At 40.1% G+C, this 121,896-nt stretch overlaps 2 protein-coding genes across 10 annotated transcripts; one reads left to right on the forward strand and one right to left on the reverse strand.

Moving 5' to 3' along the window:
- Nucleotides 1-30,304: 30,304 nt before the first annotated feature.
- Nucleotides 30,305-100,359, forward strand: IKZF1 (IKAROS family zinc finger 1). 8 transcript variants are annotated; one of them, XM_039714866.1, is made up of 9 exons: nucleotides 30,305-30,705; nucleotides 43,469-43,522; nucleotides 50,527-50,646; nucleotides 76,411-76,470; nucleotides 78,528-78,788; nucleotides 84,953-85,120; nucleotides 87,018-87,143; nucleotides 91,548-91,682; nucleotides 95,883-100,357. In XM_039714866.1, exons 2-9 carry the CDS (start codon nucleotides 43,483-43,485, stop codon nucleotides 96,584-96,586), a joined length of 1,614 nt encoding a protein of 537 aa, XP_039570800.1. In that variant the 5' UTR covers nucleotides 30,305-30,705; nucleotides 43,469-43,482; the 3' UTR covers nucleotides 96,587-100,357. The 8 variants fall into 8 exon arrangements, with proteins under 8 accessions (XP_039570800.1, XP_039570799.1, XP_039570798.1 ...); XM_039714865.1 differs by lacking the exon at nucleotides 30,305-30,705 and adding an exon at nucleotides 30,846-30,918; XM_039714864.1 differs by lacking the exon at nucleotides 30,305-30,705 and adding an exon at nucleotides 31,070-31,752.
- Nucleotides 100,360-116,630: 16,271 nt separating this feature from the next.
- On the reverse strand, nucleotides 116,631-121,275 carry FIGNL1 (fidgetin like 1). Of its 2 annotated transcripts, none has more exons than XM_039714907.1 (2): nucleotides 121,236-121,275; nucleotides 116,631-118,717 (listed from the first exon to the last, which is right to left on the reverse strand). In XM_039714907.1, exon 2 carries the CDS (start codon nucleotides 118,708-118,710, stop codon nucleotides 116,641-116,643), a length of 2,070 nt encoding a protein of 689 aa, XP_039570841.1. In that variant the 5' UTR covers nucleotides 118,711-118,717; nucleotides 121,236-121,275; the 3' UTR covers nucleotides 116,631-116,640. The 2 variants fall into 2 exon arrangements, with proteins under 2 accessions (XP_039570841.1, XP_039570840.1); XM_039714906.1 differs by lacking the exon at nucleotides 121,236-121,275 and adding an exon at nucleotides 120,061-120,671.
- Nucleotides 121,276-121,896: the final 621 nt, after the last annotated feature.

Consider the following 121,896-nt stretch of genomic DNA (forward strand, 5'->3'; position numbering starts at 1 on the left):
CCAGAAATGGCTTTTGGAAAGGCAAATGAGTCCACACTTGCCAAAGCTGATCAGCCCATGTTGGGAATCATCAACAGCTTTCAGGAACAGATCTGATCACTGGTCACAAGAGTCGTTCTTGTTCACCTCTGGTTCTAGAATCTTGTTCTCTTGTGGTGGGATGAGGTAGGAAAAGGATTGATCATACTTTGTTGTCAAAGAAACTGATAGTGACAAGGCCCTCAGAAACAGGTACAAAGTTACTCTTTCTGCTGTTTCGTGCTTTTTAAAACAAGGTAGGTGAACAACCAGATTTTTCTTCTTTTTTTATTTCTTCACAGCAGCAAGGAGATAAAGACTGTTCCTGCAAAGAATTTGGTAAATGCCTATAGCAATTTATTTGCTAAGGTTTTTATTGTGAGGCTTTTTTCATAAAAAATAACATGCTGTCTGAAAGTTAATTTTGTTCAGGTTTCCTAACAGCAAATGCCCTAAAAATCTAGGAAATTCCAGTTAAGCAGTCATTAGTACCTGGATAGTCAATCCCAGATGATGTAGCATTCAACACTGCTCTCTGATTTTATCCAGCAGAAGTGATATTGCCCCCATATGACCACCCATATTGCAAACCTCCAGTTGCTTCCACACATGTCCAAATTGACTCCAGCTCCAGTAATGTGAGATGTCATATGGAAAAATACTGCACTGAGTGAACACACAATATTCCTAGAAGTTGTGAGCTGCATTCAAGTTGAACAGCAGTGCTATGGAGTCCTGTGTCACCAGTGCCTTGCTTCCTGATTTCACACTTCCTCACATATTAAATAACTTTTCAGTAATTTTGAAGTCCTCATGCAGTCTACCTGTCTTTTACTAGGGAATTTACTGAAATGGATGCCAAAGCAGCACCATAGCAAAGACCCAGGTCAAACTAGTATTGATATAACCTTCTCAAATCTCTCCAGATGGAAACAGTTGGTGAAACTATCCCAGGCTCTTTCTTCAAGAGTTTAATAAAATCACTTCTCTTCTTGTAAGTTAAACCATGGTAAGGCAGGTATGGAAACCATGAGCAATGATCAATTTGTAAATGTCACTCTTATTCTTCCTCTAGATCACACCCAGGGAAACTGTCTCCTCAGCAGACCTGAGCAATGGATTCAAAGTGCTTGCTCTGCATCTCTCAGGGTAGGATCTAAACTTGCATTTTCTGTATTTTAGCTGAGCAATTTATTTAATTTATTCAATGTGTAAAATGAGCCTACTACTGCCATTTTTGCTTTTGCAGAGGACTGGCTGTATTAAAAGCTGCTGACATAAAGTAATATGAATCCCACCATGGATTGGCAGGAATAAAGTACATAGTTGCTCAGAGGGATCTGGCCTCTAGCAGTTGTAAGATGTGCCTGGAGATCAGGGGTTTGCCTGGAAGAAGCAAAAGTATCAGCAGGGTTAGAGTTTGGTTCTGAGTGGCAAGGATACCAGTAGCACATACATGCTGGAATTGTGTGCCCTGATGCCTCTTGTGAATCTAGCCCAAAGCTTTCTTCTACTGCCCAGCCAAAGTGCCTCAAGTCTGTCCAGCTGGGAGATGAGAAGCTAGGCCACTTCTTATGCTTTTTCTTACAGTTCCCTGAAGGGTTAATTAGTATATAGCAATAAAAATAATTACTTGTTCTTTTTACAGGGCTTTTCATCAATAGTGTCTAACCTTAGTTTTAGAGAAACTAAGGCAAAAAAAACCAGATATTTGCCCAAATTCACACATCTAGTGAGGCTTAACACTAAAGGCAGCTTATTTTTGTGTATTGACTTTTCTTTGCACATGCCTCCAAAGTCTGACTTTACAACTGAAGAATTAAAATTAGCCTGTATTGCAAATTCCTGGAGACTTGTACAGCTAGAAATGAGAAATACCACAAAATATTGCATTAAGAAATATCTCCATTGAAACTGGAAGAAACTTGGACAGCAAATTCATTGGAGCAGGATTTAAATACAAGGAAAAAAGTGCATACTCTCCCATGAGTGTGTATAGGATATATAATTGTAGTAAAACCTTATGACACTACAGAGCTGCATGACACTACAGGAAATACACAGGCACTCCACTGGAAGAGTTTCAGAGTCGAGTATTTGGTAATACAGATAGAGTGGTGCACCCAGTCTCCTCTGCATTTGGTTTTCATGGGGTTTAAAAGAGACAAGACAATGGGGAATTGTAACCCTCCTCTCCATACTCAGGAGAGACACAAAAATATAAATCTAGTTTAAATCTGTAGCATAGGGATTCAATATCTGGGCTTTTTTTCAGGAGGGGAGTAAGATTGATTTTTAGGCACATCCATGTCCTCTTGCTATTATTTAGTTTGAGAAAAATTATTAAGCACTGATTTTCAAATCAAACCTGTAGCTAATTCCTCAGGTATATGACTATAATGGACTTAATTGCACCATGTCCTTCGTCTTCTTATGGAAAATTTATTTATTATGTTCTTTGTCCATTATGCAGCATTTCAGTATTATCCATCTAAATATGTGAGTCTGTTGAAGTTCTTGCAGTACTTCTAATAACCTGTAGCTAATTCCTCAGGTGTATGACTATAATGGACTTTATTGCACCATGTCCTTCGTCTTGTCTTCTTATGGAAAATTTATTTATTATGTTCTTTGTCCATTATGCAGCATTTCAGTATTATCCATCTAAATATGTGAGTCTGTTGAAGTTCTTGCAGTACTTCTAATTCTGCTAACTGCCAGAAACTGCTCTAAACATCAGCTAAAGCCTGAGGTTTTTTAATTCTTTTTTCTTATGTTTCTGTGCCTTGAAAACTGTTAGTTACAGCTGCGTGGCTTCTGAACTTTGTTTTTATCATCTAAAGACCTAAAGATAGAGTGTATTTTCTCCTCTAGTGATCTGCTACCTGGCCTTTTCATTCTCTCATCCCTTGAAAATCTTCTGCTTCTGCTTCCTCCTAAAGATGTTTTCTCCCCACCTCTATAATTTCCCACTATGCCTTGTAGAATTCAAGCCAGTGCAGGAGGTATTAAAGCTGCTGTAGAAACAGGAAAAGCTGCTACCAGCTCCCCAGGTGTGGGGGATCTCTATGAGGAGGGGAATTCTCTGAGTCAAAAAATGGGAGATGGAGCTCTTGTGGCTCAACCTGTGCTGCACAAGCAGAATCAAAGGATTGATGGAGAACCCAAGCAAATTTTATCCTCTTGGAGGAATATCTGTTTGGACAATAATGTGGTGGTAATTCAGAACATCGCTTTGGCTGATGCTTCACTGTTGCTTTTTGCTTTCCCTACTGTTTCACATTGTCTCTGTGTGACACTTACAGAGGCAAAAAATAGGTGTTTGGAAAGAATTTTCAGAGTAACAGTACAGGGAGTGCTTGTTTCCTGGAGATTAGTTTATACTTGATGTGACTCAACCCTGATAAGATCAGCTTATAAGAGGATAGCTGATCATGATTTCTGATTAGATTTTTTTCTTTTTATTTCTTTAAAAAGTTTATTCTTTGACCCAGAGTGATATTTTATAGCTTGCATCATTCCTAAAGAAGCCAGAATGCTATTGCAGTCAATAGTGGAAGTGTTGATTTTAAAGGATATTTCTTCATTACCTATGTATTAGCTCACCTTTGTCACACGGCTCACTGAGGTGATGCTGCCAAAGTTCTTGCTCTCATACTCAGACTGTATCTATGTTCCAGAGAAAGTCTGTGCCTGAATGCCTCTGGTCTGCAGGACACTCTATATACAGGCTTTTGCTTTCAGGAAAAAGAGTTGAATTCAGAGGCAAAGGCATAGTCTCAAGCTACATCGGGCCAGTGGTTCACTACTCTCAGAATCCAAGGCCCCTTATTCCTCGGTGTCACCTCACATAAGTGTGTAGGGGGCTTAAAGGTCCACGTGTAATGCAGAGAGGAAGACTCTTAGGTGGGAAAAGACTCAGCCAAGTTAGTGCAGAACTCTGTTTCAATGGGAGCATTTTTGAGCTGAGAAAGCCATCACTGCCAAAATTACCAATATTGCCATATTAGTTAAGGATCAGAAACCTAACTCCAGCAGTGCCACAGATACCTGCCAGGGCGCTGCAAAGAGCCACTGCAATCCTTTTTTTGACAACATATGTGATGTATGAGATGGGCAGTTTAGGAGTAGTGTCTGTTAGCCAAGGCTTTTCCAGGCCAGCTGGAGGATTTACAAAATGAAAAAATAATTTTGGGGAAAGTAGTTTAAAAAAGGAACATTGTGGATTCCTGTTGCTGAATTTTTAGGAATTATAATTATTTATGTGCAAATTGTTCATTTCTGGTGTATATTTAGTGCCTAGAGTAGGTGAGAGAGAATGGCTAAAAAGGAATCAAAAAACAAATGAAAAAATTCAAATTTTGAGATGTTATTACAAGCTTTTACTTTGTGGTGAGGTTTTTCTGGCTGGTTGTTTTGGATTTTTCTGTCAGTTCCTCAGAGGGAAAACAGTTTCTCAGTAAGGTCTGAAGTTGTGTGGTACAGTGAGAATTGGCATGAATTCTATGACACCTACAGTAATTGATGTTAAAGATCAAATTTAGAGTAATATGTAGTTTTTGTTGCAGCAACTATTTCCCTATGGAGATAGTAAAAAATTGTGCCCATAATTAAAAGACAAGTCAAAGATGCATAATGGTTCATATTTGCAGGTTTACAGTACATGATTGTATATTCCAAAGTATTTATACTAAAACTGTTGATGTTTAGGAAGAGAAACTTTTTTGAGGCAAGTCTGAATGTGCGCCCTTCCAAGCAGAATGCAATTCTCAATGTTCTCTTCTCCCACCTTCTGCCCACACAGATTATGTGAGAAATGTTTCAGCGCCTTACTATATATAGTCAAGGCTTCTTACTCTCCTGCAGAGGTCAGTGGGAGGTGCTGAAACCAAGATGTGGGAGGAAATGAGCCACGTGGGAGTGAGCTGGTGCGTCCTGAACCTGGGAGGCACTGGGAAGAGATGGGTCAGCTTCGGCCGTCACATCCAGAAAACCTCTCAGTGGGTGTGCAAGGGAAAGAGTTGGTGCAAAAATAAGTGTTGTTAATACTTGTGTGGAGGTGGAGTGGGGCTTTTGCTTTAAATGAGGAGTTTGAGCTGTCTAAATGAAGCTGAGGGGAAAGGTGGGACTGAAAGATGCCAGTTAGAGGAAACTGTGAATATCTTTGCAGCTCCCCTTTGTGAGCTGGCAGACTGTGTACTGGGACAATCTCCAAATAGGTTGGGCAGAAATTATGTGGGAAGAGTCATGTATTCCAGTGGTTTATGATAGGAAATTTCCCATGGCTGAAATATTTGTCATTACTGGATTTGTCTTTCTCTTGTAGTAGGTATTATTGTTATATAGTTGCTATATAGTTGACCAGACAATATTCCTCAACTTTCAGAAATTTCCTTCCCTCTAGTTGAAATCTGGTAATGGAGAAAGACAAAAATTTCAAGTGATTTTCTTAACAGTTTGGTGGATTGTTTTCTGGGTTTTGGGGGGGTTTGGTTTTGATTTGGTTTTTCAGATTTTTTTGGGGAGAGGTTTTTTAGGGTTTTTTGTTTGGTTGGTTGGTTAGTATTGGTTTGGTTTGGGTTTTTTTAACAAAGTATTTTTTTTTTAATTAGAAGTGTCTATCTGCACTAATGATTGACTCTTAGTTGCACTGAGATCTAGCTTGAAGGTCTGAGTTCTCCACAAACAGGTGCAAAAAACGAGAGCCTGCTCCAAGCATGTCTCAGCCTTGGAATCTCAGGAACAAGTTGTCTACTTAAGGGGATAATGAGTGGTGTGTTAATGTTTTTTTAGATAGGGAGTTTTAATTAAAGTCCTATTACACAGCGAAATTGCAAGGGAAATCTCACACAACTTTGAATGGGACCTGCAATTTACTCTCCCTTTGGATGATATGTTAAGTCTGATGGCTAACCATGACCACTGAGCAAGGATTAGAGCAGTTTCTATGTAACTTGGCATGTGCTTTTCAAAATATTTTTTTTTTCCTCAGGCAAAGATTTCTTCTGCAAGGAAGGAATATTCATCACCTAATTTTACAATGGGAAAATGCATTTGTTCACAAAAGTAGAGCTAAGTGAGGAATTGGACACAAGTACTCTTATGTGAAAACCTTCCTTTGCTGGTTTTAGAATTAAATGAACATTTGTGAGTTTGTATATGAACCAAGCTCCACTGGGTTGGGCAGTACCCATTTCCAGCTCAAGGAATCTTACTCAGCTTTAGGACGCAAATGAGCAAAGTTTACATTTGTTTCTATTTCAATGGAATACACATAACTGGCATAATCATTGGGGTAGTTTTTTCTTTCAAATCCAGTGAAATGGAAAAGGAGATGTGTATTGGACAAAACATTGCGTTTCAGAATTAGAAAGGAAAAAAGTGGGGTAGAAAAGAGGAACTATTTTATTAGGCTGCAACTTGCGTTCTTTATTTGGCATCTGTTTCATTATCTCCTATTTCCTGGTGATAACATAATGTCCTCTCTTTTCCTGTTACCCAAGCACTTTACAGAAGATATGTTGCATGCCTGTTGGCAGTCATGGACAATTTGACATTCACAGCTTATTACAAGACTTCACATCAGTTTTTTTTTCAAAATACTCCCTCCTTCATCAGTGGAGTGCATCTCCTCCTTCCCATTGCTGTGTCACATACTGAAGAACAGCAGATGTTACCTACAACAGGTTTTAAGGCCATGGGTTCATTTGTGTGTACCTGGACTGAACTACCATTCTTGGATATTACCCTTTTTGAAGTCAGGGGTGCTCCTGGTGGTCCTAGGGATGTGGAAAAACCTATGACTTACTAGGTGCTACAAAGAAACAACTCTGTTTCAATTTCTTCCCCGGGGTGGGTTTTAAACAGCAGATTTAGCGGAACTGTAAGGTCTTCTGTAATCATGGTGAGTGTCTCACTGCTTTGTGAGCAGTCTAAACGTGTTCTTTGTATGAGACTAAGAGACAGGTTCCCTCACTCATGTCAGGTGTATTTCCGTACGTAAATATAAAGTCAAGCTGACATCTGCTCTTAAACTTGCTGAGAAAGGTTCCTCTTCACCCTGGACACTCAATTACCTTCCAAGCATGGTTCCCCCTGCTACCATACAGCACACAGCACCCTCTGTACGGCAGGCGTGGATCTTGGAAATGTCACCATCTCTGAAATGCTCTGACTGTCCTCTCCCACTTGGTGCTTGGTCATGGTGTCTATCCTGGGCCCTCGGCAAGAGACAGAGATATGCTTTTGCAAGACAATACACCCACTCTCCTTTTCCACAGCCCTCTATTCCACTGCTGGGAAAACCTGCCCTCCTCAGAGGGCAGCAGTGTCTACCAGCACTGCTGCCTTGGCTTGACCCAGCCTTACCCTGAATCTTAACCTTTTGGTTTCAAATGTGTGGGTTGTAGCTGTATGGATCCACAGCACTGAGACTTCTTTACAGCTTTCTCATAGATACCAACCTGATGGAATCATCACTTCTGAGGTCAAGGGCAGGACCTTCAAAATTGTTACTTAAATCTATCCCTCCCCCATCCTTTTTTTTCAGTCACCCAGCAGACACTCAGTATCTCATCCTCCCATCTCAACTGGTCATCATCTTTGGGGTAAGAGAGAAGACACAAGTAAGTACCTCACCAATGGGAGGAATCATTGACTTCTTTTCAGTAATTATTGGGTTCAGGTCAATGCAGGTTCACAGTCAATGTCAACATTTTCTGACTGATTAAAGTTTTCCGAGTTCAATGATGCATTTTCTTTTCAGATTTGACAGTTCATTCTGTGGGGACTCCAGTGCAGACTGTGAAGTAGTTAGATTTTCTTTCCCACTTCCACTCCTGCCTTATGGTCCAGGTATTTTTTCCTCAATTTTGTATTATTTGTTCTACAGTGAATATACTGAATTGGGATTGCTGCACATTTGTTCTTTGTTGACATCCATTTGCCCTTTTACCAATGCTTCTTGGTTTTGTCTGGACTGAGATACTGCCTTTTAGGGATTTTTTACCTATTTCTTGACCCATAAAGATGAAATTGTTACCTGGACTTTCTGCAGAGTAAGGCTTGTTTCTTCTCTGACTTTATTTTAAGAAAAGTCTTGATGGTGCTTCCAACAATGCTGAGTAGGGATCCATGTGAATTCCCAGGTGTCTAACAGAAGAACCTAATCTGATTTTTTAACTTTGGCTTTCAAGTTAAACTCACAAACCCAAAATTCTGAATTTCTCAGATGTCTGATTCTAACAGTGGTTACTGCAGTGGTCAAACACAGTTACAGGATATCCTGCTTTTCAGGCACCAATCCTAGCAGCATTCACTGCAGAACTGCTACGGGGGTTATTTAATTTCCAGTAGGCCCTGAGCAGCTGAAGACCACACTTAGTATAAAAATGTTTTAAAGAATTAATATATGGATATTAGATATTACTATGCTGAGCAGGAAGCTGATGCACCCATAACCAGATATCTGTAATGTATAGAGTATATATTAATCAGCAATGATTCCTGAATTGCTAGCATGCAGAAGTTAAATATAACCTCATATACAATATTCTACTAAATTCCCTAAATTCTTCTTATTTTAAGTTACTTTTAGGGAGAAGCTGAGTTATATACATGCTAGTAGAAGTCCATGCTTTAGTTTTGTTTATGTAGATATTAAGACATGCCTTGTCCCTTGTGTTTCTTACCAGAGTGACTAGCTCTGAGAAACACTTGTGTGGGAATGTGGAGAAGGAGTTAGGATCTTGATTGTTTTTCCAAACAGAATCCCAAGGGGAAAAAAATTTATTCCATAGATGACATTACATAACAGTATCATATCACTTGTCTGTTGAACCACCAAACAACTCAAAATGCCTTCCAGGGCTATGCTCTTTTTTTTTTTTTTTTTTTTTTTAATTAAGCACCATATTCAAATTTAAGAAACAGTTTTCCTGCCTTATAATTGAAAAATTTGCAGGATTCCACTGATAATCTTACTGCACATGACATTTGCACTGGCTCAAGGCATGGGGCCTTAACTGAGGGACATTAATGTCAAGAGGACATTAATGATGGAAATGTCCTTTTAAGTACATCCATCCCTTACAGCTGGGGCAGCTTTCACGTATGAATCCACTGTTGGTTCCTAAAGCAGCGAGTGTGAGTTTGGGATGATCTGTTCTAAGAGCAGAGACTGCAGAACAGGAGATTTCTGTCCAGTGGAGCTTTCTGTCTCATCTGGAACATCTAGTGCTTCAGTGGGTGGGAAATACTATGGCAATAAGGAGCCAGAGGAGAAGGTCTCTAGCAGCCTACGCTTTTCCCCATAAAAGTACACCAGCCTAGTGCAATGATGGGAACAGAAGAGACCTGAATAAAAGAACCCCTCTTGGCCCTTTTGGACTGTAGAAGCATGGATCTTTGGCTAGGACACCTATTGTATTGAACAGTGAGCATCTGCTGCCGATATGCAATTGAGACCTGAAGTCTATTTAGAGAAATAATTGCTTTAGTTTCCAAGATGCTCCTGGAAATGGGATCAAAATTTCTTATTATAATCTTACCTGGCAAAATACAGTATGTTCTAAACAATAATTAAAATTCTCAAATGAAAAATTCTCAAAGAAAGCAGGTCAGTCTTTCAGGTTTCCAATGGCAAAAAAGTAGGAACAAACAATCCTCTTGTAAAAAGGAGAATATTATTTTTGTCCTGTTCTCTCATCAGAGTGAGGAATGAAACACCTGCGCTCATCCTTTCTGGAGTAGTTCTTGGGACTGTATTTTTCTCTGGGAGTATCTTTCCTTCGAATTAAAAATGTCAAAACCAAAGAGAAATAATTTGGATATCTTTGTTTTTACAGCCCACCCCACAGAATACAATGCAGAATGCTGTATTTTTTTACATTTCTCCAGATTAACTATTGCATTTTGGTAATTCTTTTTTAAGTTGCTCCTTCTTAAATTATTTTTAAGGGATAGTGCTTCTCAAATGCGTACGAAATTACACAAAGTTTTTTAAAAGTGTGGGCAGCTAGCAGTTTCTTGCATCTTCCTGTTAAAGACCCATGTTCCTTTCTTATGCTGATGATCATAATAATACTTTTTCAGAACTGAGAGTGCACACAGTGAGAGAACACAGGTAGGGCCCTAAATACACAAAATAATCCTTCCTATGAGTATAATCTTAGAGTCACTTCCTAAATACTATCTAATACTGGGAATCAGGACATTGGTTATGAGGTTGCAAATTCTGAGAATTCATCTCCTGCATTTTATAGTTAAGAATTTCTTCCTTTCTTCTTGTAGTTCACAACAAAAATTTGAAACACTTGTCATCTCCCTTTTAAGTGTGGCAGCAGGTCTAATAATCTTTTCTAAGATTCAGCTGAAAACAAACTTTCCTTATTGGCATCCAAGCTTTGATCTAAACATAGATGCTATTATTTGTATATCAAGTAAAAATAGATGGCATAGCATTTTAGGACTTCAAATTCTACCTTTTTATTTCCTTTTTCCCTTCCTATTCCTACTAGCCCAGATGGTTTAGAACTGAGAACTGCAGGATCAAACTTTCAACAAATTATTTATTTCCAGAATTTTTACTTTGTTTGTACCTCTGTCCTTTTACATCTTTGTTTTTAAATAAAAATTCTACAGTTACTGTGCAATAATCCTCTCTTACTCTGAGTGTTCACTCAACTTTTTCCAGAAGTATGGATCACTCATCGGTCTTATGGTTCTCAGCTGAAATAAGGCCTCATGCATGACTCTTTAAAAAACACTAGCTTTGATGAGTGAGATAATAAATGTTCAGCCTTTATCTCTTCATCCTCTGGCTTATGCCATGCAAAGAAAGATGTGAATATCAAGGAAGAGAGCCAGCTGGGCTTCTGCCTCATAGCATAATCGTTCCCTTTGCTGTTTATCACACCATGCACCACAGTATCATCTTCCTCTGTGAGTAGCCTCCTGATGTGCTGCCAGCTGAACTCTGCTGCTGGCAAGGGGCTTTTGGGGACTACTGTACCACCCATACTGAAAAAATAGCCTCCCACTGCAACACATCTTGTTTCCGTGACGATGTCTTGGGGAAGGACAGTGACAATTCTTCTTTAGGAATGTAGTATCAATGTTCAGTGTCCATGAATCTCCCCTGTGTTATATCACAAAGCAAATTAAATTATTGGAAAAAGAAAAGGAAACAGAGAATAATTGATAGCACATTTATTTGGACCATGTATTTTCTTTGGAGAAAAAAAGAAAAATATCTATTTTTGAGGACATCTATTTTCATGCCTTACCTGTTTTCCACCAGTGTACACAGATAAGACAGATGGTTCACTGTCCATTTTAAAACTTGCTGGGGAAGCAATTACTTTTGTGAGTAAAGTTAGTCTTCCCAACAACTGAAGAATTCCAAGCCTAGACAGGATTTTCTCACTGTACCCAGGTCTCCTTTGCCTGAAAGAGCTAAAAAGAAGAAATGTGCAGACAACTACCTGTGTAGGTTTCCCTGAACAGCAAAAATTAAAGAGAAACAAGGTCTTAAACTAGGCACAGGAACATAATTTACTAGCTCTCTGGTCTCTCCCTAGGTTGAAAACCTGTTCAATAACCAGACATTGAACCTGTTCTCTAATTTTTTATTTCCCGCATCAATTTTTCCTATCTCAGCCTGTTGGAGTGCATTTCAGGGGTGCCTGCAGGTTTGACAAGTTACATCAGCCAGCAGTGAGAAGTGGGGGTGATCAGCATCTCTTAAGTTTGGACCCTTCTACCAAGACTTTGTTGGCTGGAGTCAGAGAGAAGGGGCAAAGCACTTTGCCCACAGCCTGACTCAGAGTTCTCTCTGCTTTGAGTGATGCTGACAGGAGGCAGAAAGCCATAAATCCACGCTGTGCTTCACAACCCCAGGAGAAAAATTGCATCAGTTTATTTGTGACTTAAGAAGGAAGACTCAAGAGTAGTTAATGTATAAGCAAGCTGATCTATAATTATCCCAAGAATGAGTTTGAAAGCATTTTTAGTGACATAAAATGTAATAGCAGTATTACATAAGCACAGCAACAATCACACTGTCTCTAAATGGTTGCATACTGCCTCTCTTGACAGCTGGGGTAGAAAATGGATCACTGGATGGCCATGAAATGAATACTTTCCCTAATCAGAATGGAGAGCTTTATTACCCTTATAATTACTTGTTTAGCAGTCACTTATTAATTTTTTTTTAATCCATGAGTAATAAAATGGACCTGTTTATTAAATAACATTTTAATTGCGAATCATTTTTAACATGGTGCCAAGCTCTTAATGTTTTCTCCTATGCAATTACTTAGATAAATGCTTGTATTTCTGATAACTCCATTGACTCCATAAGACAAAGAAAGCCTTGTCTGGTATACAGCCCATATAACAGCCTCCAGATGCCTTACCTTCCCTCAAACAGCTATTTTTTAAGATATTGCAACAGAATATTGCTTATTTTACTAAATCACTTTCACTGACTCCTGATAGATACTGTGTATTTACAGCTCATTTGAATTCAAATTTAATATTTTTGCTCAGCTAAATTTATTATTGACTGCACTGGAAAGCTTGAATTTAACCATTTTTTTTAAATTTCACATTTTCATTAAAACACACCTCAGAGGCAATGTTGACAAATTGTTTTGCAAATGTCTGCATACTATTTGGCCATGCATAAAACTTGTTTAAAACATTATGAATGTTGATGTAATGTTGAGTAAATGTTTTAAGTGTTGATTTTGAAATAGTCATGATCACTCTGAGAAAACGAAAAGGTCTTTCTTTTGTCTCTACAATAACATCTGGACATCAGGCATGGGGGAGGTTGTTTGTTTTTTTCTCTTTGCTCCTATTTTTTAAAGTAGGATCAGCATAATCAGGGTGCCTCCTTGTATACATAGACATACTAGCACAGTTTCTTATTTTGTCCTGAGACTGAAACCCTCACTCTGGTCAAAACAAGAGATGGCTGTCATTTCACTAACACAGAACATGAGTAAATCAAAGACCCTGTGTTTGTGCAAGTAAAACCCTATTTGGCCGTGTGGTGCACTTAGTTTTGGTATAGGTACTGGCCTAATGAAGTCTACATTCAGGTAATAGTACAGGACCTATGGATTCCTTGCCCAGTGCCAGCTGATTTCAGTGAGCCTCTGCAGATTTCTGCTCACCAGCATTTTAACCTTAACTCTGTACATACTTATTTTTTGGATTTCTTATTTTATCCCTAAGATTTCTGCACATGTTTGAGGTTAAAATTGGCCATCATACATAGCAGTACAAATTGTCTAATGAGACTCATTTTCAAACATGGGCTTACAGTAAAGATTTCTCTGTCATTTTTAAGATGGTGGACTTTGTCTCCTAGGGGTATCTGGAACACTAGCCTTTGAAAAGTCAATGCAGTCTTGTCAGGAAAATTTAGTCAATGTGAGTTATCCCTGTATAAGGGAAGCCACATGTTCCCTGATTTTAACAAAAACCTTTTATTTGGAATTATTCTACCATATGGTAGTTACCATTTCTCAGTAAACACTGAATACATAAATTCACTTTAAACCTAGTTTTGAAGGACAATTGAAGCAGACTAAGGGTTCAAGATGACTTAAATGATAAACAGAATCTGTTATGAAATTAGTATTTCCATTCACTCACAGGAAAAAAAGGGGAAAAACCAAATGAATTTGCCTGAGGTCTGGTCTGCAGACCCAACTGATGGCTTGTCTGCCTGTCAGATACATGTAGCAATTTGCAAAAATTGAGGTGTTTTCTTTGGTTTTGTGCTCCAGATCCTTATTCCCATAGCTTGTTTCTTCTTTGTTTTTTCTTGGGTTGGGTTCTAGTCAGTCTTGGGTGGTCAATCTCATCATCCCTTGTGACTTTGCTCAAATCTTCTCTGCTTATAGTTATGTACTGTACCATGTAGTAGAAGCACTGTACACAATACAATTACCTTTAATTCTTTCAAGAGGATAATCCTTCAACTGGCATTTCTTCTAAGTGAAGCTTTGTCTATATTGATATTTCTGTGTATTTTGTCCCAGTTTATCTCATAACAAAGCAGGGTGAAATTGACTGCAAATTTTTCATATGGTTAGAAATGAGATTTGAGATCCACATCTGGATCCTGGGGTTTCTTTGGCCTTTTTGGACATTCTCTCCAAGACAAAGATGTTTCAGTGTTGAATTAAAAATGATGATTTGAGAAGTTCCCTAGACTGCTGCCATTTAGGGCAAATATTATTGTCTCTGTGATGTGCTGCCTAATTCCCAGGAGTAATAAAAGCAGCACCATATTATCTCTGATATTGTCAGAGCCCTTTGGAAGCTTTCTAAATTGATTTAGAGGTTAATCAACTTTAGTTTTAGGGGGGAACTGTAGTGTCACTTGAGCACAGAAGCTACAGACGCTTCTGGGCAGTGTTGCTAAACTTCTGAAAACCAAATCCACCGAGGTCATTACAAGACAAGGGAAACAGCTCTGCTCATGGCTGTCTTGTGGTCCTTTTCTTCATCCATTTCAGCTGGGAAACACAACCTGATATTTGATAGTTACTGCCCTGAAATCAACTTTGATAGTTTGGTTTTACCTACGTCTGCTTTTCTTTCCTGATAAAACACAGCAAAAGCTCCTCCTCTCACCCTGCTTCCTGCTCTCCCCACAGAGATTTTTATCTGATTGTCCCTGTTACAGCTCTAGGAGACCAAGTTTTAAGTTTCCCCTCTGCCTATGGAGAAGAACCCATATTTGTAAGAAGAGAGCATGTTCATTTGATTGAGCTGCTGCTGTATTGGCCATTTGGAGTAATGCTGTTTCTCTCTTGCCTATTAAATCCTAACAGCTTTAATCAAGTGAGGAAAAGGCTTGAAGCCAGATCCTGTAGCCAAGTGCTTTTCCTGACTCTACAGGAGTGCACAGGAGATGTAGGGATTCAACCAGCAGGGTGCACAAGTAAATCTGAGTTTGCTCAAGCAGAGTAGAGATTATCTCTGTGGATGTACAGTGTATACATGTTCTTTAACTGCTGGCTTGGGGAAAAGAAAAAAAGGGTGCTGACTTCACTGGGGAAACATAAACCGTGGGGCTGCCAGATTGAGGTGGGAGAGGAGTCTTGATTTGAGTATGGATTGTTCTGCTAAGTTATCTATTAATATAACAGGAACATAAATGCCTGTTTAAGACCTTTTGTGCATCAGCTTCCTTGACAGTTGGGTCTGAGGCTTGGACCCTGTCTGTGTCTGAGCTTCTTCTTCCTCTCTGAAAAAGCCTCCTGATGTGAAGATTGCCTTATCATGACAACCTCAACTCAACTGAGTGTTTGGACACATTTTTTAGATTAGATAAGTTTCCTTCTTGCATGAAAAAAAAAAGAAAGAAAAATGAGGAACACTGGTTTAACACTAAGGATTAATAGAATTTTTTCTTCTTAAACAGTTTTAAAGTCTAAGAGACTGCTACTATGTCTAGCTGTTCTGGTTTCAAGGAGAGAGGCAAACAATGCTTGTCAAACTTGATTCTGAAAAGACACTAGCTTTTTCTGTGGTGGTACCCCTCAGTTTCCATTGCACTGACTTGTCCTATTTTAAATTTGTAATGAAAGAAAAAATTCTAAAGCTGGTAATCATGCGCCTTCGTTGTATAAAAACACATCTTGTTTTTATCATCAGTAACCTGCACTACACAAGAGCTCTGACACATACATTTCAGGATAGATTAGGAATTGCCTACTCCATTTGCATAACATTAAAATCACTGTCTAGATACACAAAATAAAATGAATACCTTCCTGATTCTCTAGTATGGGCTTGCATGAAAACGATTTTACCTTTTTTTTTTTTCATGAAAGCAACAGTCCCTCTCTTTATTTAGTAGATTGGAAGAGAAGTATTTGATAGCTGAGTGAGGAGATACCTATGTAATTCATTTTTCTTGGACAGCATGCTTACTGCATTTAAAAAAAATGGGGTAAGGGCAGGGGGGAAGTGTTGCAAAAAAAGCATATGGAGAATGTGACATGCTGGCAATATCTGAGTCCCCATCATTCCTTGCAGCTGCCAGAAGCCAACCGCTCATCTTTCCAAACCACAGGCTCATGCTGGTAATGATATGATTTCCTCTATCTAGTGTTTTGTGTTTGTGCTCCAAGAAAAGCAACCCCCTCAAAACTCTACACACTCAGTTAATCAAGATAACATTAGCTTCTCTCATCCTGCTGAAGTGATTCTTGCAGTGGTGGGACAAGGATCTGGGGGCTTGATTTTCTGTCCCAAGCAGTGTTCACTGTCATTCATGTTTTTCTCAATTGCCTTGAGCATTATCCTCCTTCTGACCACAAAGTACCAACTGAAAAATAAAAAAAGGAAGGGGACTTCATATAATTTGGCTTCATACTAATATAAAATGTTTAGCTTTAAAAAAGTTACTTTCTTGAGAAGGTAATCTACATATTACAAGGAAAAAAAAAATGCAAAATCAAGATTTTTTTTCCTTGTTGTTGCATTTATCATCACTGTTCTGTATTGAGGGCTTTTAAAATGCTGACTCTGTCTATAAGTGTTGGAAACAATTGATATCTTACAAAGAGAAGTAAGGCTACACTGATGTTGAACGTACTCGTATTCACTAATTTCTTATGATGGGAAATAACTTCCAGTTTATTCTTCAAACAACCATCTTATAGTCCACATGAACCCTTTCCCACTATATTACAAGTTTAAATGTCAGTCTTCCTATGCCTATTAAAAACAAGCTCTTGTTTTTAACTTTAAGAAACCTTAATTCTGGTTTCCTCAAGGCCAGAGAAGGAAAACTTCAAAATAACAAAATAAATGGTAGACCAGGAGCTGTTCCCAGTGAGGAGCAACATGGATGAGAGCAAGATTCTCATTTGAAAAAGAAATCTTTCAGTGGTGGAGGCAAGTTGCAAAGGCCCATTGAATATCAGAGCTTACATTATGTTAGGCAATAAAGATTATAGGTCAAAAAGGACTCAAAAAACCCTTCAGATTCTTTTTTGTTAAGTGATGGAATGAACTGTGGATGAAAGTATCTAGGAAAAGATTCCACCTGGTTAAAGGGGCAGGCAAATATAATGAATCCTCTATCCATATTCTGAATGATCACAATTGGAGCTAGTCATGACGAAAAATAATTTATGAGAAAGAATATTGCAGTAATCAAGATACAAGGGGATGAGAACGCAGAGTTGTTGACAACTGTTGGATGTACAGAAATAGTTCTCAAGTGTTTGAAATAGTCTGAACGTGAAAAATATGAGAGGGTTCTGAGTTCAGGATGGGGTTTTGAGTGACAATGTGAGAAAAGAGGCAGGATGCTGATTTTGCATACTATTATTCAGAAGGAGGTAGTGGTCAGAACCCAAGGGAGAGAAGTGACATCTGGTTTGGCACTGCTGAACTTGGGCTTAGAGAATATTCTTAAAGGCATATTAGAGAAGGCTAAATTTGCAGTTTGAACAGAAAATTACAGAAACCAGACAGTCTGTGAGTATGGAATTGCTAGCTAAAATTTTAATTGGAAAAGTACCTTACATCATCTCATTTTGGAGGAGAAGTGTGGGATGACGAGGTCTATGACAGATCCCAGAAGTATGCCCAAGAAAAAGGTTAAAGAACAAGTGGAACTTCCAAAGATCATAATGAAACTAGGAGGACAACCTAAAGTCAGCATTGGTTTTGAAGCCATCAAGACAAAGGGAGATAATGTTAAAGAATGCAGACAGGGCAAGAAGGAAAAGAATAACAAGTTCTGGCTGTTAAATTTGCTGTAAATTGATCATTAGAGATTTTGACCAGAACAGCTGGGGGTGGTGAGAAGGATATCTCTCTATCCTTGCCCATACTGATTATACTTCACAGGCATCTGGCTTGGCTACTGTGTAAGGCAGAATATTGGGATAGATGGCCCTCTGATCTGACCGAGTTCAGCTGTTCCCAATTTCAGTGGAGTAAAAGGTGCAGAAACTAGATTAGGCACTCTTAGGGTGGAAATGGAATACAGGAAATCTTATCAGTGCTTGCAGACAGTACACTCAATGTGTTCAGATACAAAGGGGAAATGTAGGAGGTAACTAGCCAGGCAAGGGAAGTCAAGGATGGAGAGCCTGCTGTAGAATTGGCATGGGAACAGGGGAGATGGATTAGCAGAAGTAATGAAGGGAGTAAGAATGGGTGTGAGGGAGATTGAGGGAAGATTTGGTGGACAGAGTTACTGGGGAAACTGGAAGAATTAGAGGAAAATAATTGCAAAATTCCTGTGCTTGTGGGAGTGGTGAAGGGAAGTTACAAGACATGAAGGGAGAAAAGTGGTCTCTTGGGAGTGCAGAGGTCACACCAAGCCAATTTGCAATTGTTACACCTTTGCAAATTGTGAACAGAAGTAACAGTGAAATAAAAGTGAAGCCATCTGATATTGAATTATTAATATAAGGATGGAATAGAAGCATTTTTGTGCAGACACATCTTGCAGTACTTTAGTCAAACAGCTATACACAATGATAACCAAGTGCTACGTTGCCTCAGAATAAGTAAAGAAAGCACAATTCCCTCAGTATTTTGGACTTACCTTTGGGGCTGCCAAATGTGTGGTTCTTCCACTCACACTAGGGGCTGCTGGATAGGACCCTCTTCCTACGCTGCATCAGCAGCTGGCAACTCTCCCCCCACTTAACCTCTATCTCCTTTGTCAGTAGGAGACTGGGTGTGCGGATTGCTTAGCTCTGAGTAGTCACACACAGAGCCCAGAAATCCAGTGTATAAAATGGGTTGGCAAGTGCTGGAAGGTGTGCATTATACTTAACAATTCCCTGGGAAAAGTAACTGTTGGAGGCTATTTCTCCCCAAATGGTCTAACTGAATTTTGGAACTTCAAAATTCCATGAATTTTGGAAGCCCATGCCACTCTATACTGGGCTTCCTCTAGGCAGTCTGAAAATTCCATCCTGGCCAAAATAGCAACCTTCTGGCAAACAAGTCCTAACAAGAGTACTTTAATTTGCCACAGAACAGTCAATTTAAATTACTTAAAATACACTGAGATTTCAACTATTTTGAGGGATACAAATGTCAATATATAGTGCTATAAATGTATGTGATAAACTGGAAGATATTTTCACCTGGCAATACCGAAGATTGAAAATAGAAGTTCCTCCTCAAAAGCCAAGCTCAGCAGACAGGTTCTGATTTTGCTTAACTATTTCTGCAGGAGAAAAGAAATGAGAACCCTAATTATAGTTCTTTAGAGTGTACACATAGCATTTTATAACATTATTCCATTTTGCCTTTATTCATAAGATAAATTAAAAGCTGTGCATGTTCATGATTTTTTCCTGCTTTGCCTTAATGTAGTTGATAATCTGAAGTTACTTGTTTTTTGTAAAGCATTTCTATTCTGAATTTTTTTAATATGACAATGCTTCTAATATTTCTTCATGTTCTGAATTCTTCATGGAAGGAAAGGCACTGAGAGAATACCCACAAAGGGGGTTAATTTGTTTTGTATATTTAAATATGTATATTTAAATAGCATTCTTAACTTTGTTTCCTGATTAATTTTTCCTTGAAATATTGCCATTTTCAGTCTGAGATCTACAAGAAAAAATCTCACAGTAGACAAAACTAGCATTTTTATAGCTGCCTAGTTTGCCTTTTTGCCTTAATGAGGCATGGAATCTAGTTATGTTTGGGATTTGAGAGTTTTGATTTTATTCTTGGGGTTGTTTTTTGTTTGTTTGTTTTTTTTAAACTAATATTAACCTGCAGCAGCAACCACAAGAGCAACAAAGTCAGGAAAATGTTTTTTAGCAAATGATTTCTACAAGTATTTCTAAAATAGAGGAAAAAATACAAAACTGCAGGTTCTGAAAATGCTGTGGTTCTGAAAAAATGGTCAAATTCACATCTCCTTTCTTATTTCAAAGTCAGGCTATCCATTGCAACCATCAATTGCAAGCAACAATCAGGACGCAGAGCTTGAAGATCACAAAACAGGTCCCAGGATTCCCTGGAAAATTGTAACTGTTGTTTAAACATACACACAGAAATATTCCAAGAAGTTAAAAATAACAAAGAAGCAGATAAATTAATGTGGAATATTGACTGCTTCAGCTGAGTTCAGTAATCACCATTGTTCTCTGACTAAAAAACTGGGTCATATGCGTGGATGTGTATTATACTGGCTCAGCAGATGTGAGTGATAGTATTTTTTGAACCTCATATGCAGCATTTTACATGTTCAGTCTGGGTTTTATTTTTTTAGAACCCTACGCCGTACAACTGTTGGAGCTAAGCAAGAAAAATGTTCTCATTTGCTATACACCCCATTTTATCCAATTATGAGACAAACTTTTCCTCTATGTAAGAATAAGTACTTATTGATTTAAGAAGAAACAGGCATATTGATCCAAAGGAAAACACTGTACATGTTGATCAATATTTACCTTGCAGGACAAAACATCCTGGTATTCACTTCAAGGCATCAATATATACATATTACTGGATGTTTGTGTCATTAAGTCAGGTAACTGGGCTAGATCTCCATCTAACAGCATAAACTCTCTTAATGATTATTTTTCTAGTCAAATATTAGTCTCTAAAGGGAAGAAGGAGTTAAAGAACCAGAAAAAAAGAATAATTGTTCACCTCCCTTGAGATAAATAATACTTTTCATTAAACTCAGATGATGCCTATCAAGAGACACTAGACTGATTATATAAGCAGTGAGAATTACTCCAAATTCCTCCTAAAAGTATTTACCTGTACCAAGGTAAAATTGGAAATCTAACATAGATGTTTGAAGATATTTTGGTGCCTAGCTTATGATTAGTTTCATATCAATTAGCTTGTACAAAAAGGAGCTGTTTCCTTTTAATTCCCAAGGATGGGACACATCTGAGTTCACAGAATTCCTTTAAAAATTCTTTGCTATCCAGGGCTCCGCTCATTTTCAGCCTTGCTGCAGGCCAGGGGTTTCTTCTGTCTGGAATTCATTGACATAGAGCTAAGCATAAATTATACAAAGATAAACTAATTATAGTGTAATGGGGCAGTTATGGTACACATTTTTTTTCGCTGACATTCCTTTTCTGTCCCATAATAGCTCTAACACTAGGTTAATCATTTTTATTCAAATGTTTTCTTTATGGTTAATTTCACCCTAATATCACCCATTTCCATCTTGAGTCTCCTGAGGCGCCCTCTATAAAGGACACACCCAGGGAAGGGACGGGCATGGGACAAAGAGCTGCTGTGACAGTTACACCCTTAGTATGTATTCTCAACAGGATCAACATCATAATTACAATGTCTAATACATGTTTCTTCAGACCTGAATAAATAAGGTGACCCTCCCTTCAAAAAGCCTTTATCATATCCTCATCCAAGGAATAGGCTTGAAAGCTGTGGATCCTTTCTACATGGCTTTGCCCAGGTGAGGCCCCTCCTAAACTTGCCTATAGCTGAAATTCATGTTTAAATTCTCATCACCTTGTGTCTCATCCTCATCAGAGGCAAACCTGTCCTCTCCTGTTCATGAGCATTCAAAATTCTGGGGATATCATTGCCTTAGCACATGGTTTGGAGAGTTTTTATCCACTCCAGGCTCTCCATCTTCAGTTTAATCTAATACTTACTTATTGTACTTCTGCTGGAAGAGTCTTGTGTCCCTGACCACTTTTTCCAGCCTGCTCATTCTCTTTTCAAATCATCATTTTCTTCTTGCAGGGCTGAGAAGGATGTATCTGTATGTTCTACCCCAGATAATTAATTTTCTCCTTTGAACCTGTTTTTATCTGTGGGATAAGAGAAACTATACAAATAATACAAAACCTGATAGCAACTACAGTGAGGCTGCACTTCAGTCCCTGGCCTATTTATTTCCTTGATAGGATCTCACCTCTTCCTTGACTTCCCTGAGCTGTGTGTAGTTGTTGGTTATCTGTTGTCTGACTAAATATAGGTCATGAACTGTTTGCACACTGCCTCACACGTGATGGACTCCTAGACCCTGAATGGCATCTTCATTTCATATTTGCATTCAGGTAACTCAAATAACAAAAATAATCTGAAGTACAGCTTTTTAGAAGCCCAGGTGTAAAATACTGCTCATCTGCCAAACAGGCACCCCTGCACCTGCATGAAGGGAAGAGATACAATATTCCCTACCTCTGCTGTGCATCCACTGGAGTAAGCAGCTGTACACTGGGGTCAGCCAGCTGTGCTGCTATCTTCAAGCTACCATCAGTGTTTACATGGCATGGCATTGATAGGGAGGGAAAGCTGCAGGCATGCCTTCTATGAGCTGCTGCCCCTTGTCAGACAGATCCAGTTCCAGCCAGCCAGGGCCAGGGCCAAGGCCATCAGCAGTGCTGGTGGTAGCTCTGGGGAAATGTATGTAAGAAAGCAGTGCTGCAGCCGTGAGCAAATGTGAGAGAAGGAACAAATACCAAGACCAGTGAAGAAGAAAGAGGAGGTGCTCCAGGTGCTGGAGCAGAGGTTCCCCAACAGCCCAGGAAGAAGGCCATGGCAAAGCAGGTTGTGCCTTGAAGCCCACGAAGAATCTCAGTGGAGCAGATATTCACCCTGAAGATCGTGGAGGACCCTATGCCACAGAAGGTGAATGTGCCCCAAAATAAGTTGCATCTCATGGAGAGATCATGCTGAAGCAGGCTCCTGGCAGGATATGAAATGAAGTCCAGGGAGAGGAGTACACACTGGAGCAGGTTTTCTGGTATGAATTGTGACCCCATGGGGTATCGAACCTGGTATAATCCACTCCTGAAAGACTGCAAGCCATGGGAAGGACCCATGTTGGAGCAGTACATGGAGTCCCACCCATTGGAAGGACTCCTCCCTGGAGCAGAGGAATAGTGTGATGAAAAAGGTGCAGCAAAAATGAAGCATTATGAGCTGACCACAAACCTCATTCTGCAACCTTTTGCACCACTCAGCAGGGAGGACACACAAGCACCAGAATTGAAGCTAGGAAGAAAGCAATGGAGGGAGGTGGATTTTAGGTTTTTTTTGTTGTTGTTTTTTTGGGTTTTTTTAATTTTTTCCTATTCTTCTCTGTTGTTAATTGGCTATAAACTAGATTCATTTCTCCAAGCTGAGTCTCTTTCCCCATCAAGGTAGTCAGTGAGTGAGCTCCTTACCTTGACTAGTGACCTTTTTCATGGTATTTTCTCCCTGTGTCGTGCTGAGGAAGGGGAGCCAGGGACTAGCTTGGTGATCACCTGGCAGCCAGCAAGGTTAATCTATCACAAGCTCAAAGCTGGCTCATCATCTGGCCAGCTCAATGTGAAGGCAGAGAAGGCTGAGCCTGCCCTGCAGATGCCCTTATAATGGATTACTTTACCACACTTTCTGAAATTCTGAAAAGATTTATGGAATTCTCTGAATACCCTTGTGAAATAAAGAAGTGTTAACATTGCCATTTTCTCCAAGGAACTGTGGTACAAAGAGGCTGAATGGTTCACTAAAAACTGCACAGTGAATACTATCCAATCCTCTTGCTTGGAATGCAGCAGTGGTCTCCAGAGCTTGCTTTATCTCTGTTAGTAATAGAAGATATCTCCCTCTTGGATTCCTTAACAGAAACTCTTAACTGCTGTTAAATAAAATAGGTTTTGAATAAGTGATAGAGATCACAATGGTACTCATACCACAATGGCACTCTGACCACATACCTGTCATCACTAACTATAAATAAAATAATCCAGAGAGATGTACACTCTCAGCTACATTGGAATAGAAAGGCATGAAGATAGACTTACTTAAAATGGCTTTATTTCTCTAGGCTCAAGATATTTCACATAAGTGTAACAAGTATCAGAAGTTATAATTCATCACTAACTATGCACAAGAACAATCTTCTGAGCCAGGTGGGATCTGTAGAAGGTAGCAGACCTCACAGACACCAGTGTTTTTTTTCTAGGGCCAAATGAGTGTACTCCTTATAAAGCTGAATTGAACTTTATTAATACAAATGTTCAGTGAAAGCAAATCTGTCACAGAATGAGTACAAGATTCACTAAAAGATGAATATTATTGTCATTTTTTGAACAGCTCAGAAACAATCATATACGACGCACATAATCAAATAAAACAATTGAATGTTGAAACTAAAGGCAATGCAAGTGTTCAGTGATCTTCACTAAATATATATCAGTAGTAAATTAACTTTAAAAATTATGATTTGTTACTGAAGATTTTGTGAGCACTGATGTTGAATCAATCCTCCAAATATTAGCAGTGCTGTTAATAGTTTCTTCTTGCTGAAAATTGAGAGTAACATACTTCTGAATCTTTCTAATCTGACTTCATTAGAGATTTGTGACTCAAGAAAAATAGGCAAGAGACATTAAAAGATGGATTTAAAAGAAAATTAAAAAGCACACCTCTATGATCAGTACGTCAGTTCATTAACACAACTCTGCAGTGCTTTCTGTTTCTTAGTAGAGAGCACTGAAATTACAGCAGTTGTACCATTTCACCTTTGCCAGAAAATCCACCAGATATCTACTTTTAAACTTTTTTATCTGTCTGTATGAATTTTTAGGGGGTAATCATAAGAGTAGTTGAGGAAGAAGGTGAAGTGTCCATTTGCCAGCGGACTACCATTCTGAATTTCTGATGTCTTCCTAATTAAGCCAAGATTGAGGCCATGCAAAACTGGATTTATATCTTTTTCCTACTTCCATCTACCTTCTCATGTAGGATTAATTTTGGCAGTAGTCCCTCAAGAAAAACATTAGTCAGCCCTTACCCAACTCTATTAGTGGAGAAGTGCCTGATTAACAATGCTGTTCTTGGAATAGATCCAGTATCTGACTAGGCTCAGGAACATCTTCATCTCTGCCTGGATATATAAGTCGTAAACACTGTGATCTTCACCTTGTAAACAGACAGCTCTATCACCTCCAGGTAATAAATGTAAAAAAAACCCCAAAAAACCCTAAATTAAAACAAACCAAAAAAACTGCAAAAAAAGGCACAAACCAAATACTTTGGTCCTCAGATGCAATGGATGGCCAAAGGAAGTGTGTGACAAATCCTCATAATTCAGCCCCTTTTGTATAGAATACTTTACCACACTTTTCTGAGAAGAAAATTAGTTGAGAAATTTAAACTGAAGTACAGCCTTAACTACACAAGTTTGGAAGGGATCAGTAACAGAAGAATTAACAGGAGAGAACATTTTTCTTTTTAAATTTGTACATATATTTAATGGTCACTGAAAAACAGATGGTTGCCTTTTTGTTATCACAGGCTCTTTAGATCACCTCATCCACCCCCATTGCTGAAGAAGGGTCAGCCAGAGCAGGTTGCCCAGGACCAAATCCAGCTGGGTTTTGAATACCTGTAGAGATGGAGACTCCATAACCTCTCTGATAAACGTGTTCAAATGTTTGAACACACTCAGAGTAAAAAAAGGACTTATTTGCATTCAGGTGAAATTTTCTTCACCCATTGTCTGTTGTCCTATCAGTGAGGAGAACCTGGCTGCTTCTTCACCCTTTTCTCTCATCATGTATTTAGAAATTAAGATCCCTTTGGGCTGTCTATTTCTGAGGCTGGACAGCCCCAGCTCTCCCAGCCTTTCCTCATAGGAGAGGTGTTCTAGTCCCTTCATTGTCTTTCTTGCCCTGTGTTGGATGCTGCATTTTTCCCTCATGACTGATCAAAGAGCTCTGGAAACCTTGCAAATACACATTAGAAATGTACTACTAGATACATACTACTACATAAATTACTGAGGTCCTGCTCTGAGGTATTTTAAGAAAAGAAATATCAAATAATTTTACATTTGTAACTCTGAACAAAGCATTTCTGTTTTTAACTTTTGTTAGAAATGTAGAATAATTATTGGACTTCAGTAGCTGTCTCCAGATGTAAATGGAAGTTGAATTTTATGTGTGTTCTATGTAAAGCTAGTTGCAAAAAAAAGAAGCATAAATGAAACTTTTCATTTAAAATAGGTGAAGCAGCAAATTTTTTTCCAAAGGCCATAGGGAGTATTTCAAAACAGAGAGACTGAATTTTGGTTGCAGTTACATTAGACTAAATCCTACATGCCATGTTTTTATATGCACAGTCATTGCTGGGTAGTCTTCAAAGCAAAAAAGTGTTGTTCCTGCAAGTCTAGTTTTATCCTAGCTGAAGGGTGACAACAGTGTCTTAGTCCTCTGTAGTCAGAACTTTCCCATTGTAGGTAGAAGTTTTGTCCTGCTCTCTTCCCTTGACACCAAGGTATTACTATATGTAACCAAGTTCCTGATAAAACTGATTAGCCTGTCATCAAGGATACCCCGTCTTGCTCAACAGACTGGGCAAGACAACAGCTTGTGCTAAAGTGACACCTATTATCTAGCACCTCTGTGCACTGCCTAAAGATAAACAGCAATAACTAGAGTGTGTAAATCCTATGAAATGGAGTGGTGATGTGGCTGGTTCCTATCTCCATCATACTTGTCCTGTAGGCAGACCCAAAGGCCAATTGTTCTTCCAACAGATTCTTCAGGTTACCAAAGCCATCTGAGTGAAAACACCAGAGATCACCAGCAAAACAAGGAGATAACAGGATGAATGTGAATGGGACTTCTGAATTTGTCCTGAGTTTGTTCTTAGCTTTGGTCCAGATGCAGTTATGAGCAGGAAGTTTTAGAAGGAATGCTTTTCAAACAGTGATATGACAGAATGTTTGGGACTGATGATGTCTCTGGAATGCCCCTTCCCAAGTGTTTTGTGCATGTGTACATGGATGTGTGCATATCCATGCACCCATAACCAGAGCATTTGATTACACTAAAATTGTAAACACATGAAAACTTGAGATTCTCCTGGCTGAAGAGCAACTGCAATTCAACTTCATGGTTACACATCAGTCAGTCAACAGTCATACAATATGCACCTCTCCTTGATGCCAGAAGTGTCTGTAGTCATATTCATTTCCTTAATATAAAATATTCTTCTACATTAAAAAAAAAAAATCCATAAACAAACCCCCTTCTCTTCCCATACACTATTCCTAAAAAGGAAAGAAGTTAACATAATCACTGATGACAAACTGTTATTTACTTCTTTCACCTACACACAGATTAAAATCTCATATAGCTGATCATGTCATCCAAGTTTCCTTGCATTGTTACAATTATTTATCTCATGTTTGTGTTAAAGTTTATAAGGCATTAAGAGATTTTCTGGCCTCTCAGTAAGCAGCTCACAAAAAAAGAGTGGAGAGGCTGAGGTGCAGAAAACCATACGAGGGGGGCTTTTAAATCTTACACATGTGACTAAACAGTAGTATGGCAGAAATTAGTGGAAAAATACACAGCCTGGAGAGAGAAAGGGACTTGTAGTTGAGTTCAGAGAGATAGTTGGTGAAAGAAGTTATGTGGGAAAAAAGCCTGAAATGCTTATACATAAATGAGATACTTGAATGGGAGAGATCAAGTAAAGGACAGGGGGAAGCCAGCACAAATTGGGAGAAAGGTGAGTAAGTATGTTGTAACAGTGCCTGAGGAGTTAGCACAGCAAGGCAGAGAGAAAAATGACATTAACAGATTGATGGGAAAGAAAGAAGATCTTGGTTGGGATATTTTCTATTTATATGTCTGTAGCACAGGTGGTATTTCCTGTGATGTTGAAGGAGAGGAATATGTGGAATTTTGAGATGCTTTTGAGGTAGAAGCATTAGAGCTTTGCTGAGAGGTGACAGTTCTTTTCTAAAGCTAAAAATCTGAGACTACATTTTAATGGATCAAATATTCTAAACAAAAGTATGTTAAATGTTAGATATTATGTGTAATTGGAGCAGTGATCTGTATTTCCTAAGTAATATTCAAATACCTTCCAATCAACTACTTAGTGTGAGACCCATGGGTTTTTTTAAGCATTTCTGGCACTTCAAACTATGAAGAGCCCTCTGAGAGGAAAATAGTCCAGTGGGGGATTTCTCAGGATGAGGGAACTACTTACGATAAGGACTGTGAAATGAGCTGGTCATACTTAGCATTATAGTAGAAAGCATGATTCATGGGAGATTTCTGGCTGTAGAATACAACATCCATTTACCCTTTTGTACCTCTGAAAAAATCACCATGCTTCTGGTAAATCTTCACCGTCCTCATCTTGATCAGAACTTCTGTATTCCAAACTGAATGAGAATAACTTCTCACCCAACCAGTTCAGGATCCCACAAGCAAACCCTGTGAATAATTAGAACTAAAATAAAAATTTTGTGACAGAAAGCCAAGAGAAACACCTGCCTGGCACACTCCAGCTGTTGCACCTAATATGCATGCTCTGTGCTTAACACTTCTTTATTGATTCTCAATTTGCAAATCTTTTCTGTTGTACTTTTATATTTAATCATCAGCACCTGCCCAGTAATGGACTGAAGCAGCATGAATGTGGCATGCTGTCCATTTTGAGGATTCAGGTTGGTAAGACTGCTGCAGGAAAGCAATAAATGGGAAGTGGTAATACACAGCAGTAGAAACATAGTAGCTCCGGCAATACAAATTACTATTTGAATTTAAAAATAAATCTGAAAGAAACCATTCATTGTGCCGTCTTGTTAGATGCTTTCCACAATAAATCTAGCAATGGAAAAGCCTCTTTGGCAGATATCAACTGCTGTAAGATTTAGCTGGCAGTGAATTAGACAACTCTATGGCCACTATTTTTTTCTCTCTACATTGCGCTCCCTTTACAGCCCAATTTGGCTCATCCTAAATGCCCAGTAATGTCACTGGAAATACTGCAAGAGGAGGTTTGTAGCATCTGACTCCCCAGGCAAGTACCTGAGTGTGTATCTGCAGCTATCCCTCAACAGATCTGTTTGAAGAAGCTCTGAGCTTGGGGGTCATCACTGGGACTGTGAAGGTCTCTTCACACTGGCCACTGCTGCTCTCCCAGCGAGAGCTCACTGTACCTGAGAGCAGCCTGGGACCAGTGAGCTCAGTGCTGCCGTGGCTGTGCTGCTGGTCACTCTCCAGGGTGCCAGTGGTAAAAGGATTTTTCACATCATCTACTGAGTACAGAGAGATCCTAAGGGCTGTTAACAAACCTAAACACAGTGAATAACAGAAGATCACATCTCACAAGATTTAACCTTAACAGCTCAGCTCACACATATCTAGCAATTCCATTTTGACCTCAAAACTTTGTCAATTTGTTTAATGGGACATGGCTTGTGCAGTGTAAAATCTGCCTTTAAAAATATATGTCAAATCAGTTCCCCCTTGATGTGCTGGAGCACACAGGCCCTGTGGCAGGTGGAGCACAGGAGAGCAGCAAACAGCTCCTGAAAGAGCCATTACCCAGTGGAGTGTCAGTCCTTTTTCTTTGAAATATCCAAACACACATATCTGTGGAAAGTTGCTGAGTTCCCTTGAGTTAACCAGCTTCTGCTTTTGAAGGTGTCTGGTGAAGCTTTTCCTGCCTGTATTCCCAGTCCTGCTGAGGATAAGCTCTTTGTGATTTGCTGGAGAAAAGTACTAACTGCAAGGCACATGGTGGCACCTTTTTCTAGACCTTTTGTATATGTCTTTCTTTCTTTTTACTACCTGGGAGTGCCTGGTGTTCTACTATCAAATGCTCTTGATTCCCTGTATGCAAACCTGCTGGAAGACATGGGGTTCTTCTGGAATAAATATGAGAATTTGCCTCTGAGTTTCACCCCTATCAGAACCATAAAGTCTACTTATAAGTTACAATAAAAGGAGGGTTCTGCATCTCTTTAGAGATACAGTGTGAAAAATCAAAAAATTGAGAAGCACCAGGTCTCACCAGCGGCTCATCTCACACATACGCAGATACTATCCCAGTTAGTGAAGCACAAAGCAGTCACATCTGCAGAGCTTCTCTGAGGGAAGGAGAGCGCCTGAAATAAACCCCCGGGTACAGTTTTACCATTTCTGTTCTAAAAAAAAAGTCCAGCTTACCCTTGGAGACCTACTTTTGTTCTATGTACAAACTTTTAGGAAGCAGTAAACAGTTTCTGTTTCAAAAAGCTTGCATTCTAAGCTCCTGATCTTGCCAATGCCTAATTGCTTTATTTTTTTTTTTAATCCATGAACTTATACACATGCATAAAGCTATGCCTAAACTTTTGTCATATGAGAGCAAAGATAAAGGTAGGATGTGAGAAAGGAAGTATTTGTTATCCACATCTTGAAGATGAGGAACTGAAGCACAACAAAAATTAGATCCTCATCTCCACAGAGTGTAAATGTGCTTAATTCTTAAGCATGAATAATTTCCATCAGGTTTGACGTGCCCTCCGGACTGAAGAGTAAGGTCTGGATTCCAGCTACTGTCTCTGCCACCGATTTTAAGTAAGTTACTTAAGTTCTGGTCCGGCGATTAAATTCAAGTGCACAAAAAGCGCGGGACGCGTTTTGCACGAGATGCGAAAGACTAAGTTGAAGTAAAGAAGGATGATCTGACCCCTTTGCTCGGGAGGTGGATGTCTGCAGCTGACGGCCTGTGACTCTCGGCCCTGTCGCTGTGCCTAGTAGCTGCCTGCCGTGCGGGGACACCCGAGTCCCGGCCCCGCAAGAGTCCGGCCCCGGGAGCCTCCGTGGGGCAGCGCGGAGCCCGGCCCCTCTCCCGCGCTTCCAGCTGCGCGCAGCCGGCGGGGCGCCCCGGCGACAGGTAAAGCAGGTGAATGTCCCTCCGTCCCGAGGGCCGCCGCTCGCCCGCCGCAGTCCCAAGCGCCGGTGGGGCGGGGGCGTGCGCGGGTGCGGAGCGGGCGGCGGCCGCGCGGGGCGGAGGAAAAGCTATATATGGCCCGCGGGGCAGCGCCGGCACATGGAGCGGCGCCAGCCGCCGCCACAGCTGCCGCCCGCCCCGGCCCCGGCATAGCAGGTACCGCGGGGCGGGGGGTCCCGGGCGGGCACCAGCTCCTGCCCCGGGGTGAGCGGGGCGTCAGCCCCGGGCGGCTGCGGTGCGCGGGCGAGGAGGGGCCGCGGAGCCGGTGCTACCGCGGAGAAGTTGCCGGGCGCGTTAAGTGGGAGACTGCGGAGCCCGGTCGTCCCATACAATCCCATCCCATGTCTTTCTCCCCCTTCTCGCCGTCCCACGCTTTTATCTTTTTCTTTTTTTTTTCTTTTTTTTTTCATTTGAAATATTGAGCCGAACATACAGCTCGGGTGTAATCCAGGCGTTTTAGAGTGCTTCCTTAATATTTCAGAAATGAGTAGCCATGAGGAGCTGGCCGAGAAGGGGTATTCATTGATTCAAATGCGGATTGGTCTGTGCTCTCCTCGAGTCAGCCACAGCACTTAGGTTCAGTCAAAGCCCGCGTTCCGATTGCTTGCGCCTGTACTTTGCAGAGGGGAGGCAGGTACGGAGGTCGTAAAAACTATTAGGAAATTGTAAAATTATCAGCCCCAGTGCGCTTGAGGGGAACGGCATTAGAGAAGTTGCTGACTTCCGAATAGCGGTGGCACCAGAAGTTTTCCTCCTTGCCATACAGCCTGTCACAGCTGGAGGGTTTATTTTACCCTGCTCCGCAAAGTTACCCTCTCTGTGAAGGGACGGTTTCGGTCTGCTGTCGTTGCTAAGAAGATGCACTTAGTTAGAAACTGTGTGTGAAGAAATGAGTTCCCACTGCAGCAGTCGGTTCTAAGGAAACTTTTAATTTTGTGCTTCAAGAAACCTGATTACTTCTTGGATTGCTTTTCTACCTTGGTTTAGAAGGTATGGTAACACTGCCAGACATTGTGCAAAGCATTCTGCTTCCAAGATTGTTAAAAGTTAATAGTACTGTATCAGAAAATTTTGTAGTGTGATTGCAAATTATCTCAAAAAAGTGTTTTGTGGGATGCAAGAAATTTTAGACCTGTACAGCCACTGACTTAAAGTATTGAAATTGTTGTAGAAGAATATGTTATTTCTTTTTACTTTTTCTTTCTATATTTTTCCTTTTCTGCTTTTTTTCCTTTTATTCCCTTTCACTTAATCTTGGTGCAAGAAGTGTTTCAAGGACTTTGTGTGGAGGTTAGAAGTTAGGATTTAGACCTTCTTGACTACATATTTTTCTTTCTGATGTCTGGGTGCTACCAAGGTTACATCGATATGCACTTACTGTCCAGATGTCCAAACCTTACCCAAATTAAATAAACCAGGACTATAATCCTGGTTATATTTTGTGCCTTCACATTAATAACCCATTTTCTAAACTTTAATCGTTTAGTTTTAAAATTCGAAGCTGTAATGCATTGTAAGGTCCAAATCCTTTAAAAGACATGCTTTGTTAGTTTCAGTTGACTGCTCACATCAGTTGTAACTCACACGCACTCTGCAGTACCATGGAGTCTGACTCGCTGTTAAATGTTATAAATTATCATTGAAATGTAAAGAAAAAGCATACTGATATGTTGCATTTAGAAGTAAGTACTAAAATTCCTTTCAAATACTTGGAAATACTTTATTTGAATCAGCTAAGCAGGGGCATGTTCTGAGTGGCTTTCTCATCTTGCTAGTGAATTGCGCAGTTTAAGGTGTTTGAAGCCTTAGTGAAATAGAAAAATGAAGGATGCAATGGCTTTAGCTTCTGGATTTTCCAAGCAAAATTTTTGCACTTAGGTAACTTTGTTTATTCTTTGTTCTCTTTGTTACTGAGGGAAAATGTAAGTCCAAAAAGTGCTCATGGATTTGACTGTTACCATGAAAATTTCGCATTCATGGATTAATATAACAGATGATACAGTAGTTGATACTGTGTCTCTTTTCTAAAAAGTTTCATTGCTCCCATGCATAGGCTTCTTTCTAACATTGGCATGGTCTGCTTTGATTTTAACTCATGTTGGTCAAAAAACTGAATAAAAAACACAATATATACTGCTTAGAGTGCCTTATGTGCCCACCCCCTCAATCCTTAGCAAAACTCTACCAAGTTTTAGTTACATGGCTGTATGCCTTACTTCTTTGTCAAAGCCTTTGAAACTGAAGCCTGAAGACATGAGAAACCAAGTACAGACCATGTGCAAGACCAAAGACTCTTAAAACAGTTCATGTCCTTATGATAGCTGTCTGTAGCAGAACTGCAGGGGGGAAGTGTCCAAAATACTGCAGAACTCTGCACTTTATGTAGTTCATGTTTCTATTATCCCCTATTCTATTCTAATCAGAGTTGCTTCCAACCTTAAAGACTTTCTCGCAAATCTTAGTATTGGTAACTACTCATGTGCTCTTTTTCTTATTTTTCTTTGGGTTTGGTTTTGTTTGTTTTTTGTTTGGTTTTTTTTTTTAGTAAAGTAGGTGAAATTAGAACATTATATACTACAAGTTTATGCAAAAATATAAATAGAAATTATATCCCTAATTATATGGTATATTTAAAATGAAAGCCAAGGAGAAATCAGGTTTACCTACTGAGTGAGGAGACTGACCAGACTAAAGTCAATGGAAGTCCAATGCTGGACGTCCCCAGCATCCAGGACTTCAAATTGAATGCACTGATCCTTGCAAGAGTCCTCTCCCTACTGGGTATGGCTTGCAGGGGAAATGACAGCAACACAGAAGCATAGTATGAAGTTGTACTGACTGTCCTGATTCAGTCAGGAAGGAGTGATGGACCCTCGTATTTGAAGAGAATCACTAATGTCTCTGGGCCAATGTAATGATGGGAAGGCAGGGCAGAGGACTCTTTGCCCTTCATCCTCCCAGTAACTGGAGAAGCTTATGCACCGATCCTATGTGCATCCTTTATCCCAGCTGAGTATTTCTCGGGGAGGCTACTTAACTATAAGTGAGAGAAGTGCCTTGGTGTGGCAAGTGGAAGGTCCCAAACTCCTGAATTGCCTTAGAGAGATAAGCTTGTCATATACCTCAGACTTTCCATCCCCTCTCCCTCCAGAGAGCTGCCAGTACTCCCTCCAGAAATGATGTGGTTTCTTGATCCCTTTTATAAACATGAACAACATCTTTGTCATTTGTGTTGCATTCAGCGTACCATTTAAAAATGCAATAGTCTCCATCTCAGCATTACTGTAGCAGTTTTCCTTTCCCTTGTGGATCTTAATACCAAAAACCTGGTCTGCTTGCCGCTTCCACTGCATAGCAATGCAGAAATGTAACTGGATAACCAATCCACTGAGTTTTACAGCAATGCAAAACTTCTTTCTCATCATTAAAATTGGATAACTCCAAAATGAAGCCAAAAACATTTCCAGACATATTTTATTTGAGCTAAGGTACTTCTTATACTAACACCACAGTTTTGCAGAAAACAAGGAAATAGGTCCAGTCTGTATTTCAGCGACAAAAAGCAAGGGCATAATGAATCGTATGCTGTTCTGGCAGATCATTTTTGGCAATGTTCTCGTAAAAAGTCCAGAAGATATCGAAAGTCATGGATCACAGCCTAATTGTGTGGCTCTTTGTCAGGAAAAACTTCCATAGAGCAGGCTTGTGGGATTTTTTTTTCTCCTGTTTTATGTGCAAGAAAAGCTGGATCCATAGTAATTTTTGTTTTTTGGTCAAGATTCACATATGTACTTCATTACATTTTGATCAGTCATTACTTTCTACTATTATTAAAAGTAATAGAATTAGACCAAAAAAGAAATAATAGTAAAATAGTAGAATTTAGTGCAGCAATAATGGAATCTTTGGAAAATGTTGTCATCCTTGTGAGAGTAAAGCAGGATGCACTGCTGGCTCCCCTGGAATTCCCCTCCCAAGTGACAAACATCACTTTTCTAGCAAGTATAAAATTACTCAGAAAGAAAGAACACTGGGAATACATCATGCCAGTTGAGGAGTTGAAGATAAGGACTCTCATCAGTGTTTTCTGGGTCTATAATTCTATGGGAAGCCTTTTAGAATGCTTGCAACTCAATATAAGAGTCAAAAGAGGAAAGACCTATTCTCCACTAGTATTATTTCTGTCATCCAAAGATTATTTTTGCTCCCCCCACCCAGCACTGGAGTGGAAAAACGTTGAGAGATGAGTGTGAATGCCATATGAGGCAAGGCAGACAGCCTCTGTCTTGTCAGCTTTACAGCATTTTTTTAAACAGTAGGCTACTTTAAATATCTTCTACTCATCCAAAGTAGCTGCAGGAGTTTTCTCTCTCCAATGGCTATCCAGCAAAGTGGACTGACTTCAGCTGGAAAACTCCCTTTTTCCAAAGTCAACTGTGGCTTGTTGTCCCTTTATCAATCTATGCACAAACCTACCTACAAGTCAACAAAAGTTTTGTTTGCTCCCTGAATTTAAACAGAATTATGTTTACTCCTTAAGATGTGTTGCAATGCATCTTTATTAAAACCCCGACAACTTCTGCCTCACCCTTCTCCTTCAGAAAACAGCTTCCTCCATGCTTTAAGGTGGTGAACGAGAAGAGAGCAGGGGGTTTTTGCACTAAGCAGTTTACCACCAACACTGTGGTGGCTGCAAAAGTAGGTCCTAGTTCTGAAAAGACACATGCATGTTCTCAGCTTTGTTTGTACCATTGCAAACTCTTGGGGATAGAGCCATGCAGATTTGGGAACTACATGGCACACTCATGCTTCCTGCGTAAATGCTTTCAAAAGCCATTCAGACTGCAGGTTTGGATGAGCAGTCACACTGGAATCATCGTATTTTTTAAGCCATGGGAACTGTCCACTTCTCTTGCTTATTTTGCTTATTTCATGTGAAAGATTTACATTTCTTCTTCTGATTCCACTTGCTCTAGCTTTCTCAGTGAAAGAGAAACTTGCTCTGTAAGACAGATCAGATTCCCCGCCAAATTGCTTCATTTTTCTGCTTGTTTCAACTCACTGAGAACAGCAGAGCAATTGCAGTATAAAGCTGGAATTGGCCATAGTGGATTGGACCCAAAATATTTGCAAAAGCAGAGTGAGTTAACTAAAATATATGGTATGGAGGAACTTGCTAATTTGCTTTAATTTTAGGAGTTATTTAAGGGTAAAAAAAAAAAATCACACCAATCTCTAATATGCTTATTCAGGCTGGTAATGTCCTTTAATAATCTGTAACAGCCTGAGCAGTTTGAAGAGAAATTAGGAAGCAACTCTGTGATCATGAAGCGGAGTTACTGAAACCTTCTATAATTCGGACAAATTAACTACTGATACATTGTAGAGTATACTTGGCAATAACAATTCTCGACATAAAGAGGTGCTTTTATGTTCTCTCTATTGCACATTTAGATAAACTGTGGTGAGGACATCCTACGCTTTTTAAATCAGATAAATAGATATATACAAAAAGTACAGTTCTTCATCTGCTGTTTGCCTCTCCTTGAGTGAGAGCTCTGGAAGAATATCCAAGAGCTCTATTTGGCCACTTGAGAATATGCTGTGTGCTTAGATTGAGTGCTTTAATTTACACCCCTCACCTTTTATAGTTGGTTTATTTATAAGATGGAAGGGTGTGCGTTTTCTTTGTCCTGGTGAATTTATTCCACTTTTCTGCTTGATTTTTAGTGAATAAAGGTGACAGGGTTTAATGAGTGAATAAAACTTGCCCTTAATTAGGAAAATTACCTTCATATTTTTCTCATATTGTGGAAACAATTTATAATTACTCTGATTGCAATTCAAAAACTTGAAGGAAGAACCTTTTTCATATTTGCAATGATATCAAGTCCAGTAATTTGCACACAAAGTCAATAAAAATGGATTTTTTATTATCTCCTTTAGCAATGAATTGTTACATAAATATAGCTCAAGCAAAGAAAATGCTAGGAGGAGCACATAGGGAAAACTCATATATGATACAAGATGCACTTTTTATCATTTGTCAGTGATTTGAAAAAGAATTCCCAAAGAACTGAGAATTATGTACGATCTTTGAGACAACTTTTTTTATACCCTCACAATTGTTCCCTTATACAGAAATTAATTTTACATGTGCCAGACATTTAAATGTTTCACATCTGCACTGTTAGCAGAGTTCTTTTCTTAATCTTGTGTGTTGAATTACAGTGCTTCCTTCATTTTGCAGACAGGAGCTCTCCATTGAAATTTCACTGTATGCTCATAATTGTATTGTCAATTCGTGTAGTTAACCAGCATTTACACTAGGCAGGAATAGAGAAATGACTGAATAAACTAAACATCTCCCTTGACTATGTAGAAAATGCTGAATACAGAATTAGTGCAGAGGGAAAGAAATTGATCCACTTAGTTTTAACCTTTTTTCTGTTTTAATGCAGTCCTTTAAAGGACCTGGAGGTATTTGTTTTGGTTTTTTTGAACAAAAATGGAAGGACATTGAAGTGCTGATTACGACTCTCAGTTTTCAGAAAGGACCACCCCTCACCTTGGTAGTTATTATTTACATTGAGCTGTGTGATGAGGCGGAAATTAAAAATAGAATTAAAATGGTTCTAAAGTAGAGTCATTCACAGAGATTGTGAAGTGTAGCATATTAAATTACAATAATAAAGCTAATTATCAGATGCTTGCTGAGATATTGAATGCTTTTAATTAAAATGAGTTTGTAGAATTCTAGCGGTTTTCTTAAAGTATTTGAAGATTGGTAACAAAATACGGATTACCTTCTTTCCATGTTCAACAGTCTTTCTGTTGTTCTGTTGCATGTTTAACCATATTTAGCACATTTGTACATGAAGTTACAAGCCTGGTTTTATATATATATATATATATGTATATATATATATATTAGCTTTGGTTTAAAATGAAGCTAAATGTTAAATCCTTTTACAAAGGTGTCTTTATTCATCTATTCTTTGGTTGTTGCTCTATATTCCTTGACTTCCATGGATACGAGAGGCTTGATTCCTTTAGGTTGAGACCCTCTGGTGCAATTAGAAATGCAGCTGTAGTATAGCTGCAGCTGCAGCTACAGCTTCCAGCTTAAACCCCAAAAGATTGATGAGACATATATGATGATACCATTCCTAACCTGTCTTTAATGTGCAAATTCTCCTGTCAGGTATTTTAGGGGCTATAGGAGTATTCGGTGTTTTTCAGGCTGCAACCTTCTTTTCCTTTATTAATTTGTTTATTATTTTTATCTTTATGTGTCTTGGGTGGTTGAATCTAGGACCCATTTTAGGAGCTTCACTTCAATTCGGGTTTTAAAATGGATTGGGGTTTTATGGTTTTGATTGTTGGTTTGGAGTTTTAGTTTGCTAAAGGTGAAGCCTGTGTGGTGAGGAGCCAATGAGATGTGTCAGAGACCACAGACATGAGACGTGCTCACACACTAGCGCTCCATCAGAACCAGCTGCTGCAATGACCACTGTGAGGGGTCCCTTTCCTGCCATGACACTGCTTACAGAAGTGGGAGCTGCACAGTCGGGTCTTTCCCCAATGTGGCTGTGGAAGTAAAGCTGGGGTTTGCCTCCTTGCTTGCTTTTCACACTTAACCTAGAGTTCTCACCACTGAGGAATGCATGTTCCCTTCACTTTTTATATTTGCAAAAGCACCTGCAGAGCACCAGGTCCCTTGTAGAGACTTTATTTCCCCTCCCCTCAAGACTTTGTGAGTGCTTATTTTCTGCTGTGAGGATTCATGGAAGTGTACCTGCCCCTGCAGGCCACACTCAAGACAAAAGTGTTCCTTCAGGCACCTTTCTGTCTCCTCAGCATGGCTACACCTAAGAATTGTCAGGAAACATGCAGCTGGATGTGGTGTATGCTTGTGGAGTCCTTGCAGCGCCAGAGGTAGAGCTCTCTGTAGATGGAAGGACAGCTCTAAGTTTAGGTATGCTGGTGTAAGACCAAAGTGGCTCCACAAATATCAGCACTTTGATTTCTTATCCTTCCTGTCAGGTTCCATTGTGCTGAGTGTGGAGCACATCTTGTCCCAGAGAAGTCAGTACATACATAGCTCGAGAAACACAGAGGAGAAAAAGGATAGCTAGTCTTTGGCATTGGATTAGGTCATTCCATTGAATCACAACAATGTCCCAGTCTTGGGATCTTTCAATATCCTAAGAGAACAGGGTTGTAGAAGGACTGGCATGCTTACACAGGCTTTATATCAATTTATGAAGGCTTGTATAAATGCTAAGCATTCATTTTCTTGACAAGGAGGTTTACTTTTGAATTTGCTGGGAGACAAAAAAATAAACCAAATAATTAATTTGCTGCATTCTGAAATATTAAAAAATCTTGACCTTATAATGACTTCTTCCTGTTTACACCTGCAATTCTAGAAGGTGCTAAAACCACTTCTGGTTGTAATTTACATTAGGTATAAATGAAGCGATGCTTCCAGTGATTCATGGGGTGTATTTTGATATATTATTAAGATATAGCATGAGTTATATTGTATAGAAAGTTGCAAGGAGGGAAATTTTCTTCATGTAAATTTCTTTCAGGACAAAGGCTGACTAAATTCAATCCAAAATCATAGCCACTTAGATGCTTCCTTATTTAAAACAAAATCAACATAACCTTTCAGAAGGGTTGTGTGTTGATTATCAGGCAATTTAAAGTTGCAATATTTTGATTTATTTTTCCAAAGGATTGTAGTAGCTTCACCTTTGAATCTGGTACTCATAGTTTGAAGAGGAAAGCATACTGGTTAGAGTTCCTTATCTGAACAGCCTTGAAAAAATAATTTTATCTATTTTGAAAGGAATTTTATCTGTATTGTAGCTCTTGTAATAAGGGGCCAAACTTTGAAGCTATTTGTATTCCTAAATAGAAGAATTATCTATTATCACCTAGGTGCTAATCCCTTTCCTGCCGTAAATGAGAGTGAGAGAGGTTCAGCATTTGAGAGCAAGATTGTTTAAGTCAGGTGCCCACCCAGGTTTTGATTTCTAGCTTCGGGCTCTTAAATTAGCTGAAAACCTGAAGAGATGTGACTACACTGAAGGCAGTGAAGCCATACACACTAGTGTATGCTAGTGACAAATTTGAATCATGGGTAAAATTTAAACAGTGAAAAATTAAAAAACCTCTTTTTTGTTCCAAACTGAAACATAATGTAATTTTAGGGGTTTATGTCAGAAACATGTCTAAAACATTGTTCTTTTGATAAATCATTGCAAAGGTTTATTGATTTACAAATTGATAACAAAGAGATACTTTAGTGCAAATTCTCATACCTGTACACAAGATCTCTTATTTTCCAGAGACTGACAATTCTTGCTTCTGCTGATTCTAGACCAGAGGAAAGGGAGAAAAATCAAGGCATGGTTTCCTATTCATAGATTTACCATACCAGAGGCAAAAGGGTAAATTCCACTCTTAGCACCTAAAATTTAGCCTAAGACCTATTATGCTCAAGTCTGATGTGACTTTTAACAGACACAGAGCCAAAACCTGCACATGGCCAATTGCAGAACTGAGATGGGGTGCCAGATGTCCTGTCATATATTCTTTGCTGATACAGGGCCTAAGCTGAAGTTAGCTGGGATTTCATTAGTATTTACCACATACAATAAAAGAACAATCTTCCTCTGGGAGGGATTCAAACACCTTTGAGGACTTTCTAAAGTTCTTTTTTTTTCTGCTTTTATCAATTTGTATAGTGCTTGTGGATCTTAATCTGCATTTAGGAACCATGCTTAATTATTCTAAGAAATTATTGGGGAGGAAAAAAAAATCTTTCCATCATTACTTTTCCACTAACTGTATTTCCTCTCAATGTTTCATCCCTATGAAATAGATCAGCTTTGCCAAATGTCTTAAAGTCACCCAATTTAAGGATAAACCCCTATGCCATCAGTGTGAGATCTGAGGGTGTGTGTTTCAGGACAAGAAGTCATCCAACCTCAAAGAAAGCAAGCTAAGACTATTCCAGTAAAAAAACCAACCAACCAACCAAAACAAAACAAAATACAACAAACAGAAAAAAACTCCCACAACAAACTGCACTCCCGTTTCTCTTCATTAAAAACAAAAACAAAACCAAAAAACCCAAAACAAACAAACAAAAAAAAGAAAAATAAAACAAGCCAAACAAGAAAAAAATCAGCTCTGTCATTTAGCTCTTAATTTAAGAAATCAGGAAATGGGACTTCTCCATTGGGAAGTGTTTTCCAACAGAATTCTGCCTGATGACTGCAAGAGGCAGGAAGGAGTACAGCTGACAAGAGTGTGGCTTAAGTTGCAGAAATACTGAGTGTAAGGCTTGTCATGACAAAGGCAGGTAAATTCAGGAATACAAAACTAGAAGAAACTTTCTTCTTTGCACCCCCTCCCCTTGGCACTCCCAGTCCTGCTGAAATCCCAGCAACAGGGAGAAGGCAGGTGCAGTTGGAATAAAGTGCCCTTCCTGAGTGTGACCCCTTTCTAGTGGGTATATTCTTGGGGTGGTTTTTTTGGTTGGTTAGGCTTTATCGTCCTCTGGAAAAATGTGAAGTAATCTACTGATTAATAGTAGCTGGGTGACCCTAGAAGGCAGTAGTAAAATGTATTCCCATTTCTTTTTCTCTTCCTTTGTGTTCAGTCATACTTGCAGGAGAAGTAAGGCACTTGTACCCTACCACCTGCTGTAAATACACCATGCTTCCAGTAACTGAGCAGGCTATAATTACAGGGTTTTCCCTCCTGCAAGAGAAGCTGCTTTTCCCACTGACTACTTTAATAAAAATGGACCTATTGAAAGCTCTTCAGTCCCATAGGAACTGATGCAAATTGTCGAGTGGAAGGTGGTTTTTTGCATTTTGCATATCTGTAGTAATTTCTGAGAACTATATATAGACGTTAAACAAATTGCTTGTCTGGAATTAAAGTTTAGGTGCAGAATAAAGCAAGACAGAGCATTATTGGATGTTAAGTGCTGTTGCAGTATATGTGCAACAGCCAGAATGCTCTGTAAGAATACCCAATGTTTTTTTGCAAACTACATAGACTACAATTTGTTCAACATCCTATCTGTCTGCAACCCTGCAGCCTACACACTCTCTTTTTGCAATTCTAGCATGGACCTGGTGAAGAAAACCAGGATTTTTAAGTAGGAAGGTGGGGGCAACAATACATTGGATCTGACATGTACTCCTGATATTCAGAATCAAGCGAGTAGACCATAAGATTTATGAAATTATTAAATACAATAATTGTTACTTTCCCACTGCAAAATTTTGGAGTGCAGGTTGAAGGTCTTATTTTGGGAAAAGAATAATCATGGAAACTGGACTAATAAGATTAGGATAAAGTTGAACCCTTTCCCAGGAATTCAAACTACATCCTCCTCTGTTTCCATCCCTCAAGAAAATGCTTGTTTAATTCCAGTAAGCAGGCTTGACAGTGTGAGTAAGCATCTGTGTTACAAGGAACAGCAAAGAACAGCTTCTCTGATTAGTAGGATATGGAGCCAGTTGCAGCAGGTGAAGATGTGATCTAACATTCCATGGCTGAACAAAGAGTGTGTAGGCTCTTTGTCCCCTCCCCACCTCAGGCTACCTCAGCTGCCCATGCCATACTACAAGGTGGGGACCAAGTTGTGATGGGACTACCTGCTCCAGCAGCACATCTGTTATCCAAGGGACCACCAGCTGTCTGTAGCAAGCACTCGAGCCCTGGGACCTGCAGGGCCCCCTTCTGATTGAGAACCTGAGTTTTGTTTCTACCCCACTAACTCTCCACACGCTTCTCCCTGGTGCTTGTGGTCACTGGTCGCTGGCTCCTCGGAAGATGGTGTGTCGCAAGCCGAGGGCAGGAGCTTCCTGGTATCGCTTACCATGCTGTGGAGCCAGCCATCTGTCAGCAAAACAGGAAGGCACGGGTTCCTTCTCCCTCCTGGGCTTGCTTCGCTATTTTCGGGAGCTGTACTTCTGCCCCGCGCAGCACCAGGATGGTGTGATGTGAGGGAAGGGCTCCCAGGCGAGCGAAGGGCCAAAGCCTGGAGCTGCTGCTCTGCCCATCTGCTGTGGCTGGAGGTGTATTCATTATTAATGGAGGTAGTGGCTGTTGCTGCTCAGATATGCAGCCCTGCCTGGGTAAATGAGACATTCTTCAGCAAATTGCTTCGGTTTTTGATTGCTGATTGTACGTGTGTCACCAAGCTGACTCAAGGTTCATCGATGCATGCTCAGTAAATTAGAAAGAACATAACTATGGATCAACCAAGAGAATGAATTCTGTGCCTACAATGACCCAGGGCCATTTAATTTTCTGCTTAATTTTGTTGCAGTCAGTTTGCATTTTGGGTTATTATGCAGTAGGAAATTAACAATAAATAACAAATTTGGTCCTCCTGTGCTTGTAATGATATTTTTATAAATCTTTGTAATGCTGTTTTTCAAAGGATCAAGGTCTGCGCCAGTCTGATACTCCAGCAAGTATGCAGGGAGGGAATAAAGAGAAAAATACATTATTCTTCCCAGATAATCTTTTAGTTAAATAGCAAAAGGGTTTTTTTTCCTTTCCCCTTCTTTCTCCTTCTGTGTGTGTAAGGTGGTTTTTTTTTTTCTTTTTCTGTGTATGTATGTGTGTGCTATTTTACATTAACATAAGGCTCTTCCTCTCTTCTCAGATAACTCAAGGAAAATGGAAACAGATGAGGCTCAAGATATGTCCCAGGTTTCAGGTGAGGTCCTTACTTCTACAAAGAAAATACTCAATTCCTGCTCATCTTTCTAGCACAGTACAATGTTTTTCTTGTCAATATAATTGCTTTGGGTCTTTTTTTAAAACCAAAGTGGGAATTGAGATATAATTAATGATATCACTTGATATCAAGCCCAGTGGTGCATGGATTTTTTAAAAGGGACCATGTAAATAAGAAAGTCAAGGGAATATAGAAACATAGATGCAATTTTGCATTAAATCTGTGGTAGTGTATCCCTAAAACATGGTCAGGTGCACATTTACACAAATTCTTTTGGGACCAAAATTCAGATTGTTACAAAATGAACATAGAACAAACTAAATTCACCAGGTGGGAAGGGGCAAATACTAATGAAAACCAAACCATATTTACCGGATAGGGTTATTTGACTTTTTTCCAAAGCATTCAGTTTTATTATACATGTTTAAAAACAGAAAGAAAAAAAAAGGAGTCAAGAGAAGAAGAAGAAAAAAGAAAATGAGAACTGATTGGCATGAGATTTTATGTTTGTAATTGTTTTTGTCCAAGATGATATTTTGAAATGTGTTTAAATGGCATAAAATTTGGGTTTCTAAAACTTGCTCTGTAGACACATGAATAGGATTTTGCAGTCTTATCCCATATTGATATTCCTTGGGGGTATTCTTAACTTCCTTGGAAATTGGTTCCATAAAAAATTGGCTTAGCAAGATAATACACGTGCATATTGTTGTGCCTGAGCAGCTGAAAAAGGCCAGGTTACTGTCTTTCCCAGTTTCCCTTGTATGTTGGCAGCTGCAACGGTCAATGGCTTTCAGTTTTCACTTTTAGTGTTCAGCCTGGAACACGACAGCCCCGTCACTGAGCCCACTCACAGCAGACACCTGGGCGTGCAGCTCTTGCTTCAGAGGCAGCTCTTGGGCACTGCTGCCTCAGGACTGGGGGGTACAGCTATAGAAGGTAGCTGGTAAAGGTCTGGGCACAGTGTGAGTGACTATGTAACTGGCTTTTTCTGAAATACATGAATACCACTTCCTTTCCCTCTCTCTGTTGTTATTCTTCTGCTTCCTTTCTAAAACTTTTTGAAAAGTTTTGTCAAAGATTGGAACCCAGAACTTTCAATGTCATCTGAAAAATAAAAATCAAACACATTTTCTGTCTGAAAGAGCAAGAGTATAATAATCTTTCATGCCAAAAGAAGATTACTAGTTATGTTTATTATAGAGAAGTCATTTCTAGTTAGCCCTGTGGAGACATGTTGCATTCGCTCCTGAGGTAACAAATTTGGAATTGTAACTGGATAAACTTACACATCACTGCTTTGTTGCATGTTGAACCGATTTGTAAATGAAATAAAATCTTATACATGCAGTCCCTGGAGCATCTGTGGCCTTAGCAGAAAAAGCAGTGGAGTTTTACTTGTTTATTCACTTTGGAACTGCTTGGAGCAACAAGAGGCACCATGATTTGAATCCAGCTCCTCTGCCTGCTGCACAAATCCTTCCCTGCTTGCATGAGCTCTTTCGGGGAGGAGCACTGAACTCCTCTTACTCTGCAGCAGCACAGGCTGCCCTGGATACCCCCACCTAACCGTTGTGGTATTCTTTACAACGGTGTGAATTTGAGCTTCACACCTGCTACTTCTTACTAGAGCACTGCTTGTTTTTCTTTTGACATGAAGAGTAGCAGCAGGGGAGATGCGGCCTTGAGTCAAGGATTGGATTGGTAGAGCAAACACTTTGCATTCCTTGTGGCCTGCCGCTCCCTTCAGAGGGAAATTTTACAAAGAACTTTGCAATCTTGACTGCTTGTATATATGTAAATATATACATAATAAATGTATATCTATAATTTGTACTTCTCAAAGTTTTCTGTAGTTGAACCCCTGTAGTATTGTGCTGTTCCTTTTAGCTTTTCTAGCTTATCATGCAATAGTACTATTCTGTGATGAGAGAGGGTTTTCTTGAAAAAGAAAGTTACCTTTGATAAGAGGAAAACCTACACAAATGCATTAAAGTCTGCTTTGAACTCTCCTGCCGTTTCTGTCACTGAGCATCTGGTACTTTCTGTGAGCAAAGGCTGTGACTTGTATTGGGTTGTTAGCTGAATTTATGGCTAAAGAAAGAGCTTCATAATTTACTTTCATTTATGGTAAGAGTTATGTGGGAACTCACCTTCTGGAAATGAGAGTTTGTCAGATTAGGTTCCACAGATACTGGTTCTTAGTAAGCTCTTACTAGACCTTAAAAGTAGAGGACCTGAAGGTACAGGGATGTTACCTACTTCTCTCTCATAGGTGGGTTAATGTAGAAAGGAATATTTCCCCTTGTATTCCCCTGGGTTTCTGTGTGCTTCTGGGATGATGAGGGAGCTCTGCTGTATGCTGGGAACCAGTTAAACTATAGCACAGTTTCAGGAGTGTAAGATTGTCCTGTCAGCTGTAAAACATTTATTTCTCCTGTTTAGAAAATATAAGTTAAACTTATATTTTAGAAATATAAGTTTTTAGAAAATATAAGTTAAAACATAGCTTTTAGAAAATATAAGTTTTTAGAAAAAATAAGTTTTTAGAAAATATAAGTTAAAACTTATATTTTAGAATATATAGAAAATATTTTTAGAAAATATAAGTTAAAACATAAATTTGGTTTGGTGTGTTTCTATGAGTATTGCTTATCAGGTATAGCTGGCTCTGTGGGCCTATGGAATTAGGGGACTTCACTAGCACGCTTGGTTGTGTTTTTAGAAAATATAAGTTAAAACATAAATTTGGTTTGGTGTGTTTCTTTGGGGCTTTTTGTTTTGTTTTTCAACACAGAAATAAAGGTCTCTAGTCGCCCCAGCTCAAACATGGTGTTTTGCAGCCATGTGCTTTATGCAGCTGCAGCTGACTCAGGTGTGGCAGAGGCCAGCCAGGCCAGGAGAGTATAAAACTACTGTGAGTGATCCAAACCCTCTGTGCATTCCCAGGCATTCCCACCTCGGGGAATCCAGGCATGGCTGACTCCTAGAGGAACTGAAATACTGTGTGACTAGCAGAGTTCACACTTTTTATTTTTCTCCTGAAAGTGATATTTCATGAGACAAGCAGTTGCAGTTCTGAAATGAGGAGAGAGCTGACATACATTTAACCAAATGGTATCCGGCACCCATACAAGAGAGTCAGAAAACAAAGATAATATCTCACTTAACAAGCAGTATTTTTCCTGCCTTTTTTTTCTTTTTTTTTTTTCTTTTTTTTCTTTCTTTTTTTTTTTTTTTTTTCTCTCTCTCTTTTTTTTTTTTTTTTTTTTTTTTTCAGTTCTAGGGCCTAACAGTTAAGGAACATGAAAAAACAGTGCAAATGTTTCCACATCTAACATTAAGAGATCTCCTAGAACAAATCAAGCTGTGCTGCACTCTGCAAAAGCAGGAAGAAGAAACCCTCAATATTAAATACACACCCAACATTAGTTTGTGAAAGGAGAAGGAATGAGATTTCTGTAATACATCCTGCCCTGGCTTTCTTTTCAACAGTCGTAGCACCAGCAGCACCATTCTGGCATGAGCTGAATCACTCTCGGAGCTGGATGTACATGTTAAAGGAACACCAGGCTGAGGACTTTAACAGAAATAAAGGATACTAAAACCTTATTGAACTGGGCAGTTTTTTTCCCTTCCTCTCTTTCCTTCTGGCTGCAAGTATATTTCTAGTGCAGAGATGAGGAAACTCAAATAGATAGAAGTTGAGGGTCTTGCCAGGCATCACTGATGGGGTAGGCTCTTTGACTATTTTTATACAGAAATGGCAGTTTTGAAAATCTGAGACCATCTTACAGAGATGCAGATTGAAATAAAGGAATATTTGATACAGCCTGCAGTTGTAATTATTTCTATTTATGATTTAACCAAGAGCAACACGAACCAGTGGCAGTACCAGAAAGAGAACTTCAATTCCACAGCTAAGGGGGCTTTTTCTAATAATTAATTTAAAACCCAAAAAACTCACCCCCTCCACCCCAAGATTAGATTCTTTTCTAATGCTTCACTTCTTAAGTTACTTTGCTCTGTTATGTCACTTTTGAATAATTTTCCCCAGTACTAGGCACTAGGTATTGGTGTGGGGCTTAGCTCCTTTTCCTTTGACCAGTTGTTGTTCTGGGCATGTCTGTTTGAAATTAAAATTGAAAGCATTCCCACCTTTCCCTATCCCCCTTCCTTTTTTAACTTCCCATGGTGTAATGGCTTAGATGTAGTTAAGGCATGAAATACAAATACGATCCTCTAGAATCCAAGAGACAGAGCTCAATAAATGGATCTATTTTAAATCCACTATTTTTGTCCTGTCTTTTTGCATGTAGGGATTTCTCAATCATGTGTAACAAGAAGAAATCAAATTATATTAAATGGGTCATTAAAGACAAGTTTACTAAGTTTTCTTAGCTGCAGTCTCCTGCAGAGAGGGAAACAGACCTGATCTCCAGCTTCTGCCCCACCAAGTCAAGGAGGCAAGTCCAATTCATATCACCTGGGCAAACTGCTATTAATTTAACAAGTAGAAGACTGATATCCATTTAGTGAATGAAAGAGTTTACCACTGCAAATGTACTCTTTTGCTAACAGGTTTCTATTCCAAAAAGACTTCTCTGACTTCAAAGTATCCTACCTAGACTAAGTATTGTAGGATGCCCAATAACACACTTACGAAGATATTCTTTTGTTTGTTATCTCTTTTCCCATACTTCTGGTATTATGAGTTTATATTGGTTTGCAGTCAAAAACAGTCTTCAATTATCCTTTTTAGGATAATTGTTCTTCTCAGCCATGACTCAGTTAAAGCATCAACATCCATTGTTGTAACTGGGAGTGCTGTTTCATCCTTGGAAGATGCAGGTTGCTTTGGATTACTGTTACTTTTTAACAAATTTCCTTAACTTATGTGTAATGTGAAGAGAGCTGCCAGGCTGTTGCTTGCCCTCCAGTTAAACCTCTGGGAGTTTTTGTTTTTTGTTTTGTGTGGGGAAAAATATGTTGAATAAACTGAAATATTTCAGCTGTCTCTCCTCCCTTGTTCATCTTATCTGTAAGAGATACCTCAGCTTGGCAGCTTAGGACTTGCAATGGAAAGTTGCTGTCAGTTTTGTAAGTTCCCTACATCCCAGAAATTGGAATGAATAATTAAATAAAGAGTTAAATTGTGAATGGCAAAAAAAAATTAATTCACTTACTCCCTGTTTTTTTTTTTCCTTTGCTGTAAAATTCGTGCTCCCTCTTGTCCATTTATGCAATCCGCCTTTGCTCTTGCACTGACATCCAGTGGGTGTTATTTTGCCTATTTAAGAATACATCACAGAAGCTGGCTATGAAAGGGACCTTATTAAAATCATCTAGTTAGTCCTCCTGACAGAGCAGGACTGTTTCTTCAATACCCTGGAGTCCTCTGGCTGCAATTTGGGATGGTTCACCTGATGCTGCTCTCAAAACTCCTTCTCAGCAATTATTCCACAGCTTCATAGGTGTGTCATTAAGAAATGCAGTCATATATTCATTTAAACATAAGTCTGTGCCAGCAACCCAACACAACTAATTTGGAAGATGACTTAAAACTACCTGTCATTTCTCCCTGTCATGATCAGTATAGATAGGAAAACACAATGCTTTGATCCATTCAGGAGGCAGGGAGGAAATCATTCTCTTCATTCAGATTAAGTCCATAACTGGCATCACTAAACTGCTGTCACTAAAGTAAGCTATATTTGGTTTATTTTTTCCATTTCTGGTGTTTTAAGGTTTGATTAATGTTTTTGTTTTAATGAGGGAATTCTCATTAGCAAAAAACCCAGTAATTTGCTAAGGCTGTGTGCCATAAAATTACTGCCCTTACCGGTGTGCCAATTGCCACAGGATGTCTAACAGAGTTCGTCAATGTAATTTGGTAACATCTTCATTTTCAAGACAAGGGTCTTATGTGAACATTACTGCATTCGAATTCTGCTCTGGGCCTGTTCTGTTCTTTGCTATTAATGCAAAGGCCAGTCTTTCAGTAATGGTCAATGAAACTAATCACCTAGATAATTCCTTCAGTAGATGTTTCCAAGGCATGCTTTTGTTAGACATGTATGCAGTCATTTTAAAAGTTCTGCAAGACAGTGATAGTACTGTGGGCAGGAGATGTATGCTGTGAATTAGGGCTAAATCAAGAAACCTCACTATTTCTGGAAGTACAATACTTAGCAAGAGAGTTCTTTTTTCTTACTGTATTGTGTTTGACACTAAAACAGTCCCACAATACCTACAATGTTTTACAAACTGTTTGCCTCTGCAAAACCTTGTATACTCAAAATATTGGGGTTTGTTTCCTATTTGCAAATAGAAGACAATAAAATCCTTGAAGTCTGCTAATTGTTCATGTGTAAGAAGTCCTGGTACAGGCACTTCACTACTTGTAGGCACAAGGACCAGACAGAGCTTGATCTGGGGATATTAGTGAAGCTTGCTGGAATTGTAGCTGAGTTTTCAGTTGAAGATAAAACTTGATTTTTGAGATAGCTCTTTTGGAGCCCCAGAATACCTGTGGGTTAGACTTCACTATGTCTTTGAAGTAAATCCAGATGTGTTCTCAAGGAGAACTTGTGGAAGAAAGAATTTTTTTACCAAGGATGTCCATTTGATAACCTTTATAATCTGTCAGTCTCTGTTGGCTAAATTGCATCTTCTGAGCATAGCAGCTGGAAAACATACATATCTCACAAAGATCTAAAATGGTAAGGCTAATAACTGTGTATTCAGACTCAGTAAATTTGTTTGAGGTATTTGTATGCATTCTTTTAAAAAATTTAATTCCCCTGTATTCCTAAGAAATTTTCTCTGCGGGAGAGTGGGATTTGGTCCTAAGAATGTCATGCTTTAGTAGTGTTTAGGCTTTTTTTAAAGTTTTATTTGGTTTGTGGTTCATCTTATTGTATTAATTGATAATGAGGCTACTCTGACAATGACAATCTAACTGATGCTTTCCTCACTATTAGGAAAGGAAAGTCCTCCAACTAGTGATGTCCCTGATGATCCAGATGAACCTATGCCTATACCAGAGGACCTTTCAACTAGTACTGGAGGTCAGCAGAGTTCTAAGAATGACAGAATCTTGGGTAAGATAACAAATACACTCTGATAAGAAATACTAGCAGATGATACAGCAATAATGTTAAATTACTTTTTCACAAGCTGGTAAACAAGCAGGTCCTGTGCCTTTCCATCTTCTTCAGGTGCATAGTGGATTTTGTGCATCCTTTTCTTTAGGAAATGCATGTTCACCCACAGAGAACTTATACAGATCCTACTGTTTATCTTCTTTCTAAACCATGACTGTTGCTTGACATTCTCCCCAGGAAAGAGAGTTTTCATTCTGTGTAGGAAATGGAATTAAATATGTGGTTCCAGGTCAAAATTATATGAAGTCAGATTCGATAAAAATTCGATAAATTGTATTTTTATTATTATTTTTATTATTAATTTGAATGCTATCTTGAATGTTATTGTGTTATCTGCTATTCAGATTTGTTCAGAAATGCATATTAGAACATACAAAGTATTTATGTATTTGAGATTTCAATATGTGATCTCCACTTATCTTTAATTTTTTTTACCTGGGAGAACTTTAGAAAACACTTATCTTTTAGATAAAAGGTGATTACACCTGATAAATTCTGTTGGGTTAAAATTGCTGTCCAGAGATGACTGTGCAAAATGCTGATTTTTCTTAGGGATCCCATACTCCCAAGGACTAGCAATGGAATAGCAATGCTGATGACTACTGTATGCACCAGCTCCCACATAGTGCACTAAAAAGACTAAATATTACTTGAGCACCATGCCTGTTTACTAGTAGGGAAGAAAAAAAAAAGGAAAAGAGGAGGAAAAAAAGCACAGTGACTCCCAGAACGCTGTGATAAGTACCCTATATGATAAAAATATTTCTGTAAAGGGATGACTATCAAAGTACAAATATTTACCCACAAATAAAAATATTGCTCATTATTCTTGCATTCTAATATTATTGTAAGAGTAACAGTCAGGGTAGATGATTTACAGAAAGATTGCAAGTGACTTTAAACATTAATTGTCTAAGGAAATCCAGTAAAGGATACCAGGTGGAAAGGGAGGCACAGAAGGCAAAATAATTAATTCAAAATAATACAGCAGTAGGGTGTCAGAATTAGGAATAGAACCTAACCTAATAGAACCTACTCCCAAACTCCAGCACAAGCTAGTAGTGAGTGCATCATCTTATACATCTTCATTTTATTTACCATTTGATCCTCTCCTATCAAAAATATGAGCAAAAATTTCAACTCCTACATGCATATCGACATACTTTATGAAAAAATCCTATTTAAAATACTTTTAAACAATCTGATCACTTACTAAATTATTTATTTTTTCAGTCCAAAGATCTTTGGACAAAATCTTTCATTAACTGCTTATCTATCAACTCAGTAAAAGGAGTTATGTCTCCTTTCTCCCACAGTAACTAACCCTACAAAATATTTAAGCCTTGTGTCAAAAATTAAATTTTTTAGTTCTTTGTTCAAATCCAAACACAATTTTTCATTGTGTTGAATTTTCTTTAATATGCACACAAATATTGTGAAGGCCCAGAAAAGTTGAACTTCATATTTGCTGATGATGTAATGATTCTGCCAACAGTTCAGTCATATATCAATATTTACACATATTCTAAATATGATAAGTTCCATCTGTTATTCTCATTACTCAGCAATAATTTAGATTATTCATGCCCTGACATTAACAACTTTACTATAACCACTTTCTCTACCCCATAGGTCTTTTGTTTACAAGGGTTATATCTTGTAGTGAGACATTTACCATAGTCAACATAATCAAAGACAATTCACAAAACTCTGCTTTATGGATAATCTGTAGGTACCAACTCCACTGCTTGCAATGTTTGTCTTTTCTGTAAAGCTGCATACACTTTTACCTCTTCTATTGCTCCTTTTTGCTAGCTCTAAGCTAGCTCTCTGAAAACAGTATACTAAAGAAATTAATTCTCCCTTTTCACAAAGAGGATATGAATATATGCCCCTGGCATATCAGGAGCCATACGATTGCTGTGCACATTCTGGATCTTCATCAAAAGAAAACCTCTTAGGAATAAAATAACACCTTAGGAGTGGTGTTTGGCCTATATGATCTTATAGGTGAATTAGGGGTGAAGGGGGCTGTCTTCCTGTGCAGGCAATGTCATGGCAGTGTAGAGAGGCTTGGTGTTTAGTACGACACCGTCATCGCCAAGTCCCAAGATCTGTTCCTCACTGCTATTTATCACCAAACTTAGGTAGACAAGAATGATCTGAAAAGTTGTTTGAAGATTGAAAGATAGAGAGGAGAGCATTGTAAAGACCCACTGATGTTATCTGTGTGCATCTGGCAGGTGGGAGCTAGACTGTGGCCTGTGGTAACCAACAGGCCCTGCATGAGCAGATATGGCCAGCCAACAGTTTCGCTCTGTATGACTTTCCTAATGTCCCATCTGTTTCTTTCATCAAAAGGGAATCCCCTACCATTTGGATTTATTTCAACATAGGGTTTTACAGTGCATTCCATTTAAGCTGTAACACCCTGAGAGATCAGCTGTCCATGCAGCATACACCAAGGAATTTGAGTCAAACATTTAATGAAGTCTCTACATTCTGGAGGACTTTTTTGTACACATAGGGCTATAGGGGTAACAATGGGCATTGCAAGTTTGTTAAATGAAAAGAATAAATATTTACTTCATCCTCCTGAAATTAGGTGAGAAATCTTTTTTTAGTTTTAATCAGCCTGTGAGATAGAAATGTTCAAGTGACAGCTTGCATACTTAGATTTGTAGTAACATTTAATAAAATAATATTTAAACCTAGAGTCAAAAGTTTAATTACCTTTCTCATCAATTTAGCATTTCAAAGGTCAAAGATTACAGGAAATAAGCTATTTTTAGAAAAGAAAGACAGGCTCTACTCTTCCATGTGTTTTTAAAAATCTCCTTTTGTGCTTCTTCCAAACATGTACACTCTTCCAGACTCTAATGTGGTGCTACAGAGCTGAGAGAAACATTTTAAATATTTCTCCTGCTCTGAGAAGGAAGGTGTTGAAGTCCTCTACTTGCCAGATTTTATTGGTTGCCTTTAGTTTTTTAATTATCCTTTAAAATTACTATAGAGGGTGGAAATTTCATAAAGAAGGTACTCAGGGGATCATGAAATGTATGTTTTGACTTGTGTTCCCAGGCAGGGGGGATGCCCAAAACATGGCTTTCTTCTGACCAATGCAAAAATGATCAACTGGTGTGAAAGGATAATTTACGGAAGTAAAGCCACCAACAGTTTCTAGTAATAACCCCAAGTAGCACAGCAAAGCAGAGATGTTCTGGTCACCATCAAGGCTCTTCATTTCCTTGATGAGCTTACTATGATTTTAATGTTGCAACCCCCAGAAAGCCACTATGTGTTGAGCAGCTTCCTTCTGCATGCTTAATTTCTGCTCCTCTGTCCACTAGATCTTCTTCCTTCCTTGTCCTATTCTCCACCCCAAATTTACTTTTCAGGCTAATCTGACACCTATAACATTTTTTTATTTTAATCTGTTCTTTTCACCCGTGTGCTCTACAGATAGAAAGCACAGTGAACATTTTCAGCAGTGAGAGATTTTCACAACTCTTTAAGGCTCTAGAGACTCTCTTTTATCATTTCTCCTAAATATCCTTTTGAAATCTTGGTCTGAGTTTTTTAGAAATCTACTGAAAGTCCATTCCATTAAGAATTAGTGCTTTGCAGCCTATTTTGAACAGCCCTGTTCCCCATGGTACCCTATTGTAAATAACTTGATAATTCTCAGTCTCCGTAAGTTTCAGGTTAAATGTTGTGTGCACCTTTTGTGGATGATCCGTACTGAACATCCTGTGCGTGGTGAACAGTTGCAATTTAGGGCTGTTTGTGCACTGAGACTATATCCTAATTTAAGCCATGTGGGAAGTTAATGAGTCAGTGATCTGTAGATCAAACCCTACTTCATGGAGAAAGAGCCATTCGCTGCAGTGGTGGCATTTATCCAGAAAGGTAAGCAGTGCCTTCCTTTGTCATAACTGCCCATTCCATAGGTGGCCATTGCTGGATAAAAAAAGCCATCTCACAGTGTTAGTGGCCTCAGAAAGAGGCTGTGGGCTCACCATTTCTGCACAGCTGTCTGGTGCTGCAGATGACCATAGACTTCTAAAACAGGAGTCAAGTGTTACCCCTGTAGTCACAGATTACAGTCTGGGTCTGTATAGAGATCTTCTTTTTAAGAGGTGCGGAGAATTCATCTCACAAAATTGGGATGAAACTGTCAGACATTTGACAGAGTATACCCAAAGTTACCAGTCAGGGTGATCATAGATATCAGTAGAAAGATTCATATGAAGTTATAAACTCTATTTGTTTAAAATAAATAGATATGGGAAGAGACATTAAAAGGAAGATTTTTTTGACATTTTTCTCTCCCAGTGGGAAATACCAAGTGATGATGTTGCATCCCTCCCACAACTCAGTTATTGAAGCAGAAGCCTGTGTAGCTGCAGGCTTCAGTGCCTGGCATCACTGGGACCCTGGCATTGCCTTCACACCCTGGGGTCCTCCCTCTCAGCCATTCAGAGGTTGTAACCTGCATGAGGAGCCACTTACTGATGCAGGCAAGTGTCCTCTCTCTGAGCAGCTTCGATGCTTTATTTCCTTAAAAGGAGTTCAACCATTTGAGAGCATGGGCAGAAGCATTGCTGAGGGGCCACCAGGCAACCGAAACCATTGCCATTACATAAATCTACTGCAACTCACACACAGCTGGGTGGAGACAGAGTAGAAGTGTGGAAAGGCTGCAGACGGAGGGGAAAAGCGAGGAAAGACAAAAGGGGAAGTGCCCCACCCCAGCTTGCAAGATCAGTCTTGTGGTTCAGACAGGTCCAGTGCACTGGTGCCCTGGTAATTCTGCTGGGGAGGAAAAGGGGCTGAAGAAAAAGACTGCTGGAGCTAAACATCTTTGCACACTCCTCCTTGTGGGTGTTCAGTGGCTATGAAGGCAGTGTCTTGTGTATGAATAATAAAATGTGGCATGTGTGTGCCTGGACATTCAGAGAACCAAATTCCAAGAGCTGAAGTAACCTGGAGAGCTATGTAATATGTTTTATTTGCTCAGGTTTCAGATGGACATCTCTGCTGCTCAAAGGTCTGGAAGTGTGTAGAAGCTGATGAGCCTTTGTAAATAATCAGTCATAATTGCTGTCTCACCTGATGTAGCCCCCATGAGAGCAGAGAGAAAATTTGTTTTGAGATGGTTTGGGGAGCTTTGAAAATTGTCTTTAACCTGCCACAATGAAACAAGGCTTGAAAGTCCAACTGAGGAGGCTTCTGAAGGAATTGAAAAACTTGAAGCTGAAATATTTTAGGAACTTTTAAAAATAGGGAAGTCAGGAATCTCCCCTCTTCTTTGGTCTGAAGCCCCTATTTCTAACCCCAAAATAACAGTCCCTAGTATGGACTGATATTGTATGTTCTGAGAGCCTGCCAGTATGATGTATAATTTTTTAAGGAGAATGCAGAAGATATTTTTGTCAGGATTATTTTAATTTTGTCTGCAAAACTCTTATAGGGATTTTGTAGAGGAGGATGGGGGTGGTTTAGTTGGAGAAGGCATGTGACAAATTTTATGAATGCCCTTAAATATGCTATACAGGATATAAGTTATATTCCAGCCTTCAAAGGAAGGACTGGAAAAAAATATTTTGCATGAGCATAGTGTGAAACACTGTGCTAGAGTGAGGTGCAGAAGACCCTGGTATATGGGGCCATTGGGAATTTCCTGTTGTGCCAAGAGACAAGCTCTGACCTATGTAGCGACTTAGGACTTAGAAAAATGTGCACGAAGGCAAATGGAAAAATGCCCTATTACTGAAGGTGAATTCCTCTATCAAATTTAAAAATGCTTGCTGCAAGTCATGAAGGGTGAACATTTTCAGAATAAACTTGCAAGAAATTTGTGGAAGTAAGGGTGGCCCAGCTTGGAAAACAGAGTGGCCACAGCCGCAGCTCAGGCTGTGCTGCATTATGAGCTCAGCTCTCTCAACCAGTGCAAACCCAGATCAGGCACATTAGAATCTGCCCTCTTGATGGAACCATAGCACATGGCAAAATCAAGGCCTTGAGAACAGAACTGATCCTAAGAGTTGTACTTTTATAATGATTTTTATTTAGTTTTGTGAGAACTTTTTTACTCAGAAACTTGACAGCAGCATGATTTGTGTTGCCACTGTGTGGCAACATGATATTGCAGGAGATGCTGAAGCTACAGGTTTTTTTCTCTTATTTCTCCAGAGCTGTTGAGCTGTAGCTTGTTGAGCTGCAGCCTATTTCATGAGCACCTGCTGGGTAAAGCTGTGTTTTCAGAAAAGAACATCAGCACAAAAGTCAGGAAAAGCCTGGGAACTGTGCAAGTTTTGTTTGTTCAGTGCTGGAGAGTGGCAAGCATTGCTTGAATAGGAGAGATGCAGTGTGTTTAGCTATGTGGCTTTAGGTACAGAGATTGAGTGTGCTGATCTAAACTGCAGTGAGAGGAAGTTCTCTTTATCTGAGCAGAAGAGATGTGCCTCAGAGATAAGCCCCCTTCTAGCTCAGGAGTTAAATTTATCTAGCAGGATCTCAGCAGTGGCTGCAGCTCAATTCAGAAACACCAGGCTCTGGCTGGAAGATGGGCATATTTTAAGCTGGGAGGACATCTGTAACTGCAGATTGCAAAACTTCAAGTGATTTTAAGGGAATAATTCTTCATCAAAAGGTTGGATTCGTCTCCCAACATCAGCCACCCCTCTGTTCTGTATTAATTCTTGCTTGCTCTTTGTTGTAGGCTTTTTTTTTTATGCTTTTTACCTTGAGCAAGTTTTCTCTCACCCTGAGCACTCTTGACCGCAGCCTTACCAAAAACTTTATTGGTGGACTGAGGCACAATGCAGGGACTACTTGCCTCTACAGAGGTAATGTTTCAGAACCAGCTGCTCTTTTGGTCTTGTTCAGCCACTCCTCATATTTCTGTAATTTCAGCTCCTGCTATGGTGGCTCCCTGGGAAGAGATGGTTTCTGGCTGCAGAAACCTGCAGCTATGTTCTCCCCTCAGATATGAACTTCCCAGGCTCTGTCCCACAGTAAAATGTGCAAACACGGTGTCACTCTGGCTTGATACACCACATTTGAGATTTGCAAGGAATGATGGGCAGCATGGCCATGCCTGCACAGTTTTCCCCAGTGTAGAATAAGCCCTTTATGATAAAGAGAGGGGATGGAAGAACTCCTTTTTGGAGCTGTAGTCCTAGAGCCAGGAGTGAACACCACACATTGCAGCAGGACAGGTTTGTTCCCAAACCTTTTCCTTTGAGTTCACTATGTGAGGTTTCTTGAAGCCTCAGATGGCCTCTCAGGAAAAAGCTTTGCCTGGCAGGCAGTAGATAGGTGTGACATTGCCACCAGTGCAGGCTTACCCTCAGCAAGTCATTTATGGTGGAGATGTGGGACAACAACAAGCTGTTAACTTATGAAGGTGGATCAGCTAGCATCCCAAGATTTTGGCTTCCAGACACAGCTTATTGGAAACTGTCATGCCTCATCCAGCTGTCTCCCTGAACAAGTGAGCAGAACAGCAGCCCAAAAGCAGGCTAGACCTTAGTCTGCAATGCAAGACATCCTGCTGCTCCCTCCCTCCCTTGTCTCCTCCCTCACCCATACATTCTGTGGATTCTGTGTAGTAAAGGTGCATATGCAGGAAGACAGTTCATAGCAAATTAACCTTGGTGTGTGCTTACTTCTTTGGTTTTTTTACACATTTTGACGTTAGGAATAATGCCCAGTTCTTGTATGACAATTTAGGGTCATGTTTCTCAGAAACATTTCGGTGTCTAAGTTGCCTGCATAAAAAGAGATCCCAAGAAGGTATCTAATCTATTGTTTCACCATTAGCCATAGTGACATCACAGGCACCAAATAGGATTTTTGGAAGTGAGTAACTCATACTCTATTGATGAAAATGAGATTTCAATCCTAACATGGCAAAATCCATACCTAAAAATTGGATTAAGAACCTGATTGAAAGATTGCAGAAAAAAAAATGGCAGAGCAAGCACAGAATTATTCTCAAATTCCAGCCAAAACAGGCCTGAGATAAAAATAATAGTTTAGGCACAGGTTTTCCTCTTTGTTTTTCACATTCCATTTCTCTTGTTTCTCTTCCCTCAAAGATAGTCCATAATTATCTTCCTTGAGAAGTGTAATAAATGTAGCAAAAATGGAGAAATATCATGAATTAACTTCCACTCTTCCGAGCCATATATCAGAGTTAAAAAAAAAAAAAAAAAAAAAGAGGGGAAAAAAAGGAGAAGAAACTGAAGGGTAAGGAGAACTTTCACATGAACCTTTTTTTTACCCTGGAAAAAAACTTCTGAGGAAGTGGCTCTTACCAGAGTTTTCAGTAACTTCTAGATTATTTCATGGAATGATATGAGAAACTCACTTGTTCCCTGACACTTCCTTTAAAAATAAACAATAACTGAGATCTTTAGAACAAATTGTTAATTCCTTCATATAACAGAGTATCTGCACATAATTTTGCCCTCTCCATTGATTAAGTAACAACAGAAATGCTTAATGCAATGAAAAGGTTGGTTTAAACTAAAGTTGGTGACACTTTCAGCTTGTGTTGCAATTAATAGAAGAGGAAATATTCATTCTCCATATTTCATAATTTAGAAGCATCCTGTATTTGTAAGAAGCTGTGATCAGCCAACATCCCTGCTATGGATTTGAACTTCCCAAATCTTTGGTTGTTTTTGAGTTTTGGGGGTTTTTGTCTAAGCTAAGAATTTTGTGTTCTGATTTTTCATAGTGGCTTAGGGGTTTTTTGGAGGGAGATCCGTCCCTTCTCATTCACAGTACTGTGCACCTCAGCATTATATGGGCCAAGTTATGGAGCCTGTTTTTTCCTGCCCTGAATGTGTTGCAATGCTCGGAAGTGGTGGTAGTGGTTGGCATTGAAGCAGGATGGTTTCATTAGCACCAAAATAGGGACTGTGAGCTGAGGAACACTGCTGTTTCTGCACCCCTCATGCTGCATCTGCATTTCAGATACATCTTTGCAGTTCTTGCCGTATGAAAATTTATTTTCAGGGGAAAACAACACATGCACCTATAGAATTCACTATGACAATTATGTTTGCCTTATTATGGGGTTCTTGGGTTTTGTGCCCAGGTTTTCAAAGTGAAAATACCTGTGAGACTGAGGGAAGTGTCAAATTGTGCATGATCCATCTGTACTCTGCCCTCCAGCAGGCTGTTATTCACAATTCAGGCTGTAAATGCCTCTGTCTTCCCAAAGCAAAACACTCCTCCCAGTTTTCTCAGACTGAAGCCATGAGCAGAGAAGTGAGAGCATCCCTTCCCCACTGATATGGCACCTTCCTTTCTGAGACAGGGTTTGTTCTTTTTCCTGCCATTTGTAACGGGCACCTCCCGTGGCTGGATGGTGGAGAGGAGGTGGTGAAGCCTTAATGGCCAGCATGGTCACTGGAGCTTTGTCTGCTGCAGGTGTGGATCTACAACAATTTATCTAGAAATCAAATAGGAACTAGGCTTTTCTGAAGAGGGCTTGAGTTTCCTGCCCATTTGTCCATATAATGGCAAGTAGAAGTAAAAATGAGAAATGATAATTGTGCTAGAAAAAGGCTTCAGTGGCTTTGGAGCCCAACACATGAAATATATGAGGGTGGAATAATGGTAATGAGGCATTACCTATGTTGTAGTATCACATTTGTTTAATCTTGCCACTACAGTGCTAGTATATCCTAGTAAAATTGGTATCCTATCATGGGCTTATTGTGGTGTTAAGTGGAATTCTTTTTCTCCTTGCAAAACAGACTAGAGAACTCTGATGTTGTTTATTCTGTAATCACACATTAATGAGTCTGTACATTTGCTGTACAGTATAAGCATTAATAATAAGCTCTTTCCTGTGTTCAGAGAAAGAGACTGATTTATACCATACATGATACAGCCCTTGGTGTTTAGAAGACAATGCAAATATGCTTTTCATTTCTAAAGCTTTTTATAATTCATTAGTTCTCTTTAATACTCTCTTTGAAATTTGAAATTACTATGTATTTTCCAGCCATCAGGACCCATTTATTCCATATTTTCCCCTTTGTATGTTTATATGTACACACATACACATATGTGCATACAAATATGTGTCTGTCAGCACACAAAATTATGTGCCTGCAAAACCAAGTTCCTCTATGTTTATGTCTCTGTAAAAACAGCAAAAGAACATTTATCTTGAAAGCTGAGCTTTTCCTTCTTCTTTAGACCAAGCAAACATATACTCTGCAACATAAACACATGCCATAAAAATATTTTTTTCAAACCTAAAAGAGGAAAAGGTTAGTTCCTGCTAGCTTGTCTGTATCCCTATAAGAAACCTAACTGTAAATTCCATTTGGGAAGTGGGTAACAGCTGGGGAAGATCCGCTTGTACCCACTGTGGCTTTTGTAGTCTCTGTAAAGTGGCTGGGCCAAGGCAGCTGTGAAGGTCATGGTACAAGAAGGACCATCAAGGAATTCATGAAGATAGAGGGAGATGGAGAAAGGAGGGAGATAAACACACATGCCCCCAAGTCTTCCTGCCAGCATTCTTTGCCTGAAAAAGGCTTTCCTGCCTGCCCCTTCTGGATTAGCAGTGAGGGGTACATGAGTCCTGAGAATTCTCCCCTTCAGCTTGTAAGTTCTATTCCTGCTTGCATTCAGGGGTTCTATTTACTTAATTCCTTGCAGTATTATAGAAGTAAGATGGAGAAACAGGGAAACATTCATTAAATATTTTTCTCCAGAAGATTGTTTTGCAGTCCTATACCAAATTGAAGACTGCATAATGAAGCTTTGGGGGGCATATAATACCCACAACAGAGGTACAGAAGGGTGACATATTGAAATAATCTAATGGAAAATGCAGATATAATATCTTGTATTTCTCATTTGAGATACAGCTTTCCACTGAAAACTTATGCATGCCTAACTTGATAACTTAAAGATGATTCAGTAGCTAACTGAGCTAACAAATACAAAAGCACAGTCAAAAGTACCACTGTAATAAAGGTAGTGATGGACTCTTCTGCTCTTATGTCCCAGAAAGCAATTTGTATTCAGGGAATCTCCTTACGCATATTTTGAGGAGCTTCAGGTAAGTTCAAGATATAACTCCTCACAAACACCAATCTAGTTGAGCACAATGCAGTCCCCTGCCTTCCGTGTGAGAACTCATGTTTTCTCTGCAATGGTGGTTTTTTTCACTCCTCTTTTTTGTCCTCAGCGAGACAGAGCACAGATAGTTGCCTACTTCCTGAGAACACAGTGATCCTCACATTTTGGGCTGCGGGTTGTGTTTTTCACGCTCAGGCATAGGATGGGAGCTAATCAGATAGCCATGGGCAGCTCTAGCAAATAGCACATTTGCATCAGCAGAAGGTTGTTTCAGCAGACTTGCTGGGAAGGTTTTCTGCAGCATGCTACCATTCTGCCCTACTGACAGGCACTGCACATTCATTTGACAAAACAGATGATAATAGAAAATGAAACTTTTAACGTTCTATTCTTAAAACACTTGAGAAGCACCTTACTCTGAAGGTGTGAGCCTGTGATTCACATCAGCTTTCCATGATGAATTTGAGGTAAAGGAATTTGAAGCTATGGATGAGCCATACTTCATTTATCCAGGTGTCAAGGAGAGTTCTTAGAACCACTCTAATGCAAGTGACAATCTTGATGACTAACAGGATTAGTTATGTGCTCAGAAATGATCAGCCATTACAATTTTGGTTTTTTGTGTTGGACAAGTAGCTTCAGATTCAAAGCTGACTTTTTCTCTCTTCTAAATGAACAAAGCATCATTCATCAGTCACAGATTTTTTTCATTTTTTCCATTTGCCTCACACTTAGTCCCACCATACTCTCTGGGTGTTAGTATAAAATTTAGGTGCTTTATGAATCCTGGGTTGGGCACTGCTGATGTACTCTCTTTGGCTTGGTAGCAAGAAGGAGCTGCAACTTGGCAGTTCATGGGAAAGAAGGCTTCCTGATATGTTACAGCACATTAGGACACACATTTGTTTGTTTCTACCCTGAAAATCCACCATATTTGGTGAAAACACAATGCAATGTCTTATCCTTTGGAATATTTGAAAAGCACTTTAAACATAAACTGGGCAGATGCTTTTAAAAAGATTCTTCCAAGTGAAAGGCACTTATACTAGCTAGGGCATGCAACTAGGAGCAGAGAGGAAGTTTGACAGAAACTTTGCATGCTAGACATTTTCATATATTCCATAAATGCTGAGATGGCAGGAAATGCCAACAATGATAGCCTAAAGAGATCATTAACCCTTACAGGAGACCAAGTTTTGATCACCCTCTGAATGCCTGGCACCAGTTTTCACAGCACAGATCTTGTTCTAGTTCCATATAATTGTGTGTCCTTTGTCCATTTTAGCTCTTGCTGTTGGTGTAAGACTGAGAAAGGGAGTGAATTAAGCTTGGGGTTTTTCTAATGCCATTTTCTTCCAATTTTTTTGTTGGGACTTTTTTTATTCTCATTTTACTTTGTGGCACAGGGCTACTGGAAAAGAACCTCTGTTCTAAACACTGCACAAACACTAACAGAAAACCCCAAAGAATTTACAGTCTAATTAAGGCTATATATATATACATAATTGATTAATTAAGCTTTACAAGTCCTAGCCAAGGTAAGTGTAAGGTAGGGCAGAATGAAATGTAATCAATTCTGCTGTGCAATCTAAACCGTATGCAATATTCTGGAGACCAGAGAGCAAACTTGTTTTTCTAACAGATGCAGCAAAACAGTCTTGTGCGTTCTCCTCCAGGGTGCAGTGGGGTTGGTTTGGTTCAAAGTATTCAACTTTGTTTTAAACCATATCTCTTCAGCGTGAAAAATAGGATTGAAAATTATAAAGCAGGTAAGAGTAAATAAATTAAGGATTTGGTGATTGTACATGAGGGAGTAAAAGAAATATTGTCAATGCATTATTAGATCACTTGGGGAAATCAGGAAATAATTAGTTTCCTGACTTCTAATTAGTCTAGATCTTAGTAAAGAGGAGCAACCTACTATATCACTTGGACTTCTGGAAAAAGAGGAGGGCTGATTCCAAGCTCTGTACCTGACGTGGAAAGGCAGAAATCCTGGGTTGTACCAGTGCAGTGAGTGAAATTTCAGCCTGGTGCTGATGTGACAGAAGTGAGTGAGGCTGGTCTTGGGAGGCTGGGTAGCTGAAGATAAAGTAGGGACATAAGCCCAAATTTCAGGATATCAAATGCATACTCTGGTCCAGACTTTTCTTTATACTGAGATGCTTCTGAAGACCATTTGCATTTAAGAAAAAATACTCTAGCAATTTTGTTTTGGAGTGAGCTTTCACACCTCATAACTGAACGTGTATGAGAAGCAGCTGAACTGGAGATGAGAATTTTCAGTTTTAGGTCATTTCCCACACCAGAGGTACAGGCTGAGCCCCTCTCTTCTCTCCTTTCTCAGACCACTGATTATTTTGCCATGCTGGCCTCAGTGTGGAGGATAATTAAGAACTGCTTTGGCTATTAAACAGCTTATATTTTTTTCTTTCCTTGAGGTAGTTGCCTTTGAGATTTTTGCATCTCACTTGGAACAGAATGATAGAATAGGAAAAAGTTAGTTGAGGATAAATAAAATTTCTTTCCTGATTCTGCATCAGTCTGAGGAAGAAAATGTTACCTTATTGACCTTGAACAATCCTGGATAAGGAAGAGGTGGCTGAGGGCTCCAAGCATTTGCTATCCAGTATTTTATGGGTAGAACCAAGGTTTATTAGACTGGGCAGTAATTTTACCTTTATATAATTCTGTGGAATGTGTCACAGACTATGAGTAGCATTTTCACAAATACCTAAGTTACATAATTTTTTGGAGCTACAGCTTCTGCTTGCTCCATGGTCTCTAGTCTTCTTCTGTGGAACGCATACCGGGAGGGTGACCAGTGCACAGCCAGATTTCAGCTTTATGAGTTGAGGGGCATGTACCTGGATTAAGGAATCACTCAAAGCAGCAAAATGGCTTTTGAGTTCCCCATTTAAAAAAAAAAAAAAGTCTTATCCCCATTTAAAAAGAATTGAAAAATGTGCAGATAGGGAAGTAAGGGCACATGATGGATTAAATGCCTTTCCCATGGCCACACAGGAAGTCTGTCACTTAGCTAGGAATTAAACCTAGATTTTCTCAGTCTGAATCCAGTGCCTTGCCCCCATTTGAGGCTGTAAAATTTTGTTTGTTATCAAATTCTCTGTAGGCTGAAGCAGTAGGACAGTGAGTGTGAGAATGAGAAATATTAGAGAATAAATACTATTAATAATTGGTGAGAAACTGAGAATAGTTCTGGATCAAGTATTACCCATTTCTTTTGCTATTCAATGTTCTCTTTTTCCAAGTTTACATCAGCATAAAAATCCCCTTGTGGTATTGTTCCTTAACCAAACTGCTTGTGCCTTTCCCTATGGCTAGGGTTGCAGTGGAGCCCAATGCTTAGCTGTTTCCAACTGTTCTGGTTTGACAGTAAGTAACATTATGACTGGATTGGCAGAAAAGTGATTCTATTTATGCCTATTTTGCTTTACATTTCTCATCCAAAGTCAAATAGAAAAATTACATCAACTTCCCGTGGAGAACCTCCATGTCTATGTTCTCTCTTACCATGTTCATTTGAGTTAACAAAAGGTTATTTTTCTTGAACTGCTGCATTACTGAATTTTATCCTTGCAAATGCTGAACTACATCGAGAGGGGTTCCATTGAAGTGAAAACCAGACCAGGACCAGTAAAGCCAGAAGAAGGCAGGTCATGCCCCTAAAATCTGAAACAATGAAATAAGCAGAAGCCCATATCTGTAGTAGGTAGGATATGACAAGCTAGGCAAAATCTTCACAGTGGTCATAGTTCCTCTCACATTAATGTACTGGGTATTTCACAGCTTGGTTGTTGCCAGCCCTACAAGAGCAACGCACTGTGCAAACTCTGCCCTTGTAGACTTGAGGTACTGGTGCTGTACCTGTAGGCAACTGGGAGAGCAGTAACAGCTGCAGAATGGGACATGCAGTGCAAGCTTCCAACAGTGATTCCATCTCAGGGACTGTTGCCATTCACTGGAGGATAGTGATAACTCCTTCCTATGCAGGTAGGTAGGTAGTCCCACATATCTTAAATTACATTAACTTTAGCTGAAGAAATAAAACACTGCTCAAGTGGCCCAGAGGATATTTTCTAATTTACAGAAAAATGGTGGGGAGAAGAGCTGAACCTGCTGATACTCTCTGTTCAATAGTATTTCAAAGAAAGTGAAACCTTACTAAAACCCATTTCTTATCACCTCCGGACAGCCTCTTCTGTGGGCAATAGCCTCAAATGGTTTTGACAGTTCTTCTACTAAGGTAGCTTTTATGCAGTGAGGAACAAATATATATACCACAGTACACCTTTGTGTAACACTCCTGTCTTTATTTACATGCAGGATTTCACCACTATCTTCCTGAGAAAGTACAAAATTCAGTTAGCCACCAGACAAGACAAAAACTGGAGCTTGACTCAAATATTATGCATAGTTGCCAGTGTTATGATCTTTATAGAGGGTCATTTTTCACGTTTTTACTTTCTACTTGTTCTTTATCAGACAAATTCGTGCTGAAAAGTCCCTAAGAAATGGAAGAGTATAAAAAGCTGGTGTTCCCACTCTGTTCTTACAGAACTCCATGCTCTGTTTTGTATCTATTTTGCCTGGAAATGAAGAAGAGAAAAGCCTACATGTGAATCTCAAACGTTTTCTTCTCCAGCCAAGTTTCATTCTGAACAAGTGGGACACATGATCTCAGTGGAAGGACTTCCTAAGTTGTCTGCTCCATCCACTGCCAGCCAGGCAGGATTGCCCAGTTAGGCAATCCCTACTCTGCTTTAGCCAATTTCCGTCTGTACTCTTCCATCACTCTGTGCCCTACGGCCGCATTCAGCAAAAAAGGCCATTGTCTAATTGTGCCTTCGATATGAAGGTAAGGAAAGGGCTGGTTGTTAGTTCAGGTTTGGAGGAGTCCAGCTGCACACAGAGAATCACAGTTTGGTGCCTGTCTTAAAGTAGGTGGAGAAGGGAATACATGTCAAGTGTGTGAATGTCAGAGAGGAATAGTAATCTGGAAGACTACTGGAGAGGCAAAAAAGGGCTAAATCTCTCCTCTCTTTTTTTCTTAGTTACTTTTTTTTAAAGCCACTAAGTATAATTCCTGGTCTATGCTTCCCTTTATGTCACTTCTCCATAATTCTTAGCATTTCAGTTGGGCTGCTATCTTTTGGCTGCTTCCTCTTTTCCTGCTTTCCTACATTTCATTATTTGCCCTTCTTCCTCTTAGAGTACTTTTATAACAGAGTGAGGAGGATGTGGAAATGTTACAAGGTGACACCCAAACTGCAGTGTCACAACTGCAGTTCTTTTGTTTCGCCTCCAGGAATGAAAAGAAGCAAACCAGAGTGGAGAGGCAGGAGTGGGTAGGTGAGTGAAGGAAGGGAGTGATTTATAAATAGGTTACCAGTTTGGTAACTTGAGATAATAGCTTTCCACATAGTTAAAGGTAATCCCAAACTGAACCATCACTGTGTTCTTGAATGCAAATGAGAGATGCAGGCAGTGCCAGTGTAGAGGCCTCTCACAATACTGCTGCAACAGAAATAGAGTCATGATGTGTTTTTGAACTTGCCTGTAGAGATGAAAGCTGAGCAGAGATCTAGACCTGTATTGTACACAGTTCTTAAAACTGTCCTTTCAAAACAACAGACAAACAAATACTAGAATTTAAAAAAAAAATTCTTTTTTTCAAAAGAAAAACTGTTCTTAGGGCCCATGTCTGTATGTGAAGTAAACCTTTGGAAGATAACATGGTTGAAAATGAGATGCTGTAGCTTTCTTGAGATATCAGGCAGGTGGAAAAACTCACTCTCAAGGATTTTTTCCAGCTGCTTCCCAGGGCACCTATTAGTTAGAGGTGTTTCTCTTCTCTTCTCTTCTCTTCTCTTCTCTTCTCTTCTCTTCCTCTCCACTAGAGAACCTTTCAACTTGAGCGAATTAAAATTACATCATAGCAACTGGTGTAGGAGTTGATCCAAACTTCTAGACCATGACAGATGCTAAGAAGATAAACAGCTGTGGGTAGGGAGGAAATATGTCCAGACTGCTCTTTGCGGAAGGAGTTAGAGGAACAGTAGGTAAAGGTTTCCTGTTAAGCCAAGGGGACAAGGGAGAAGCTGTAATACCTTCTCAGCTATGGCTGCAATTGGACTCAAGTTTCAAAGCATTCTCAGTGTGGGTTTACTTTTTCTCCACTTCACGGCCCAGCACCCCACCATGGGAAGGTCAGGTTGTTTTAAAAATCTGAATATCACTAAAATTCAACAATATTTAAGCTCTCAGATAATTTTGATACTTCAAAATTGCTCTCCACTGCAACACAGTTGCTTCCAGTCTGTGTAGCGCTGCAGTGGACCAAGGATTTCAGAGTATCCCTCTGCTGCAGACTGGAAAGCAATAGCTGAACCATTTCTGGGATTTGAAATGCCAATACAGGTCCTTTTTATTAACTACTGCAGTACTGATCAAGGTCCAGGTTATACCAAACAGAGTTTGTGAGGAGGTAACAAATGCCTGCTTGCACATGCAGGTTAAACAGATGAAGCTTCTGAGACAACTGGATTATGCCCAAGATTCAGATACAGAGCTTGAGAAAGTGGTCTGATTTCTTAGTGGATCGGCATTTTCCAGGGTGATCTGTTTTCTGATAATCTAGTTTCATTAGTATCTGAAGTTGGGGTGCCACAAAACATTAGTTGATTTGTAAAAATCTTTCGCTGATAGACAAGTGTTAAAGGAATTGGAAGGCTTACTGAAATGAGTGGAAGAGTGTTTGAACACTAGTTAGACCTTATTGGATTATTCTGTTCTGTACTTCATCCAGAAATAAAGCTTTTGATGGGATAATTTCTGTCACCTGAATTATATAAGTTTCTGGTGTTCATAACAATCAGTTTTGGGCTCCTTGTCACAATTTAGTTGAGTAATTGGAGCTATTGGAAAATATTCAGTTTAAAAACTATTATTTTGAATGACTCGTCCCTTGCTGGCAAGGTGTTGTCTTGGATGACTTGTTCTCTACAAGTTAAGAAGATGTTGCATTTTGATGTAAGATAGCCAGCATGGTGATTGTGACTGTCAGAAGATGGTGATCTTGACTGGGTTTACAGTGAATTTCAAACGTCAGATTACTGATTCAACAGAGGTAAAATAATTTTAAAACACTTTTTACACTCACCAGCCTTAGATATTGCTGAAGAATTGTTCAGAGTTTGAGGAAGTTGCATCTGAGTGGATTGCCTCCCTCTTCTGGAAGCATGGTGATACCTGCACCAGAAACTCAGCTAAACTTCAACTCTGCAGCATAGTTACTTTCTGGTTTTGGAGACACACTTCAGGAATAGGGACTCCTAAATTCAGTAGTTTCAAATCACAGATGAGGTGTGATTGCAGATCAGAATTAGGAAGTTGAGCTAGGATGCTGTAATATCTTTTATATATAAAATTATTTAGTCTTAACTTCTGACATTTTTTCCATGTCTTTCTGAGAAACTCATATTTTTAAAATATTATCTCCTTCATCTTTTGCAGATAGCTAATGGAATCTAGGTTTTTCTCTTAACACTGCACTCAAAGACCCAAGAAAACAGTATTCGACTTTACAGTTGTTGTATGACTCACAGAAGAGGCATCCAATGTCAGGGATGATTTACCATAGCCACAGTGTGGTTAAGGATGGACTCTGTTTAGGAAAGGGAAGGTATGCTTGTTTTTCCTGAGGTAAAAGCAAGAAAAGTGCAAGCATGGAAAATGATATAGAAGTGAGGAAAGACAAGAAGTCTCTTAAAAATATGCACTAAACTGAGCTTGTAGATTTTCAGAATAATCCAGATTTCTGAGTGCATGCAAGTTTGCCAGCATCATTTGGGGTTTCTTGCCATTTCAACATAGAGGACTGATTGCCAGAAAGGGAGTACAGGTTGAGGTAGCAAAACATTGTCTGTGATACACAGTGGGAAAGAATTGGTATTGTCCTGATATTTTTCCCCTCAGGAGCTATCAGGTATGTCCATATTCAGAGAATTTCTTTGAGATTTCTGTAGAAAAATATTTGCCTCTTTCCCAGAAGATGTAGATTAGGATTTCTTTTTTTTTCTGGAAAGTTGAGTACACTCTAATCAAGTAAACAGCAGTTTAGATTGCAAAACTTTCTCATAATATTTCTAAAATTCAAAAAGAATAATCTTCAATAGCATCTGGAAAACAACTGAGCACTCAGGGTTAACAAACCTAAAACAGGCTTCATAATTCAGCATCAACTTCTTTGCACAGTCCTCAGAGAGAGCATCTACTTTATCACTCATAAAGTGATGACTGTATTTTATTTGCTTTAGTCTAAAATAAGCTTTCGATATCCCTGGGGTTTTTTTCCCCTGTGTCATATGAGGGAGGCACAGAAGACTGCTCAGCAATTTGTTTTTAAAGTAGGCAAGATAATAAAATTTTCATAGTGTATTCCCTCCCAAGTGCTGAAATGGCTGGGTTCCTCCCCATTTCATCCTCTGACCTCTTCTCAAAAGAGGACATTGACAGTGCACAGCTTTGGCACAACACACAAAGGCACCTCCCCAAACCTAAACACAGCTGCTTGGTCTAAATTTAGATCTACTGACCCTTTGACAGCTATGGGGAACTATGTACATTGGTGCAAAATGTTGCTCAAGGCATCACCATGGTAGCTGAATGGTCCCTGGAAAAGTCCCTGTGTCCGTTCACTGATAGTGAAGGCAGAGCACATTGTTAACACACATGCACTTGTTAACACAGATGGACTTGCAAGGGCCTGCCCTGAGACAGGGTAGCTCTGTGCCACTCCAGGCACAAAAATAAGGATATGCAAGCAGCTTACTGAGTTGGTACATGACAAGGGGAGAGTTTGCAAAAAAAGGGCTAACTTTGCATTCGGGGCAAAGCAAATTTAAGTTCTCTGAAAGAACATCTAAAATAGTTAATCTCCCTGCCTTTCCTTGAACCACAGAACCAAGGGCTCTTCATTGCTGCCAAGTGGTATTTTTGTTCTTCAGGGCAGTGACTTTTGCCTTCATCTGGTACCTGACCAATACCCTCTGTGCATATTCAGATTTCACAGGATTTTCTCTTGGTCAAGCAAGCTTAAAACTTCCCTTCTAACTACAGGCCACATTTTTTATATGTAACTGATCACCTTGTCTGTTTTTAATTGTGTTTCTACACTTTTTAAGACCTTTGCCTTGTTAAGGGATGCTCACAGTAACTCGCAGAAGAGCCTAGCTGTTTCTTCCATCTTGTGGAGCTTCTGGTCTGCCTGTTGAATCTCAATATAGTCATTCTCTTCCCCAAAACACTAATCTTTGCAGGTGCATACTCCTTTCATATTCTCCCAGCTGCCACGTGTGACTGCCTTTAGCTAGAGCTTTGTTGCATTAGTTGAATATGTGTCAACACCCATGACTTTCACTAAAACTTTGTGGAAGGATTAGAAAAGGGAAAAACCTTATAAATGTTAGGTTATCATATATCTGGGGCTTTGCTGTTCCTGGATAACTGTTGCTGTGTGGGGAAGAGCGCAAGCTGCAATGATTGTGCCTGTAGTCTTTTTGAAGAATGCAGCTTTGGAGGTTCCAGTCCCAGGACATAGGCATGTGTGTTCACGGACACACCTGTGTGAGCTGAGAATGTTTTTAAGTATGGTAGTTTTTTTACCGCACTGTTGTGCATTGTTACTTAAGATTACTTTGCTCCTTAAAAATTTCCTGCTAAGGGCCCTTTTATTACTCCCTCATCCTTTAATGCCCATATTAAAAAAATCTGGTGAAAGCAGAAGAGACAAAATATTTGAGAATGAAAAGTGCTATTATTACTATAATTTGTCAGCAAATTTTTCTATCCATTTTGAAAGTGTTCTCAGCTTACTTCTCAAAGCAGAGAAGTGTCAATAAAGCCTGTTAACAGGAAACCTGCAGCAGTTCCCTTAGCTTCTCCATCATGCAGCCAGTAAAAGATGCAGAGCATTTCCAGTCTAGGAAGCATGGATTACATATATATGTAGAACTTGAGAAACAGGTTTAGTGTGGCATTTCCTGACAGTGCTCTTTCTCTTGTCTTTAAAGTCTAGTTTAACTTGTAATTCAGATGATGAACATCAAACACCAGGTAGTTAACTGTCCTTTAGAAAAACAACTTGAATCCAGTACAAAACGTACCAGGAAGTGTTACAACAAAGACAAAAAATATGAACTAGACCAGCCCCTTGGTTTGGTTACAGATCATTTCCTACTGAAACAAAATTTAGAAAAGTGTATAAAAGGCACGTGTCTTCAAGTGTATATTTAAGGGCATTATTTGAATCTGTCTTTAACCAAAGCATCTTTACTTGTTCTTTAGAAAATTCCTCAGGTAGCTAACAGGACGCTACTGGGAGAATGTACAATGGAGCAAAAGCCACTTTTTCTACCTAGAGAGGACATACTTTTGTTCACTTGTTTGATTCTGTACAGTTTGATTTCACTGCAGCCCCTAGAAAAACATGTTGATGTGCTTTGCAATGCAGTGAAGCACAGTTCCCTGCTCCTTTCTGCTGGGGACAGGCTGTGCATGCTGACAGGCGCTGGCGCTGGCTCATGGGGTGGGCACCTCCCCCAGACCGCAGCAGGGAGAAGCTGCAGTCATGGGTGATGACATGGGTGGAGCTCCTAACACCAGTTGTCCCATGGGAGATAGCTTATCTGTGGACGCCTGTGTTTCTGGAATAATATCCATTTGATTGAAAGCCAGAATTAGAGTAGGGAAGAAATTGGCTGCCAAGGGCTGATTGGCACTTGGAGTCAAAGGAAGCAGCATGGACCCTGTAGCGAGGATCTCCTTATCCATCAGCACCAGCCTCTCTACCTGAAGGTGTGTCCCAGCAGTTCCTGCTACTACTCTTCCTTCTGTTATTTTTGTTTCCCTTTGAAAATACCCTCTAATTTTCAGCATTTTACACAGAGACACACCACAAATGCTTGATTGACACTGCCAATGTAGTGCTTATGTAGAAAGGAGGGAGCAGAAGAGTAATTTTTAAGAGCAATTGGGTGCTTTTTCTGTAGCTAAATAACCAGTTAGTTTGAACAGTCCCATCTCTGTTCTGTTGTGCCATCTGAATTAGACTGAAGAAGAGCTCAAGGCATTGCATCATGATTCCTCTGCCCAGACCTTTTGTTGTCATTTTTCACACCCACACAATTATTCTTGTCGCTTTAGAGCTCATAAGGGAAAGAAACTATTAATGGAAACATAATTTAACTTAAAGAATTGGTCATCGTTGGTTGTTGTCAAGTCTGGCTGGTGAATAATGCCTCCTTAAATATTCTCTGGAAAGACAACTTTCATTTCTGAGAATGGCATCCTACACAGTGCAGTGTTCTTGTGAGGTGAGAACACAGCTGATGCCACAGTAAATGACCATGATATAAAAAGGAAAGGGCGAAGGAATTCAGTGCATAAAACCAAGTAATAAAATTTTCGTATGCTGTTACAAAACAGAATAGCTGTTGTGTCTTGTATCAGAAATAACAGGTGGGATTGCTGACAATATTGTTTTCTGAGTACCTGTGTAAACAAGAAGAGATCCTGCTGCATTTATTGACACAGGTTGGCATGATGAGGTGATTTATTTTGGCCTGTTAAGTGGGGTTTCTTCATCTTATTCTGCCTTTTTAGCAACATTTTCTATTGTTTGTTAGAAAGGATGGTGTTAATTTTTTTTTTTTTCTCACCGTTACAGAGATAGGCTACTGTTCAAATCAGTCAGGTAGGATTGCTGGTTGAATAGCTATGGTGTCTTCATGAAAACTCCTGGATTTTAAAGCTACAATTTAAGCATCAGCTAATATCTACAAAACACTTCTGACTTGATTTGGAATAAAAAGTGAGCCATGAAAACAAAAAATTACAGGCACCCAAACTATTTGCGGACACTCAAAGAGAAATCTCTCTCTGCTCTTGGATACAAAGTACAAACAAGACATTGCATGACACAAAACCAAATTATTTGGATTATTTTCAAATAAAGTCTAAAGGATAAGTTCTTAAAGGCAGGTATATGCCACAAGATACTGTTTAGTACTTACTTGGATAAAAGGTCAAATCCCATTAAAAATCAAAGAATTCTATTGTTTAAATGCCTCAGAAGCTTCAGTGTGATTTGTCTTTGTCTGCTACTCTTTAAATGTCTTTGTTAGCCAGATCTTATGCTTTTTTACTTCTTTAAAAATCCCATTGGAGAACAATATGACTTGGGAGGTGAAAGCCCCATTCCAAATAGAATTATTGCCCAGGTACAGAGACCTATGCCATTGCCAAAATCTCACAAAACTGAAATCATTTTACAGCTGGGAGGGCCTCTCATAGCTAAAAAAGAAGGTAAATTGGCAGTGGATTGTAAACAAATTACTAATTGTTCAATGCATCTTTTTTCCAGCTGCCTATTTCTCTGTCCTTCGAAAGCCACCCTCTACGTCCAGTTTCCCAGGAGGTCTGTTTGGTTTCTCCTTTCTGCTTACTATCAACTCTTTCACCCATTGCAAAATGCCTCCCTTCCATCTCCATGTTTCTGAGCTCTTCCCAGGGAAGCATGATGCTGTCTGCTCTCACACCATCCTCCTCTCATGACTGCCCCAGCCCAAGTCTGATGTGGAGCCAGCAATGCTGCTCTTCAGTGATAAATTATATCATCACCTCTCTCCCCTTTGACGTGTCAATTTATTTTTTTTGCAAAACTTGAGTAAATCACCTTTAGCCATAGAATACTGAACAGATGTTTTAACATTAATTTAAAATGCTCTTCAGAAAATCCCAAGCGAAATTTCCAGTAAACATGAGACCACAAGGGATCCAGCAAGTGCCCTGCTTTTTGGGTAATTTTTCCATACTCTGGATAGGTAAAAAAAGAGTGGGGGAAATCTATCAGTTCAGTGACATCAAAAACTCTACGCTCCTTCCACAGAAAAAAAGGTTTGTATTAAACACCCCTGAATTGTGATGTGTACAAAGGGAATAAAATACCAAGCCTTTTAAGGTCACCTCCAACCAAACTGAAGTAAATTAATTAATGAGTAATTTCTTAATGGTGTTAGAAGAGCCAATGAGAAAGTATTACCATGAGTTATTTTAAAGCTAATTAATTAATGCATATGTGTGTACATAGTTATGGATGCGTACAGAATTTTTTTCTGCAAAAACTGTATTGGGTAACAGTTTCAGAAACTGGTATAAAGTCTGAGTACATTCTTAATCAGTGCACATGAAAAACATGGTTTACAGGTATTTTTCTCATCATAGTTGCTCCATAAGTGATTTCTCCACTGTAACAAGGGAGGGACAAGAATCACTCTCACAAAAGCAGAAAACACTGATGGTTTTTATTTCCAGTATAAGCCTCCAAGGGAAAAAAAAAAAAAAAAAAAAAAAGAAAGTATACTCTGCCTTCCCTGTTATTTAGACTTAATAAAAGTCCTTAGCATTTTTACTGGAGTGATTTCTCTCTCCTGTTGTGTCTCCTGCATCAGTGGGGCTCTTTTCACTAGTTCTTGTATTGCAGACAGATTCACAAGTACTAAGTTTGAACAGGGAAGGATTTTTTTTTTGTTAATTAGACCGATAAAATTTCTGTGAGGACCCAGGATGAGTCAGGTGCCCTCAATGTCCACCATTTCTCACTGGCAAAGTGAACTCTGCACGTGAACTGAAGCCCTGCCATGAGTTGCACTGCCAAATAGATGCACATCCTGGGTACTCAACCTGGTCTGCAAAACGTTGAGCAGTACAGCTGTAGCAGCCTAGGACATAGCTGTGGAGAGCTTTAGTGAATATGGGCTGGATCAATATCCCTGTCATTGCTTATGTCGAGTAATGAACTCCAGCATTACCTGTATCAGCATGCCCAATGGCATAGTGATTAGTATGTGGCTACTTATAATATGCAGGGTATAATATATTTGGACAACTGTTCTTTGATTATACATTGTGAGGACAAGCCTTAGAAGTACAGACCAAAAATATGCCAACATACAGAATAAAAATACGTAAATATGTAAACCTGAACTCCCTCTTCTTCCATTGCATAAGACTAGCAGATCTAAGAGGAAAACAACACATTTTCACTTTTTATAACTGCAGAGGCTAGAAACAAGGATATGTAAGAAATTTCTGTCACAGAAGAGGGCATATTGGCAAAAAATTATTTCTGAGAAGCTGCACTATAGGGGCCTGCATTGACCCTTTTGAAGCAAGAGTTAGCAAGAGTTCCTCTTGACTTCAGCAGGAATTACTGCACAAGCAAGGGGAATACCCAAGAGCTTCTAGAAAACATGATAAAACTTGTTGGCTGCTTTGGAAGAAAAGGGCATTTTCGCAAATGGGAATTGTTCTAGACGAGTCAGGATTCCCCTGCCAGCTGTCCTTCTCTTGTTCCTCCTTCATCCTAAACTGCTTATGTTGCTTCTGTGATGATAGTTTTGTCTTTCTCCTAGGTATTTATCTTATAGCAATAGTGCCATCTTCTTTTACATTTACTGCTAGCAGTACCACAAACCAGCATCCTGTTTGCCTTCTTTATTGCAGCTGCATACGGGGCAGAAGGCTTTAGGGACTTTCATGCAATAATTCCCAAATCTTTTTCCAGTAAGTATACTGAAACTCAGTTCACTACAGAGCATTTCCATCTAGTTCCTACTTTTATGATTTTTGCTTGTGTCATTTCATTTCTGAGTAATGTATGTCTGTCTGCATGCACTTAAGTAGTTTGATCTTTTTGTTTTGTTCATGTGTATTTTGTTTTAATGTAATAGAAAATCTGCTTCAAAAGCCACCTTCTCCAAATCCCTGGCAGGCAAGGAGCCTATAATTGTTTAGTAAAAATACATATTTATTATTCTTATGACTGAAAGGAAAAAAAATGCATGTAAATTGTGGAAAATCTTGTCATATACTCAAGCCAAATATTTCTATTACTTCCATTTGCCATGGTGAAAACAGCAGTATGAGGTTGTAGCCCGTTCAATTTGCAGAATCAGTTCTGTTTAATCAGTCATGCCCTCTTTTTAAGTCATTGTTTGGCCATTGATTTTTTCTGTATATCACTAAATTATTTCCCTATTTAGAACATACATTTTAAAGAAAAACTGCTATTTATGATATGCACTTATTCTGGTTTGCATATGATTTCTATTAAAATGCAATACTTGAAAAAACTTTAAAATACCTAGATTGGTAGACTTTTTAAAAGGTGTCCAGTCAAGCAGTATTCATAAATGTGAAGACCTTTAGGCTTTTGTTTCCCAGTAGGCTTTTGAATCAGATACTCTTGTCAGTTACATCCATGCAGTCCTTCTGGGACACCTGTGATGTTGCAGGATGTATCAGAGAAGAGCTTGGACATCCTCTCATTTTCAAAGGAATATCAAAGTCTTTCAATCTCTTGAGGTAATTATTGCCTGTAGCTTTTTGTTATCACATTGCTATACCATCACTTTTCAATAAGGTTACCATAAAACTGTTGTTCCACAGAAGGAAAAGACCTGGACTTTTTTGGGTGAAACAGATCCCTCATATTTTTAGCTACCTACTGAAGTAAACTCCTTTTTTTGGGGTGGCTTGGGATGAAGGTAGATGAGGCTTTTCTTATGGAAAATAAGATTTTGGGCAATAAAATGGTCTTTTTCAACCTAATGAAGAAGTATTTTTTTCACCAAAATCACCAGACTAGAAAAGAGGGAAATAACAGCAAAGATTATTTTTTCTACATGAAACATCATGCAATCCTGTGGAGAGAAGAGGAATGAATACTAGCGTGAAGTTGTCTGAATCTTGACCCTTTTCCTTAATGTTGAAGTTTGATATATGATATGTGTTCATATCACATCAAATTTACTAGCCTCGATTGTTATCTCATGTTGTGAGGCTATGGCAAATTCACCTAAGTTCTCATTCTGGCTGCAAGAAGTTGCCACTTATGGGATTACAATGTAAAGCATTTATCCACTAAAGTCGTAATGGTTTTCCCATTTTTTAATTGGTTTTTAATCATGACTTTTGATTCTAGTAATCATCTCCAATTACTCAGCAATCCTAATCTTGCTGTCCTAGAAACACAACTGTCACTCTTATAATTTCCTTAAATTCTTCCTTCCATCCTTCTCTACCCTGCTTTCTTTATCAGTGTTTGTACTCTGCTTTCCCATTATTGTTGCTCATCCTATAGAACTGCAAACCAAAAATTTGGAATCAGTACAACCCTTGGAATCTTCCTGCCAAGTGGAGAATGTTGCATTTTCTGTTCATTTGTATCCATTGAGTTGAGTTACTTACTTTGACAATTGTTTTGGACAAATCTCTATGAGGTGGCTTAACTTTAACTTTCATTCCAATTAGTCTGATTGTCAGAATGAAAGCTAGAAATGCAAAAATCTCAAGGCAACAGAGAAACAGACTTGTAATATTGTTTGGGTTCTAAGCTCCCTGGATGCCTTGTATTTGTTTTACTGATATTCACTGTTCATTGCTCCATGTGTTACAAACACATCACATTGCCCGTAGAATTATAGTTGAGGTCACAGCATTTGTTATTTAGTGATATTGTACCTTCTGTTTAGAAGTTAACTCCTTTCATGTGATTGTTTCTTTGCCACATTATTTGTTCTGTAACCAAACTGAGTGGCATCCTGTATTGTTTCTTTCAGCTGGTAATATTAAAATAGAGACTCAGAGTGATGAAGAGAATGGGCGTGCCTGTGAAATGAATGGGGAAGAATGTGCAGAGGATTTACGAATGCTTGATGCCGCAGGAGAGAAAATGAATGGCTCACACAATGGCCCAGGCAGCAAGGCTTTGTCAGGAGTTGGAGGCATTCGACTTCCTAACGGAAAGCTAAAATGTGATATCTGTGGGATAATTTGCATCGGTCCCAATGTGCTCATGGTTCACAAACGAAGCCACACTGGTAAGGCCTGACATAGTTTTTCCTGTAATTGACAAGAACTGGCCACATATTAGTAAATAAGACTTATATTCTGTATCATGCACATGGAATTGCCTCTTCTAAGGTAATGCAGCAGTGGTGAGCCTTTGGAACTCAGTTATTTTAGTACATCCTTTTAGCCTGCAATTGAAACTTCTTCATGGAAGTCCATCTATTGGACTAGAAATTGTGCTGTTTGTTTGATTTGAAACAAAAAATAAATAAATAAATAAATAAATATTGAAAAATCAAATGTAAAAGAAAAGTAAAGAAGTCTTGTTTAATTTCTAAGAAATTTCTTAGAACTAATGAAGAAAAACCCATTTGTAGCTAACTCTGAAATTAACCCAGTTGTAATGTTTCCAACAAAACAGCAAAGCTCATTATGGATCAGTGATTATAAAAGTGATTGGAAAAATACTTATTAAAACAACTGTATTGACAGACTTAGTCAAAAAATACTTACATTTCATGTCCAGTATTTCATTAAGTAAAAACAAGTATTGTCACAGGTCAAATGTGCACTAAAGTGTTTCCACTGGGGCACTAAAAGAGACGTAAAGGTTTTGTGTTCCATAGGGATGGCTTTTCATTATATAGTGCTGTGAATATTCTTTTTATCAATTGTCTAATTTTGATTAGTCTCAAAAAGGGCCAAAGACGAAGATGCTGAAAAAAAATGAAAAAGTAAAGAGTAAGTCTCACCTTGCCTAATATAAGATGTCTAAAAATTAGGCTTCCAATCTAAACTTTAATGTCATTCATAGCTAAAAGAGAAGAACCGAAGTGTACTGTTATTTCACAGCAATTGCTTTAAAAATAAATTTGGGATTTGGCATTTTTACATGAATATTGCAATGAGAGGGAATTTTAAAATATTTTTAAGGTAAGAATTGATCTGTCTTATAGTTACATTTGACTGAAAAAGTTGTGCCAATAAACACATGAATACTTTCTTCCTCCATATCCTCACAGTCCTGCTTAAATAACTTTCCCAGAATTACTAAGTAGTGAGATTAACAAAATGCTTTCAGAGTTAAAATGAAGAGGATTCATGAAAAGCCCCACAGTGTGTTCCATTGCCCTCAGTGTTACTATCTGTCACAGGAACTGTGCCTGCTCAAGCTATGGAAGCGTGCAATCTGTTAGTGTAACATGGGTTAGCCACGTTCAGAAGCAATGCTGTTACGTTGCCTGCTTCAAAGTACTCTTCAATTCTATGTGATAAATCCCTCTGTCACAGAAGAGCAGACAATTGTTGGAAAAGTCACAACTAGTACTCAGAAGAGAGGCTGTAGCCTACTTCCAAGATATAACAAAGTACTTCATGGTTTCCTTTCCTTTCCTTTCCTTTCCTTTCCTTTCCTTTCCACTTTTACAATACGGTCCTTCAAAAATTGATAAAATGACTTGTATGTGCAACCCATGGGACGAAGAGGATGCTGTAGTGGTTGAAACAACATGTTGCAACTTGAAATGCACTTAGAGGTAGAAGTTTTTGTGCTTGTATAAGCAGACTGCTCTTTTGTTAAAAAACCCCCACTGTTGCTGGATCAGAGGGGCTGTTTCAGTACGGTCCTTTAAAAATTGATGAAATGAACACATAAAATTACTTGTATGTGCAACCCATGGGATGAAGAGGATGCTGTAGTGGTTGAAACAACATGTTGCAACTTGAAATGCACTTAGAGGTAGAAGTTTTTGTGCTTGTATAAGCAGACTGCTCTTTTGTTAAAAACCCCCACTGTTTCTGGATCAGAGGGGCTGTTTCAGGTCCCTAAGGGTCCTTGGCAGTGTTTGCACCAGGACTAAAAGGCCTGTGTGAGAACACACCTGACTTTAGGGAGGTGATGGGCACAGCTGCCTTTGTTTCTAATGAGATCCTTGGTACCCAGCGTGCTGTCTCTGAGCATGAGGTGGGCTGCCTGGTCCCTGTGACAATATCCCCAGGGGCCACCTCACTGGGTGCCTCCCCACAGACCTTCAGCTCCCCAAACTGCTTGCCTGGCAGAGAGACCCATTTACCTGCCAAGGGTTCTTGGGGTGCTACCACACAAAGATTGTCACATGAAGCCTTCTTCGCCCTTCGCAGAGCTCTTGCCTTGCCAACTAGACACTCTTTTTAATAAGGGAATATAGTTCAAGCCTACAGTGGAAGCACTCCACAAGAGGCACTTTGCTCAGGACAACCCTCTTCTTTTACACTCAATAAAATAAAAGGGTGGGAAGTTTTGTCCCTGGGTCCTTCCATGGAACGAATGCCTTTGCTTTCCTTCTCGTCTCATCCTCAGCTTCTCTCCTGAGCCGCCTCTTTGAATGAGCTCAGGTAGTTTTTCAAGGGCTGGCAAAGGAGTGGAAGTTCAGAGCTGGTAGTTTAAATTAAAGGGATGTCATGGGGAAACAGTGGTGACTGCTTTTCCTTTCAGCTGTGCTGTGAAAATTAAAGTCGAAATGGGATATACTATTACAGACATTTAACTGACTCTGCTGAAGCCCATTTCAATACATGTCTGGTGAAGGAATAAGCCTCACAAATGAATTACTTTGCTGCTAATTCATGTAAAACCTGAATATGCAGTGAGGTTTTCTTAAATAAATATTTGATAAGTGAACAAAACTCTAGCACACTAAAGTGCCAAAATAAAATGACTGCCTGACCTGATAAAAGACGTAATTGTTTTTAATGAATACACCTGCCAAGTGCAGATATGCGGAGCAGCACCTGACATTTCTGCCCTCTCCTGTCTGCAGGCAGCTGTACAGCACTGACTGCTTCCTAGCACCTTACCTGTTGCTTACAGCTGCAGAGCAAATCCCAACTCACAGATGCCCAACTCTTCTCCCGCTCCTTCCCTTTTAGCACATTCATTTCCTCCATCTTGTCACTTAAACTTGATGTTTAAGAAAAAGGAGATCTTGAGTGGAGAAAGGAATTCTTGTTCCCTGATGCTGAAACTTCAGGGTATATTCAGTGTTCCCTTGCTCACTGTGTATATATCTGCATATTCATGCATATCTGTGTATGTGTGTGCAGACATGTATATATTGCCTCATATGTACACTAAGTTAAGTCAACAGTTAGTTCACTTACATCTTGTTACTTGGTTCTGAATGTCTCAAATTTATTTAGAAAGAGAGCTCTGTAGGTCTCTGAGTGTTAGGTGATCTTGTCATTGTTTAAGAAATTAGAAATCACATTCATTTCCTTCATCTTGTCACTGTCTTGCTTGATGTTTAAGAAAAAGGAGATCTTGAGTGGAGAAAGGAATTCTTGTTCCCTGATGCTGAAACTTCAGGGTATATTCAGTGTTCCCTTGCTCACTGTGTATATATCTGCATATTCATGCATATCTGTGTATGTGTGTGCAGACATGTATATATTGCCTCATATGTACACTAAGTTAAGTCAACAGTTAGTTCACTTACATCTTGTTACTTGGTTCTGAATGTCTCAAATTTATTTAGAAAGAGAGCTCTGTAGGTCTCTGAGTGTTAGGTGATCTTGTCATTGTTTAAGAAATTAGAAATATTTTAATTAAGTTTATAAGTATTCTTCACTGAATAAGTGGTCCAGGGCCCAAGCTCCTACTAAGGCTTGCAAATCACTGCAGTGGTGATAATGGTTGATTGAATTCAGGGTCCCATTGCAGTTTTTGTTCCTGGGCCTGTATTTGGTCATGACTACATGCCCAGGACAGGTATGTACTGCTCAGACCTCGAAAAACCAATACACTGTATAGAAAAAAAACAGTCATTACGTATTTTTTTCTTTCCATCCTTTTCCATCCTCATTTTTGGAGGTATCACCACGCCCAGTAACATTCCATCAGTGGCTGTCAGCATCCTGACAGGTCTGGGAGTTTTGTTGATCTCAATAAAGGAGGCATTCCTCACCCCAGTAATTGTAGCACAGTTAGCTGAGGGCCAGCCAAGCTACATTGAGCTTCAGGGTCTTTTGGTGACAATGTCGTTCTCCTTCTACAGCAATATAAGTTAAGGCTTCCTTACATCTGATCCCACTCCAAGTTCTGTAGAAGTATTGGGAATGCAGCAGTGTTGTTTGAAATGCTCCACCCATCTTTTCTGCCTAGTACAAATCTTCACCCTGTGATTGGGAGAGCTGTAGGCTAGAGATACATTGCATTCTTACTTTGCTTTACATTTAATTCCTGGAGTACTTTTATGATTCTTGTTTTGTCTTCTTACAGTCCTCTGAGTAAAAATAACAGAAATGAATGCTAAAAAACTGCTTAGTAAGAATTAACTATTTCTTCTGAATATGTCCTCCTTGCTGAGCTGACTTCTTCCATTTACTGTTTCGGTCCATTTCTGAAAAACACTTTCTGCACTGAGTAACGGCCCCAAAGATTAAGAAGTTAAGTAGAGAGACACTTAGTTTTTTTCTCTTCTCCCTAACCATACCATGCATGGCTTATGAAGTACATTTCAAGGTCCTGTAAGGCTTATGCTGGCATTTTTGCATGTGTATGTCACCCTAGCTGAATCAGATGCAGGTATAGTTTAGCTGAACAGAGCTACTTGACAGACAAAGAAAGTGAGCTCATTTGGCTTTACAGGCACTGTGTTGCTGCACTTGAAACTGACCAATGAAAGTGTCTTGCCATAGAGGGGATTCATTTGGTGTTTGCTGAATGCTAAAGCTGCCAGCCCTGATGGCAGAGATTTCATGTTTTTGGGCTGGGACAGTGCCACTGTCTAATTGATCTTCAGCTGTTCTGGTGCATTACCCAGAAGTCAAAAATTATTATGCTGCTCGTATATGGACATAAAAGGTCATCCTAGGCATCCAAAATAATATATGATGTTTAAGTGAGAGAGAAGGAAGAAATTGTTTTTGTTTTTCTTTCTTTTAGTATGTTAACTTCAGCACTGAAATATTAAATACAATGTTATTGTTGCACAAAAAAAAATATAACTAAGAACAGGTCATCTTTGGGCTCTTTCTAATGTTGATGCACTATAATTACTACAACAGATTGAACTGATGCCTAAGAGAAACAAAAGTCAACAAATGTCTTTTAAAGGCTAGTTTGACTTAGTTGAGGACTATACAGAAACAGGCATACAGGAGGAGTTCTTGCTGATAGAATGCTCTTACATATAATTTTTCTTTTGTAATCTGGTAAAACTGGAAATATTTTTTTCCAGTGATTTCAGGAAAGTCCTCCTCAATCTTAAATTTTAAAAAATACAGGAAAAAAAATCAAAAAAATCCCAAACTAATTAAGTATGCTGATTTTAAGCAACACTAAAAAGCAACAGCAGCCATATTAATTTTTGCAAAGGCTTTGATTCACTTCCTTGATAACAGGCACCAGTTTAGACAAATCAAGGCTGCATCTCTTCAAGTTTTTCCATATCTGTCCTAAGTGTAAACTATCAGAGCCTGTTTGTGCAGCTCCTCTGTTCATACCTTACCTATAGAAGGGTTGGGACTTAGACATAGAAGTACAGAGCTTCCTTTGCACTGTCTTAACTTCTGTGATTTTACTCTCTAGCTTTCTCTCTTTTCTCTGTCTCTTTCCTGATTTGGCTGCTTAGGGACAGACAGGTAATGGAGAAGAAATTGAAAGGGAAAATACAGGGAAAATGTAAATGAAAAGAAGTTATTATAACTGTTATAATGAAGTGCCTTTCATTTAAATATAAGAATGTAACGCTGAAATGAACTTGTGATCCTGAAATGCATTTTTAATGAGTTTCCTTTTTATTTTGCTGCTTCAGTGGCATATTTTAAAGACCCTTTGAAAAAAGCCACATTAAAAACCCCACCAAATGCCACAACATGCAAAATTGGATATTGGTTTATTCCAAAACTGCTGATCAGGAAGAGTGGCTCTTCAACACAAAATGTTGCAGTCACTTTATTTAAATGAGTTTGAATTTGCATTGTGATGTGCCATTCTGATTTAGAAAAAAAAAATTAGATTTTCAGATCAAATTGACCCAGCCAGTGAAGCATTAAGAAACTGGCAGGTTTAGTCTGAAAGCCTCATGTTATATCAAACCTGCAGCCGGTGGAAGTCACAGAGCAGCAGTGAGAAAACAACTTTCTTCCTGAAATCTTTCTCTTGTTACCACATAAAATTTTTTTGTTCTCACATATTTTCTCCTTCTTCCCATAGGAGAACGCCCTTTCCAGTGCAATCAGTGTGGAGCCTCCTTTACCCAGAAGGGCAACCTCCTGCGCCACATAAAGCTGCACTCAGGTGAAAAGCCCTTCAAGTGTCACCTGTGTAACTACGCTTGCCGCCGCAGGGATGCCCTCACGGGACACCTGAGGACTCACTCTGGTAAGTGAAGGCTTGGGAATAACCTTACCTGCTGAAGAGATGGGGGTGGCCACCAATCTCGAAAGCTCTTCTCACCCTGAGTAGCCCCATCTTGGGGTTAACCAAACTGTGAGCTGGCCACAGCGTGTTAGCAGCAAAGAAATGACTAAACACACCTCACACTCACGACCCTTCACCAGAAGAACTGGGTTTTTTCCCATACTTCTTGGCTGATTCAAAGTTTCTGTATTAGAGTTTCATCTTATGAGCCCCGTGTGAGTAATCCATTTCATGGAAGTATGAACTTGACTTAAGTTGATGAATGTTTTAGGGTTAGAGATAATATAAAGTTGAAACACAGTCTTGTATTCATCTTCAGCCTAAGGAGTGAATACTGCTAGTATTTAGCAGGAATTATTTGTTGCACGTTGCTAATGCAAGTACTTTGAAAGAGAGACTGGGGACAAGGCAGAGGGTGGGAGAAAGAAAGATAATCATCTTCCACAAAAGAGGACACTCATGGAGTTTTTCAGTGTCTGTCTCAACAGACACTGACAGACAACAGACAACATAGAGATATGAATAAATATTTTTGAATAGCTGCACTTTCCCATTACCATGAACCTCTCATTGTTTGACAGAAGCCACAGTCATATACCTTCTGTGAAGTAAAACAAATTTAGCACATTTAAAGTGCCTTTAAAAGCAGAGTGCCATCTCATCTAGTTCCCCAAGCTAAGCTGCAAATGCAAATTGCTATTTGGATGGGAGATCTCCAATACACATTGCTGGAATTGACACTGGTAACGTTACTTGTGAAAGTTGGTTTTGGGTTCTGGGTGGCAGAAAGGGAGCTCTCAAAGTGATATTTTTGTGCTACAAAAAAATTAGGTAAATTCTTCTCTAGCACAGGTATTGAGTAATAAAATCCTTAGATTTCCAAAATAATTTCTGTTTGTCCTGTTTTTTCCCACCCTGATTAAGGAAGGCACATATTTTAAATAGTATTTTCCTCCCACTCCCTCATTCTTATTGATTTTCATGAATGCACAATTTGAAACATAGTTTTCATGTATGCATATATATGAAATCTCACCTAGACACTCTTGGTAAACCCTGAAGATTCCGTAGTTAAATAGACAATGCCTAAATTATAGATAATGATTAGTTCCTACAACTGGCAAATTGGCACCAATACATTATAAAACAAGTTGGATGTCTGAATCTGATTTTCACCTAAGAATCTGTAAATAAAATTCAGAAATTAAACTGTGTAGCTATCTAAAATTGTGAAATCACGTATAAAGTGATAGTCTTATCATGTTAAGACAAAAAAATTCAAGTCCAGAAGTACACAGAAAAGTATTGTTGGTGAAAAATTCCTAGAAACAGCTAGATCCAGATTGGTGTAATACAGAAAATAAATTGTCATGCCATTTATCTTGAATTTCCAGAAGCAGAAAACATGCAAAATCTAAAATTGTCTTAAAAGAGTTGAGCTGGTTCTGTTGACACCAGAACTGACCTCGAGCCAAGCAAGTACCCTACCTACACCACCAGTTCATCCACTGGCAGTCTCTGTGTGACTGGACACTATAGAGACTGCTCCCAGACCTTTGAAGGTGTCTCACTTCCTAATCTGTGTAGATGCTGTTTTTAAAGATTTAATATCACAGTCTTTATCTGACCTGAATCATCTAAAATCAGTTTGCAGCACCCATAGAATTGGCCTGTTAATGTAAAGATATACAAACAGTTTTCCATTAATTTTTCACTTAGATTTTTAAATTGACAAAAACTTCCTTCACCACAGCATGGCTTTATTTTTGGGGTGGGCTTTTTATCTCTTGTCCTTACCATTGTTAATATGCTGTTGAATGCCTCATCTGAATCTCATAATGAATTGTGTTTTCTCCAGTTGGCAAACCCCATAAGTGTGGATACTGTGGTCGCAGTTACAAGCAGCGCAGCTCTTTGGAAGAACATAAAGAACGCTGCCACAACTACCTTCAAACCATGAATCTCTCAAGCAGCATCTATCCAGGTAATAAAAGTGTCTATTTGGTGAATACTGCTGTCCTGTCATAAATGCAGAGAAAGGAGTGCAAAAGAATTAGTAGTACCATTTGTGGCAACTTTTGCTTTGGACAGTCACACACATCCCCCACATGGATGATACTGTGTCTGGATTTATTCTTTATTTGATAAATATTTTTATCTGTTTTTTCGCTTTTTTTAGCTCCAATAAAATGCCAAAGTACAATTCATACATGTAGCAAAACACTTGCAAGTCCTGGAAAACATCAGTTTGTCATGCCAAGACAATACGGCTACATCACCTCACTGCCTTCTCTTGGAGGCCTATGTTGCAATACACTTATGGATGTATTTTTAATAAAGACTTGATTCCAGTGTTCTAGTTGGTGCTACAGAGTTTTCTGCACTCCACATCTCCTCCCCTTCTCAGGCACGGCTTAAAGGGCTTACTTGACCACTGGGAGCAACTCATCTAACAAGGATGAGATATCTGGCTTTGATCTCACTCTGCCAAGCAAGAGGAGATAAAGCCAGAGATATTTAATTTAGGAAGTTTGACTTGAGACAGTCCAGAATGGCTAATAATTTGTTGACAACCTTCTTCCCAAGCTTGCCTTTGAAAGAAAACTGGAGGGAGGTAAGGACCTGTGTTGAGACTAGGGTAATGATGAAGGTAAAGTCCATTTCTTGGAGAGTATCAAAAAACTATACCCAGAAAGAGAGCAAGCAGATATTGGGGCTTGGATTATATTTTTTAACAAAAATACAGAAGATCTGTAAGGTACTGATCACAGTAATTAGCCATACAAAGTCCTCTTGCATGTACAGTTTTAGATGGAGAAGATCCAGCTTCTATGGTGGAGTTTAAACCCAGCCAGTAAGTTCCAGTTCTGCACACCTTTTTAATCCTGTCAGTGTATGTTATTTAGTTTGTCAAATGACAAAAAATGGAATGTTCTGTCTGCCCTTTTTGCAATGATGCTTCATTTAATATTTTTTATCTGTACAGAACCTGAATATGTTTTTACATGCTATCAAATAATGTAAAGTATATGCACATAATGATAGCAGTAAATACAGCTGAGATGCTTCTGCAGGCAGCATGTTAGAGCAGTGCCCCTTCTAATTTTATTGAGGGGCTGCAGAATAAATGAATAGAAAACCTCAATGGAATAATACGCAGTGAGAAGAAATACTTATTTCTCAAAGAGATGACAGGATTCAGAAGCAAATATTCTGGTTTGGGATTTCAGTCTTCAGTGTCTAGCATATGGATTTAAGTGTCTGCACACTGCATTTGAAAATCTGTGTGAATGAGTAGCTGAACTATTACGAAAGTCTTAGTAAGATGAAAGTGATATCAGGAATCATAAACTTTAATAAGAAATAAAACATTTTTAGAGACTGATGCTTGTTGATATCAAATCCTGAAAGGAGAGTTTGCACTAGCTTACAACTAAATATCTAATAACTCTGTGGGATGAAAACTTAAGGAATTAATTAATGTTTTGGAAGAATCACTTCTTCTTGCATATACATTATATATATATATATATATATATATAAAATATATATACATCTTCTTGTATTCTTCTATATTCCATATTTGACATTATAGGACTGCTTTTGCAAATTAGAAAAAAATTAAATTAACTAAAGGGTTTAAACCTCATATTCAGCCAAAGACTCCACCCTTAAAGAAATTTAGTCCTCAATTAAAAAATCAATTCTATATAGTTCTAAAAAATGAAACTTTCCTGCATTTTTCCTAGTATTTTACATAATGAAAATGTAGAAAAAACAGTTGAGAATTAGTGGATATCCTGTGACTTTTACTGTATTCTATGATATATCTGGAAAAGCAAGCAGCTATAATATCACTGTTCTTAAACTATGTCAAGGTGATGTGGATCTGTTAGGGCCATTATTCAGGCCCCCTATTTTCCCCCAGCCTTAAAAATAAATTCAAAAAATTGGAATAAAAATACCTGCTAGACCATCTGATTTGACATTCTGCCACAACAAGATTGCTTTTTACAGGATTTTTAAAATACTTTTGGCAGAATGCACAGGAAAAATATCAGTAGAAAGAACCTAAACTTGTAGAAGTTTTCCTTCAGCTTGGAAATTTAAAAAATGTAATTGAGAAAGAACTTAAATAAGGAAAATATAGAGTAAAAGGGAGTAAGAAGTGGAACCAGAGATTGTACCTACATTTTTAAGTTTTGTTTTCTCTCTTTAAGAGAAGGATATATAACACAAAATTGGAACCTGATTAATTTAATAGCAAAATTCTTGTTTTAGAGGACTATAATCTCACTGTCCACATGAAGTTCTTCTCTTAGAGATATTACTTGTAGTTTTGCATTTAAGTTGAGTGGAAGTGTGCTGAAGTCTTACCAGGCTTAAATAAAACAGTAGGAGAAATAGTTTATGAAGTTTTTAAAGGGCCAATTACAGTTCTTCAGTCACTGGGAATTTTTGTTTGAAAAGATTAAATTACTTTTTTTCCACTTTACAGACACCAAATTATAGAGAAATAGTTATTCATTTGATAGCAGATTTCAGAGAGTTTCAGTTGCAAGTGCTGGGGATTAGTACATTATTCAATTTGCCCTCTTTTTTAATAACAGTTTTAGAAGTTTGAAAGTTTGACTGTTAAATACATGACTCACCCTCTCTTGGACTGATTAGAAAAGAAATGTTATTATATCCTAAACAGATATTTCTTGATCATTTCAACTTTTAACTAAATATTCAGTCTTTCATGTCCCTGTTGAATGTATGCCTTAAAACATTCTCTGTACGACTCTTCCTGAGATGGTACCTGGAAGACTTGGTCAGCACAAAATGCTGCTGTGTGCTTGTTCAATGATGGCTATGTACCATAAACACCCTTTAGTTTTCTGCACCTTCATGACTAAATTCTTCTAATTTCCTGCACTGGTCACAATCTTAAGTGTCTTATGGGGCTGGAACAAAATTCAGTGAAACTCCGTGTAGCTGTTATTGGCACTGGCATTTTCATTGTCACTATCACTGTCACTGCAGTGTGCACTGCTGCAGCAGGGACTCAAGAACCAGTTGTGTACTCCTCTATTTGGTTGCAGGGCACTATTAAATAGGAAACTTCACCTGTTCCTCGCAGTTATCCCTCAGAGCTGATTTCATATATTTCAGGAACAACAAAATTTTTACAATCATCTTTTATGGCTGTGGTATATTCTCAGAATAATACTGGATTGCTACGATGTGTTCTCAGCTATTGAGAAACACCCAGGTACCAGAGTAATGGGTCCTGTGAACCAGTAAATCCAGTGATAAAACAAATTCTCAGCAGGCACAGAAGAAAAAATGTAGCAGAGCGGGGCACTTAATTGAAACAACTCAAAGAATCAAAGTATAAAAATCATATTTTGTATCTTCTTTTAATAGCAACCCAAAAGTTCAGGAAAAATGTCCATATCTTAGTAGCAAATAAAAGTAAAATTAACCCCTTTTTCTCACTTGACAAACAAACCAAAAAGTCCCCAAATCCCACAAACAAAAAACCTACAGAAAAACAGTTGTGTTGTGATCTCAGTCCATTGACCTTCCTCTTAGATGCTGGAGGTCAGAAACACCTTTCCATACCTTTTTCACAATCATTGTTGTGACAGTGCATTTTCATACATCCCTTTTGTTTCTGCAGGAAAGTATTGAAGTAAAATATACTGAAAGTGAAATAGTCTCCTTTTCCTAGAGCCTCACAGTTAATCTCCTAATTCTACAGAGTCTCATCAGCAGCAGGAGGTTGGGAAACAGGTTTGAATATTGGAAATCAGTGTTCCACTGAAGGTGTGATTTTATCAATTAAAATTGTTAAAGTCTGAAATAGCATCAAGAAAGTATTGAAATATTTTCTACAGGTAAAAGGGGCTTTAGATAAGGGTTGGTGTAGATTGCAAATACATCTTCTTCTACTGGAGTTGAGAAGTTTATCTATTTTCCTGCTGAGGAAACAATTATCATATGGGAGGTTTCTCTGGGAGAGGTGCAGAATAACATTGTGGGGGGTTTCAGTGGGAGAGTAGAAAGATGAACTGCTTTGTGTCCAAGATAAAGATAGGACCTCATTTATTCACAGAAATGCAGAGTGGCTGTAGAACAGAGGGTGGAGTGACTATGTGGCATACAGGCAGAAACCTTGCAGTTGCTATCTCATTTTTGTGTCCTAAATGAGGAAAACATGAGCATGTACATAGATCAATCAGCGTGAGGGAATTTGTTACCGAGAGTCAGAATGGTCCTGTGTCTCTTAGGCTGAGCTCCTTCATCCAGCTAAAAGACATTGACTGACAAAAGATAACCTAAGACAACAGTTCCATTAAAATGGAACCTGCCTAACCCTTCTGATGTCATTTGATTTCAGTCATAAAAGACGAAAATAACCAGAGTGAAATGGCTGAAGACCTGTGCAAGATAGGGTCAGAAAGAGCCCTCGTGCTGGATAGACTAGCAAGTAACGTCGCCAAACGTAAGAGCTCTATGCCTCAGAAATTTGTTGGTAAGAGTTAAACGTTTGCTGTCTCCTAAAAATAAAATAAAGCAAATCCCCCTAAAAAATCATAACATTTTTACTTTTGCTTTATAATTTTACTTGTTTTGCTAAATTAACAATATGTATCTATCTCTATAGAAGAAGATACAGAAACGTGTTGGAGGAAAAAAATAATTAAACATCTCCAGCATAAATTTCTGCATGTTTAATTTTTCACATTTGGAGATCAATTTTAAGCCTATTTCCTGCCTTTTTAAAAGTTTACGGACCAGATCATTACAAAATCTGAACAGGTTCTTGAAGTTGCCTTAAGAACCTGAAGATAGGAATAGAAGTTTCCTGTTGGGATAGCATTTGACCACACTTTCAGAGTTATTTTATTGAAATCTTGAATGACATTCAGATCTGGGCATATTGGTGTTTCTGAAAGCATTTGTGAATAGTTGAATGTAGACTGGGTAATATTCTTCACCCTTTGATAAACTCTGTTTATTTTTATAGCCCAAATTTATATGTCTGAAAACAGTACCTAAATGAAATGTAAATTTTGTGTACATTCTATGAAGGATGCAAAAACTTTATGCCCATTTGCAGATAGCAGTTCTTGTCTTAACAATGAAAAATTTGACATTAAGCCTAGAAAAATGAAGACTACACATATTGTTCTGTTTAGTAGGCCTGTCCTATCTAGGGATTACAGAGGTTTTGTGAGATATGTTAAGGTTATTCTTCAATAAATTAAAGCTTGGGAGATCAGAGGACAGCATATACTCGTATCTGCTTAGGTTCTTTTTTAATTCTCTGTACATTTAAAAAAAATATTATTCTGTAGGAAACAAACATTAAAGTATCTGAAACAAAATGCACATTAAGAGGGTCTTCAGTCAAAAGTCAAGGAAAAAAAAGACCAGTTTATGGGACAGAAAATGCAAATATACTTTCTTCAACAAGGACACAGGGGTGAAAGGAAAATTAGTATTTCCTAGACGAGGAAAGGGGAGTTTCAGCTATGTCAGAAGGTTTTAAATTAAATTCCAAGGCTTTTTTCAAGTCCAAATACAACAATTCTAGGAGGTAGTCAAGGATAATAAATGCTTATGCTTATAAAAGGGCAAAAATTGTAGATACCAAAAATATATCGACTGTAATATATATGTAAGGCCAACCAGACTAGTTTAGGCACTCTAGTAACTGTTTGCATTAGGTATGATAATAATTCTATGAAAGCTCCAGGAAGATTAAAAGTGCTTAAATGTAAAAGGTACTAGCAAATATATGTAATGTATCCTTGGATATGGTCTGGCTATTTCATGCTCTTTTTCTCTGTTCACCCTGAGAAAAAGTAAAGACAGCCAGTTTAACTATGAGTTTTAGGAGGGCAGAGTTACCTGTCAGTTTTTCAGGGTGCAGTGTAGGAAGACAACCTACTGACAGCAGATATTTATGGAAATTTGCTAGGATTCAAAAGGAAAGTTTGCTAGGCTTCAAAGTTTTCTAACAAGAAAATGCTCCCAAATCCTTGACTTTCCAATCCTCATCCATCTTGCTTCTACAATAGAAAAATTCCTGATTAACACAAGGTTGGGCTGGCTGCTGGGAGAATTTTTGGCTACTAAAACATGTTTATTGCTCTTGTAGATCATGTCCCGATACTTGTGCTGAATTCAGGGGAGAAGGTGAAAATAGCATCCTCACATATGGGAAGGAGTGTCTTCTGCTTCACTAGTTTTTCTCAAGAGTAAATTAATTACCTTTCAAAAATTAGATTGTTCAACAAATCCAGCCAGTTACCTGTCAAATTCTCTCTGTATTCCAAACTGAAATAGTTTCTAAACCCTAAAGAACTGGGCCATCCAAACCAGAGAGTGAGAACTTCATTAAGAGTTGATATAAGGTTATAATGGTTAAAAGAACAGGCAGCCAAGAGAGGGATTAAAAAATACTAAGAGAAAAGGTGTTCGCATGCAGTGAGTGCATTTTTACTGTTAAAGTACCTGCTTCAGAATCCTGAGCAGTGCAAACCTTGAAGTGCATCAAGCCATTAGCAGTTTAATTTACTTATGCTCTAATAACCACAGAAATGAGCTATTATTTTTAATGAGTGCAAGTATCACTGCATTGCCTAGGTATAGAAATGGTGCCTGCCTACCCGAACTTTGTGTGTGTTTCAGACACTTTGCTTAGAAACAAATTTTTCTTACGAACACTTGATTCTCTCAGCACAACTACCAACTAGTTATGCTACATAAAGCAAATACTACCCAAGAAACAGATATTAAAATCTTGCTTTCTGGATGCCCAAAGTTTTGTTTATAATGAAGACCAGTCTCATTTTTCAATGCTGTGCAGTGCCCATGGAATATGAATGATTTTGGCTTAATTTTTTTCTCCTTGAATAAAGTGTATACATTCATGTTAGGAGACTTTTTCTGTACTTAATTTGAGAGCCTTTTACAATGCCTATTTTGAATCTTAGGCAACTCTGCCTGAAAGTACAGCATTATAGAGGATAAATCTGGAATTAAAAGAAAAAATGCTGCCCAAATTGGCAGAATGATTGGGAAAGAAAATAAGAGGAACTGGAAGCTTGTGTAGCATAGCAGCTAAAAGGTGTCTGTACCCTACATCCCCTATAGGAACTTATGCAATGCTCAGGGTATTTCTTTTTCTGCTTGCAGAGCATGGAACTGGAAGAAACCATATCTTGTGGGAAATGTAGCCCACAGGACTTCCTACACTTTAGCCCCCATCATTGCAAAAGTGTCATGCTAGAAGGTTTTTGGTCTCTTCACTGACTTTGAATGGTCAATCTGAGTAGAAACTGGGTGGAAAGTTGTTGATAAATTAATGTGCATATCTTCTGGTAAAATTTCCATGCTTCTGTTAGTATTTCTTTTGATAAATTAGGACTTTCCAAGACTTACCAGTAAATTTCATGTTGATCAGGAAATGGTGACAGCACTTTACAGAGATGTTTGTGGCTTTTAGTGTTTCCCAAGACCTGAAGAGCTAGAAAATCCATCCAGACTATCAACAATATATTATTGGTAGACCATAGGAGCTTGTGAAAACCTTATACCTCTTTACATTTGCATGAATTTATTAAGGGCCTGGTAATAACTTTGAATGGTTTATGCTGTTAGAGAAGACTGTTCGAGTTCATAAAATCAGTATCTGTGCATTTAAACAGTTTTTTTCCACTCCTAACTTTTTCCTTCTGTGTTTTGCTATCTGTTCAGTAATTTGGGAGACATTGTAGTGAACCTCAACATTCAATACTGGGGTATCCAGCTAAATATACATTAGTGTAGTCTGATTAAAAGATAGCTAGCTAGCTAGCTAGCTAGATAGATTTACCCCTCACTTCAGGCATCCCATCAGAATCAAAGTTACCAGTAATAAGTAATCTTGCTGTAGATAGGGCTTTCTAACTTGTAGAAAATATATGCTCCAACTACAAATGCGCTTAAATTTTTTCCATGATTCTTGGTTTCTCCTGTATACAACAACTTTTTGACACAAAATATTTAGGAACATGGGTAGCTTCTGGTAAGCTACCCAATATACACATGCTATTACAGGCATGTGTTTAACACGACTTATGGTAGGTGTGTGGGTATGGTGGCAATATGAAAAATAAAGTTTTTATTGATTTTGCTCCAGAATGGCATATGTATGATCACATTATGGATATGGGTTATTTCTAAGAAACTGAAGGTCTAAAACTAAACCATACAATTTCCATTCTAAGAATGTAATACTCTAAGTAAAAATATTGATAATGTGCTTCATGCTCTGAAGCATCAGGCCAAGCTTGCTGTGGCTGTGCAGGCACAGTGGCTTCAGCAGCTGCAAAGGCAATCCGTGCCTCTGCTCGCTGTAAGAGGCAGTGAGAAAGGAGGAAGACATGACAAAGCACTAGATCTGTAGCTCCCATGATAATGGTCTGTAGCTCTGTATAATTATTTCCAGAATTTCTTTCATCCATTTGCTTTTCCAAAGCCCTCAAATTATTTTGCATGCTGAAAAAGACCACCAACCCACCACTTTTCTGAGCAGCTGTATTACAGAACTGTGAACACCTTAGGTGGATTTCAGAGGTGGATTCAGTCAACTCTCCTCTTCCCTGTTTTATTAATCCATTATGTTAATTTCCTTGATCATGTAGAAATCAGCCCTCTAACTCCTCACTGTTTTCCACTGCAGGTGACAAATGCTTGCCTGATCTTCCATACGATGCCAGCATCAACTACGAGAAGGAGAACGAGCTCATGCAGACGCACGTGATCGACCAGGCCATCAACAACGCCATCAGCTACCTGGGGGCAGAGTCCCTGCGTCCCCTCGTCCAGACACCGCCGGGGGGCTCTGAGGGAGTGCCTGTCATCAGCCCTATGTATCAGCTCCACAAACCTCTCGGGGACAATCAGATTCGCTCCAACCTCCCTCAAGACAGCGCAGTGGAAAACTTGTTGCTGCTTTCCAAGGCCAAGTCTGTCTCCTCAGAACGAGATGTCTCTCCCAGCAACAGCTGCCAAGACTCAACAGATACAGAGAGCAATAATGAGGAGCGCAGTGGTTTGATCTACCTGACAAACCACATAGGTGCCCATGCAAGAAATGGCATCTCTATAAAAGAAGAAAACAGGCAATACGATGTCTTGAGAGCAGGTACTGACAATTCCCAGGATGCTTTCAAAGTGATCAGCAGCAATGGGGAGCAAGTAAGGGTTTACAAGTGTGAACACTGTCGAGTCCTTTTCTTGGATCATGTGATGTACACGATCCATATGGGCTGCCATGGATTCCGCGATCCTTTTGAGTGCAACATGTGTGGCTACCACAGCCAGGACAGGTACGAATTCTCTTCCCACATAACTCGAGGGGAGCACCGTTTCCACATGGGTTAAAACACTGGCACAGATCAAGCCTCAACAGCTGTGTTACTGGAGCTGCATGAGCCATGACAGCAACAAAGCAAAAGTCAGTTGGACAGTAAAAGTCACAAGAGACTCATAAGTTCAGCAATGTTCTCCCACAAGAACACGGATTTCATTTTGGTAGCATGCATTGCAACTCAGTTTTCTAAAATGAGTTTTTACTTAAAATATTTGATCACCAAAAACCTTTAGTAATGTAAGTAGGAGTTTTTGTAATCACATAGCTGAAAGCCCTTCCCTGAACTGATGCTTCTTGCAAGCCCCCCTTGCCAGAACTCTTAAGCACGCGCAGGGTGCTCCACATGGTGAGGACACAACAGGCAGCAGTGGCCAGGCTTTCTCTCTTGCACCCTGAGCACAGGGCTCTTCTACCTGATGTGTGGTTTTTTTGGATTTCCGGTATTATTTGACTATTTTGAGAAGATTGAACTCAACTAAAGATGAAGGGACCCATCTCAGATGATTTCACGGACAGCTGGGGTGGGATGGGACCCCCCACAGCCAGAAGGTTCTGAGCTGCTTTGGTGGTAAGAAGAACATTTCCACCTGCAAGGGTGCTACTGGTATTGACAGCGCAACATGCCTTGTTCGTGTCACTAGGCAGGCGGGTAGGAATGCAAAAGATAGAAGAAACACCCTTGTAATATACTCTGTGAAGTATGAATTGCATTTAATGTATAGAAAAAGGGTATTGTTGGCTCTTCTTTGAATAAATATTTTCTCTTCCTATCCAATAAACCCCAACTTTTTGTCAAGCAACCCCTCCTTACTCTGCATACAAAAGTTACAATGTATTTAATGTTTCTTTCTCTTTAAAGTTTTAGTTATTTAGAAGAGTTGATGTACAGTTGAGAAAGTAGATAGGTATATGTGTGGGGAGTCTTCTTAACACATTTTTCATCTTTTTAAACTATCTGGAAAAATACCCAAATGTCCCTCTCTTAGATGTAAAAAAAGATCCCATTTTTCTGGCACAGAAGATGTCCTCTTGTAAATTTTGTGGCTCTACTCATAAGTGTTGCACTTGATTATTTTTAAAGCACTGAGATGAATTAAACCAGCCAGTCAAAATTTGCAGCCATCTTCTTTTTTCCTGGCATTTGCCATTTAATGAGGGACTAAGGCCCACAAATGTGTGGTGACCCTTTACTTCCTATCCAACCAGTCATTTCACTAAGTGCTTTGAGTTACTTTTACTTCAGTGGAACTAATCTTAATATATAAAAATGTTCGTTTTGCAGAATGGAGACCAGAGGCTGCAGCATTTTGCAGAGTGCAGAAAAGTCCACCAAAATCTTTCTCTATGGTGGGTTCTGCTGCAGGTACTGAAGCTTCAGTTAGAATCAAAACTTCTATGACAAATAGATTTTAACTCCATACACATCTGATAAAAAACCTCTTTTTTTTAAACCTTCTACTTAGCTTCCTCTTCCAATATTTTATTTCTTTTCCTGAACACCCTCATGCTTTAAGACTGGGCAAAACCAGATATTTTGCAGCTGCATAAAAATCTGTCACTGGTGCTGCAATATTTTCTGGGAACCATTCATAAAAATAATCCATCTTACTATCTTAATGTAGAAAATACTTCCACTCTTTCTAAGGAATGGGTATTTTACAGTAAACACAGTCAAATACCCAACAAGACCAGCAGTCTTTGAATACATTTACAGATTCTCCATTCACAAGTGCATGCAAGCACGCATATTTACTACAAAACAGATTCGATGGGACCATGAACGGCTTGTACCCAGGCCAATGTGGCCTGATACTACATTTGCAGCTATATTTGATAAACATTTCCTATATACGCATGCTATTACAGGCATGCCGAGTTCCTTCTTCTGCTTTCACTTTGGCAGGTGTAGGTCAGGAGCAACAACACTGAGGCTGAGGAAGGACACTGATGAAAAAATGAATCACAAATGTGTGCTTACACAACCTCCAGCTTTAGCTGCCCATGCCAGCTGTGAGGCCCTTGCTTCACTGGACACAGGGGCATGGCAGTGTCTTCACACTGAACATGCAGGAGAGCCTGACAATGTGGTGGCTTTGTCACCAGAGGTGAAAGCTGTGTAGGAATGCCCACAGATCGGTGCACACATCCACAGCAGGGAAAACACATTACTAGTACATGTTATCCCCCCAGATGAGCAGTGTGAACTACAAAGGTGATCACCTCCATTCCCCACATTAGGACTCGGTTGCCTTAAGGGACTTTATTGATGCCCTCTGCTCCCACATTGTAGCTCAGCTGAGAGGCTATTGCTTGTTATCTTCCAGCCCAAGAGGCTGCACAAGGGGTGGGCACAAGGAATCCCTGACCACTTTCATGCCCCAGCCATGGTCTTGTCATCCATGCCTGCTACACATTCAGCTCCAGTTCACCTGGCAACAAGGTGTTAACAAATATTTTTCATAGGAATGATCTGAAGAGGACTTTCCAGGGGTTAACTTACATGGATGAATTTCCTTTAATTTTTACTTTCTTTAAGTACAGTTGGAACAGGTACATTTTTCATAGCTGTCAGGGTTACATTCAGCTGTTCTTAACCCTCTCCCATTTTGATTGATGCCAAATGAGAGGGGACAAAGTAATTTCTGAGCCCTGCTGCAATATCCTGTGTGAGATCAGACATTGCCTATGCAGAAATGTTCTGCTTTTATTGCTCTTAGACCTCTTTCCTGTTCTTCTTAGGTTTAGGTCACTATATACCCCACGTCATAAGTTTTTCTAGCCTTCATTTTAAGACTCCCCCAGCTATACAGGGCAGGGGGACAGCAGCTCACTCAGGTGATTTTGTTTCTTTGCTTTTACCAAAAACCAACACAAATAAAGCCACGTGCATGAACCGTGTAAACAAGCACAGCTCCAGCAGAGTTCGAGTGTGCCTCAAACACAGCTTTGAGAGGTGATTTCTGATTCCTGGGTAGGTTTGCTACCTTCACCACATCTCTGTGCACACACGCACCTGTCCGAGTCCCTGTGTCTCTCCTCCTGTCCACGTGCACTGTGGCTTTGTGTGTCATTAATATTTTATATACATTTGTATGTGTATATATATCTAAAATGGTTGGTATGACATGATGATGCACTGTCACTCAGTGTGGGTTTGTTTCCTGGCTCTGGAGTTTTCTTATTTATATTATAACAAAATATGTTGATGTTGTATAATAAACAGTACAGTAGTATAAGTATATTAAGACACAGTGTATCAGGGCACAGTCTAAAGGCGGAGCAAATGGCATTCTCTGTTCACTAAAGGGCTTTTTTAGTTTTGCTTTTTTTCCAGTGTTTTTCTCTTTTGCACAAAATCATCTTCAATTTGTTTAGGAACAAGTAGTTCAGTGATTTTATTTATGAACATATGCAAGGATGGCATGAAAATAGGATGTTGTGTCTGTGTACGTTGAAACAAACTGTGCCCTCAGAAAAGTTTAGTGTAATCTTCTTTTTTCTCTTTTTTCGCTATGGTGCAATACCCTGATATGGCTTAGTTGACCTTTAAAAGGAGTAAATATGTGAGTGGTTTTAAGTTTATATCTGTTTGAAAAAAGTAAAAAATAATTGCTTCCCATTCCTTCCCCAGGCACTGTCTTTTCTAATGGAAAAAGTTGTATTTACACTTTTTTTTTTGCTGTGGTTTTATATTGTAACTTCCTTTTCTTTGAGACTATTGTATTTAAAAAAAAGCAATTTCATAAAAATTGGAAATATTATTAAATTATGTCTGCAAACTGAGATGTATCTTTTGAGACAAGAGAACAAGATAAAAACCCCAAGCCCCAGAATATTTTTGTCGCTCTCCTCATGGGTGAAGGAGGCATTGGGTGTTGTGTCTGTGGGTGTTGACTCTGTGGGAGGGGACACAAAGGAAGGTGAGGTGCAGTTAGACAGAGCCCCATGGGGAGTCCATCCATGCTGTCCCTGCACCATGGAGAGTCCCTCCATGTTTTCCCTGAACCATGGAGAGTCCATTCTTGCTGGCCTCACAATCCCAACTCCGTGGCCAAAAAAAGCCAGGCTGTGTCACCAGCCTGCCCTCACCTCCTACGTCAGGCAGCCTTGCTCAGCCAGCTCCAGTGAAGATCAGGTCCTGAACTGGCCACCCGCTACCCAGAGTGTCCCTGCCCATCCCAATCTCCCAGGTCCTGCGAGCAGCCGACCGTTGAGAAGTACTTCCCCTCCAGCCCTCTCCTGGCACCCTTCCCTCCCACCAGCCAGATATGGAGTCATTACAGAACACAATTACTTCTGCATGTAGAGTCATGGTAATTCAAAATAAAACACAGAGAAATTATTTCTACTATTTGCCATAACAAAGGTGATTTCTCTGCGGGTGTCCCTGTTTCCTTCAGATTCCAGCACAGTAAATTTCACATCACATATTTAACGCAAACAAGAATCAATGTTTTTCTCACAAAAGGCACCATTTATAAAGTTTAGAAATATTTCCATTTGTTAAACTGTATTATTATGAACAAAATGAGATTTTAAAAAAAAAGAAAAACAACCCCAAAACAAGCCCTTATGGTACTGCAATAATTCTTTTACAGGTTCCTAAAATCTAAATTTTCCTTAAGTTCCTTAAGTTTTTGTGGTATAGTTTCCTCATAAACTATGTCTACGTAATATGTGAAGGAACTAAGATCCTAGTTTCTTTGTTCCCCATCATAGCTGGTTCTCAGTAAATGAAACTACAGATTTCTGTTTCAGCTGGTGACTTTTCTCCAAAACAAATATGTTCTATTTAATAATAATAATAATAAATAATAATAATAATAATATACCAAAGGTACTATTCTCAACCAATGTTATTAAATCCTTTAGCTAGAGAAATCCACAGATTGAAATGCAAGTTTATGTGCCTAAAAATCTGTTCTGTGTCTCTTATCTATTATTTTTCAAAGACTTCCTTCAAATCAACACATTTGTATTTTTTCCTACTCCAAAAGCTTGATTAAATTACATCAGAAACTGTGGCAGGGGCCATGATACAAATTGTTACACAGACAAAACCTACAGCTAACAGGGGTGAGTTATTTTCAGCCTCAAGTACTCAGACCAGCTTCCCAATCCATACATAGAGGCATTAAAACACCAAAACAGCATTAACGTGTCCTCAATAAAATGTTTTTGAAATCAAGAAATACACAAAAAGACACACAAATATTTTAGAGATACCAAAATGAGAACTCAGAGCCAGACCTGGAGCACATGGATCTGATAACGTAAAAATTTCCTGGCTTTTTAACACTCCGTGTGTGTGAGAGAATCACTCAACATCGTACTTGGGGGAAAGGAGTTAGAAATGCTCCTGACTTTGCCAATACACTGAGGGTATTGCACTGCTTTTCTCAGCTTGTGAGGTGGTCAAAAAGAAAGGAAAAGCTTTCACTGAAATCTTCATATTTCAGCAGCAACACCAGCAATTTGAAAACTGAAAATGTGGCAACTAGAATAACAAAATATTTGATTTCTGAACAAACTGTTCATGTCAAACATGCCTGTCTTGTGGGTCAGATCTTCAGGGCATCCTTCCCTGCAATGGGCCAGCCAGGCTCTGTCCACTGGCACAAAACACAGGAAGCTTCTTGTCTGTAAGGAAAATTGTACATGAGAACAAATTCTGGTCAAAACACATAATGAAAGACAAAAATTCCTCAGACCTGGCCTGTGGAAGGCAACAGAAGTCTTAATCTTAACAGGACATCCATTATCCCAGTTTCTAAATTTTAATGCTTCTTTATTTTGGCCACACAGACTTTTCAGGACTGCTGAAGTCACTGGCAACAGCAGACAAGAAGCATTTCTGAAATCCTGCTGTAATGGCCAGTAGAAGCAGGGCATGCAGAAAACAGGAAGGACAAAAATTTGCAAAGTTTCGCTGAAAGTGGGATAGCTGGAAGTGAGAAATCCAAAGCCAGGCTTCACACAGCGGGATTTAATCGCATTTAAACAAAACAAGGCTGCACAAGCATGACTGAAACCTCGCTCTTGCCAAATGAACAGATCCCTGTTAACTGCAGTGAGATTTCTACTTCACTTACTGTTACAATTTTTTTTCTTTTCATATAGAGAAAGGTCTCACTGCTTTAAAGCTATCCCAGGACATGGAACAGTTCCTGGTTTTATCTGTCGTGACCACACGTATGAAACATGTGAATGATAGAGGGCAGCTGCTGCTGCTCCTACCGCTGGTGGTGGCGGCTGCAAATCACACAAACCAACGCCTTCCTGTCCCTTGGGAGAGAAGTGAAGGTTCTGGTTTATGAGCAGTTAGAGAATAAAAAAAGAAAAAAAAAAGTAGAAAAAAATCTACACCTTGCAGCAGACAGTGAGCCAGGGGCTGGTGGGGGTGAGGAAGTTAATCAGCCCCAGGCAGGCTGTTCGGGATGAGGCCAAACAGATGGCTCGTCTCCGAAACGGCAAAACGGGAAGCAGATGTGGCCACCGCTTCTCCCCATGCATAACTGGGAACCAGCCGGTTGGTGAGGAACTTTGCATAACAAGGATAATTTGGTATCAAAACTGTCCCTAGAAGTGATCTGAATGGATCTGGGCACAGTTGACAGTTTTCACTTCTTGTTTCCCACTCAAGGTTCAACCAGATTAAATCTTAAATGTGACCTGACTGCTTGCCTGGGGTTGCTCTCAGCTCTCTTCCAGGGAAACCTCTGGTGGGAGTCCTCAGGTCTCCACTGAAGTTTTCAGGGCTCCAACCCTGTTCTCTGTTCAGTTAGTTGACATTTTAGTGGCCAATTTCACCATGCTCTGATTTTTCAATCTGAAGTCCATAAACTTTTCAGCAAGCAGAAGAACTGACCATGAACTCATCTCCTCTATTTGCATGCCCCAAAACTCATAGAGCTTGGATACAGGAATGCCACGAGCCTGGGCTAACAACCCCTGTAAACTCCTTTCCAATAAGAACAAAGCCAAGAGCCCCAGAGGAGCCTGGCATCCCCTGCTGGGGAGAGATCATCTGCCTGAGAGAGCAGGGGTAGGAGCAAAAAAGACTTACCAACATGTCAGAGCATTTGCACCTGTCAGCCCTGCATGCACTTTACCAAAATAATTGGTAAAATAACCTGAGTATTGAGGGGGCAGTTTAAAACATAGATGGGATGCATACTACAAGTAAAAGAGATGTTTTTCTTTTTCTATTCCTTCCTATTTTGTTTCAAATGAGATAGCAATGCTAATTTGACTACAGATTTACTTTGTAGTGTCCCTGTTACATTGACAAGGATTAAAGAAACTACAGCCTTAATATGTCATATAAATCAGAAGAGAGATCCACAGAGCTCTTAACATTAAGGGTTGCTCAAATCTGGATTCAAACACTCCAGGTTTATTTAACTGATAGTTGCAGTGTGCAAAAATATATCTTTATCACCTTGCAGAGATTCCTCAGGGTAGCCATGGAAAAGAATATAGCCTTACTCTCCATTGTGCTGAAGAAAAAGTAAAGGGTGTAAATACTTGCCAAAAACATATTTGTAGGCAGTAACCAAAGCCCTGTTACATGAATTTCACTTTTTTTTTAGCACAACACATAAGCAAGTCCTGCTCTGAAACATTCACAAACTCTTTATTTTTGCTTTGCATCCAGTCACTTAGCTCCTGACTAATAATATAGATAGTGTTATATTTGCATAGTCTAGCAAATGCACATGGGAATTGTGCTGAGCACTCACATGTACGTAGGGGGCTTTTGGACTCCTTAAGTATTGGTACAAATTAGAATGGTTACTTCTGCTTTGGAAACATCTGTCTCTCCATCTCTCTGTAATCCAGGCTGAGACACCAACCAGTCTTAAAAGGTGTATTGCAATCATATCATGATATTATGATAGTACCTGACAGGAGAATTTCTTCTGCAGGAACCAGGGTAAAGCTGAGTGAGTGAGAATACTCAGGCTGCCGAGGAACACCTAGCACCAACAGATCCTGCAGCTGCTTCTCCCTGAGCCACAACTCCATCGTGTTTAACTGACCTTTAAACAAAGGTAGGATCCTGACCAGCAGAAAGAGCAGAGGAAGAAAAGCTCGAATGGTTTTAGGGAAACAATGAAGTGCATGTGTTAATAGAACAAGTCATCTAAAATTAGGCATTTTCACCCATTTTCAAAATTAGGCATTTCCAAACCCCAGGCCAGGAGAAAGGGACTACAGGCATCTGCCTGAGTTTCATTAACTGCTTCTTGATAGCTTAACCATTGGTCATTGAAAGCAGGAGCAAATGTACCAGAAGTGATAGGCAGACCAGAAGGGAAATGAAGGGTGGTAGAAGATTGGGTGGAAAAATTAACATATCAAGTTCAGCAGTGAAGAAAATACTCTCTACCATAAGGGTTATTACTATGGAATTAAGAAAAGCCAAACCCAGTGCATTTCAGGGGAAAAAAGATTCCACTTTTCTTAATAGCAGCATGCCTATTATAGAGTGCCTACTCTACCAGGGGAGAGTTGCCCTCTTATCTTGATTATCCTTAAACCTGAAATCAACTTCTGAACTAAAACTATTCTTTTATTTAGATCTAAGTCACAGCTCCCTACCCCCACCCCTGCTAAATCCAGGCAGCCAACACAGGAGCTCCCCCTATACATTCACACTTCCTTTTTATTATCTTCTGACAAAGCAGAGAACTGTGTGATGCAAGTCTTTTTCAATAATTCCTTTGATGCTGTCATTAATTTTTTTTAAATATATATATTTTCTTACTATCCCATTCTCTGGAGTTACAGAGTCCTGGAGAATATCCATGTTTGTTTCCAACACAGCAGGTGTGTAGCTCTATTGACTTCAGGATGAGTGTGTCTGTATGTATAAATTACAACAAGTGGAAATTACTTTGAATCAAAAAGTGATATAATTTCTTCCTGTTATCTTTAAATTTATTTTATGGTTTCCAGAATTCAAGATACTTTTTCTGAAAGGTTGTAAACAGCAGCACTAGTGTGAAACAGCTACATCCTTCCCTCCCCTGAAAGGGAAATTGAAGCACAAAACGTTCCCTGAATTTCTTATGCAAGCTCGTGCAATAGGTTTTTGACAAAATCAGGATTGGGAGCCAGGCCTTCTAACACTTATTTATTCTCCAGCCACAGAGAGTGGTGGCTCTTTGGTGGACAGTAAACTCAGGAAACCCCACTTGCAGACCCTTGCACAAAGAGCTAAGAATTGGAAAAAGGCCACAAGACTGAGAAGTCAGGCTTTACATTACAAGTGTGTGTGTGTTTGTGCACATGTACTGTATGTGTAAATATTACTTGTCTAATTCAAAATTTTAAATAATTTATATATTTTTAACCAAGAGCTACCAGTTTTCCTTCCACATCTTTGTTAATGAAAACCTCTTAGGTTGCCTATTTTCACAGAATATTTTGACCAAACACACCAAGACACATAATCTGTTCCATGATTAGCTGTTGAAGTTAGACAGCTTTTGCCTTGGAAATGCCTTTCAAATGATAGAAAGACATAGATAAAAAAGGAAGCAATGTTGGGACAGGGGCTCACTGTCTGGCATACAGCCCTGTGGGCCCTCTTTCCATTTTTCTATGGATACATAATGTTCTGCTCAAATATCTCTTTTATGTGACCAACTGATTTAACAAGTTGGGATGCTTTTCTGAACCTTCAAAAGTACGACACAACATTACTCCATTTGCCCTCACAAAAACGTCAGGAAAGAAACTTAAAAAAACCCAAAAAATCAAAAAATAAAATAAATAAAAAAACCCAAAAGTAAACAACCAAACAAAAAATAAATCAGCCTATGAGGGCTTTACTTAGAGGCTCATTTGCAACGGAAAAGATGAGGCTCACCCACACTTTGCACAAATAGGAACGTGCAAAATAGAAACTTCAGATAAGCTGTGGAAAGAGGGTGGGATTTCCAGAAAATAGGGAAGAACTTGTTACACCCTCCTTGTCTAACTTTGCAGGATCACCACAGCTTCTCTGGAGAAGCTGTACGTGCCGAGGGGGAAAGCGAAGAGCTTTCCTTTTGGTTCTGCTTCTCCTGTATAAACTGCTTGCCTAATTTCCTTTGCAATCAGGGAAATATTCAACTCAAACCCCATCATTTCCACATCTGCTTTTGCTACAAAGTCTCTTGCTACTTCCATAATTTTATGTCATGAATATTGTACCAGGACCGTAGTCCTTCTCCAGCCCAGGACTGCATTAGTGCTGAGCAAGTTGGAGCCTTCAGGGCAGGGGGAAGAGGGAGAGGCTGGAGCCACTCAGGCCCACAGCACGCCCTGACAAGTCTGCTAGCATGGGGTTAGAAAGGAAATGCCCAGGAGAAACAAATGCCAGGAGGTTTGGTGGCAGCAGAGAGGTGAAAAGAAATTCATACAAGATAAAAAAAAAAAAAAAAAAAAATTTTGGCTATGAGGGCTTTACTTAGAGGCTCATTTGCAACGGAAAAGATGAGGCTCACCCACACTTTGCACAAATAGGAACGTGCAAAATAGAAACTTCAGATAAGCTGTGGAAAGAGGGTGGGATTTCCAGAAAATAGGGAAGAACTTGTTACACCCTCCTTGTCTAACTTTGCAGGATCACCACAGCTTCTCTGGAGAAGCTGTACGTGCCGAGGGGGAAAGCGAAGAGCTTTCCTTTTGGTTCTGCTTCTCCTGTATAAACTGCTTGCCTAATTTCCTTTGCAATCAGGGAAATATTCAACTCAAACCCCATCATTTCCACATCTGCTTTTGCTACAAAGTCTCTTGCTACTTCCATAATTTTATGTCATGAATATTGTACCAGGACCGTAGTCCTTCTCCAGCCCAGGACTGCATTAGTGCTGAGCAAGTTGGAGCCTTCAGGGCAGGGGGAAGAGGGAGAGGCTGGAGCCACTCAGGCCCACAGCACGCCCTGACAAGTCTGCTAGCATGGGGTTAGAAAGGAAATGCCCAGGAGAAACAAATGCCAGGAGGTTTGGTGGCAGCAGAGAGGTGAAAAGAAATCCATACAAGATTAAAAAAAAAAATAAAATAAAAAATTGGAGGAGTGGGCATTAAAATACAAAAAATAATTTCTTCAGGAAATTGCACTTCTTGGCTTCTTTAGCCTAAGCCTGCCTCTGCACCAGGAAAGCACTGGGAGGAACAAAGGTAGGCATGAGAAACACCGGCTTCTGCAGTGAGCTTTTCAAAAAGTTTTGCAGCAGTGATAAGGAAAAAAAATAACATCAATAATATTACAAATCGTCACATGCAGTCAGCATGCAAAAAACTGGGCCTGGAAAGAGCTAGCCCAAAGATGAATATTATAGAGAGGGGATTTATGGTTTTTTTTTTATGGTAGTCTCGTATCAGTTTTAATTTTATTATGTATCAGGAGAAAGAAAATAAATAGGGAATTTGGATTGGTGTGTGAGCATCTCAGGAAACTACACAACAAATTTCTGGACCGCACAGAGTACCTTGGCGTGCACAAAAATTAAATGCAGGATCCAGGAGTGCCCCTCTTGGCCTTGCCTGGCTGGGCAGGAGGCTGTGTGACACGGCAGAGATGCTGTCACCATTTCCTTTCCCTTCCCTCAGGCCGCTGCTCTGTAAAGCAACACTCCCTCCGAGAAAGGGAATGGCAGCAGCTTCTCCGGCTTTCCCCCGGCTGTCCGTCCATGCTGCCACGCTGTGACGTTGCTTTTCCAAGGATTTGCTGGGCGCTGCTGTGTGGAAAACCAAATGCGTGGTCCCGAAATCTGTTGGCTCAACAAAAGGGATGGCTGACAGGAGCAGCCTGACAGAGAGCGTGCGCTTCCTGTTGTTGGCAGAAAGCGAGACTTGACGCTGTTCCCCCTCGCTTCCTTTAAAAACAGTGCCAGGAATTGATGTAAATTGGCTTCAGAGCATCTGACCCACAAAGCAGGGAAGTGAGAAACTGCAGGACTCAGGGAGACGGAGCAATATTGGCCACCTATATCTGAATATACACGGGCTTTTACCATCCTGGAGCAGCGATCCTGGGCGGCTCCAGCGATTTCCCTCGAAACGTGCCCACGGGGCTGAAGCTCCAGCGGCTCCAGGACATTATTTCTCCAGAGCCAAGTGCTGCTCCGGCCACAAAAGCTCCACTCCAGCCTGCTGCCCGGAGAGCTCAGTGGGACCCTGGCACAGGGATCACCCGCAGAGTTAACTCCTTGCCCAGCGCCAAGGAATGCTGGCATCGGGAGCGGGTCCTGCCCCTGCCCGGCCCTGCTGCGGCTGCACAGCGGCTTCCACCTCTGGGACAGCTCTGGGAGCAGCCAGGGCCTCTGCCTCCAGCTAAAACCCACATGGATCCAGACTTCCCAGCTAATTGCACTCAGCTCCTGGTACCTGTTGTGTATCCACATGTCAGTGCACTTCCAGGATCTTCAGCCTGGGAGACTGTTCGTATCTGCTCATTTATTCTATTATTAAAATGTCCAAGATCAAGCATCAGTTTAAATACAAATGCACCGCACCAGGATTTTCACCTCTTTCCCAAGCCCCCGTGAATGTTTTTAAAGAACAAACCAGGCAAAACCTGCACCGGGAATCACAAAAATTAACTCACCTTACATGAAGTGGGAATTTGCAGATTCCTTATAGTCCTTTCCAGACCCACAACTCTGTGATAATGCTATTTTGGCTTCACAGCTATGACCCAAGCTTATATGAAATTTCTGAGACACGAAGTAAAATTAATCTTTTAGAATCCTAGCTTTGTTAAATAGGAAGTTCTAAGTGTCAGCCTGGTTTTCACAGCTCCCTCAAAAAAAAATCTTAAAAATCGAAGTCCACCCAACAAAAAAACCCCCAATAAATACAATAATTAATAAAATTCCAGTAACATGTCGTTGACACTGGATGATTTTAAATGACAAAAAAAAGGAAAGAATATTGACTACCCTCGGGCTTTCCTTATATAGATGGACTTCTTTAGGAAAATAACTCCATCTGGTGGCAGGCTACAAAAAAAGAGCAACTCAAACACTACAGCTGTGCTCCTCTCCCTGGAAAAGACTGCTGTTACTGGAAATGGAGAGGAGTCCCGGGGACAACTATTTCTCCATAAACTTCTAAGATTTATGCAGGATACACTGAGCAAAGCATGTTTCAGGCTTGTCCCAAATGCAGGCAGAGCTAAGGTTTTGGGCTCACCTGGCTCCCACACCCTGCTGCACAATTTCTGCTGCTGACAGCGCTGGGTAAGACATTCCCAGCCTGTGGAAAATGAGGAGCAGCAGCAGTGCCACTGCCACCTGTATCCACAGGCTTATGTGTCCGGGATACTGGGATTCACCCACAGCAATAGCTACATCCATTCCTCCCTGGTGATAAAAATAAGGCAGCATTGCTTTTGCACTGCTCTTAAATAGACTTTTAATAAAGACTCTTAAAACATGGAATTTTTTTTTAAGGGATTGCTCTACATTCCCTGGCATGAATTCCCCCTACTCTGGGGTGACTAGAGGCATGAGTTGTACTACCACAACTATTTTTAAAAGCACATGAAAACCAGTTTTCATTAATGAAACCATGGTGGAGCAGTCCCCAGCGTGCTCAGCCTTGTCCCTTCTGAGACATTTACAGACAGAGCATTAGTTTGTATTTTCAGCAGATGACAGCAAAAGTTTCTGAAAATTTGATCTTCTGTTTCTCTGATGCAAAACTTCTGGTTTTGGAATGACTTCTGATATCACAATGTTTTAATTATCACATTTAATTTTTTTCAGTCAGCTCAAAGACTCACTGTCATATGACAGTAAGGCACTGCATTAAGCAGGGTGGAACCTTTTAATTTTAGCATTAAAATCACTGAAAAAAAAATCACAAAGTAGGTTCAGAAAATAATGAACTGATCACAGAATTATCACCACAAGATTCTTCTTTCTCTCCAGTTGTAGCTATGCCAGCCCAGAGGTTCTGTGACCTTTTTGAAAGTGGTTTTCTTTTTCTGCTTTGTCCCATCACCACTAGATGTATATTTTTATAAAACAATAAGCCATTGACAGTTGTATTGCAAAACATCATCAATGACAAAACAGCTTGAAAGTACACGTTAATTTGTGTTTTTACATGCAATCCATCTCCCCATCCACAGTACTTTTACATTTTCTCTGTTGATTCTGTTTGAATTTTCTCTTTTTCATTGAGAGAAGCTGGCATCAGAATAGCTTGCAGACACGAGCTCCCAGAGTCTGTGCCCTCTCTGGAAAACAATTCTCCATCACTTAAGAAAAATCAGGAGTTTCTACAATGCTATGTAAATTACTATATCCTTCACTATACCAGATATCTATCCATTTTGTTGTGCAAATAATTGGTGTGCAAAAAATACAATATATCAAGTGAATTCTTTCTTTTTCTTTATATACTTGGTAAAAAAAAAAATCCACAGGTCAAATAAATTCTCCTTCTTCAGAATATTGAATTAAGTATGTGAGCACGAGCCATTTCATAACAACTCTTGTAAGAAATCTCACTGGTTACATCAGACCAGCAGGGAGAAGTAGTCACTAGTTGCAAGTGTCACAAAATAAAACTACTCATTTGGGAAGGAGAAAACTGACTTGTAGGTCTTCACCACCACTGAGGAATATTTTGGGACTGGAGACATTTATTAATCAAAATGATCCTGCACAACAGGTGTAGGTGGAACTGCCCAGATGGCAGAGACACACTCGCCTTTGGCTGTAGGCAAAAAGATATAAATGACAGTTTTACTAACACCAGTAGTTGAAAATCATTAAAAATCACTCTAAATTTAAAAGAAGAAGCCTAGGCAATTTAATCTTACTACATTTTAACCCACAGTACAGAACTCAAAACCTGTAAGAATTGGGTAGGAATTTTCACAAGCCACTGCCCAGAATTTTGTGATCTACTTCTGAAAATAAAAAAGCCAGCTTTTTTTGTCCCCTGTGAACACACAATCCTTCCAGACAGTCTTTCAGAGCAATGCATTAGCAGGCTGGCCATCATTTAATTCTTGGTGCTCAGGTGTTTCCATTTTACAAAGCTCAGAGAGAATTTCAGATCACAGCATGCCAGTTCCAAAACCAGGCAAACTAACCTGAAACTGGAATTTTCTATCAGCACAGTTTAGGGAAAGCCTGGGCTCCTGGGAGCTTTTCTCACGTGCCTTTGGTGGAAAGCCTCAAGCAGCCTGGCTGTGTTTGACTGCGCTGCATGCGCCGTGGCCAAAGCAGGATATGACAAGATCTGAGGCACAACGGAACCCAAGATTCCACCCTACCCCTGACCACTGCAAACCAACCCAACTCCAACAGAGGGGCTCCCTTGGGCTCAGGGTGTTGTTTGGGAACCTGAGACACCTCAGCCGCACCCGAGTCACATGCACAGCAGCCTTGTCCCTGCCTGAGCTCGGACAGCTGCAGGTTCCCCTTTTCTGTTCCCCCCTTCCCTGCCCAGCTAACGACTCCGGTCATGCCTGGGTGAAGAAAGGGCAGCTGTTCCCCTTTTCCCCAGTTACCTACAGTGAGGAAGCACTGCCTCATCTCTCCCCAGCCAGAAAGCAGATCTCTTGTCTTTACAGCATCCTTTCAGCTTTCATTCACTTCCCTTGACCCTCAGTTTCTGCAAGAGAACAATATTGCCTTTTGCTTACTGCTTCATCTTTGCCACAAGAAAACAACTTAATATTCCTTTAGAACAGGTTATGTGCCTTGGTAATATGGGAATATGGACACAGGACACACCTTCTGCAAGTCTTTCTTGTGATATTTTCTGAAGATGATAATTATTAAATTTTTGTAACACCTCAGCCCAGTTAGCTGTAAAGCCATAATCAAAGTGCATTAAGAGCCAAACAACAAGGCATGCCAGAGATTTCACGTGGGTCTTTCCTGCAGCTGTGACAATGGATTCATTGGTGACTATTAGTGATGGAAGAGGGAGGCTCCTCTGCATAACTGTGCTGTTGAAACCAACCTGGGCAGGAGGAGAAAACACAGCAACTTCAGAGCAGCTTTGCTGAAAATGAACAATACAGTGAAAGTTCATCTACCACCCTGCACCCCTGGTCAGTCCTGCTCTGCTCCAGTTTCATCCCTTATCACTGACGAGCACTCCCGTCTGGGGTATTAACACTGAAGAGAGATGAACACACAAAAGTGATCAGAACCAACAGGAAATTATTAAAAGGAGTGGAAGAGTGACTTTTATTTAGTACAGGTACTATTGTAGTGCCAAATGATGACATCTCAACTGTTTCAGGCACCTGCTCCCAAGGGGATAATCAAACCTTTCCCTGTGTCTGTGATGTGAGAAATACAGACAGGGTAAGGCACAGAACACTTGCATCACAGTAAGAGATGAGACATTGGGGAAGAATTTTACTCACCTTCAACCTTGCTGAAGAAGAATCCAGGCAAGAAAGCCACTTTATTAATGGCTAACACTAAACATTTACCACTCTGTGTTCACATTGCTGCATCTACTGAAGATGTCAAGTCCTGACTGTGACCATATATCACTGGTATGGGAATGAAGTCCAAAAAGGGACCAAGGTTTTTTATAAGTACTGAATGTTTTTAAAGAACAAACCAGGCAAAACATGTACCAGGAATCCCAAAAATTAATTCACCTTAGACCAAGTGGGAATTTGCAGATTCCTTATAGTCCTTTCCAGACCCACAACTCTGTGATAATGCTATTTTGGCTTCACAGCTATGACCCAAGGTTATATGAAACTTCTCAGCTAATGGCACAAAAAAAAAGTACTAGAAACTCTTTAGTACTACAGCTGCATTACATATATGACATCTTACATGACTGATTTTCTACAGGTAAGATACAGAATGGTAACAAAATATTAAAAAGAAAGGCTAAGAAATGCGGGCTTTGGGAATATTGTGTCCGTATCTTTGCTACCCCACTTTTAGATTAATTGTTCTGTGCTGGGTGCAGGTGTGAAGGTGTCAGCAGGGGAGGGCTGCAGAGGCAGCCTCCTTGGCTGGCTCCAGCAGACCCAGGGAGCAGCTGCCTGCCCTGCAGCCCAGGGGACAGCCCATGCTGCTTGGTTTGGGGGGCTGTTTTCCAGTGCCACGTTGGCTTGAGAGCAGTTCCATAATTTTTGTTAGAAGGAAATTGCCTTGTTTCAAAAGGACAATCTTAGTGATGCTCTAAGAGGCCAGTCTGCTTTCCATCCACTCGCCATTAGCAGGTGATGATCATTTCTGCCTCATCAGCTTTTTCCCCTACACGTGCTGGCACAGTTTTCTGCAAATGAAAATCCCCCAGGGGACTTCATACAGCTCTGAGACAATTTAGCTAACTCAAATCTAAGAAGCACTGCGAGTCTGAATTGCCTTGTTTATTAATAAGACCTGACTTTTCCAGGACTGCAATTATTTACCTTAAAAAGAAACTGAGAGATTGTGCACCCAACGTTGCTGAACCAAAAAAACAGAGTTGTGCATTTCTTCTTCCAAAGATCAGCCAGCCAAAAAGAATAAATAATGAAGTACATAGGTTTCTGCATACACTAAACAGATCCATTAAAGTGGATTTATCTGCACCATTTCCCTTAAATTACAATCATGGCCTATTTCTGTGCAATTTTCTGTATTTTGTGAAATTATGTTCCTGGCAGTTGAATTGCTGTGTGGTGGCACTGTTACAGAGGGTTATGAAACTCCTCTTGGGCTGAAACTGCAAGTCCTGCTGGCTCTGAGCTCTGCAGCAAAGCCCAAGGAACTCTACATGGCTGAAGAGAGGGTTGGGTCACCTGCATCATTACTACAACACAAAAAACTTTATCTAATATTCCCTTTCACTATTTTCATGTGTTTAAAAAAAAAAAAAGGCATGTTCATGTAATTCTTGTAACGAATAATCTAAAAAGTAGGAGGCAGAACAACAGCCTTGTCTGGTTCTACTTTTATCTTGTTGAGAAATTCCACTTTGCAGGAGACAAATAGAGAGGCACAGAACTTTTGTCTCAGTCCTTGTCAGCTCAGGAGGAGCTTTATTCTCTGTCACCACGTGGATTCTCACTGGTTCCTCCTTATAGAGCACTTCCATTAAAATGTGAAAATCCAGATGCAGAGGTGACCACAGAATGCTACATAGCACACCAGAATAATTCCCAGCATAAATAAGGCAATTATTTAATCATATATAAAGCATTTATTAACCCTTGAGCAACCCTTAATTTGATTAAACAATTAAAATTCTCTGGTGCTTCATTCACTTGCCTGAACAATGAATTTAAAGAAATGTTTGGAGAAAGCAAAAATCTTACCCAGTATGTGTTTATAGCTCTCCAAAAGGGAACTTGTAAGAACAGACTTAATCTCATAATCTTCACCCAAGTGGCACAAAAGTCGATTGGTTTGAACCACATCACACATTTATTCTTTCAGAATAATCTAATTATTCTATTTTCACTGTCTCAAAAATGAAGATAAATTCCCATACCTGAATTTTTACATCTCTGCAAAACAATTTCTGATATATATCAGACTTTACTAAAATCATAAGCTATGAATAAATCTGACTCATTTGTTTAAATCAGGATGAGCTCTAAGAAATTCTAAGCCTTCCAAATTATTCTGAATTCAAGGCTCACTGTAGTGTCCTGGGCCCTTTATTTTCCAAATGTCTTTAAAAAATACTAGTTAAACATTCATCCAACTTCAGAGAAATGTGAGGAAGAGCAGCTTTTAAGCTCTGCATTTTCCCCAATAGGAGAAAAAGTTCTTTAGAGAAGCTGAAAACTAAGCACAGAGAGCAAAGCAGCCAGCTCTGCCACACTGACAAAGGAATCCAAAGGAAAGATTTCCATTTATTCTCCTTTCAGGGGCAGCTGTGCTCAGCCAGTGGGAAAAGACAGGTTATGTGAATAAAAGGCTGTGCATTCTTTCATGCCTTAGGTAAGAATGCCAAATACAAACTAGCCAAGAATTTTACCATTGATGCATGAGGACTTTTTAAGGAGCAGTGGAACCCAGGAGGGGTTGGGACAGGGATTTCTCCTTCCTGACCACTAGAGCCCAGCACTCTTGGAGGTCACCAGTGTGTGACACAACCCCCACACACTCTCCAGTGTCACAAGGACACCTCACTCACGGAGCCTTCAGACACTGCCACAGGATTCAAGTTTATCAAATACCCACGCCCAGACCCTGAGCCCCTTGTCCTGCCACTGGGGAGTCCTTCCAAATCCTGTTCTTCATCCTTGCCTGCTTGTCCAGCCCTTAGTTTGGCAGTGAGTTTTGGATCCCTACAGCACCCGGTTGCCCACACTGGCTACCCCACAGCTGGGCTGAGATCCTAAAGCCCCTAAGACCCCTGGCCTCTTCTCCACCTGCAGGTGTCCAGACCTTCCAATAAAACACACCCACACATGCTGATGCAGCACAGAAAGTAAGGTCAAGCAGAAAATCATCAAAAAAACTTTTTAATGAGAAGCTGGGAGTGACTGCAGTGATGAGTCAAAAGGCTGTCAGACAAGAGCAACACTCAACCTTCCTCTTTTGTCCCCCCTTCCATTTTTCCATACAAGTCCACATCCACCTCCACCCTCTCCTCCCAAACAAAGCACCTCTAACTGTTCTCCCCTATCCAGTTTTGCCATACTCCTACCCAAAATGGGCATTTCTGCTATTACTTGAATCCCTTACTGACACAGCCTGATGGACCTTGCAAGATTTCTCCAACACTCCTTTCAATTATTTATGAGGTTTGATAACCTTCCCCTTAAACATCGGTGAAATTTGCTTCCATCTCTCCCAGCAACCTGTAAATGCTGTCAGCCCCTCAATGCCACTGCTGTTCACCAACTTCTCGCATCATGAGCAGCAGCTCCTTGTGGTCTTTTCAGCTGGCAAAGCCTCAGCCAGAGCCTGGACATCTGCCTGCATAACATGAGGAGTTTTAATTCCAGGACAGAAACAAAACAAAGTGCAGAGGCACTAAACTGCCACAGGTTTAATACATGGCGGTGCTGAAATCCTGAACTGCTCCTGTGCTGAAACCTCCCTGCTCGAGCAGGGTACAGCTGTGATGCAGCTCATCTGCCGCAGCCAAAGGTCTGGTTCCAGGTTTCATAGAGCTCCAGGTCCTTGGGGGACACGCTGGGCCGCACTGTCCTCAGGGCACTCTCAAAATCCAGGAACGAGATGGGCCGTACCTGCTCCGGCGTGATGGTTGCAATGTCCATGGACTGCAGGCTGCGGATAGGGCCCAGAGAGGCTTCCCGACACAGCTGGGTCATGTCTGCCCCAGAAAACCCATCGGTTTTCTGGACTATGAGTTTGATTTCCTCTTCACTCAGAGAGCAGTGCTCCTTTGCCATCAGCCGGGTGACAATCTGCTTCCTGGCGGAGGCTTCTGGGAGAGGGATGTACAGTCTCTTCACCAGTCTCCTTCGCGCAGCTTCATCAATTTCCTGGGGTCGATTTGTTGCTCCAACCACCAGGATACGATCTTCAGAGGAGGTCGTTGCCCCATCTAACTGCACCAGAAATTCAGTTTTTATTCTCCTGGACGACTCGTGCTCCCCCTCTCCGCGCTGGGACAGCAGGGAATCGATCTCGTCAATGAAAATCACGGCTGGCTGCTGGCAGCGCGCCACAGCGAACAGCGCACGGACCATCTTCTCCCCCTCACCCACCCACTTGGAAGTCAGAGAGGAGGCACTGATGCTAAAAAAAGTTGCTCCAGACTGGCATGCGATGCACTTGCCTATGAGGGTCTTGCCAGTCCCAGGGGGGCCAAAGAGCAGAATTCCCTTCGGAGGCCCACGCAAGCCGGTGAAGATGTCCGGTCTCAGCATGGGCCACACCACTATTTCTTTTATGGTGGCTTTGGCAAACTCAACCCCAGCAATGTCATCCCAGATGACCGGAGGCCCGTGGTCCATGATCTCGTGCATGATGAGCTCAACCATTTTTGGTTCTATGTTTTTCAGCCGCTCATCCACAGGCAGCAACGGGTCTGTTGATTCCCCTACGTGAGGCTTACACTGCGCTCCTCCATTTTCACTTCCATCTTGTTTCGGAACTGGAGGCACAAACTTGCCGAACGGACCCCGAGACCTGCCTGCACCCAGGGATTTTTTTATGCCTCCATATGATGAAACTGGTGCACGCTGGTTTTGAGATTTCTTTTGCTGATCCATCCACAGCTGTTCCTTTGCAGTTTTAAACCCAGGAGCACTGCTCTCTTCATTCCTGTTTCTCTGCCCTGAAAAACCATTTGTTTCTGTAGAAATGGAAGCCTGACATGGAGCAAGGCTAGGAACAGCTGTGCTGCCTTCATCAGCCAGACCATAGAATGCTTTTCTTTTCCCTGAATTTGCAGACCAGGCAGGTACAGCTGACTGGTTGAAAAGAGATGAATTTTGTCCATCACAACAGTTACCTGACATTTTCAGAGAACCACTATTAGTGGCTTCTTTACTTCCAAAGAGCGGAGTTGCCTGGAAACCTGGAAGAACCTGCTTGCTTAAGGAGGCTGAAGCGGCAGGAAGTGTGTCTGGAGCTCTGGTCACAGGAGGCACACTGCCATGAAGGGACTTGGAAGATGAGGGATGCCCAAGAAGATCTGGTCCCTGACTCACACACTTTGCTGAGCCAGCAGTGAGCTCAGTCTCCCTGGTACTGCCCAAGACATGGAGTTTGGGAAGAGCTGGAGCCGTGGGGGCGCTGACCCCTTTATCACCTCGTACACGGGCATCTGTCGGTGCCATCTGAGAGCTCCGGAAAATTTTGCCAGCCTGCATCCTCTCTCGCACACACTTCAATTCAAACACGTTCTCTGTTGTCAAGGCAGATTGCCACTTGTCACTGTCACTTTGCTGACATTTTGCCAAAGTCAAAATGTTTTCCGCGTAGTTGTTCACGCCAGTCTCTGCGTTGCCAGAGTCGATAATCGCGGAGTATTTCTCTGCGTACTTCTTGAACAGGCTGGCAGCACAGACCTGGGAGATCTCCGAGTTTGCCCATGCATACTGAATGCGCAGGATCTTGGCACGGTATCCGTCTGCCTTCTGCCCGGGCGTGCAGGTGCCAGAGGTGACAGCAAAGTGACTTTCCTGCCAGTCACTCAGGTGCACCGCGCTGGCGGCGGGGGCCTCCATCGCTGACCTGGAACAGACAGAAAATACCTGCCGTTACAAAATGCCATTTCACACCATTTGCACCAGCTGCTTCCCCCCTTTCCTAAATACTTACACAGGAAAACCTACATTATCTGAACTGTGAGAAACAGAGCAGGAGGTCTTGCAAGCTACTTAGCCAGTCTGGACACTTTAATCTTTTCAAAAAGCAACCAGCTTTGTGGTGCAAAGGCATTTAGGCTGAGGTTCTCTTTTCTTCCTTGTCCAAAGAAAAGAAAAAAGTGGGGGAAAAAGAAAAAAGAGAGAGTTTGCTTCTAACCAGAGGTCTCCTGGGGAGGTAAGTAGGCTGCAAAGAATGGTAACAGATGGCCAAGCAAAAACTGGCCTTGTTAAATGAAATCACCAGTGCTTTCATTCTTATTTGACAGAATATGGCACAGTGCAGCAGAGGACAGAGGATACACCACTGTCAGAACGATTTAATCCATTACAGGGATGGTAATAAAAGTGAAACAATTAAGCTAGTAAGTAAAATTGTGTGCAGTGTCTTGGAGGGGAGATAAAAATGGAATGAATAATCCTGAATGTAGCAAGCTTTCATATTAAGAAAATATTAGCAGATTACTAGAAAATGTTCAAAACTATTTCTTCTCTTTAGAAGGCACTAAAAGGTCCCCATTTTACACTTCAGAGAACAAAAGGTCTTGCGTGTTTAAAGCAATCCTTGTTTCTCAGTTTCAGAAAGTGGAATTTAAACTCCTTTAGTGCTGCGTTTCTTTTAAGAAATAGGGAAGATGGCATTTGGCTCAGGAGGAGTATTTTGTTTGACTGGAAATGACTTGCCCACGTTCACGATGTACTTTCTTTCTCTGCAAAGTGTCATGTCCACATATTCTGCACACTTCGCAGAGGGTGAGTCAAGCTGCAATCCTCTGGATCAGCTGTGGAGTGTGCAGGAGTGCAGATGTGCAATGTTCATGCAAGGCTGGGGAGACAGAACTGAAGGAATGCAGGCTGTGTGAGGGTGTCCTCCCTAACTGTTTGCAAAAAGTCTGGCAGCAGCATTAGACAACAGAGAGCACAGTATGTTTATTGCTCATATGCTTATATGGTTACACACACGACAAGTAACGAGGATGTAAATCATTTTGGTTTGAATATTTTTTTTTACTACAGCCCAAATTTGTAGAGCTGTTTAGAAAAGCCAAAATACATTTTACCTGCAAATCTGGCACCTCTACAAGCAAATCCAACTAAAACAAACAAACAAAACCAAACCACAGAAGTAAGATTTGCTCACTGAAGAGTTACTGCCAACTTTTGTACCGTGAGAAGTGTAACCTGCACCTAGAAAATTTGCTACAAACTCACATCATCATCCATCCCCAGCTGAGTGACAGATGAACAGGAGACAAAAGGCTGCAGCCTTTTACTTCTTTTCTCTAAATGGCTTTCACTGCGCATGTAATTTTTTTTTTATAACTGCTGAATCAAAAATATCTTAAGTGACATAAAAGCATAAATTCTGGAAAAGTTTTGCCCCAAAGAAATACTTCCATAATTCAGAATATAAAATCTCAAGTTCGCCACCACTTTCTTAAGGATTCAGTGGTCACCTTCATAGCAGTGAGGGAAGGTCATAACAAGTGACCAGTGGTAACCAGTTTGAGATTTCAGTTTGATTATTCTCAGAATCACAGAATGGGGAAGGTTGGAAGGACCACAGTGGTCATCTGCTCCAACCTCCCTGCTCGAGCAGGGTCATCCAAGCACACATGGCACAGGATTGGGTCCAGGCAGTTCTTGAACATCTCCAGTGAGGGAGACTCTACAGACTCTCTGGGCACCCTGTTCCAGGTCACTCCCACTGTAAAGTTCTTCCCCACATCCAGGTGAAACCTCCTATACCTCGGTTTCTGCCCATTGCCTCTGGTCCCATTGCTCGGCACCACCAAGAAGAGCCTGGATCCACCCTCTCGACACCCACCCCTTAGTTATTTATATACATCTGAAACACCGTCGGGCATCATTCTCTCTCCCTGGTCCAACCCACACTAACAGTCCTCACAGCCTTACAGCTTCTCCCCAGGAGCGCCACACGCACACACGCTCAGCCAGAACAGTTCCCAGACGAGGCCGTGTGCTCCGTGTGCACGTCCGAAGCCGGGGCTGTATCCAAGCCCGGCCACCAATGGATCTGGCACCCGGCTGCGCGCCCGCCTCAGCGCGGAGCGGGCGGGAGCGCGCCCAGCCCGGGCCCGGGAAACGCAGCCAGGTACGGGAGCACAGCCACGCCTTCACTGCCTCAGGCCGGGGATCCAGCCGGGAAGCTGCCTGGGCATGGCTGAGCCCTCGCCGCCCCAACCCAGCCGGCGGCCACGGCCCCTCAGCTTGGGAGCCCTGGCCGGCCCGGCGGCGGGCGGGTCCCCCCTCAGGGCACGGGAAGCGGAGGCCACAACCCCGAGGGGGTCCCGCCGCTCCCTCCCTTCCCCGTCCCTTCCCCGTCCCTCAGTCCCGGCCGTGCCGCTCCCGCGCCCCGCACCCACCGGCCGCCGCCGCCGCCGCCAACCGCGCGCGCCCGCTCTGCGCCCGGCCCCGCCCCGCCCCGCCCGCCAATCGGGTAGCAGCGCGCCGGGAGACGCAGCCAATCAGAGACCGGGAGGCCGGGCCGAGGGGGAGAGGGGCGGGTTCTCCGCGCCGACGTCACCGGCAGGGCTGGGAGGGACGGCGCGCGGCAGGGCGGGCGCTCCCTATTGGCTGCGCCGGAGGTGCGCGCCGACCAATGGGCGCGGGGTCCGTGCCTTGGGAGGCGGGGCCGGTCCCGCGCTAAGCGCCGCGCGTGGGGGTGCGCGCGCCTGCTCTGAGAGGACCGGGGTGGGGGACCCTGCGCGTGCGTCCCGCGTGCCCCTCGTGTGTTCCCGCCCGGATCTAGTCCGGATCGCTCCCGTCCCCTTCGTGTGTTCCCGCCCGGATCCCTCAGCGTGTTCCCTTCGCGTCCGTCCCGTGTCCCCTGGTGTCCCCTCCGCCCTTCCCGGTCCCTCCCGTGTCTCCCGCCGAAGCCGCTGCCGGTGTCTCGGGGGACGGGGGTGGGGGATCGTCCGCGTGCCCCTCGTGTGTTCCCGCCCGGATCCCTCCCGGATCGCTCCCGTCCCCTTCGTGTGTTCCCGCCCGGATCCCTCAGCGTGTTCCCTTCGCGTCCGTCCCTTG

This window comes from Passer montanus, unplaced genomic scaffold (genome assembly GCF_014805655.1).
Source record: "Passer montanus isolate IOZ18808 unplaced genomic scaffold, ASM1480565v1 scaffold31, whole genome shotgun sequence".
Classification (NCBI taxonomy): Eukaryota; Metazoa; Chordata; class Aves; order Passeriformes; family Passeridae; genus Passer; species Passer montanus.

Coding starts and splice junctions, on each gene's coding strand:
- IKZF1 (XM_039714861.1), top strand. CDS start 38,299: ATGACACTGCTTACAGAAGTGGGAGCTGCACAGTCGG. Junction 76,471..78,527: donor AATTCCCAAATCTTTTTCCA/GTAAGTATACTG, acceptor TGTTTCTTTCAG/CTGGTAATATTAAAATAGAG. Junction 85,121..87,017: donor ACACCTGAGGACTCACTCTG/GTAAGTGAAGGC, acceptor TGTTTTCTCCAG/TTGGCAAACCCCATAAGTGT.